The sequence below is a fragment of the Pan paniscus genome, chromosome 15 (assembly GCF_029289425.2).
Source record: "Pan paniscus chromosome 15, NHGRI_mPanPan1-v2.0_pri, whole genome shotgun sequence".
NCBI lineage: Eukaryota > Metazoa > Chordata > Mammalia > Primates > Hominidae > Pan > Pan paniscus.
Window position 1 is genome coordinate 22,367,967 of NC_073264.2, and position 141,746 is coordinate 22,509,712.

At 44.6% G+C, this 141,746-nt stretch overlaps 8 protein-coding genes and 1 pseudogene across 23 annotated transcripts in view; 6 read left to right on the top strand and 3 right to left on the bottom strand.

Moving 5' to 3' along the window:
• Positions 1 to 27,032: 27,032 nt before the first annotated feature.
• Positions 27,033 to 28,746, top strand: LOC100981889 (non-secretory ribonuclease). Its single transcript, XM_003804722.4, has one exon. It carries the CDS (start codon positions 27,205 to 27,207, stop codon positions 27,688 to 27,690), a length of 486 nt encoding a protein of 161 aa, XP_003804770.1. The 5' UTR covers positions 27,033 to 27,204; the 3' UTR covers positions 27,691 to 28,746.
• A 35,802-nt stretch (positions 28,747 to 64,548) lies between these two features.
• On the bottom strand, positions 64,549 to 72,473 carry LOC100994167 (coiled-coil domain-containing protein 107-like; annotated as a pseudogene).
• A 137-nt stretch (positions 72,474 to 72,610) lies between these two features.
• Positions 72,611 to 80,379, top strand: METTL17 (methyltransferase like 17). Of its 2 annotated transcripts, none has more exons than XM_055097234.2 (15): positions 72,611 to 72,753; positions 72,948 to 73,420; positions 73,573 to 73,726; positions 73,807 to 73,941; positions 75,475 to 75,556; positions 75,892 to 75,973; positions 76,469 to 76,542; positions 77,319 to 77,413; positions 77,892 to 77,962; positions 78,143 to 78,250; positions 78,514 to 78,582; positions 79,249 to 79,299; positions 79,557 to 79,640; positions 79,875 to 80,059; positions 80,134 to 80,379. In XM_055097234.2, exons 2-15 carry the CDS (start codon positions 73,346 to 73,348, stop codon positions 80,237 to 80,239), a joined length of 1,371 nt encoding a protein of 456 aa, XP_054953209.1. In that variant the 5' UTR covers positions 72,611 to 72,753; positions 72,948 to 73,345; the 3' UTR covers positions 80,240 to 80,379. The 2 variants fall into 2 exon arrangements, with proteins under 2 accessions (XP_054953209.1, XP_008961254.1); XM_008963006.5 differs by having other exon boundaries at positions 72,617 to 72,753; positions 72,966 to 73,420.
• A 756-nt stretch (positions 80,380 to 81,135) lies between these two features.
• Positions 81,136 to 87,237, top strand: SLC39A2 (solute carrier family 39 member 2). 2 transcript variants are annotated; one of them, XM_003804737.6, is made up of 4 exons: positions 81,136 to 82,901; positions 83,078 to 83,208; positions 83,452 to 83,502; positions 84,283 to 87,237. In XM_003804737.6, the coding sequence occupies exons 1-4, from the start codon at positions 82,787 to 82,789 to the stop codon at positions 84,913 to 84,915; spliced, it is 930 nt and encodes a 309-aa protein (XP_003804785.1). In that variant the 5' UTR covers positions 81,136 to 82,786; the 3' UTR covers positions 84,916 to 87,237. The 2 variants fall into 2 exon arrangements, with proteins under 2 accessions (XP_003804785.1, XP_008961269.1); XM_008963021.4 differs by having other exon boundaries at positions 82,623 to 82,901; positions 83,457 to 83,502; positions 84,283 to 84,410.
• A 13,143-nt stretch (positions 87,238 to 100,380) lies between these two features.
• On the bottom strand, positions 100,381 to 109,443 carry NDRG2 (NDRG family member 2). 14 transcript variants are annotated; one of them, XM_008963078.5, is made up of 18 exons: positions 108,404 to 108,496; positions 107,826 to 107,919; positions 107,640 to 107,706; positions 106,849 to 106,929; positions 106,472 to 106,513; positions 106,000 to 106,105; positions 105,671 to 105,791; positions 105,426 to 105,488; positions 104,393 to 104,453; positions 104,105 to 104,191; positions 103,528 to 103,584; positions 103,248 to 103,351; positions 102,725 to 102,769; positions 102,372 to 102,423; positions 102,066 to 102,113; positions 101,814 to 101,849; positions 101,596 to 101,647; positions 100,381 to 101,372 (listed from the first exon to the last, which is right to left on the bottom strand). In XM_008963078.5, exons 4-18 carry the CDS (start codon positions 106,921 to 106,923, stop codon positions 101,206 to 101,208), a joined length of 1,116 nt encoding a protein of 371 aa, XP_008961326.1. In that variant the 5' UTR covers positions 106,924 to 106,929; positions 107,640 to 107,706; positions 107,826 to 107,919; positions 108,404 to 108,496; the 3' UTR covers positions 100,381 to 101,205. The 14 variants fall into 14 exon arrangements, with proteins under 14 accessions (XP_008961326.1, XP_003804777.1, XP_003804773.1 ...); XM_003804729.6 differs by lacking the exons at positions 107,826 to 107,919; positions 108,404 to 108,496 and adding an exon at positions 109,299 to 109,354; XM_003804725.4 differs by lacking the exons at positions 107,826 to 107,919; positions 108,404 to 108,496 and adding an exon at positions 108,640 to 108,720.
• A 4,257-nt stretch (positions 109,444 to 113,700) lies between these two features.
• Positions 113,701 to 116,415, top strand: TPPP2 (tubulin polymerization promoting protein family member 2). Its single transcript, XM_003804736.4, has 4 exons — positions 113,701 to 113,904; positions 114,113 to 114,354; positions 114,612 to 114,765; positions 115,492 to 116,415. Exons 2-4 carry the CDS (start codon positions 114,182 to 114,184, stop codon positions 115,675 to 115,677), a joined length of 513 nt encoding a protein of 170 aa, XP_003804784.1. The 5' UTR covers positions 113,701 to 113,904; positions 114,113 to 114,181; the 3' UTR covers positions 115,678 to 116,415.
• A 2-nt stretch (positions 116,416 to 116,417) lies between these two features.
• Positions 116,418 to 118,407, bottom strand: RNASE13 (ribonuclease A family member 13 (inactive)). Its single transcript, XM_057299813.1, has 2 exons — positions 118,256 to 118,407; positions 116,418 to 117,896 (listed from the first exon to the last, which is right to left on the bottom strand). Exon 2 carries the CDS (start codon positions 117,886 to 117,888, stop codon positions 117,418 to 117,420), a length of 471 nt encoding a protein of 156 aa, XP_057155796.1. The 5' UTR covers positions 117,889 to 117,896; positions 118,256 to 118,407; the 3' UTR covers positions 116,418 to 117,417.
• Positions 118,408 to 125,966: 7,559 nt separating this feature from the next.
• On the top strand, positions 125,967 to 127,838 carry RNASE7 (ribonuclease A family member 7). Its single transcript, XM_057299687.1, has 2 exons — positions 125,967 to 126,047; positions 126,558 to 127,838. Exon 2 carries the CDS (start codon positions 126,598 to 126,600, stop codon positions 127,066 to 127,068), a length of 471 nt encoding a protein of 156 aa, XP_057155670.1. The 5' UTR covers positions 125,967 to 126,047; positions 126,558 to 126,597; the 3' UTR covers positions 127,069 to 127,838.
• Positions 127,839 to 141,230: 13,392 nt separating this feature from the next.
• RNASE8 (ribonuclease A family member 8) overlaps positions 141,231 to 141,746 on the top strand; it is a 746-nt gene continuing 230 nt past the window's right edge. Inside the window, exon 1 of the mRNA XM_003804738.5 lies at positions 141,231 to 141,746. This exon is cut by the window's right edge and continues 230 nt beyond it. Within this exon, the coding sequence (XP_003804786.3) occupies positions 141,315 to 141,746 (432 nt within the window). The 5' untranslated portion in view covers positions 141,231 to 141,314.

Here is a 141,746-nt window from a genome sequence, read left to right on the forward strand (position 1 = left end):
AGAGCCCACTCACGTCATCATGATAGACAGAAACACTGCAGGGGGAAAAATGATCTTGCCTTTGGGCACCAGGACATTGGGACCTCCCAAGTAGTCTGCATCAGTGGATCATGAGGACCAACCATTTATCAAATCTGGGAAAGACAAAAGGCAGGCATAAGATTAAAAAGTAATGCAGGTCTTCATCAGATGGCTCTGCTGCTTAATAAGTAAAATCACAATCACAGAAGGTGATAACCAAGGATAATTAGGTAAACGACCACACTCCATTTAATCACAGTTCAGAAGATCTTCCCTAATTTCTGCTGAAGTCTCTTCAATAATTTCACCTACCTCTGGAAGAAACTAGAGGACTAATGGGAAGAGTCCATTGGTGTTTATGTGGGAAAAGGAAGGTACAAGCCATTTCAGCTCAAGGAAAGAAAGGAAGGGAGGGAGGGAGGAAGAAAGAGAAAGAGAAATGAGGAAAGGAAGGAACGGAAAAGAGAGAGAAGAAGAAAGGAGGATAGAAGAAAGAAAGGAGGGAGGGAGGAAAGAAGAGAAACTGACTTTCCAAAGACACAGCTGAAGCAGCAGCTAAGAGGTAACATTATGAAAGTATGGGGTATCATTCTTCAGGATGCAGTGTATTTATTAAATCAGAGGCCTGTAAAGGGTACTGTGTTCCCAATAGGAAGAATACACGGATCCAGGAACCAAGAAGTAGAAGCAGGAGTAGCTCCACTTACCATCTCTCTGATTGACCCACTCAGATATGTTGTGCTTTCATTTCTGTAACTCTGGGCTCTGCAGGGTCAAAGGTCCAGGTCCCCAAAGAAGATGCACCCTTGCCAACTTACACAGAAAGGTCTCATTGAACTGCAAGCTACAGCTTTTCCCAGGACACTTTGGATTTCTTGTGTCTAGGGACCAGCAGACGTGAAGAGGAGTTGCCATACTGTCGAGGCTAAGTAACCCTGATTAGCAGGAGGGAGGTAGGGCTGCTTTTACCCAATAGAGGCAGAAAAGAATTTATGTAGAACCCAAGTAATCTACTTGGGTGCTTTCTGGTACTCCCATGCTCCATTTTAACTGTGAATATAAGTGTGTAGCCACCTCAGCCTGAGAAAAATATGATTACCAAGGGCTTAACCTCTCAGAATTGGTGAGAGGGTAAATAAGAATAAGCAACTAAGACCTAAGGGTAAAGGGAGATTAGAATACATAGTAAAGGAAGGAGTGGATGGGTGCTAGTTACAGCCCCAAGATCTGCGGCATTGACAGTGACTACAGTTTGTTTGTCCACAGTAAACTCCTCTTAAGTTTCCTTTCAGGAACAGAGACTGGTAGGAAGCTGGAGGAGTTGTCTCTTGAACCTGTCTGGGGAAGCAGATCTGTGTGACTCAAGAGGTGGACCTGGCCAGGTGCGGTGGCTCACACCTGTAATCCCAGCACTTTGGGAGGCTGAGGAGGGCAGATCACCTGAGGTAAGGAATTCAAGACCAGCCTGGCCAACATGGTGAAACCCTGTCTCTACTAAAAATACAAAAATTAGCTGGGTGTGGTGGCGCATGCTTGTAATCCCAGCTACTCAGGAGGCTGAGGAAGGAGAATTGCTTGAACCCAGGAACCGAAGGTTGCAGTGAGCCGAGATTGTGTCACTGCACTCCAGCCTGGGTGACTGAGCGAGACTCAATCTCAGAAAAAAAAAAAAAAAAAAAAAAAAAGACGGACCCATTCTAAAAAAGTTTCTACATGAGTTTCTAAGTACTTGCTTCTGCATGTCTGAAAAAATCTCTGTCTAATAAGAGAGACACACCTCAAAAGTTTTATCAATAAAAAAGGTACAAAAAAGTCAGAATAAAAATAGGACATAAAATCAATGCTATAAATATTAAACAGATTATGAATAACTTTGTGCTAATATATTTGGGAACTTTAGATGAAATGGATAAATTCCTACATGGGAAAAAAACAATCTACCAAAGCTTTCTCAAGAAGAAATGGAAAAGTTAGCATCTCTTTAACCATTAAGGAAATTGAAACAGAAGTTTAAATAGTTTGAGGCTAAGCCTGGTGGTGTGCACCGGTAGACCCAGCTACTCTGGAGGCTGAGGCAGCAGGATTATTCAAGATCAGGAGTTCAAGCCCAGGAGTTTGAGGCACCTGAGACCAAATGTTCAAGGATCAGTTGAGACCAGTAATTCGAGGTATGTTCTGTTATTGCACCTGTGAATAGCCACTGCACACTAGCCTGGGCAACATAGGAAGACCCATCTCCAAAAAAAAAAAAAAAAAAGGAAAAGAAAAAAGAAAAGGCAGTCTCAAAGAAAATAAGAAAATATCAGGACCAAACAGCCTTACATGTGAGTTCTACCAAGTATTAAAATAACATATAATTCCAGTTACAAAATAAAGAAGGACTACTCCCCAATTCATTTCTGGAGGCTAACATATAACCTAGATACCAAAATTAAACAAGGCAATACAAAAAAATTACAGACCAATCTCATTCGTGAACATAAATGCAAAAAAAATTTAACAAAATATTAGCAAATTAAATTTAGTCATATATAAAAAAGATTATATCACATAACCAAAATGGGTTTACCCCAGGAATACAAGGTTGGTTTAGTATTCTAAAATCCACTAATCTAATTCACCCCATTAACTGATTAAAGAAATATGCTGTATAATCCCATCATTCAATGAAATTCCCAATCCATTCAAGAGACATAACCAGGAGCAGAAGGGAAGAAACTTTTCTAGTCTGAAAATGGGCATCTACAAAAGATCCACAGCAACAACCAGATCTACCAAAATGGCCCCTTAAAGATTTCTTGAAGGCACTTTTATAGCGAGCATTAGGCTAAGTGCTGAATGTCAAGAGCAAAGGCAAAACAGCTATACCTCCTGGCATCGGGGGAAGGAATGAAAGTAATAGTATCCAGTTTTGTCACTGGATTATTCCAAAAGGGTAAAATCCTCACGCAACTCTGTTCCACAGGCACCGGGCTAGTCAGTTAATGGACGGCTGCCCTAGAGTCAAGTGCCCTCCTTTGCTTCAAAACCTTGTCACCATTTTGCTGGAGTCACAGGGTAGAGAATATGAACACCTTTGGATGCTTCCTCTTGTGGATAAAATAACCTCCTTCAGAAGGGGATCGGTGATGTAATGGATTCCATGAAAGAAATAAACTCTTCTCCAGCGCAGCTAAACTGTAAAGCTCATAACACAAGCAGGTCCTCTGTGCATATTCACTTCCTTTCCTTCTTACCTGAGGTGCTGCAGTGTGAATCTGAAGGTGGCAGGTTCAACATTAAAGTGCTGCAGTGTATGAAAGTTATGGTAGACTCAGAAATCTGTTCTTCAACAGTTAGACTGTATTTATGCTGGCTGGATTTTGTTTATTCACCTATTATCGTCTACCCGTGTCAGCAACCAAGAAACTTGCAGCCTATCTCAAAGGAAACCAAGAAAGAAGTTTTGGACTCTTGTGCGGGAAGCTTGTGGCGCGGCGCCCCCTGCCGACCAATACGACGGCCACGGGAACTGGGAGACCACGAAGGCTCTGGGCCGGAGGAGTTGCCCACGCTCCTCCGGCTTCTCCGGAAACGGCTTTTTCCGGTGACACCCCTGGAGCCACAGTGATTTGTTTCCCTAAAGGAAGCGGTTTCCCGCCAGGGTATAGTCCCTAATACCCTCCGAAGGAGCCCATTGAGGAGAAAGGCATAGAATGTCCCGCAGAAGGCAGAAGGACCCTGTGATCCAGGAAACCTAGGGCCAGCCATCAGGAGGTTTTATGAGAGCAGCTGGTGGGAAGATCAGCCCCAGGAGAAGGGGATTGTCTAGCAGCTTGGTTGAAGCAAGTCTTTTCCCGAGTATTATTTCCGTAATTCAGGCTCCCTCCCACCAACCCTCCACTGCCGCCTTATCCTCCACCAAAAGCCCTGACACTGTGGCAGGGATAGGGCACATGGGGTTGGTGGGGAACAGGCTGTAAGAAAGACGCAGGAGCCTGCGTGCAAAGGACGAAGCATTTACAAAGAAGACCTTGACAGTGCTGCAAAGATTTGAAGGCGTAGGGTGCAAGTCATTCAGGTGCCGGTGTCAGGAGGAACCTAGCCATCCAGGTGAACAGATGCCCCCTTCTTGCAGCCCACTCGCATGGGCCTGGTGGACTCCTTCTTATTTTTGGTAGTGGCAGCGAAGAGGTCGGGTCCCTGTGCTGGCAAAGCAGTCAGTGACATTGACATCATGAGTACTGTTGTGGCAGCTGCACATGGAGGGGGCTGTTGGTACAGGGCAGTGGTGGAGTTCTGCAGAAATCTGCTATGGTGGTCAGATTCTATGAATGAATGTGTGGATCGGCTTGCATTTACCCCTATGGATACAGCCAACAGCACCTCATCATCACATCACAGTATCAGTGGTGTCCTCTAGGGACCCAAGACCTGGGGTTGTCTATATGTCGTGTTGAGAAGGGCAGGGCTGGAGTGAAGACAGTTAGGTCCAAAAGGAGGAAAAGGAGGAGGGTCCACATCAGATTCATGTTTCTTGTGAAAGCATTTCAAAGAAGAGCAGAGTCAAAAGAACAAGCCACAGTCCCTTGTCCTGTTCCTAAGAAGTCTTGGCCCTATACTTAATGTTCCCAGTTCTCCCCTCCTGCCTTTTCTACACTTATTCTTTATGTACTCATGGCAACAAGTGTTCTCACATCCTTTTTCCACCTCCTTGTCAAGAACGGAGATGACTACCGCCCTCTCAACCCTTTATGGGATTGTCCTATGTACAAGGTTATTTCCAAACCCCAAAGTGATTCTTGCTCCTTACCTAAGCAGACCAGTTAAACTAAAAACTTTCATCTCTGAGGTGTTTGCATCTATCAGTCCATCTGCTGCTCACCCATAGCCTGTGAGGTGAGGCAGGTATCATTGCCAACCCCTTTTTAGAGTGACCTAACTCAGAAGGGAATTGACAGATCCATATGACCTGCATCTTAGAAAATATTTTCACTTCCTTAAATACAAATGTCTGTTTAAACGCTGTTTTTAAAAATGTGAGCATTTCAATTCTAAGGGAGTAGAGTTTATGTTTCCCCCACATATTTCTCTGCCTCAAAATAAAGATTCCCAACTCTTCCATGTATAGAGCCCATCTTCCAGAAATGTTCTAATTCTTGGTGATCAGGGATTCTGGGTGACTGGGTGTGAGCCTTCTGTCTCTAGGTCTAATATCTGACTCTTTTTTTACATACCTGGGAGTTCCAAGAAAAGGTTTTCTGCAGAGCAGATGACATCCACAGAGATGGATATATCCCTCTCAGAGGTTGATACTCCTAGTAGAAATGGAATCCCCGTTGCCTCTCTTCTTCCTCTCATCTTGTAGAAATTACGTTGTGGATATTTTCTTCCCAGAGGTTAGGGTGCAGGCCATATGGAAAACTCTCAGGCCTGTCAATGATCTTAAACAGATTGCCAGGTATTACTAATTTTACACACCTAAAATGTTCACCAGCATCACACAGAGTGCCTGTGACATCACTGCAAATATGCAGAAACTTGGGGTTTAGTGTCTATCATAAGCTTGCTACTGGAGCTTGGCAAATCACCTTATCCTTCTACTCCTCATCACTAAAGTGAAGATTATAGACAAAAGATCTCTTTCAGCTCTCACATTCTGTATTTTTTTTTATACATTACTGTGTGGGTTCATGTGTGATTTTGTATATGTGCATATTGGTATACACATGTTCAAGTAAGGAGAAATAATTAGTTTGCAAATTGAGTTTCCATTTGAGAATTGTTAATCTAATTAAGTGCAATTTTTCCAATTTTAAAACTCTTTGATGGCTGGGCATGGTGGCTAACGCCTGTAATCCCAGCACTTTGGGAGGCCGAGGCGGGTGGATTGCCTGAGGTCAGGAGTTTGAGACCAGCCTGGCCAACATGGTGAAATCCTGTCTCTACCAAAAATACAAAAATTAACTGGGCGTGATGGTAGGCACCAGTAATCCCATCTACTCAGGAGGCTGAGACAGGAGAATCACTTGAACCCGGGATGCAGAGGTTACAGTGATCCGAGATTGCATCATTGAACTCCAGCCTAGGTGACAAGAGCGAGACTTCATCTCAAAAACAAAAAAAAAATTTATGGGTATGTAGTAGGTGTATATATTTAAGGGGTATGTGAGATATTTTGATACAGGCATCCAATGCCTAATAATCACATCAGGGTAAATGGGGTATCCATCCCTTCAAGCATTTTTTCTTTATGTTACAAACAAGCCAATTTAAGTCTTTTAGTTATTTTAAAATGTACAATAAAATTATTATTGATGATAGTCACCCTATATTTGTGCTATCAAAACTAGATCTTATTCATTCTTTTTTCTTTTTGAGACCGAGTCTTGTTCTGTCGCCCAGACTGGAGTGTAGTGGCGTGATCTTGGCTCAATACAACTTCTGCCTCCTGGGTTCAAGTGAGTCTCCTGCCTCAGCCTCCCAAGTAGCTGGGATTACAGGCATATGCCACCATGCCCAGCTAATTTTTGTATTTTTAGTAGGAACGGTGTTTAGCCATGTTGGCCAGGCTGGTCTTCAACCCCTGACCTCAGGTGATCTGCCCGCCTCAGCCTCCCAAAGTGCTGGGATTACAGGTGTGAGCCACCACGCCCGCCCTAATCATTCTATTTTTTTACTCATTAACCATTCACTTCCCTCTCACCCTCCAATGCTAAGGTCTTTGAACTAAAGAAAATGAAAGGGTGTTAGAATCAACCTCAGAACCACGGACTTTCTTAACTTCTCCTGTTTTGCCCCCAAGTGCAGGATGAAACTCTTCCTCTCTGAAGTTACCTTATCCGAAGCTCCTCCAGAAAGAACCCAGTGGTCTTTGGTCACCTCCCTGAGACTTTCCTAACCAGGGAAGATTAAACTCATGGCAGAAGGTAAGACTGAGGGATGTCACCACACCTAGGCAGACTTTGTCAGAAGCTGTTGTCTATCCTTTGTCATACTCCAAAGAGTTTCCAAAGAGAATAATTCACAAACTATGGTCAATTCTTTGGGCCCATTCAACTCTCCTAAAAACAATTTCCTACTCCTCAAAATTGCCTACATTCCCCCATCTCTCTCTCTCCTGTGAAGAAGGGTATATAGATTCTGAACCTCGCTGGGTTACTGGGTAGTCACTCTCTCGTCATTCCCCCATGAATACAATAAACTTGCCTTTTTCTCCAGTGAATCTACCGTCGGTTAATTTCAGCAAACTCAAACATTAAAGGGAAAGGGAAATTCCCCTTTGCCCCTAACATGCAAATTAATTATTTAGATTAATAATTGCTAGATATAAAATTGGCATATGGTTTATTTATTTTTATATTTCAGCACAGGGGAGGGAAAAATGACTTCCTTCCACCGTTTTAGGCTTTTTGTGGCTGGGCTACAAGTTAAATTACATAAGACGGATTAACACAAGAAAAACTGTATTAAATTATGTGTGTATACATAGGAGTCCCACAAAAATATAAGACTCAAAGAAAGGCCAGATGAATAAAGCTTGTATAGCATCTTAAGCTACAGAAAGAAACAGAGGCTTGGGGCTTCTGGAGGGTGGTGGTGCAAGTTACGGGAGCGTGAGAGGAGGAAACATATAGTAAATACATGGTAAATAAAGGTTGCCTTGTTATGCAGATAAGAGTCTCTCAGGGGATAAAAATTGCCTTGGAGCAGCTCTCTTCCTGATCAAAAACACGTTTACCAGTGAAAATTTGTTGTATACATCTGAATTTCTTTTACAAAAGGGCAGCTTTTCAGAGCTAACTCCTGTGCAGGCAGTTTTTCTAAATAGTTAATAATCAATATGCTAGAGAGGAATATTTTGGAGTGGTGCATTCTGAGCCCTAACCCCAGCAACAGGCAGAAACTGAAATGTTAAAATGATACAATTTGCAATACTATTAAAAATATTAAGTTCATAGGGAGAAAAATTGGGAAAAGATAAAGAACTTTATGGACAAAAGTACAAAACTTTATTGTGAGACATTAAGGTAAATAGAAAGGTATAGCATGTTTATAGATTGTAAGACTCACTAATTTAGATACATCAATTTTTCTGCAAATCGACCTATAGATTGGTAATTGCCTGATGGGTTGTTCCTGCCTGCTGCACAGACAAAATCAGTTCACTGAGACCACGGAGACAGAGTTTTTACTCAAATCACTCTCCCAGCAGTCTTGGAGACTAGGGGTTTTTTGGTATTTTCCTTTTTCGTTTTTTTTTTGTTTTTTTTTTTGAGAGAAAGTCTCACTCTCTCGCCAGGCTGGAGTGTAGTGGCATGATCTCGGCTCCCTGCAACCTCCCCCTCCCGGGTTCAAGTGATTCCCCTGCCTCAGCCTCTGAAGTAGCTGGGACTACAGGCACGCACCAACACACCTGGCTATTTTTAGGTATTTTAGTAGAGACGGGGTTTCATCATGTTGACCAGGCTGATCTAAAACTCCTGACCTTGTGATCCACCTGCCTCAGCCTCCCACAGTGCTGGAATTATAGGTGTGAGCCACCACGCCCGGCCAGGAAGTTAGGGTTTTTCAAGGATAGTTTGGTGAGCAGGTGGCTAGAGAATGGGTGCTGCTGACTGGCTGGGGATGAATTCATAGGGATGTGAAAAACAATCCTCGTGGGCTGAGTCTGCCTCTGGGTGGAACCACAGGACTGGTTGAGTTATGAGCCCTGGTTCCATAGGTTGCCGGAATGCAAAATTCTGAAAAAAAATCTCAAAAGGCCAACCTCAGGTTCCACAGTAGTGATGTTACCTATAGGAGCAATTGGAGAAGTGACAAATCTTGTGACCTCTGGCCATGTGACCCTTGAGCAGTAAGGGATTATAGAAAATACATTTCATCAGAATTCAGGAGCCTCTCATAATCCTAACTTTGCAGACTTTCATTAGTTTTACAAAGCTTTGGGAAGCGCTACTATCATCCTCACTTTAAATTTGAACTATAACTTCCACCCAAAGTAGCTTGGCCTATGCCCAGGAATGACCAAGGACAGCTTGGAGGTTAAAAGCAAGACGGAGTCAACTGTGTCAGATTTCTCTTACTGTCATAATCTTTGCAAGGGCAGTTTCAGATTTAGAACAGTTCCAATCAAATTCTCAACCAAGTCTTTGTTTGCTTATTTTGGGAACTTACTGATTCTAGAGGATATATAGACGTATAAGAATAGCAAAGACACCTCCAAAAAAACAAACTAAAAAACAAGCTGAGAGAGTTTGTTCTACCAGAATATATATAAAATGGAAAACAATATCTTGCTACATAAAAGCCTAGTATTGCTCATTGACAGGCAGCCTTGTTCCATGTGTTATTCAGAGACACAGATTACTTCCATCTTCTGATTCTGTCATCTCCTCATCCATTTCATATAGCTGGCAAACAGAATAGAAGGTGGAGAAGCACACTTTCTTAACTGCCTTGGCCATTTTTCACTGGCATCGCCTTCAGGTAGGGAACTATAGTTCCTACCTGAGCTGTCGCTTCTCAGCATCAACTCTACACCAAGCAAGGGTGAACATAAGCCTGAGGGCAGCTAGTTACTACAGCTAAAGCAATGTAAATGGTGTTGCCAGTTTCATCTTTGTCACAGATGGGACAAGAACAGATGCAATACAGTTGAAATATGAAAGTAGAGAGAAATCTAACACAGAGTTTCCCAAAAATGAGTTAGATGAGACCCAGGAACTTGTACAAACTCTCATCAGTGATTGACACCAGTGTCAACAAACTTGCAAGGAGAAAAAATGGTCAGTCCCAAAACTGGACCTAAAACACTTTATCTTCTTATTAGAAAACAGCAGCAGCATTAATAATACTATACTGCAATATCATATTTAGACTTATGGGCCAGAGAAGTGGGATGTGGAAATTAGCAATGAGTCCTAGAAGGACTATGATAATTGGATATTGGCTGCTCAAGAGATGCTGAGTAACCAAAAGAAGAGCTAACATGTGGGACAGCCTAAAAATATCATGTGAGCACACATTTAAGGAAGCCTACCCTGTGCCAGAACGGGGCTGGGAGATGGACACAAAGATAACCAAGACATAGCCCCTTTCTCTCAGGAACTGTCAGCCCAGTGGTTCTGGTACCAGAGGGGAAGGACCTCCTCTTAGCAGGTGCAAAGGTGGGTAAAGTGATGATGGAGCTGTGGCCCACTAGAGGACAATGCAAGTACAGACATCGGGATGGGGAATACTGGTTGTGTGGAGATGAGCTAGTCTTTTTGAAAATCGTATTCCTGTTTTATTTGAAAAACCAATCCTCCACCTTGCTCCAGTCTGTGGCTTGGATGGACTGGCTCCACCCCAGCTCCAGTAATGAGTTACTCAGTGTGTGTGTCTCATTAGATGAGATGGGCACTTGTCCCAGTCAGAGACATTTGCTGGGAATATTGGGGGATGAAGGCAGGACTTCATCTTGAGAGAATGGAAGATGTGGAGTTGCTGCTGTCATCTTACAGATATACAAGGAACATCTGCCTGATAGTGGGACTATGATAGAGGAGAAAGAAACAGGAAAATACAGAGAAACCATGTACTGTTTTCATCATCTAAGTTCTGATAAGCTGCTCATTAAGCCATAACAGTGTGTTATTGCTTAGGATAGTTTAACTGTACATTCAGGTTCTTAGGCCATCAGAAGAGATAAGTTCTCGGGGGTAAGGGGTTTCAGTTGTGCTAAGTGGCCAAAAGAAGATTACAGTGAATTTTGGATTCGAAATCCATGAGTGTCATTTATTCATTTTCATATAGGTCGCCTTTAATTTTATTTAATTTTTTAAAATTTATTATTATTTTCTTTTCTTTTTTTTTTTTCTTGGTAGAGACAAGGTCTTGCTATATTGCCCAGGCTGGTCTTGAACTCCCGGGCTCAAGTGATCCTCTCACCTTGGTCTCCCAAAGTGCTGGGGTTCCAGACATGAGCCACCACATCTAGCCATGGGTAGCATTTTAAAATAAAGTTGTCAAAATAGATCTCCTTGAGAAAATTATTATTATTATTATCATTATTATTATTGGAGACAGAGTCTAGCTCTGTCGCCAGGCTGGTGTGTAATGGTGCAATCTCGGCTCACTGCAACCTCCGCCTCCCAGGTTCAAGTGATTCTCCTGCCTCAGCCTCCCGTGTAGCTAGGATTACAGGCAAGTGCCGCCATGCCCAGCTAATTTTTGTATTTTTAGTAGAGACGACGTTTCACCATGTTGGCCAGGATGATCTCAATCTCCTGCCCTCGTGATCCGCCCACCTCGGTCTACAAAGTACTAGGATTACAGGTGTTAGCCACCACGCCCGGCTGAGAAAACTATTTTTAAGCAAAGACTTAGACAGAGAGAGGAAGTTAGCGATGCACATTGCGGGCGCGGTGTGACTAGGGTGGCCCTGAGATAGGGATATGCTTCGTGTCTTTAAGGTACAGCTAAGAGGCCAGAGAACTAGAGCAAATTGATTGGGAAGGAGAAGAGTAGGAGACTAGTTTTGAAAAGCAAATGGTTTGGGAATATGGATCATGTAAGAGCACATGAGATTTTATAAGGATTTCACTTTTACTCAAGGTGAAATAAAAAAGCACTAAAAGATTTTGAGTAGAGTTTCATGATCTGACTTATGTTTTAAAAGGACCCTCTAGCTGCTTGGGCTATCAGTGGTGGAAGCAGGAAGGCCAGTGAGAATGCTTTTCCAGTCATTCTAGTGAAAGGTGATGGTGGCTCAGAATGGTGGTAGCAGTGAAGGCCATGAGAAGTGGCCAGATTCTGTGTGTGATTTGAAGGCAGAAACAGACTTACCTGACGGGCTGGATGTGGGATATAAGAGAAAAGAAGATTATTCAAGAATTAGAGACAATGGACTTACCTTCTCCTGAGATGAGGAATACCGAGGGAGGAACAATTTCAGGGGAAGAGTAGGAAAGATGATCAATGTTTCCTGGGGACATACTAGGTTTGATATAGTTATTAGACATTTAAGAATAAATGTCACATAGAAAGTTGCTGTACAAGTATAAGGTTCAGGAGAGAGAGGTGTACTGAAGATTTGGGCATTATTAGAAAATTGATGATGTTAAAAGTGTAGAGGTAGAAGAAGTATGATATCTCTCCTCCCTCCTCATAAGGGTCTGACACTCCTACAGCAAAAGATAGGATAAATAGAGAAAAGCATAACAAATTTACTTAAAGTTTTATGTGACTCAGAAACCTTCAGAAATGAAGACCCAAAGACCCAGGGAATACTGTCCAGATTTATGCTCAGGTTCAGTGAAGGATGGACAGCCATGTAGCAATGTAATTGGACAAAAAGGGTATGATTTGATAGTAATAGGCTGAAGGAGGAGCCCAGCACGGCCTGTCTGTTTAGATTTTTCTTGGCCTCGCTGTATAGCAATTCTCTCTCCCAGCTATACAGTAAGACCCCCTCTGGAATCAGTCTTATGACCTACTATCAGACAAGGTAGGTCAGGTAATTTCTTTATGGCCAGCTCCCACACAGAATGGCAGAGGGAAGACTAGATTTTATGGGTGATTTGGGGGGAGAGGAGCAAGAGACTGGAAGGCAGGAGAAGGTCAGAGAGACCTTGGTTCTGGAGCCTGCTTCTGAGGCCTTCCAATCTCCTTTATTTCAAAGAGTTCAGCATGCAAAAGTGCCATACTTTGGAGTATAGTGTGCTGAGCCCCAACAAAAGCCATGAGATTAGATATGATCATGAAGAGAGTGCATGTGTCCACAGAAAAGAAAGAATAGCTAACCCCTAGGAATCTCCACCATCGAGAGGCTGGAGAGAAAGGGGAAGAACTAATGAAGAAGACTGAGAACATGAGTCCAGGGACGTAGGAAAAATAATCAGGAAAGGGTGGGTTGCTGTAACTCAGCACACATCCTTGACAAGACTGTCTGCCTTGAAGGCACCAGGCCTGAGCTCACCAGACTTTTCATCCTGTTTCTGTCACAAGAAGATCATTCTCAGGTCAGCTTCATCAAGGAGCAGGGAGCAATCAACTCTGTCAAATGCTGCTGAGCATGAAAAGTTAACCCTGTCAGGGGAGAAATGTCTTACTCCAAGTGCAAAGGCTTCCCTCATGACCACTGTTGACAGGGTGGAAGAGTCTGGGCAATTCATTGAAGAGATATCCAAATTTCTGGGTCTAGAGAAAAACAGTCTTGTCCAGGAGGTGAACAGGAAAATGGTCCACATCCGAGTCACGTTTTCATCTCAGTGGAGGGAATAAAGAGAAAGAGAGTAGGGCATCTGTGTCTCATTGCCTGGAGATACTGTTCTCTTTTTTCTCATTTTAATTATTATTATTATATTTTTATTATACTTTAAGTTCTAGGGTACATGTGCACAATGTGCAGGTTTGTTGCATATGTATACATGTGCCGTGTTGGTTTGCTGCACCCATTAACTCATCATTTACATTAGGTATTTCTCCTAATGCTATCCCTCCCCCACACTCCCACCCCACGACAGGCCCCGGTGTGTGGTGTTCCCGCCCTGTGTCCAAGTGTTCTCGTTGTTCAATTCCCACCTATGAGTGAGAACATGCAGTGTTTGGTTTTCTGTCCTTGCAATAGTTAGCTCAGAATTATGGTTTCCAGCTTCATCCATGTCCCTACAAAGGACATGAACTCATCCTTTTATATGGCTGCATAGTATTCCGTGGTGTGTGTGTGCTACATTTTCTTAATCCATCTATCACTGATGGACATTTGGGTTGGTTCCAAGTCTTTGCTATTGTGAATAGTGCTGCAATAAACATACGTGTGCATGTGTGTTTATAGCAGCATAATTTATAATCCTTTGGGTATATACCCAGTAATGGGATCACTGAGTCAAATGGTATTTCTAGTTCTAGATCCTTGAGGAATCGCCACACTGTCTTCCACAATGGTTGAACTAGTTTACACTCCCACCAACAGTGTAAAAGCGTTCCTATTTCTCCACATCCTCTCCAGCACCTGTTGTTTCCTGACTTTTTAATGATTGCCATTCTAACTGGTGTGAGATGGTATCTCACTGTGGTTTTGATTTGCATTTCTCTGATGGCCAGTGATGATGGTGTTCCCCTCTTAATCATATCCCAGACTTCAGTACTTCTCACATTTGTCTCCATCTCTCTTTGCTCCTGTAAGGACCCATCTGAGCAACTCACGTCATCACATCCTCCTTCCCTCTTATACATTCATCTCCATATCACTCTCTCTTTTTTTTCTTTTTCTTCTCAATATATTATTTTATTTTTTTGTCTTAAAAAAAGCATTTGATGATGAAGGAAAGCCCATTGGATGATTTTGACAAAATATAGAAATATAGGAAGATAGATAGAAGAACCATACATTATATGTAATACATGAGACCTTAAGCCCTTGATGACATTTTATCTTCACTTGTGAGAAGAGATTTAATAAAGTAATTTATTAGGTCTCTTCTCACTCATAAAAAAAAAGTCATAAAAGACCTATTCCTTCATATATTCTCCATATATTGAGTATTAATCCTTATATTCCTTTTTTTTTTATTCTTTTTTTTTTGTTTTTTTTGTTTTTTTTTGTTTGTTTGTTTTTTAATTATACTTTAAGTTTTAGGGTACATGTGCACATTGTGCAGGTTAGTTACATATGCATACATGTGCCATGCTGGTGCGCTGCACCCACTAACTCGTCATCTAGCATTAGGTATATCTCCCAATGCTATCCCTCCCCCCTCCCCCCTCCCCACCACAGTCCCCAGAGTGTGATATTCCCCTTCCTGTGTCCATGTGATCTCATTGTTCAATTCCCACCTATGAGTGAGAATATGTGGTGTTTGGTTTTTTGTTCTTGCGATAGTTTACTGAGAATGATGGTTTCCAATTTCATCCATGTCCCTACAAAGGATATGAACTCATCATTTTTATGGCTGCATAGTATTCCATGGTGTATATGTGCCACATTTTCTTAATTCAGTCTATCATTGTTGGACATTTGGGTTGGTTCCAAGTCTTTGCTATTGTGAATAATGCCTCAATAAACATACGTGTGCATGTGTCTTTATAGCAGCATGATTTATAGTCATTTGGGTATATACCCAGTAATGGGATGGCTGGGTCAAATGGTATTTCTAGTTCTAGATCCCTGAGGAATCGCCACACTGACTTCCACAATGGTTGAACTAGTTTACAGTCCCACCAACAGTGTAAAAGTGTTCCTATTTCTCCACATCCTCTCCAGCACCTGTTGTTTCCTGACTTTTTAATGATTGCCATTCTAACTGGTGTGAGATGATATCTCATAGTGGTTTTGATTTTCATTTCTCTGATGGTCAGTGATGATGAGCATTTTTTCATGTGTTTTTTGGCTGCATAAATGTCTTCTTTTGAAGAGACTTAGACTCCCACACATTAATAATGGGAGACTTTAACACCCCACTGTCAACATTAGACAGATCAACGAGACAGAAAGTCAACAAGGATACCCAGGAATTGAACTCAGCTCTGCACCAAGCGGACCTAATAGACATCTACAGAACTCTCCACCCCAAATCAACAGAATATACATTTTTTTCAGCACCACACCACACCTATTCCAAAATTGACCACATTGTTGGAAGTAAAGCTCTCCTCAGCAAATGTAAAAGAACAGAAATTATAACAAACTATCTCTCAGACCACAGTGCAATCAAACTAGAACTCAGGATTAAGAATCACACTCAAAGCCGCTCAACTACATGGAAACTGAACAACCTGCTCCTGAATGACTACTGGGTACATAACGAAATGAAGGCAGGAATAAAGATGTTCTTTGAAACCAACGAGAACAAAGACACAACATACCAGAATCTCTGGGACGCATTCAAAGCAGTGTGTAGAGGGAAATTTATAGCACTAAATGCCCACAAGAGAAAGCAGGAAAGATCCAAAATTGCCACCCTAACATCACAATTAAAAGAACTAGAAAAGCAAGAGCAAACACATTCAAAAGCTAGCAGAAGGCAAGAAATAACTAAAATCCGAGCAGAACTGAAGGAAATAGAGACACAAAAAACCCTTCAAAAAATCAATGAATCCAGGAGCTGGTTTTTTGAAAGGATCAACAAAATTGATAGACCACTAGCAAGACTAATAAAGAAAAAAAGAGAGAAGAATCAAATAGATGCAATAAAAAATGATAAAGGGGATATCACCACCGATCCCACAGAAATACAAACTACCATCAGAGAATACTACAAACACCTCTACGCAAATAAACTAGAAAATCTAGAAGAAATGGATACATTCCTCGACACATACACTCTCCCAAGACTAAACCAGGAAGAAGTTGAATCTCTGAATAGACCAATAACAGGTTCTGAAATTGTGGCAATAATCAATAGCTTACCAACCAAAAGGAGTCCAGGACCAGATGGATTCACAGCCGAATTCTACCAGAGGTACAAGGAGGAACTGGTACCATTCCTTCTGAAACTATTCCAATCAATAGAAAAAGAGGGAATCCTCCCTAACTCATTTTATGAGGCCAGCATCATTCTGATACCAAAGCCTGGCAGAGACACAACCAAAAAAGAGAATTTTAGACCAATATCCTTGATGAACATTGATGCAAAAATCCTCAATAAAATACTGGCAAACCGAATCCAGCAGCACATCAAAAAGCTTATCCACCATGATCAAGTGGGCTTCATCCCTGGGATGCAAGGCTGGTTCAATATACACAAATCAATAAATGTAATCCAGCATATAAACAGAGCCAAAGACAAAAACCACATGATTATCTCAATAGATGCAGAAAAAGCCTTTGACAAAATTCAACAACCCTTCATGCTAAAAACTCTCAATAAATTAGGTATTGATGGGACGTATTTCAAAATAATAAGAGCTATCTATGACAAACCCACAGCCAATATCATACTGAATGGACAAAACTGGAAGCATTCCCTTTGAAAACTGGCACAAGACAGGGATGCCCTCTCTCACCGCTCCTATTCAACATAGTGTTGGAAGTTCTGGCCAGGGCAATCAGGCAGGAGAAGGAAATAAAGGGTATTCAATTAGGAAAAGAGGAAGTCAAATTGTCCCTGTTTGCAGACGACATGATTGTTTATCTAGAAAACCCCATTGTCTCAGCCCAAAATCTCCTTAAGCTGATAAGCAACTTCAGCAAAGTCTCAGGATACAAAATCAATGTACAAAAATCACAAGCATTCTTTTTTTTTTTTTTTTTTTTTTTTTTGAGATGGAGTCTTGCTCTTTCGCCCAGGCTGGAGTGCAGTGGCCCGATCTCAGCTCACTGCAAGCTCCGCCTCCTGGGTACACGCCATTCTCCTGCCTCAGCCTCCCGAGTAGCTGGGACTACAGGCGCCCGCCACCACGCCCAGCTAATTTTTTCTATTTTTAGTAGAGACGGGGTTTCACCGTGTTAGCTAGGATGGTCTCGATCTCCTGACCTCGTGATCCGCCCGCCTCGGCCTCCCAAAGTGCTGGGATTACAGGCGTGAGCCACCACGCCCGGCCACAAGCATTCTTATACACCAATAACAGACAAACAGAGAGCCAAATCATGAGTGAACTCCCATTCACAATTGCTTCAAAGAGAATAAAATACTTAGGAATCCAACTTACAAGGGATGTGAAGCACCTCTTCAAGGAGAACTACAAACCACTGCTCAAGGAAATAAAAGAGGATACAAACAAATGGAAGAACATTCCATGCTCATGGGTAGGAAGAATCAATATCGTGAAAATGGCCATACTGCCCAAGGTAATTTACAGATTCAATGCCATCCCCATCAAGCTACCAATGACTTTCTTCACAGAATTGGAAAAAACTACTTGAAACTTCATATGGAACCAAAAGAGAGCCCGCATCGCCAAGTCAATCCTAAGCCAAAAGAACAAAGCTGGAGGCATCACACTACCTGACTTCAAACTATACTACAAGGCTACAGTAACCAAAACAGCATGGTACTGGTACCAAAACAGAAATATAGATCAATGGAACAGAACAGAGCCCTCAGAAATAACGCCGTTTACCTACAACTATCTGATCTTTGACAAACCTGAGAAAAACAAGCAATGGGGAAAGGATTCCCTATTTAATAAATGGTGCTGGGAAAACTGGCTAGCCATATGTAGAAAGCTGAAACTGGATCCCTTCCTTACACCTTATACAAAAATCAATTCAAGATGGATTAAAGATTTAAACGTTAGACCTAAAACCATAAAAACCCTAGAAGAAAACCTAGGCATTACCATTCAGGACATAGGCGTGGGCAAGGACTTCATGTCCAAAACACCAAAAGCAATGGCAACAAAAGCCAAAATTGACAAATGGGATCTAATTAAGCTAAAGAGCTTCTGCACAGCAAAAGAAACTACCATCAGAGTGAATAGGCAACCTACAACATGGGAGAAAATTTTCGCAACCTACTCATCTGACAAAGGGCTAATATCCAGAATCTACAGTGAACTCAAACAAATTTACAAGAAAAAAACAAACAACCCCATCAAAAAGTGGGCAAAGGACATGAACAGTCACTCTCTCTTTTATTTTCTTTTTCTTTTTTTGAGACAGAGTCTCGCCCTCTCACCCAGGCTAGAGTGCACTGGCGCAATCTTGGCTCACTGCAACCTCCACCTCCCGGGTTCAAGCGATTCTCCTGCCTCAGTCTCCCGAGTAGCTGGGATTACAGGCACCTGCCACCACTCCCAGATAATTTTTGTATTTTTAGTAGAGATGGAGTTTTAGCATGCTGGCCAGGCAAGTCTCAAACTCCTGACCTGAAATGATCTGCCTACCTCGGCCTCCCAAAGTGCTGGGATTACAGGGGTGAGCCACCATGCCTGGCCCCTCTCTCTTTTCTTTCTTCCCATTTCACTACTCTGGCCCAGCAGGTTTTCTTGGAAGTTTATACTGATTACAGATACACTCTTCTCATTTTTTACAGTTTTAATTGAGGTATAATAGATAAATAAAATTTGTATATATTTAAGGTGTACAAGTTGATGTTTTGCTATACAAAAGCATTGTGAGATAATCATAACAATGAAGCTAATTGACATATCTATCATCTCACATAGTTACCATTTTCTTTTCTTTTTGTGTGTGGAGAACACATGTGGTCTACACTTTTAGTAAATTTCAAGTATGCAATACAATATTGCTAACTATAGTCATCTTGCTAAACACTACATCTCCACACCCATCTCAGTTTTGAATTGTACTAATAGAATACACATAATACTAACATAATTCTCAAAAAGATATTTTCTTTTCTTTAATTTTTTTTTTTCTTGAGACGGGGTCTCTCTCTATCGCCCAGGCTGGAGTGCAGTGGCATGATCTCGGCTCACTGCAACGTCCGCCTCCCGGGTTTAAGCAATTCTCATGCCTCAGTCTCCCAAGTAGCTGGGATTACAGGCGCCCACCACCACGCCCAGCTAATTTTTGTATTTTTAGTAGAGACAGGGTTTCACCATTTTGGTCAGGCTGGTCTCGAACTCCTGACCTCAAGTGATCTACCTACCTTGGCCTCCCGAAGTGCTGAGATTACAGGTGTGAGCCACCATCCCTGGCTGCAAAAAGATATTTTCTAATACTCAGTTCTATCATTAATTTTTTTAGTGTGCTTAACAAATCACTCTACCATTACTCTTCCTCAGTTGGAAACTGAGGGGTTTGGTATAAATGTCTTCAGAAGTTCCTTCCAGCTCAGACTATTTAGAAATCCAATACTCTGGAGCGTGTGTGTGTGTGTGTGTGTGTGTGTGTGTGTGTGTGTGTGTGTGTGTGTCTGCAGGAAAAGATGTAAAGAAAATTTGGTTGACATTTGTGCACTGTTTGTCTGTGTAAATCTGATTTTCCTAAATCATTATGAATTTAGGCAGAAAAAAGCATAATTATCTGAAATAAAATTACTACATTCAGATTACATCATTTTTAAACTCTGCAAAAAAAAACTACACACTTGTAACCGATTTCATTGTAGAGAAGAACTGTTATTTAATGGAGCAAGAGAAAACATTAGTGCAAATACTATGGGATGAGCTCAAGCCCCTGAGATCTAGATTAGAGGACTGGTTAATAGCCTGGGAGATATCTCTCAGTCAACAAACAATAATGTAGTAGTTCCTCTTCTTGGTTATCTCCCTTCCCTTCACCTACCTCCAGTCTAATAGGTGATCAGGGGGCCCAAAACTCATTACATCCAAGAGGAAGCTTTGTTTGGCAGGTGCTATCTAGCCAAGAAAATCTCAGCATCATTGAACATTTACATACATTGTAATTTTTCACTAAGCATTGGAAAAAAGAAAGAACCCAACACCACATGGGGGTAGCCATTTCATTCAAGGCATTTTTATTAAGGCTCAAAACAGTACTGTCTTGTAGGTAACCCTTGCTTCTACTATTTTAGAGACACCGTAGACTTTCACCTGTGCTCAGGATGCAGGGTGTCCCACCACCAGGCTTACTAGGTTTGTGTATTTGTGATATAAGAAACAAAGAATGTTAACATTTCCCTGGTAGAAAAGAGAAGATAAGTGCCTTGTTTGAGGTCCCGTGTTGGTGAATAGCAGAGTTTGTGAAGTGAAACTCTAATCTTTTTTTAAGTCCATTACTTTAGATGGACAACCAAGCTTGTTCCTCTTAAGGGAAGGATGTGAGCCAAATAGGAGATTCAAAGAGATGGAGTAAGGGATGATGCTCCATGAAGGAAAATATCTGGTTTCAAAGGAAGAAGAGCATGTCTTGACAGGGTAAGAGGCCAAGAATCCCTTTGAAGAAAAGGTACCATTTACTAAAAAATATCAGTCATAGTGACAATAGTTGAGAAATAAATGAACGCTCACAAATTGAGAAATGTAGGCAAGTAGGCTATTGACTTCGGCAAGCCCGACTCTCTATCTCAGGGTTTCCCAGACATCAGGCATCCCTGGACCATGCCCCCATTCCATTTGTACTATTGACTAATATTATCTGTTTTATTCACTCTTGCATTTATACAACATGGTCCTAAGCAATAATATGCATAACATTATGGACTAATGTGTTAATTATTCACTCCCATTAAAAGAAATGCATAACAGTGAACAATTTTTACTATTTACATGTACTTTCTAACATCAGTCACTTCACTTTCCACCTGTTGTACATATTTCATAATTTTGTGTTCAGTTTCATCTATGGCTGTAAATTAAACAATTCTACCTTGGAAAATATTTTCACAGAAGAATAAAGGATCCAAGGACAGTAGAAAAAATGAAGCTCAAGGTCAATGATTTGGCCAAATTCATCAAATTCTGTATAAAAGAGACTAAATCGTGCAAGTACTGCATTTTTCTCATGAAAAGGTGCTCTAACTATTTGCTAAGGCAGTTCCTCAAATTTACCACCAAATTGATGGAAAACCTAGTTTTCATGATGATCTAGTTCCCTTTGTTCTGACTTCACAACTACATGCAAGATGTTAAAAGGTGATTTCTTCTATCTCAGATTGGGAAGGGTCCCTGAGAAACAGCGGCCCTGTCAAAATGACTTGCTGTCCACCTAAGCAGCACTTGGTCAAAAGGAGACAAAAACCTGAGCTCTAGTTCTAATGCCTTCACTATGGGAAATAAGGAAAGGAAACAAGCATACCGTCTCATCGTAAATACCACAGAGAAGATAGCGCAGTAATGGAAACTACGCTAACACCTTGATGTATAAGACTGATCGTCCTCATCAAGACTTTTTTTTCCTTTTGCAATGTTTTATGCTACATATTTCATTATTTCATACGTACACACACACACAAATTACCACATTAAACTTGCCCTACAAACCAATGTATGTGTTGTTGTATTTTACAGGTTATGAAACAGAGGCATAGCAAGGATGAATAACCGTCCAACTCTTTTTTTTTTTTTTTCTTTTTAAAGAGACAGGATCTTGCTCTGTCTCCCAGACTGGAGGGCAGTGGCGCAGTATCGGCTAACTGCAGCCTCTGACTCCCGGGTTCAAGTGATCCTCCTACCTCAGCCTCCTGAGTAGTTGGGATTACAGGTGCACTCCACCATGCCTGGTTGATTTGTGTGTGTGTGTGTGTGTGTGTGTGTGTGTGTGTGTGTTTTGTTTGTTTGTTTGTTTTGAGATGGAGTCTCACTCTGTCACCCAGGCTGGAGTGCAGGTGATCTCGGCTCACTGCAACCTCCGCCGCCTGAGTTCAAGCGATTCTCCTGCCTCAGCCACCCAAGTAGCTGGGACTATAGGCCCGTGCCACCACGCCTGGCTAATTTTGTGTATTTTTAGTAGAGACAGGGTTTCAACATGTTAGCCAGGATGGTCTCGATCTCCTGACCTCATGATCCGCCCACCTCAGCCTCCCAAAGTGCTGAGATTACAGGCATGAGCCACCGCGCCCGACCTAATTTTTGTGGTTTTGGTAGAGGCAGGATTTCTCCATGTTGGCCAGGCAGGTCTCAAACTCCTCGCCTGAAGTGACCCCTCTACCTTGGCCTCCGAAAGTGCTGGGATTACAGGCATGAGTCACAGCACCTGGCCCTGTACAACTCTCATAGTAAGAGCCTCAAATAGAAAATGTCAGAGCTGGTATCTGGACAAGAGTATACAAAATCTATACCCGACATCGCTGTAACACAAAACTTATATGACAACTTCATTTAAAGAGACACTAACCTATATAATAATTCATTTTGTGTGAGCTCTGAAATCTTAGCAAATGCATCTGTGTGCTCAAAATGCAATGGGGATGAACAGAGGATGTTTAATGGGTACAAATATAAGAAATGATATAAGAAATAAGGCCTAGTGTTTGATAGATCAGGAGGATGACTATAGTTAATGATAATCTACTGTATGCTTCAAAATAGCTAGAAGAGAATAATTTGAATGTTTCTAACATAAAGAAGAGGCAAATATTTAAGGTATTTGATATCCCAATTTCCCCGATGTGATCTTTACACATTATGTGAATATATTAAATTATCACATGTACCCTGAAAGTATGTACCTCTATTATGTATCAATAAAAAGAAATAAGGCCAGGCGCCGTGGCTCACGCCTGTAATCCTAGCACTTTGGGAGGCTGAGGTGTGCGAATCACCTGAGGTCAGGAGTTCAAGACCAGCTTGGCCAACACGGTGAAACCCTATCTCTACAAACATAGAAAAATTAGCTGGAGGTGGTGGTGCACGCCTGTAATCCCAGCTACTTGGGAGGCTGAGAAAGGAGAATCATTTGAACCCGGTAGGCAGAGGTTGCAGTGGGCTGAGATCTTGCCACTGCACTACAGCGTGGGTGACAGAGTGAGACTCCATCTGAAAGAGAAAGAAAGAAAGAAGGAAGGAAAGAAAGAAAGGAAGAAAGAAAGAAAGAAAGAAAAAAAGAAAGAAAGAAAGAAAGAGATTTTAAAAATATGCAATGGGACACGAATGCAATTTTCCAGTTTCTTAGGAAACACACTTTATTTCATCCCTCCTAAGACACACCTCTCCATAATTCCATCTGAGCTCTATTCCCATTTCTTCCCTTTCCAGAGAAGTAAAGGACTTGTTATAGTTGAGGAAAAAGGAGAAGGCTTACTTCTTTCCTCTTTCATGCCAGAAACTTAATCGAAGGGGTCAGATCTACTTATTCAATGGCTTTCAGAGGAGACATGCAGGAGGCCCCACACAAGAGGGAAGGCCTAGGGCCACCTTTCTGAGGTTTAAGAGACCAGGAAGAGCTCAGTACACCAAATATCTTTAGAACTTAGGTAAGTAAAATATTACTCAATTTGGTGCAATTTAACCTGCACCATATTATTATGACAATCTTGTATTACTTTTAATGGCAAAAATTGCAATTACTTTGGCACCAACCTAATAAATAGTGTGCATTGTCTTTCCCATAGATAGCCACTGCTGCATTAGGGAAATCTGTGTGCAGGAAGGTATCGATGGTTTGGTACCTCCCTGTCAGCAGGTTAAGAGCAAATATTGCAAGGGTACTCTGGGGCTGAAGAAATTGCAAGTGTTAAACATTATATTTTTGCACATAAATGCTATGCAAAAAGTCATTGATCAATGCAGTGTACTCAATAGTGGTTTTTACCATAAATGGAGAAGTCTTTGTCCGGGACAATATTTTACAATGTTCATCGGTTTCCAAAAAATGACTTAATACTGGGGCATAATTCTGACTATTCCTCTGAGTGGAAGTGTGCATTGGGTCTGAAAATGTGTCATTAAATTAGGCTGCAAGACAAGTTATGCTAATAAAGAACCCGGGAGAAGTGGCTTGTGTCTGTTCAAGACAAAATCATGCTGAAGTCACAGATAATTTTGTTTACCGTTGGCTTATACTTTATTATTCCTGCTTCATATAAAACAGTCTTCTCCCAAAGCTCGTAAATATCAAAGTAGATCTTTTCTAAAGTTCTACAGGCAAATGAAAGCAGTTGGAAATGTACACAGGAAATCTACACAAGGGAGAATCAGAAAAATCTTATGAGCATGTTCTGAATACAATTTTAGTGATCAGGAGTGGTGGCTCATGCCTATAATCCCAGCACTTTGGGAAGTCCAGGGGGGCGGATCACTTGAGGTCAGGAGTTTGAGACCAGCCTGGCCAACATGGTGAAACCCTGTCTCTACCAAAAATACAAAATTTAGCCGGGCATTGTGAAGGGTGCCTGTAATCCCAGCTACTCGAGATGCTGAGGCAGGAGAATCACTTGAACTCAGGAGGCAGAGGTTGCAATGACCCAAGATCGCGCCACTGCACTCCAGCCTGGGCGACAACAGCAAGACTCCATCTCAAAAAAAAAAAAAAAAAAAAAAAAAAACCACAATTTTAAAGGATGAATATGGTTGCAAATTGGGCAGGTTATGGTCTGAGTTATTTCTTAAGACACTGCAACAAGTCTGATGCGTCATAAGCACAGATGTCTCCAGAAGCCAGGCAGGTGTCATTACTGAACAGACAGGATGAAAGTCAGGAGGCAGAGATGGAGTCAGAGAACAGCCCCGAGCTAGAGCCCCTTCCACAGAGGCAGCTTTACTCAGCTCTAATTGATACAACACAGCAACGGGGACACGGTGCACCAACCAACATCATGTGATTTTTAAAGATAAGACAGTAATGAAAACTTTTAGTGAACTATTCCAATGTCAAACTTTACCTTCCCAACCAAACATTATAAATAGCACTGTATATGCTGAAAAGAGGCACTGTTTAGCCAAGTACACGCCCTGGGGCTGCAGTCTATGTCTTTTACCTCATACTGTCGACACATGAGTGCAAGTCTTTCTACCCAGTGTGCCTGTCAGCATCACAGAGGGGATATTCTACGTATCATTCACCTTTACATTCTCATCACCTGCAAAAATGATCTCCACACAATATACATGAAAAAAGAATTTGCTTCATGATAAAGCTGCTAATGAATGTCGGCCAGAACAGGACTTCAAGGCAGAGCAATATTAGCTGCGCATTGAGTCCTCACCGGGTCACCATTGTGTCCACATTTACCTAAGGACTCCAGTGATAAAATTATTGCATTTCTAAATGACAGGAAAATTGGATGGTAGTAAAAATTATGTAGATTAACTGTTGGAAGGTATATTATATCATTTAAGGGTCTAATATCAATTTTCTAATCTGAAAGCTAGACCAGATTTAACATCTTAGTACTCAGGTCGTACCACTGCAATTCACTTCCCACCTCGGTACAATTTCCCCACATCATCCCCTGTGCCCAGAATGCTCATCTCTTCCCTAAAGTCCCTGAAAACTCCCTGCTTATCTTTTAGGGCCCTGCTGAAATGAAACTTTTTTTTTTTAAGTCTTCCTTGTCCCTCAAGCCAAGTGATTTCCTTCACCCTCGGCGTCCCCATGAAACCATGTTCACACAAGTGTAATACAATTATGTGTCTACAATTACTTTCCTGTATGTCTCTGAGGGCCAAGAATAAATGTATGCTTTGTGTATCAAACTGTACACTTGACCTCTATACTTTCAGGAATACAGTGCTGTGTCCTTAAACGTTCATTTGTAAATACAGAACCATTTTCTTGTTAATATCACAAAATGAAACCTACCAGGAAGATGAATGACAACCCCACAACACACTGTTTTGTAGAAAATACCATAGGCTGAAAAGATCACAGGAATACCGAGTGCTAGGTTGGAATCTTTCATGACACCAAATGTTCATTCATTCTCTGCCGATTTTACAACTGACCTCAGTGTGTTTTTAGGTTGTGTAACTTTACACAAAGTGGAAGCAATAATCAGGGCAAGACTTAAGAGAAAGTGGATCCAATGCAAGAGGAGTAAAGGAAAAAAATCCCTCAAGTATGTGGAGCAGATTGTTTTAATTGTCTACAGAATCTTGTGCCCCAAGAAATTAATAGCTCAAGTTTCCAGCAAGAGTGGTGGATGAGATGGAGAGCATTTGTGTGAGAGAGAACCAAGGATATTACTAAAAATGAAAGGGAAGCTGGGTTTCTCCTGGGCAAACAGCCCTCAGTGGCTCTATTTGTTCTAACTACTATGCCTGCCTTCATGTACTTTGGTCATTTAGTGGCCTGCCAGAGGACAGTTATAAAATCTGTGGTCATTCTGCCGGCAGCATATAGTTTTCATCCAGAGTTTGGATCTAACCAGCAAAACTCTGTCTTACACAGGATGACTTGGAATTAGAGTCCTTATAGCAGAAAGAGCAGCAGGGCTGTCCTTGGGTATCCGTTGCTCAGCCAAGTCATCAAATAAAAAGGATGATTGCACAAGTGGACTATGTACCAATCTGTGGGTTTCTGCATGGCCAAGAGCCACACCCTCCCTCCGGGCTCTGCTGGCCCAACCCACCAAGGGATGCTTTATTTAAACAGTTCCAAGTAGGGGAGACCAGCTGCCCCTGAACCCCAGAACAACCAGCTGGATCAGTTCTCACAGGAGCTACAGCGCGGAGACTGGGTAAGTCAACGATCCCCAGAGCTGGGACAGAAGGGGCAGCAATGGGGCAGCAACTGAGGGAGAAGAGAGCTGACGTTAGTGCTTAGGAGATGTTGCACACTTTGGGGACAGGAAGTAAAGGAAATGGGACCCCAGAGTGGCCGCAGAGGGGCCTGTGGGGTAAGACACTACAGTTTGTGTCATAACCAAGACCCGATCAGGGAGTAGTTACTTCTCTTCTTTTCTTACAGGAAACATGGTTCCAAAACTGTTCACTTCCCAAATTTGTCTGCTTCTTCTGTTGGGGCTTCTGGGTGTGGAGGGCTCACTCCATGTCAAACCTCCACAGTTTACCTGGGCTCAATGGTTTGAAACCCAGCACATCAATATGACATCCCAGCAATGCACCAATGCAATGCAGGTCATTAACAATTATCAACGGCGATGCAAAAACCAAAATACTTTCCTTCTTACAACTTTTGCTAACGTAGTTAATGTTTGTGGTAACCCAAATATGACCTGTCCTAGTAACAAAACTCGCAAAAATTGTCATCAAAGTGGAAGCCAGGTGCCTTTAATCCACTGTAACCTCACAACTCCAAGTCCACAGAATATTTCAAACTGCAGGTATGCGCAGACACCAGCAAACATGTTCTATATAGTTGCATGTGACAACAGAGATCAACGACGGGACCCTCCACAGTATCCGGTGGTTCCAGTTCACCTGGATAGAATCATCTAAGCTCCTGTATCAGCACTCCTCATCATCACTCATCTGCCAAGCTCCTCAATCATAGCCAAGATCCCATCTCTCCATATACTTTGGGTATCAGCATCTGTCCTCATCAGTCTCCATACCCCTTCAGCTTTCCTGAGCTGAAGTGCCTTGTGAACCCTGCAATAAACTGCTTTGCAAATTCATCTGAAAGTGTCTGTGTGTCTTCATTAGCCGCTCTGCTGTCATTTAGTGACAATCTACTCTAGAGATTTTTCTTCCTCTAACCTGAGACTTCCGGGAAACAGAGAGATTTGAAGATAAGAGACGCTTTCTGTCATGAAACAGCACAGTCTTATCCCTCTCCCTGCTTTAGGCTGAGAAGCTGAGGTCTCAACCGATATCTAGCAACTGTCGAAGACTCTTGCTTTGATCAAGCTTTAGTCATCTCCTCTAAACCCTCTTCACAACTAGGTTATCCTGTTGGGCTTCCTAGTCCTTCCTTGTAGAGTCATTTATATTTATTTTTTATTTTATTTTATTTTATTTTATTTATTTTATTTTTTGAGACAGAGTCCCGCTCTGTCGCCCAGACTGGAGTGTGTGGCGAGATCTCAGCTCACTGCAAACTCCACCTCCCAGGTTCAAGCTATTCTTCTTCCTCCGCCTCCCGAGTAGCTGGGATTACAGTTATGCACCATCACACCCAGCCAATTTCTGTAATTTTTAGAGAGGGGGTTTCAAGATGTTGGCCAGGCTGGTCTCCAACTCCTGACCTCAGGCAATCCGCCCTCCTCAGCCTCCCAAAGTGCTGGGATTAGAGGCATGAGCCACCAGTGCCAGACCCAAAGTCAGGTTTAACAGAAGTCCTCCTAACTTGGTTTATCATGAGTCTCTCACCCTCAATATTTGACCAAATTCCTTAATTCCCCCATCATTCTCCATGTGATAACTGATTCCTGACCTACCTTCAAAAAACAAAAATCCAATTACATCAACTTAGCATTGGTCTCCCTAGCCTTGATATCTCCTCTAGGTAATTTTCCATCCACTGACCCCTCCCCCACACCAACCTATAATGAGTATAGATCTCCACTTGTTTTAGTTGTATTTCACAATTGAGCCCAATTTGATACTGAGGTCCTATTTGATGCTGTATGGTTGAAGTCTGGTTTTTATTGACATGATTTCTATCCCAAGAGATATAGGGGCTGCAGTGAAAAAGCTGAAAATGCACATGTTTCATTATGATTTATGAATGATAAATTTTGATAGGATTGAATGTTACAATAGAAAACACAAAAACAGAAAGTAGAAAAAGTGAAGAATGCTATAAACATGGTGAAACCAAGATAAAAATAAGTTTAGCCTCAGAGATATTCCTTTTAAATGAGCACATCAAATCTCCAGCTATTAGCAATTGTACTAGAGGTGCAACCAGGGTTTGAGTCAAATGTGCAATTAGATAAATTGTTCAGACAGCAATATGGACAGATTGTAATGCTGCCTGGAGGAGAGGTGGACATCTTTCCCAAAACTTCCATATCCTGGAGATGGGGAGCCGCTGGTCACCTGGGAAGGGGAAATAGAAGGAGGAGGATGGGGAAGTGGTAGCACTCACGAAGGTGAGTTGGCTCCTGCCCATTCTGCCCTCCATAGATGTTCCCAATGGTGAGTCAAAGGTTCATTCAACACCTGGCAGGAAGGGCACAGCCTCAAAAATTAGGGATTTGTAGACCCAGAGAGAGAAGAAATGGATAATGAGAGCCCTTGCCCTGGACTCCATTACAGGGCTTCACTCAGGAATCCTTGAGAAATAGGAAGGGGAAGTCCTTTCTTGCAAGCTGTGGACAGGTGCAGCATTCAAGTGATTGTTCTAGGAACAGAGTGGGTCTTTTTGAACGGCCCGACTCAGAATACAACAGAGATACGATGCCATCAGATCTGCACCTTGGTCCTTCAGTCAGAGATTTCTGATTTCCATACTCTGCTCCTCTTCCAGACCCTCAGAAATAGCAATTTCCATTCCTCGGATGACTCCATGTCAGTAATGGTGCTTCCATTGGCATCAGACAGCAGATGTATTAAAGTGTCTCCTCTGAAGAAGCTATTGAGATCTTGCTTCTCCAAGGGGGGGCTGTGAACTTAAAAGTTTGCACAGAGACACTGAGTTTGGGAAATCTCAGTGCTCAACAGAATCCACCGACTCCAGGTAAAATAGGGCATATCAGGAAATGAGTGCAGTCTTCCCATAACCTCAAAGTAGCAGAAGGAGAGGGTGGGACACTTAAAGCTGGAGCCACATTTCCTGTGAAGAAAGATGGAGTGGACCTTCTCGCTTCAGGTACCAGATCACAGGTGTCTTCCCAGTCAGGGATGCCTCATCTCTAAAACCATAGGATAGAGGGATCAGTCCCCGCTGGACCCATGCCCTCTCCACCTTGTGTCTTCATCCCCTCTCCTGTCATTCATTCCTTCACTCATTCATTCATACAGTAGACATCTACTGAGTAGACACCTTGCTCCAGGCACAGTTTGAGGGAGTGTTGATGCAACACAGGCCAAGACAGGTCACTGGTCTTTTGGGGCCACATTATACTAGGATAAAAATAAACATACAAAATTGTTCTAAGCATACAAAATTTCCGAACTGTCAGAAGGAAAAATACATAGCATGGTACACAGATAATTACACAGAGCAGTACATATGTGTATGTGTATGTGTATGTGCCACAGAAGTGATAGAGCAGAGTGTCACCTGGAAAGACCCATCTCAGAGAATGAAATCTGAACAGGAGGAAAAGCAACCAGTCATGCAGACACCAGGTGGAGAATCATCCCAGCAAAGAGAAAGAGTTCAAAAGTCCTGACCAATACTAAAGCTGTAAGTAGACTTCAGTTCTGTGTTTACAATAAGTTGATTAAAACATCTGAAAGAAAATGACTACAACTATTTGCATTTTTGTATGTGTTTATTCCTTGATGTATTCAAACATTTTCATTTTTTAAAAATGGTCCTGAATAGATAGAGGTTTGGCGTGTTAGAACCACAGAAGTTGGTTGGTCAGGACAAGATCATCATAGCTATGAGTATTAATGATAGGAGTTAATGAGGTTCAGACCCTTCATGCCTGTGAAGATGGAAGAATAAAATAAGTTCCTCATGGGGCACAAATCGAGCATGTTACATGCAAGAATAATGCTGCCTAAAGATCAGTCCAGCCGCTGTGCAGAACTCAACTTTTTGGGAGACAAGAGTGGAAGCAAGGCCCCAATGAAGGACCACAGGTTGAGGGAGAGGGAAACAAGAGTCTTCCAATCTCAATGAATTGCACCATCATCCTCTCATGCTGCAGCCCCATGCTATTCCCCTCCCTGTTGCCATGGCCTCTCTCCAGCCCCTCCATGCCTTCCACATCATCTTCCTGCCATCCCCACGATGAGGATTGGGCTGAGGTCAGAGGCAGCTCCCCTCTCCCAGGGGGTGAGACGATTCAAACAAGACCAAGGAGGTTTCTGTGATTGACCATCAGGAAACCCTGGCTGGACTCACTGCCCCTTCTGAAGTAGACATCCAAGATTTTCTGATTGCCCTGGACCCAAGGCCAGCACCACAGAGACTACCATTAGAGAAGTTAAGTAGTCACATCAGCATGTTCCAAAGACGTGATCCTTGGAGTCCACTTCTCTTCCTTGAACCTCCCAGGTCTGATTTTATAAAATTCTCTTAATATTAAATCTTCAGGAAGTCTCGCAGGAGTAAATGCAGTTAATTGTTCTATAAGCAGGCAGGGAAAGTCTCCAGGGATTATAAGAATTTAATCAACTTCAGCAATCAGCCTGTTTTACAAGCTTGCAGGTCGGAACCAGCTCCTGGCATAACCCAGCAACTTGCAGACAAACTGGCATGAACTTTCCTCCTCACCATGCTAAAGTCTCCACTCTAGCAGGAGCCTCATTACCATAACATATGAACTATGTGCTGACAGAATCACTCACTGTGTCTGGGCAACTGGGACTCCTCTTCTACAAGTGATGATACACCCTCTGCCCTCCCTATCACCCCATAGATCATTCTTGTCACTTTCCCTCAGAAAGACGCTGCTTTGGAGAATACTCCCAGTGGCCTTCTTAATTGAACCAAGTAACAAAACTTTTATTTATCAAAACGTACATTCTTATAGAGAGTCTTTGTTACTTGCCGGAGAAACAAACCGTAGTTTTTTCAACTACCAGCTCTAACACATTCTGTAAAGTCCAGCACAGAAGGAAGGTTAATTCACAATGCTACTGTTTTCGCTTTGTTTTACTTTTTAATAATTGGGAACATATCAGAGCAGATGTCTTTATGTAGGGTTTAATGGAAGGTCAAGGAGGCAAATTTTCAACCTTGGGGAGATACACTTGCAGAGATTATGACTACACTTTGGACTCATGAATATGAGGTCCCACCAGCAGAGTAGCCTGCAATGTTCAAGGATATCCAAGTAGATCAAGCATTTTAATGAAAAAATAACAGGCTTTGTCTTTCAAGATGTACGTGAATTGATTTTCCAAAAGGAAAGGAAGACCTCATTTTCAGGGCAGAAGAGAGAGGGATCTAGGCTAAACATTGTAATCAATTTTGCCTGATATTGACTTTTTGTTTGTTTCTTAGTTCATTTTTATTTTATTTTATTTTATTTTATTTTTTGGCCCAGGATGGAGGGCAGTGGCGCAATTTTGGCTCACTGCAGCCTCCACCTCCCAGGTTCAAGCGATTCCCCCACCTCAGCCTCCTGAGCTGCACGGGCTACAGGCGCTTACCACCATGCCCAGCTAATTTTTGTATTATTAGTAGAGACGGGATTTCACCATATTGTCTAGGCTGGTCTCAAACTCCTGACCTCAGGTGATCCGCCCCCCTTGGCCTCCCAAAGTGCTGGGATTGCAGACCTAAGCCATCACACCCAGCCTCTTAGTTCATTTTTAGAGAGGAGATCTCCCTATGTGGCCCGGGATGGACTTGAAGTTCTGGGTTTAAGTGATATTCTCATCCTAACCGTCCCAGTAGTTGGGACTACAAATACACACCACCGAGCCCAGCTGATACTCACATTTTATAAGCTGTGTTTCCACTCTAATTACATAAGGAAGTGAGGGAATTAGTAGGGATAGAAGCATAGAAATTCTGTCTACATCCCTATTTTAAATTACCTATGAAAAACAACCTTGTTTCTAAACTAAATCTTGATTTTGGTTAATAAATGTTTTTCTTAAAATGCATGTAGAATTATGACAGAGTTGTCACTTTTGTCTCATGTCTTATCTACAGTGTTTTCAAAAGAAAATCAATTGACTACTTCAAAATTCTCATTATTTCAAAGCTGTTTTGGATGTAAAATTGGGTGATGTTAGAGAATTTAGAATATAGGGTCAGCCAGGTTACCCAAATGAATACCTGGGAAACTGAGCACATTACGTGCTTATCACACATCCCCACTGATTTAGAAAATATGACTGTATTAGTCAGGATTATCAAGAGAAACATAACACATCTAGGTAGACAGAGATAAATAAAAATATAGATAAGATGGATTTATCATGAGAAATTGGCTCAGGCAATTATGGAGTCTGTGAAGTCCCACAATCTGCCCTCTGCAAGCTGGCAGACCTAGGAAAGCCAGTGGTATAATTCAGTTTGAGTCTTAATGCCTGAAAACCATAGAAGCCGATGATGTAAATGTCAACCCAAGTGCGGGAACGATGACACAAGATATCCTAGCTTAAGAAGTGAGGCAAGAAAAAAGTGGTGAATTTCTCCTTTCTCCACTTTTCATGCTATTCTGGCCCTCAACAGATTGGATGAGCCCCATCCACACTGGAAATGCAACCCACTTTACTTAATCAACCAATTCAACTGCTAGTCTTATGGAAATACCCTCAGAGACACAGCCAGAAATAATGTTAATCTGGGTACCCACAGGCCCAGGCAACTTGAAATACAAAATTCACCATCATGATGACCTATGGTTTCCCAGATGCACCAGAAGATGTTACCACAATGGCACCATCAGCCAGAACCCACATACATTCACCAGGTCAGTGCACTTCTCAATTCACCAGAGATTCATTTTCTTCCAGGGCATCACGTTCACCTGGAGTTGAGCCAAGAACCAGGCGACAGCTAATGATGAGAAAGAAAGGATTCTTCATTTGTTTTACGAATGATAGAAAAATTTGCCAAAATCCTTTGGTAATAAGTAGTTACGTCAAAGACAAAGAGACTCAAAATGAAAATGAAAAAAAGTCAGTTACCCTTCGCACTGTCCATGTTTTTCCTCCACATATAAAAATAGGTATTAAGTTCACCCTTTCTGGTATTAACGATTAGAGTCTAACCAATACCTGTGAATCTGAGTGCGCAGATGTTACCAGATTTTTCATTACACAGAAAATGACAGAGACATTCTCCCACTACGGTTGCTATTTTGTGGTGACAACTTTTACTTTCCCAGGATTCCTCGGTTCAGTGACACACACGGGCAACTGGAAGGATTTACTGTTTTCACCCACAGCTCACACACTTCACAGCTATGCAGGAGCTTCAGTACAGCAGATCCTAGGATCATGGATAGGACATGCGTGACTTGTTAACCGCAATGCAATAGCAAATATATGGGGTTCGGTGTTGGTCTTTCATTCGGAATACACAGTTCAGAATTGTTTAAGATAGTACATTTAGAAACAAATAATATATCCTGCCGAACTGGTTAAATTGGATTGTATATCTTTACAATGGAATTTTATGCAGCATTCTTTTAAAATTATACTTTAATTTCTAGGGTGCATGTGCACAACGTGCAGGTTTGTTACATATGCATACATGTGCTATATTGGTGTGCTGCACTCATTAACTCGACATTTACATTATGTATATCTCCTAATGCTATCCCTCCCCTCTCCCGCCAGCCCACGACAGGCCCCCAGTGGTGATGTTCCCCTTCCTGTGTTCAAGTGTTCTTGTTGTTCAATTCCCACCTATGAGTGAGAACACGCGGTGTTTGGTTTTTTGTCCTTGGGATAGTTTGCTGAGAATGATGGTTTCCAGTTTCATCCATGTCCCTACAAAGGACATGAACTCATCTTTTTTTATGGCTGTTATACAGCATTTTTTTAATGCAAAAAAGTATGGTTGATCTCTTGCTACTGGCATGGAATATTACCAAAATATATTGTTAATGAGAAAGAAGAATGGTGTAGGCCACTGTAAGAATCTACTCAGGCTCCTATAACAAAATACCACAAATGAGTAGCTGAAGAAACAGAAATTTCTTTCTTCCAGTCGAGGAAACATCAGCTCTTCTCCTCCATACTCACACTCACACTCCTGGCCACCAAATGTGGGAGGGTGCTTTCTCACAGCAACCGATTCCAGCTGCGTATCCTACAATTCAATTCAATTGTGACACTAACTGGAGTGAATGCAGACCCCACAGGTTTAGGGCTCAGTCCCACAAGACTGTCAGTCTCAAGAAGCAGATCATTATCTGTGCTTTTGACCAATAAGCTATACTTTGGAGGATCCCATGACTTCCTCTTCAGTTTGATCATTTGCTACAATGGCTCACAGACCCCAGGGAAACACTTCAGTTTATACATCAATCTTAAAGGATATATTAAAGGTACAGATAAGGAGATAATGGGGCAAGGCTTGGAAGGGTCCTAAGTGGAAAATCTTCTGTCCCTGTGGAGTTGGGGTGTGCCACCCTCCCAGCACAGGGATGTGTTCTTGTGTACTGTATTAATCTGTTCTTACGCTGCTATAAGGAACTACCTGAGGCTGAGCATGGTGCTCATGCCTGTAATCCCAGCACACTGGGAGGCCGGCGCCGCCATATCATAAGGTCAGGAGTTCAAGCCCATCCTTGCCAACATGGTGAAACCCTGTTACTACTAAAAATACAAAATTAGCTGGGTGTGGTGGCACACACCTCTAATCCCAGTTACTTGGGAGGCTGAGGCAGGAGAATCACTTGAATCCAGGAGGTGGAGGTTGCAGTGAGCCAAGATCGTGTCATTGCACTCCAGCCTGGGCAAAAAGAGCGTAACTCCATCTCAAAAAAAAAAAAAAAAGAAGAAAGAAAGAACTACCTGAGACTGGAAAATTTATGAAGAAAAGAAGTTTAATTGACTTGCAGTTCTGCAGGCTGCACAGGAAGCATGGCTGGGTTGGGGGGCCTCAGGAAACTTACAATCATGGCAGAGGGTGAAGGGAAAGCAAGCACATCTTCATACAGCAGCAGGAAAGAGTGAAGGGGGAAGTGCTATACACTTTTAAACAACCGGATCTCATGAGAACTCACTCACTATCACAAGAACAGCAAGGGAGAAATCCGCCCCCATGATCCAATTACTTCCCACCAGGTCCCTCCCCCAACATTAGTAATTACAATTTGACATAAGATTTGCATGGGGACACAGAGCCAAACCATATCATTCACCAAATCCAGAAACTTACCAAAGTCTCTATCTCTCCTTTTGGGATTTATGGAGGTGTCGTTACATTGGCATAACTGATGAAATTATTGGCCACTGCTGATTAACTCAACTTTAAATCCGCCTCCCAAGGTGTTAGCTGGGATGGGAATGGATGTTCTAAACCTCTGATCACTTCCTTGGTTCTGCTGGCAACCAGCCCCCATCCTGAGTCTACACAGGTGCCACTCATCTCATTAACATAGTTCATTAGACACTTCTTCAGAAATTAGACACTTATTCAGAAATTTTAAGAGTTTTAGGAGCTCTGAGTCAGGAAACAGGGAGGAAGACTAAATATATGCTATATATTTTTTTAGAGATGGGGCTTCACTCGGTCACCCAGGCCGGCGTGCAGTGGCGCCATCATAGCTCACTGCAGTCCCCACCACCTGGGTTCAAGCCATCCTTCTGCCTCAGTCTCCCAAGTAGCTGAGATTATAGGCTGCAGCCACCATGCCCAGCAGTTGCATTTCTCATTATAAATCACAATATCACAATCGCAGCTCTGGACACTGGGAAGTTCAAGATGAAGGTTCTGGCAGGTTCAGTTTGCAGTGAGGTCTCCCTTCCTGGCTTGCTGACAGTTGTCCCCCCCAACACTGTGTCCTCAGATAGCGGAGGAAGAAGTAAGCTCTCTGATGTGTCTCTCTCTCTCTCTTTTTTTTTTTTTTTTTTTTTGAGATGGGATCTTGCTATATTGCTGTATTAGGCTGTTCTTTCATTGCTATGAAATAATTCCTGAGATTGGGTAATTTATAAAGAAAAGAAGTTTAATTGGCTCATGGTTCTGTACGATGCTCAGGAAGTACAGCCCTGGTATCAGCTTCTAGGAAGGCCTCAGGAAGCTTACAATCGTGGCGGAAGATGAAGTGGGAACAGGCACTTCATATGGGGAAAGCAAGAGCAAGAGACAGAGCTGGGGGGCATGGAGGGAAGTGCCACAACTTTTAAATGACCAGTCTCAGAAGAACTCACTCATTATCTCCAGGACAGCACCAAGGATTTGGTGCTAAACCATTCATGAGAAGTTTGCCCCTGTATTAGTTCTTTCTCACATTGCTACCAAGAAACACCTGAAACCGGGTAATTTATAAAGAAAAGAGGTTAACTTGGCTCTCAGTTCTTCAGGCTTTACAGAAAGCATAGCAGTTTCTGTGTCTCGGGGAGGCCTCAGGAAGCTTCCAATCATGGTGGAAGGCACAGGGGGAACAGGGGTCTGACATGACAGGAACAGGAGCAAGAGAGCAAAGGGGGATGTACCACAACGTTTTGTTTGTTTGTTTGTTTTCTTTCGTTTTGTTTGAGATGGAGTTTCGCTCTTCTTGCCCAGGCTGGAGTGCAATCGCACGAACTCGGCTCACCGCACCCTCCACCTCGCAGGTTCAAGCGATTCTCCTGCTTCAGCCTCCCGCGTAGCTGGGATTACAGGCATGCGCCACCACGCCCGGCTAATTTTGTATTTTTAGTAGAGATGGAGTTTCTCCATGGGGTCAGACTGGTCTCAAACTCCCGACCTTAGGTGATGTGCCCGCCTCAGCCTCCCAAAGTGCTGGGATTACAGGCGTGAGCCACCGTGCCGGCCCACAACTTTTAAACAAGCAGATCTCACGAGAACTCACTCACTATCAGGAGAACAGCACCAAGGGAATGGCGATAAACCATTCACAAGAAATCCAGCCCCACGATCCACTCACTTCCCACCAAGCCTGCCTCCAACACTGGGGATTATATTCCAATATCACATATGGATGGGGCAAAAATCCAAACTGTCCCAGTTGCCCACAATGATCTTGAACTCCTGGTCTCAAGCGATTTCCTGCTTCAGCTGCCCAAAGCGCTGGGATAACAAGTGACAGTCACCAACCCAGCTGGTGGTGTCTCTTTTTATAAGGATACTAATCCTCTTGAATCAAGGCTCCACCTTTATGATGTCATTTAACATTAAGTTTATCCTTATAGGCCCTCCCTCCAAATACAGTGACACTGGGGGTTAGGACTTCAATATATGAATTTTTAAGGGACATAATTCAGTCCACAGCAAACACTATATACAGCATATTACTGTCTGAGGGTGGGGGAAAGGAGGAATTACATGCAGAAATCTATGAAAATGAGAAAAAGCCAGTATGCTTATATGTACTACTGCATATATGCTTAGATTCAGTATATATATTATAGAAAGGGTACTAAAAAACTGAATAATTATTCTTCCTGGAATACAAACCTAGCTGCAATAAAGAAAGGCAAATGAAAACATCCTTTTCACTAGATACCCTTTTTTAATGATTGCATTTATATTTTCACCATATGAACGTATATGCATTCTATATATGCACTTACATGCATATATCTATATATGTAGAGATGCGTATGTTTGTTAACCACAGACTTCCTACTACTAGAACATTCAAACAAAGGAGAATTAATCAAGTAAAACTAAAAGAACCATAGTAAGGCAGCACTGGGATGATCTGGAAGGTTGAGGGTCAGTGAGCCTGCCACCCCTCAACCCCCAGCTGGGAATCAGAGAGTGATGGAGCTATCCCTCACTCCACCTCCTGCTCTCTTCCTTCTCCAGTCCAGCCACCTGGTCACAGAGTGAGGCTCTAAACTGGCACTTGTGACATGTGTCTGTCCCTCCCCTTCTCACCTCGGAGGAAGAGTGTGAATATCCCAAGTCAGCACGTAGAGTGAGACAGAGCGTGAGACCTGTTAGCTGAGGAACTGTAAGAACCTTGTGCTTTGAAAGCCGATCTGCTTTGTGATATTGAAATCCTCTGAGTCCATTCCCTCATTGTTACAGGAAAGGTGTGTGAAAGATCCAGGTCATGTCACTACAGGACAAAAGCTCTGGATGTTCAGCCACAATCAAAGCTCTTGAGATCCAGCAATTTCCTTGAACTATTTTTCTACCACACACACTTCTCAAAATATAGTGCATACCCATATTTAGGATTGTGGTAGAGGGCCATTACATGATCTTGACTGTATCAATAAAAGTCTCAGGGCAAATCTCTGGGGGATTCATGCAGATGGCCTACCAGTTGGATGTGGAATCTGAGCAAATCATCCTAACATTCTGCTACCATCACCAAAAATGGGCTTCGATAAAATGGCTATCTCAGACACTTTGCAATCTATGAGTCTGCAATGAAGAATGAATGTGTGTTTGTGTGCGTGTGTGTGTTTTAAAGAGGCATATGTGTGTTTTACTTAGTTTATGTATATCAGTTACTTGATTGCTTCTATGTGAATATTCTGAATAACGGGCAAATTAAATAAATAAAATATAATTACATCATGTACAAAACTTTACATAGTTTCATCTGCTTGATCATTATTCCTGTAAGTCTCCATAGCAATATCTAATTGTATTTTTAGTGAGGAAGCTATTTTGGCCTGACCTTCAAAACTGTCTTTGCATTTGGGTAGGACAAAAGACTAGCAAAAAAAGCCTGAGGGGTTATTTTAAGTATTCTTAGGATTTAGTGTTCCTCAGACTGTCTGGGTTAGCTGACTTGTGAAAAAACTAAAGGGACAGGATACTCAGTAAGTGTGAATGTAACAGTTCACTCCGCAGTATTTCTGGAACAGGAAGGAGTTTTCCTCATGCCCCCAACTGCCTCTAGCCAAATAGAAAAGCAAGAGGACAAAATTCTTTCAATCTTAAAAGGAAGCTATGGGTAAGCAGTGACATATAGAAACTAGCACATAGGTCATCGATTTTGTATCACTGGGATACTCATAATCAATCCCTAATGACTAATAACCAATTTTTGATAATAATAAACTATATAATCAAATATTATACACAAATTCATTGATAGTGTTTTCTGCCAGCATGTAAGTGCCACACCTAAAAAACTTCAAACTTTAGTGTAGTTCCCATTTGGATCACCTGGGGGAATTTTTGCACTATGGATTCGTGGGCTCCATTCCGGATATACTCACACAGAACATCTGCACATGGAGCTCAGGATTCTGCATTTTCAAGCATTTCCTCAAGTGATTCTGAAACAACCTGTCTCCAGCCCAACTTTGAGATCCATTTTTTACCAAACTCTGGCTTCAGAAGTCTTCATGTACATCAGAAGTTATCTCGGTGTGGGGAAATTCCAAAGCACAGGAAGCGATGATACCATTTGCATTATTACCCAGACAATTTTAGCCACATACACCTATTATCCAGCATTTCTGTCTTGATTTGAGGCTTGTATTCAGTTGACCCTATTGATATCCAAGTGTACACAACTGACCTGTCAGGCTATAGCAACACTTCACTTATATGTAGGGAGAATTTGTGCAGGGCTTAGCCGAAGTTCATCATGGGGTATGAATTGACTTGGTCTCACTGCTGTAACCCTTGGGTTCAGAAGACACTGAACAAACACTTAAGAAACTGTTTTAGGTTAATGCATGAGGAGATATTTAACTCCTCAGATAGCCAAAGAATCATGGAGAAGGGGTTGAGCTGGATGGCCCAATAGAAGTGTCCATTGATTGCACCCCCACACATACCAGCAGAAACACCACATTTAACAACTATCTACGCACAAAAAAGCACCTACATAGGAAATGAAAATCAAGTCAACAATCATAGTACCTATTTTAAGTTCATATCACTGAAAGAGGCACTGAAGAGGTTAGGAAAGACAATTTTGAATCACTGAGGCCACCACTCCCCCATCTCCCACCAGCCACCACATGGAGCTGAGACAGAATCTGAGAGCGTGGGGGAGGGACAGTGCAGCAATTGTGGAAATCTGCATTGAACTCAGTGCTGCCCTGTCACAGCCCATCCACAGAAGGAGCATTTAGACCACCTTAGCCGAAGGGGAATCGCCTATCCCAGCGGTCAGACCCTGAGTTTGGGAAAGCCTTGCCACAGTAGGCTAAAGTGCTCTGGGGTCCTAAATATATTTGAAACTCAATCTAGGCCACAAGAACTACAACTACAAGGCAAGTCCCAGTGCTGTGCTGGGCTCAGAGCCAGTGGACCTAGACACCACTAGTGTGACACTTGTCAGGGCAGCTAAGGGAGTGCTTGCACAACTGCTCCCCCAACCCCAGGCAGCACAGCTCACAGCAATGAAAGTGACTCCTTCCTTCTGCTTGAGGAAAGGAGAGGAAAGAGTAACTAGGACTTTGTCTTACATCATAAAGATCAGCTCAGCCACAGTAGGATACAGCACCAGTCAGAGTCATGAAGCTGCCATTCCAGGCACTAGACACACCCTGCACCAGAAGAAAACCCACTGCCTAGAAGGAAAGGACCCAGTCCTGCCAGGATTCATCACCTGCTGACTGAAGAACCCTCAGGCCCTAAATAACCAGCAGCAATACCCAGTAGTACACTCCATGGGCCTTGGGTGAGACTCTGAGATATGCTGACTTCAGATGAGACCCACCATATTCACAGCTGGGGCAGTCATGAAGGGACAATTCTTCCGCTCGAGAAAAGCAGAGGGAAAAGTAAAGGGGACTCTGTCTTGCAGCTTAGGTAGCAGCTCAGCTACAGCAGGGTAGAGCACCAAGCAGGCTCTTGGAGTCCCCAATTCCAGATCTTGGCTCGTGGTTGGCATTTCTGGACCTGCCGTGGGTCAGAGGGGAACCCACTGTCCTGAAGCATGAGTCCCAGGCCAGGCAGCATTCACCACAAGCTGACTGCAGAGCTCTGGGGCCTTAAGGGAACATTGGCGGTAGCCTGGCAATACTCCCCTTGAGCCTGTGGTGGAGGTAGCCACAGGGAGAGGCTCCTCTGCCCGTGGAAAGGTAAGGGAAGAGTGAAAGGACTCCATCTCATGGCTTGAGTGCAAGCTCAGCCACAGTACAACAGAACAGCACGTAAACTTCTCAGGTTTTTTTACTTTGGTCCCTGGCTCTCAGATAGTACCTCTGGACATGCCTAGGCCTAGAGGAACTCATCATCCTGAAGGGAAGGACACAAGCCCGACTGGTATTGTCACCTGCTAATTGTAGACCTCTAGGGCCTTCAGTGACCATAGGCAATAGCCAGGTAGTAGTTACAGAGGGCCTTGGGTGAGCCAGAGCTATGCTGGATTCAGGTCTAACCCAGCACAGTCCCAGTGGTGGTGACCACAGGGGTGTTTGTGTCACCCCACCACCAGCTCCAGGCAGCTCAACACACAGAGAGAAACATCATTTGTTTGAGAGAAACATCATTTGTTTGAGCGAAAGTAAGGAAAGAAAACAAGAGTCTCTGCTTTGTAATGCAGAGAATTCTGAAAAAATTCTGGAGTTTAAAATGCAATCGACACACTGAAGAATTTCATGAGAATATCTTAATAGTAGAATTGATCAAGCAGAAGAAAAACTTCGTGAGCTTGAAGATAGATGAGTTGAAAAATACATTATCAAAGGACACAAAAGAAAAAATAATGAAGCACAGCTACAAGATCTGGAACATAGCCTTCAAAAGGGCAAATTTAAGAATTATTTATCTTAAAGAGGCGGTAGAGAAAGAGATAGGGGTAGAAAGTTTATTCAAAGGGAAAATAACAGTGAACTTCCCAAAGCTACCAATATTTGAGAAAGATACCAATGTTTGAGTGCAAAAAGATTAGAGAGCACCAAGCAGATTTAACCCAAAGAAGACTACATCAATGTGTTTAATAATCAAATTCAAGAAGTCAAGGATAAAGAAAAGATCCTAAAAGCAGCAAGAGAAAAGAAACAAATAATACACAATGGAGCTCCAATATGTCTGGTGGCAGACTTTTCAGCGGAAGCCCTACAGGCCAGGAGAGAGTAGCATGACATATTTAAAGTGCTGAGGAAAAAAAATTACCCTAGAATAAAATATCCAGTGAAAATATCCTTCAAACATGAAGGAAAAGTAAAGGCTTTCCCAGACAAACAAAAGCTGAGAAATTTTATCAACATTAAACCTTTCCTATAAGAAATGATAAAGGGAATACTTCAATCAGAAAGAAAAAGACATTAATGAGCAATAAACAATCACCTGAAAGTATAAAACTCACTGGTAACAGCAAGTACATAGAAAACACAGACTATTATAACACTGTAATTGTGATGTATAAATCACTATTAAGTGGAAAGAAAAACACGAACTGATCAAAAGTAACTACAACAACTTTTCAAGACATAGTACAATAAGACATAAATAGAAAAACAAAATGGTAAAAAGTGAGGGAATGAAGTATAGGGCTTTTTTTTTTTTTTTTTTTCTGAGACGGAGTCTCGCTCTGTCCCCCAGGCTGGAGTGCAGTGGCGCGATCTCGGCTCACTGCAAGCTCCGCCTCCCGGGTTCGCGCCATTCTCCTGGCTCAGCCTCCCGAGTAGCTGGAACTACAGGCGCCCTCTACCGCGCCCGGCTAATTTTTTGTATTTTCAGTAGAGACACGGTTTCACCGTGTTAACCAGGATGGTTTCGATCTCCTGACCTCGTGATCCGCCCGCCTCGGCCTCCCAGAAGTATAGGGTTTTTATTAATTTTCTTTTTGCTTGTTAATTGATCTGTTTTTTTAAGCAATCAGTGCTAAATTGTCATCAGTTTAAAATAATGGGTTATAAGATATTGTTTGGGGGCCTCATAATAACTTCAAATCAAAAAACATAAAACAGATACTAAAAAATTAAAAGCAAGAAATTAAATCATACACCAGAGAAACTCACTTTCACGAAAAGAAAGACAGGAATCAAAGAAAGAAGGAGAAGACCACAAAACAACCATAAAACAAATAACAAAATGGGAGGAGTTAGTCCTTACCTATTAATAGCAACATCGAATGCTAATGGACTATCCTCTCCAATCAAAAGATATAGAATGGCTGAATGGTTTTAAAAAAAGACTCAATGATCTATTGCCTACAAGAAACACACTTCACCTGTAAAGACACACAGAGACTGAAAATAAAGTGATGGAAAAAGATATTCCATGCCAATGGAAACCAAAAAAGAGCAGGAGTAGTTATATCAGACAAAACAGATTTCAAGACAAAACCTATTAGAATAGACAAAGAAGGTCATTATATAATGATAAAGGGGTCATTCAGCAAGACGATATAACAATTGCAAATATATATGCATCCAACCCTGGAACACCCAGATATATAAAGCAAATATTATTAGAGCTAAAAAGGGAGATTGGCCCCAAATACTGGATAGCTGCAACACCCCAATTTCACCATTGGACAGATCTTCCAGACAGAAAATCAACAAAGAAACGTTGGGCTAAATCTTCACTATAGACCAACTGAACCTAGTAGATATTTATAGAACATTTCATTCAATGGCTGCAGAATACACATTCTTCTCAGCCACATGGATCATTGTCAAGGATAGACCATATGTTAGGTCACAAACAAAATCTTAAAACTTTCGAAAGCATTCAAATAATAACAAATATCTTCTCTGACCACAATGGAATAAAACTGGAAATCAATAACAAGAGGAGTTTTAGAAACTATACAACTATACAAACACATGGAAATTAAACAATATGCTCCTGAGGCTGAGGCTGCAGTGAACTATGATCACGCCACTGCACTCCAGCCTGGGTAAGAGTGAGACTCTGTCTCCCCAGAAAATAAACTAATAATAAAATAAATAAACAAATAATGGGCAAAATATCTGAATAGACATTTCTCAAAATAAGACATATAAGTGGCAAACAGCCATATGAAAAGGTGCTCAACATCACTGATCATCAGAGAAACACAAACCAATACTACAATGAGATATCATCTCACCTCAGTTAAAACAGCTTTTATCCAAAAGACATGCAAAAAAGAATGCTGGCCAGGATGTGGAGAAAAGGGAACTCTCGTACACTGTTGGTAGAAATGTAAATTAGTACAACCACTATGGAGAACAGTTTGGAAGTCCCCGAAAAAACTAAAAATAGAGCTACCACAAAATCCAGCAATCCGACTGCTAGGTATATACCCAAAAGAAAGAAAATCAGTAGATCACACTATTCAGCCATAAAAAAAGAATGAGATCCTGTCATTTGCAACAACATGGATAGAACGGGAGGCCATTATGTTAAGTGAAATAAGTCAGGCACAGGAAGACAAACTTTGCATGTTCTTACTTCTTTGTGGGAGCTAAAAACAAAAACAACTGAATTCATGGAGATAGAGTAGAAGAATGGTTACCAGAGGCTGGGAAGGGTAGTGGGGTGATGCGGGGGAAGCGAGGATGGTTAATGGGTACAAAAAAAATAGAAAAAAAGAATAAGACCTAGTATTTGTTAGCGCAACAGAGTGAGTATAGTCAATAATAATTTTATTGTACATTTAAAAATAAGAGTATAATTGGATTGTTTGTAACACAAAGGATAAATGCTTGAGGGGATGAGTACCCCATTTAACCTGATACGATTATTACACATTGCATGCCTGTATCAAAATATCTAATGTACTCCATAAGCACATATTCTTACTAGGTACACACAAAACTTAAATTTTTTTTTAAAGAAGAATCAAAGGAACTGGTTCGAACAGTCAAAAGACAGTTGTTGCCGGCTTCTGTAGTCTAAGCCACTGAGGAGGCAGAGGCAGGATGATCACTTGAGCCCAGGAGATGTGGGCTATAAGTGCGCTTAAGCCGATGGGGGTGTTCATATTAAGTTAAGCATCAATATGGTGACCTCCTAGCAGGAAGGGACAACCAGGTGGCCTAAGAAGAGTTGAACCAGCCCAAATCAGAAACAGAGCAGGTCAAATCTTCTGTGCTAATCAGTAGTGGGATCATGCCTATGAATAGCCACTGCACTCTGGCCTGGACAAGATAGTGAGACTCCATCTCTAAAGATCAAAACAAAACAAAAACCACAGCTACTGCCAAACAATTTATAAAAGATACACTGAAGGATTAACCAATATCCCAAAAGATAATGGTGTTTTACAAGCGGCAGGAAAATGCCATTAGTAGACTGAATCTATCGTATAATTTCTCACTATTCTCTGGGATTGCTCACTCAACTTGCTTTGGCTCCACGTAGTATCAGCTGCACTGGCTACAGCAAGTGTAATCTAGGCTAGAGATTTCAAGAGAACCTCATTCCATGTCTAGTTGATCTGCTGAGATGACCAGAACACTGGGGCCTCCATCTACTCTATCTTCACCATCCAGAGCCTGTGCTTAGACTCTTCTGCATCTATAACAGAATACTTGAAACTTGGTGATTTAAAAAGAAAAGAGGTTTATTTGACTCAGGTTGCTGGAGGCTTGTAAGTTCAAGCAGCATAGCACCAGCATTTGCTTGGCTTCTGGTGAGGACCTCCTGTTGCATCACAACATGGCAAAGAAGTGGAAGGGGTAGCAAACAAGCTGGAAAAGGGATGAAACAAAAGACATAACCTGGCTTTATAACAACTCTTTCTCAGCCCGGGTGCAGAGGCTCATGCGTGTAATCCCAGCACTTTGGAAGCCCAGGAGTTCCAGATCAGCCTGGTAACATGGTGAAACCCCACCTCTGCCCCCAGAAATACAAAAATTAGCCAAGCATGGTGGCACATGCCTATAGTCCCAGCTACTTGAGAGGCTGAGGTGGGAAGATCATTTGAGTCCAAGAGGCGGAGGTTGTAGTGCTGAGGGATCGTGCCACTGCACTCCAGCATGGAGAGAGAGTGAGACCCTGTGTCAAAACAAACAAACAAACAAACAAACAAAAACTTTCTCATAGTAACTAATCCAGTACTAGGAAAACTAACCCAGTCTTCCAAAAATGCATTCATTCATTTATGAGAGTGGGGCTCCCATGACCCAAATATTTCTTAAAAGATCCACTACCTCTCTATACTGTTAAAATTGTAATTAAATTTCAACATGAGTTTTAGCAGGAATAAACCACATCCAAACCATACCAACCTCTCCCTCTATGTGGTCTCTCCAGTAACAGAGCCCAATCTTCCTTTACATGCTGCTCAAGGCTCCAAGGCAGCTTGGAATAGTCCAAGCAGCAGCAAGGACTATATTTAGGGGTGTACATGGTCACCCTTTACTGAAGTCAAAGTAACTCCAAAGTCTTTGGGTCCGAGTAAGTCACAAAGTCAAGCCAGGGTCACTGTAACAAGGGAATTACAGAAAGGGATGGATGATAGGAGGCATTAATGATTGGGGCCATTCTGTAATAATTTGCAACAAACTAAGTCAACTTCATGGATGTGTGAACAGTGAAGTCACACGGGGCTCCAGACTTAGAAGGAGCCCATGCTTGATTTAATGTTTCAATGTCATCATTTGAAATTTCGAAACACTTTTTGAAGAAGAGAACCCACATTTTCATTCTGCACTAGGTCCAACCAATTGTTTAGCATGTCTGACCACGGATATGTTATTATGCATTACCCTAGGTGCACCCCACCCCTACATTATGGGTCCTTCTCAACACAGGCTCTATTCATGGTTCTCTTGTCAATGAAGGATGGATGTAGCATAGGGCAAGAATACTGATTCTGGCTGCGGGAACCTGGAGGCCAGCCTGCTTGAGTTCAACTCTTGTCACTAAAGACTCCCCCCTCACTTTTTTGATCCCAGTCAAGCAGGAGATTCCTATTGACAGATGCTCTGAACCACCTGATGTTACAAGTTATAACAGGGCTGACTCATCATATAGAAAATATATTAAAATCAAAGCCATGATTGAAAAAGGGAGCATAGGCTGGGCACAGTGGCTCACGCCTATAATCTCAGCACTTTGGGAGGCTGGGCGGGGGTGGTGGATCACGAGGTCAGGAGTTCGAGACCAGCCTTACCAACATGGTGAAACCCCATCTTTACTAAAAATACAAAAATTAGCCGGGCGTGGTGGTGGGCATCTGTAATCCCAGCTACTCAGGAGGCTGAGGCAGGAGAATCAGTTGAACCCGGGAGGCAGAGGTTGCAGTGACCTGAGATTGTGCCATTGCATTCCAGCCTGGGCGACAGTGCCAGACTCTGTCTCAAAAAAAAAAAGAAAAGAAAAGAAAAAGAAAAAGAAAGAAAGAAAAGAAAAAGAAAACAGAAAAAAAAGAAAAAGGGGGCATCATAAATGAGATGTCTCTCATAGTTAGAGATGGCAGGGCAATAACAGAAAATACTTCTGTGGATCTCAAATCTGCAGTTTGCTAAAGGCAAACGCATAGGCAAGATTCACTGAGTTGGACACAAGAATGAGGCATCAGTGATCACCACATAGGCTTAGTTTCTTCTAAGGCATCTTAATAGACAACACAGAAAATCCTCACTCAATATGACCTTATGGGACTGCTCAGTACAAGAGCCCCATTCTGAGATTCTGAGGAATCATTCTGGGTCATTGATTGAGGGACCAAATGTAGATGTTTTGACATGACAAATCAGCTCCAACCAACATCCCCTTCCCACTGCCTAGGATATTAGCCTGATACTGGGACAATCCGTCACAAAGTCAAAGCACAGCAGTAGCTGCAGGGTGAGTAAGAACTCTGTTTCAGCAGGGGACAAACCCCATCTCATCCACACACCCTGACCCTCCACCCAGTGTTCTTTAGGATCAGGTGAGTAAGAACTCTGTTTCAGCGGGGGACAAACCCCATCTCATCCACACACCCCCACCCTCCACCCAGTGTTCTTTAGGATCACTTTACCACCTGAAAGTTTCTAAGAACCATAAAAAACCTTTGTTTATGTTGATTATTCATATTTATTTATCTCATTAGAAATTAGAACTAAAATATTTTTTAAATAACTATTAATCATAAACCGGTTAATACAATCATTACGTGTAAATATAAAGATCATACTTTTTGAAAAGTAACTCTGTTTTTTAAAACAAAAAAATTAAAAGGAATGGCATTGTTTTACATTTTCAAAATTTCTTTAATGTCTGAGTCTATATAGACATCTGGACACTCATGTCTGCCTGGCGTTCAGTCTGTTACACTATGTTGTTTTGCTGAATTGTATAAAGAGAATCTAGCCTCACACAAATGGGTGGTTAGGGAGGAAACACCCCATGGATACCCCAAAAAGGGTTTGAAGACCACCAGCATTCTTGGGCCACACTTGACCTAATCAGAGCATTCATCCCATTTCAGAGGTCCTGGTGGGTTATGAGATGGGCCCTCGAAACAATCAGACATTGGCTGGGAATGTTGGGGGAAGAAGGCAGGAGACTTTTTCTCCTCTGCTTATTTCTGAGATAATATAAGGTTTTGGGGCTGTTGCAACCATCTTGCCAATATGTAAAGGACGTATGCCTGAAAAGTGAACTAAGATAGAGCATAGAGGGGTATGGAGAAAGAGTGTATAACTGGTTTCTCTTTTCATCATCTGAGTTCTGATAAGCTGCTCATTAAGCCATAACTGTCCCGTATTGTTTATAACAGTTTAACTATACTTTCAGATTCTTAGATCATGAGAAAGACCAAGTACTTGGAGGGAAGGTGTTTCAGGGTACTAAAAAGCAGCAAAGAAATTATAAAGAATTTAAGATATAAATCCATGCTCTGTTATTTGTTCATTTTAATATGACAATCATTTTATATAGGTATCCTTGAGAAAATTACTTTTGAGCAAAGACAGGGGATGAAGAACTTAGCCCGGCACATGCAGGTGGGGTGGGACTAAAGTAGCCATGAAGCAGGCACATGCCAGGTGTCCTCAAGGAACAGTAAAAGGTCAGGAAACTAGAGAGGAGTGACTGAGAGGCAAAAGAGTAGAAGGTGTGTCCTGAAAAGTGCATAGGAGGACACATTACATTAGGGCACAGGAGATTGTAGGGATCCCAGCTTTTACTTAGTGAAATGTGGAAGCTCTATGGGGTTCTGAGCACAGCAGCAGGACCTGAGTTATGGTGTAAAAGGATCACTGTGCCCGCTGTGGTTGATGAAGGTGGAAGGGCACAGTGACGGGGTTTTGCAGTTCTGCCAGTGGGAGGTGTTGGTGTCTCAGACTTGGCGGTTGTAGGGGAACCAGGAATCAGTAATCAGATCCAGGCATGTTTTGAAGGTAGAAACAACAGTATTTTCCCATAGATTAGTTGGAGTATGTTAGAGAATGAAAGCGTAAAGAATTATTTCAAACCACTTTGGTTTTCACTGAAAACGATGGAGTTATCTTCAACTGAGATAGGAATTCCGAGGAAGGAACTGGTAGATGAGGGGATCTGGGGAGATGATCAGTGTTTCCACTTGGGATGTAAAAAGTCTGCAACATACATGATACATCCATGTGGTGTTATCAAATAACAAATTGGATGCAAGAGTCTACAGTTCAACCAAGAGAGCTGGGCTGAAGACTGGTTTGGGAGTTGATGGCATTTCATCCATTGATCCCACTGATGAAAACCAAGAGATGTCATGTGGATCAAGAAGAAGCCCACCACTGACCCTTAGGGAGCTCCAACAACAAAATTCCAGGGGGAAGAGGAGGGACTCACATAGGAGACTGAGAATGAAAGCCCTTGTAGGGTAGGGGACAGGCCAGGAGACAGCAGTGTCCTACACACTGAGAGGCAGCCTGACTATCTGCCTTGAGGGCACCACGACTGAACTTGATGCTTTTCATCCCTGTTTCTATCACAGGAAGCTCATTCCCAGATCATCCCAGGTGGAAGCAGTGATACTATGTTAAATGCTTCTGATAGATCAGTAAAGTAAGAGTGGAAAATTGACCCAGACAGAGGCTGGGGCTGTGGGGAATTGTCTCATTCCAAATGTCAGGGATCCCCATGACCCAAACTGTTGGAGGACAGGAGTCTGGGCAGTGGATTGAGGAGACTTTTCCAAGTTCTTGACCTAGAGAAGACAGTCTCCTCCAGGAGGTGAGAAGAAAGAGCGTCCACACTGGAGTCATATTTTCCTCCCAGAGGAGGGAATGAAAAGGAGGAGAGTAGAGCATGTATGTCTCCCTTCCCCTGAGACGCTGGTCCTCCTTTTCCATTACCCCGGCCCTCCATACTTCACATGAACTGTTTTTGTCTCCATCTCTCCTCACTCTTCTACAGACTCATCAGATCAACTCACTTGACAATTCCTCCCTCCCTCTGAAGCACCCATCTCCAGTACCTTCCTTCTCTCTAATCCCCCTCTTCTGCCCTGCCCTTTCTTGTGGAGACCTCTACAGATTACCAATTCTATTTCCTTCCTGGGGCTGCTAGAATGAAATACCACAGACTAGGTGGCTTATACAAGAGAAACTTATTTTTTCACAGTTCTAGAAACCAGAAATCCAAGGTGTATTAGACAGGGTTCTCTAGAGGGACAGAATTTTAAGGATATATATATATATATTTATGTATATATCTGACCCACCCCACCTTCCATGTCCATGCTAATGGCAGGGTGACCTACTCAGAGCAGTCTTCAGTAAGTGACTACTTGAAATGCCTTACTGCAGTTCTCCTCAGTGACCTGCAAGAGGGATTAAGGGACTCCCCTGTGGCTGCATCCACAGCCATCAAACCTACCTTCGCTGGGCCTCACCAGTCTCTGCTTGGCCTTTCCAGATGGTCATGGCCCCAGGCTTGTGAATCATGTCTGAGTTCCTCTGTTGTTTTTCCAGGAAGCTGGCATCCTAAGGCTAGTCCCTGTCTGACAAACTAACCCCTCCAGTCACCTCCCTGGATATGCCTTTCCATCCCTGCACTGACATCCCAGGCCCAGACCAGAGCTTCACCCTCAGTCCGTTGCACCCTACCTGATTATAAAGGTTGACTAACTGACTTGTATCATACACTTAGAGTTAGGACTGGCACCCTCAAAATGCTGTCCGCAGTCTAAGCACTGTGCCAAGGAACTTTTGTTTACAGAAATGCAAACGTACAGATGTACGAACTCTCAGGAGAGAGCTCACTGTCCCGTGAGCTCTCAGGTCTCAATGGCCACCTTCAATATAACTGTTACATGCACTGGAAAACAAAAAAATGTGTGTGTTTTTTTTTTTTTTAAGGTAAAATTTATTTATTTTTTTTTCTCTTCCTTTATTTTTTATTTTTTTATTTTTTATTTATTTATTTATTTATTTTTTATTTTTTTTTTTTAATTATACTTTAAGTTTTAGGGTACATGTGCACATTGTGCAGGTTAGTTACATATGTATACATGTGCCATGCTGGTGTGCTGCACCCACTAACTCGTCATCTAGCATTAGGTATATCTCCCAATGCTATCCCTCCCCCCTCCCCCCTCCCCACCACAGTCCCCAGAGTATGATATTCCCCTTCCTGTGTCCATGTGATCTCATTGTTCAATTCCCACCTATGAGTGAGAATATGCGGTGTTTGGTTTTTTGTTCTTGCGATAGTTTACTGAGAATGATGGTTTCCAATTTCATCCATGTCCCTACAAAGGATATGAACTCATCATTCAGGACATAGGCGTGGGCAAGGACTTCATGTCCAAAACACCAAAAGCAATGGCAACAAAAGCCAAAATTGACAAATGGGATCTAATTAAACTAAAGAGCTTCTGCACAGCAAAAGAAACTACCATCAGAGTGAATAGGCAACCTACAACATGGGAGAAAATTTTTGCAACCTACTCATCTGACAAAGGGCTAATATCCAGAATCTACAGTGAACTCAAACAAATTTACAAGAAAAAAACAAACAACCCCATCAAAAAGTGGGCGAAGGACATGAACAGGCACTTCTCAAAAGAAGACATTTATGCAGCCAAAAAACACATGAAAAAATGCTCATCATCACTGGCCATCAGAGAAATGCAAATCAAAACCACTATGAGATATCATCTCACACCAGTTAGAATGGCAATCATTAAAAAGTCAGGAAACAACAGGTGCTGGAGAGGATGTGGAGAAATAGGAACACTTTTACACTGTTGGTGGGACTGTAAACTAGTTCAACCATTGTGGAAGTCAGTGTGGCGATTCCTCAGGGATCTAGAACTAGAAATACCATTTGACCCAGCCATCCCATTACTGGGTATATACCCAAATGACTATAAATCATGCTGCTATAAAGACACATGCACACGTATGTTTATTGCGGCATTATTCACAATAGCAAAGACTTGGAACCAACCCAAATGTCCAACAATGATAGACTGAATTAAGAAAATGTGGCACATATACACCATGGAATACTATGCAGCCATAAAAAATGTGTGTTTTAAAAAATAAAAATTGTGGCTGGGCGCGGTGGCTCACGCCTGTAATCCCAGCACTTTGGCAGGCCGAGGCGGGCAGATCACGAGGTCAGGAGATCGAGCCCATCCTGGCTAACACGGTGAAACCCCGTCTCTACTAAAAATACAAAAAATTAGCTGGGCGTGATGGCGGGCGCCTGTAGTCTCAGCTACTCAGGAGGCTGAGGCAGGAGAATGGCGGGAACCCGGGAGGCGGAGCTTGCAGTGAGCAGAGATCGCGCCACTGCACTCCAGCCTGGGCGACAGAGCGAGACTCCGTCTCAAAATAAATAAATAAATAAAAATAAAAATTGCAGTGGTCTAGTACCAAACCCACAACATCTCTGAGGTATGCCTGTAGTATGCAGACATCAAAATAGAATGAGGTATATTCTTGCTACTAGCGTGAAATATGTCTAAAATACATTGTTAGTGGAAAAGAGGTGTAGAACGTTGTGTATAGAATGTTACTATTTGTGGGGGGGGGGAATAGGAAATAAACACTCATGCATACACATGTCAATGAGCTTATGAATATAACATGTAGATATGCATAGACAGCAAAAGGATATAAACAAACTGCAAATTGTTGCATCTGGAAAAGAAAAGTAGGATGTCTTCATCCTTTTCGCTACATTTGCCCTCCTAATATTTGAATTTACCTCTGCCATTTGCATTTACAACGTATCTGTATATGTAAAAGAAAAATCAAACAGCCTACCTCATTGTAGCCCTTTCTGAGCCTACTGAGGAATGGTCCCTGGTAATAGAAAGTTTAAGAACGAAGCTGTGAATTTCAATTTACAGTTGAATTTCACAACTGTAAACTACTCTAGCGATGCAGCATAGACTTGACCTCCAAACCCCAAGCCTGCAGCCCGCGGCAGACAGGCCGAGAGTGGGGCAGCCGTCTCTCCTTCCTCGCCCTGCCCTCCTTCTGCACATCCAGCCACCTCCGCAATGGAAAGCTCGTGGCATAGAGCAGGCGCTCATTATTTGAAGCCTGTTCATTCTCCTGCTTCCTCGGTGGTTAAGGAGGCTTTTGGAAGTTCAAGTCCGTCTCAGCTAAGAACCAGGAGACAGGGCTTTGGTGCCTCTCGGCCCGCTGCGTCTCGGGGGCGCAGCGTCCCCTGCCGGCCACTGTGGCGGCGGCTGGAATCAGCCTCAGCACTTAAGGGGCCGCGTGGGAGGAGTTGCCCCACCTCGGCGTCCTCCCTCCAGGCATCTCTTTCCAGCGCAGTGAGGGCAAGTCTGGGGATTATCTTCATAAAGGAAGCAAGGTGGCTCGGTGGAGGGGCTTCAGATCCCCTTCCCAGGAGCCTGTGACCCGCCATCGGAAGAGAGTGGACCTCATTCTATTTCAATGTCTGCATAGTACAGACATTTGCTGTGGGCAAATCGGACCCGTGAACCCAGAGAGCATCATCCCGGGAAAGCTTTCCCGAAGCACATGCTTCCCTGCACCACCATACACGCGCACACCCGCACGCGCTCACTCCCCTAGCCCTCCTCCCCTCCCTCACTCCCGCCCTGGAAGAAGCGGGGAGCTGAGGGGAGAGGTGGAACCAGCGGAGAAACCCGCCGGGCAGGAGCCCGCACGAGCCCGGCTTGGGACACCGCAGCCGCTCCTGCCCTCTGCTGGCTGGAAGGCGCACTTACACATTGCGGTCATCGCGGAACGCCCAGGGCCGCTGGTGCCGCTCTGCCGCCAAGGACGCTCAGCCATTGGGGTAGCTGTGAGAGAGGCCGCGGGCTGAGTAGAGAGGGGTGAGGATTCCGGAAAGGAAGCATCGTCAGGAAGGGCTGAAGTTCCCACTGATAAAGAGGGGTTGGGCCACCAGCAACTTGTCACATGAGGAGTGGGGGTGTCTGCACACCTTAGTGAACCTATCAGCCTAGGACTCGTGGATGGAGACTCGGCCACACCAGCAGCTGGTAAAGGCTGTCCTGGGGCCCAAATCCGTCAGTGACTCTGACATCTCAGGGACAGTGTGTGGTGGCTATAGTGCTTTGCGAAGTTGCTGCCGGGAGTTAGGCAGAAACCTCTTAGGCTGTTCAGATCCCTCTTAACTAAGGGGTTTTAGTGCTGTGAGTATTCCCACAAATGGGTCCCTGTAGTACAATTATCTTGCAGCATTCATACGGCCTACTGGGGCTCTTGATTTGAGGAGCCTTATTCAGCAAACATTTCTTGAGTACCTATGTGCCAGGCACGGTTAGAGGTATGTGGGAGTCATCAGAGAACGCAGGACATACGTACAAAAAAAATCTCTGCTTTCACGGAGGTCACATTCTAGTGACCTAGACACATAATGTATACTCACAGACAATAAACATGTATGTAAATTACACAGACTGTTAAGGTGATAAGCTCTATGGAAAAAATAAAGCAGGAAGGAGAATGGGGGAAGCAATGGGTAGCTTTTTTTTTTTTCTCTTTGAGACAGTCTGGCTCTGTCACCCAGGCTGGAGTGCAGTGCAATCTCGGCTCACTGCAACCTCCACCTCCCGGGTTCAAGCGATTGTTGTGCCTCAGCCTCCCAAGTAGCTGGTGTTACAGGCGTGTGCCACCACACCCAGCTAATGTGGGACATGTTAAGTCTGAAGGGTCTATTAGACCTCCAAGTGAAGATGTCAAATAGACAGTCCGATGTACTAGTCCAAAGCAAAAGAGCTGGGCTGGAAGTATGTATTTGGGAGTTGTTAGAGAATCAACAGCATTTAAAACCTTGAGACTGGATAAGATCACCAAAGGATAGCGTGCAGATAGAGAAGAAGACCTATGACTGACTCCTGGGGACCTCTAACATCAAGTTACCAGAGGCAAGAGGAAAAACGTGTGAGGAGCCTAAGAATGAAAGGCCTGGATGGTAAGGAAAGAGCCAGGAGACAGGCGCATCCCAGAGACCATCACGCAGCCTCGACATGACTGCCTGCGTTGAGGAACCAGGACTGATCTCACAACGCTTTTTGTCCCTATTCCTGTCACAAGAAGCCCCATTCTCAGGTCATCCTCATCAAAAAGAAGGGAATTATCCACTGTGCCTAATACTGCTGAGTGGAAAATTAATCTGTTTGGGTGGGAGGTGTTACTTCCAATGCAAGGAGTGCCCCCATAACCCTCATAACTCCTACTGATGGAGCTGAGGAGGCTGAGGAGTCCATTGAGAAGATTTTTTTTTTCCAAGATGGAGTCTCGCTTTGTCGCCCAGGCTGGAGTGCAATGGCGCAATCTCAGCTCACTGCAGCCTCCGCCTCCCAGGTTCAAGTGATTCTCCTGCCTCAGCCTCCCCAGTATCTGGGATTACAGGTGTGCGCCACCATGCCTGGCTAATTTTTGTACTTTTAGTAGAGATGGGGTTTCACCGTGTTGGCCAGGCTGATCTCCAACTCCTGACCTCAAGTGATCCACCCGCCTCGGCCTCCCAAAGTGCTGGGATTATAGGCATGAACCAACATGCCCAGCCTGAGAAGGTTTTCTAAGTGCTGGGCCTTAGAAGAAGAGAATCTTGTGCAGGAGATGATTAGAAAGAGGGTCCACCTATGAGCTGTGTTATTTGTTCTAGAGGAGGGAGTGAAGCGATGGAGAGGAGAGCATCTACATCCTTCAGATGAAAGGAAGCTCCCTTCCCCTGATCCCAGACCCCAGATCCTCAGGATTTCACATTCTCCCCATCTCTCCTCACTCCTCCAAGTACTCACCTGAGGAACTCACTCTGTCACATCCTTCTTCCTCTGACGCACCCAACACCATTGCCTCCCCGCTCTACCCTGAGTCTGCACATTCTCCTGAAGAGCTCCACAACTTACACACAGACCCACCTCATTTTTTTAACTGCCACATAGTACTAAGGGAATCCCAATAGTAAGGAATTATATGTTTAATTCCCAGTTCTAGCACTAATTTTCTATGAGGACTACCATTCTGGTCCTCAGCTATGAAATGTAGCTTGGAATAAAGGACCTCACAAATTCCTTCCAGCTTGGACTCTTGTAGTTCTTTGAAGCCCTCATAAGGAGTGTGTGTGTGTGTGTGTGTGTGTGTGTAGAGGAATGTCTACGGAAAATGCAATCTACATTTCTGAAATTTTTTACTATGTAGATCTGTTTTTCTTAAAATACTATACCTAAATCCAGAAAAAAATCACCTGATTAACTAAAATAAAATTATTGTCCTATATATACATGTATGTATGTATGTTATTATTGCTGTTGTTGCTACCTTAAGACTATCAAGAAAAACATTTACCTATTACATTGCAGTCAACACAGAAATCCCTATTTCTTTTCCCTTCTTCAATAGAGCAAGAGAAAATGTTAGCACAGAACACAGTAAGATGATCTTACACCTCTGAGATTATTTAGGTTTGAGGTTAGTACACTGAGGGATATCAATCAGCAAACAGTAATGTGGTCATTCCCATCCTTAGCTGTCTCTATCAGCTTCACCTACCTTATCTAATAGGAAAACAGGAGACCTAAAAGTCATTAAACCTAAGAGGAAACTTTGATGAGTGCTTTACTGCCTAAAATATCTCAGCATCATTCAAAATGTTTATCCCTCATGGTTTTGCAAGGAGTGCTGGAAATAAGGAAGCCACTCCCTCTTTGGCACACCTATTTCACATAAGGTAATTGGGATTAAGCCTCACAACATGGTCCAGTAGGTAACACTCTACATACTTTTCTAGAGCTGTTACAGGCTTTCGTCTGTGTCCACGATCTAAGGTCACCCACCATCAGGCTTATGTTTGCGTATCATGCAGGGTTTTAATGTTTCCCTTGTAGAAAAGAGAAAACGCCAGGCGTGGTGGCTCACGCCTGTAATCCCAGTACTTTGGGAGAACGAGGCGGGTGGATCACCTGAGGTCAGGAGTTTGAGACCAGCCTGGCCAACCTGGTGAAACCCCGTCTCTACTAAAAATACAAAAATTAGCTGGGTGTGTGGTGGTGGGTGCCTGTAATCCCAGCTACTCGGGAGGCTGAGGCAGGAGAATCATTTGAACCCAGGAGGCAGAGGTTGCAGTGAGCAGAGATCGCCCCATTGCACTCCAGCCTGGGTGACAGAGCGAGACTCCATCTCAAAAAAAAAAAGAAAGAAAAGAAAAAAAAAAGAAAAGAGAAAACAAGGGCTGAGTCTGAGATCACAAGGTTGGTGAATAGCAGAGCTGTGAGTCAGACTCTGATTTTTTTTTTTTTTTTTTTTTTTTGAAACGAGGTCGTGCTCTGTCACCCAGGCTGGAGTGCAGTAGTGGGATCATAGCTCACTGCAGCCTCAACCTCCCGGGCTCAAACAATTCTTCATTTAACCACAGATTTGATGTATTGATTATTCATTTACATTAAAATAAATATATAACAATGAACACTTTAAATGTGTATCTGCATACCCTAACATCGGTTATCTCACTTACCATCAGCTGTACACGCTTCATTTTTTCACATACAGCTTTATCTTGAACTTTAACTTAAAAAATTCCACCTGGAAAATGCTTTCACAGTAAAAGACCCAAGGACAGTATAAAAAAATGAATCCCAAGGCCAAAGATTTGGTCATATTTATCCAATTCTGTTCAAAAGAGAGGCCGAACAGGCAGGCTCTATATACTCATCATTGTGAAAATGACAAAATTGTTTACTAGGACAGTTCCTCATATTTTTCATGGAGTTAACAAAAAAAGTAATTCTTGTTTTTTCTCTTTGCTCTGATTCCTTGAATAAAGTAGTATGTTAAAATGTGATTTTCGGCAGGGCATGGTGGCTCGTGCCTGTAATCCTAGCACCCTGGGAGGCTGAGGCAGGAGGATCACCTGAGGTCAGGAGTTTGAGACCACCCTGGCCAACATAGTAAAACCCCGTCTTTACTAAAAATACAAAAACTAGCCGGGTATGGTGGCGGGCGCCTGTAGTCCCAGCTACCTGGGAGCCTGAGGCATGAAGATCACTTGAACCTGGTAGGCGGAGGTTGCAGTGAGCCAAGATCATGCCACTGCACTCCAGCCTGGGTGACAGAGTGAGACTCTTTCTCAAAAAAAAAAAAAAACAAAACAGGAGGTGATTCTCTGAGAGTCTCTCTGAGCCCACTCTGGTTCAGGAGGCTGCCCAGTTCAAAAACAAACCAAAAAAAGGTGGTTTTCTGTGTCTCAGATTTAGTAAGTGTTCCCAATAAACAGGGCCCAATGGCCGGGCGCGGTGGCTCACACCTGTAATCCCACCACTTTGGGAGGCCGAGACAGGTGGATCACGGGTTCAAGAGATCAAGACCATCTTGGCCAACAGGGTGAAACCCCGTCTCTACTAAAAATACAAAAATTAACTGGGCATGGTGGTGTGCGCCTTTAATCCCAGCTACTCAGGAGGCTGAGGCAGGAGAACCACTTGATCCTGGGAGGTGGAGGTTGCAGTAAGCCGAGATGGCACCACTGCACTCCAGCCTGGCAACAGAATAAGACTCCATCTCTAAATAAATAAATAAATAAATAAATAAATAAATAAATAAATGCCAATGACTAACCTATCTCAAGTCAACCAAAGCAGGACTTGGTAAAAAGGAAGGAGATGAAATCTGTTTTGTGACCTTTGCTTGCTAGCCACCCCCAGTCTATAAAAGAGCTTACAAAGGCCTAGACAGAGGTATGATTTTCCTCTGTCATACCTGATTACATGATAGTTACATTCCCAGCAAACTCTTTGCATTTTAAAACCATGCAAAATAAAAGGAGTTAGGGTAGAAGCTCAGATAATTCTAAGCTGTTTTCTTACCTACATCAGCAGCCAAGAAAACAGTGATAAATTGTGTAGGCCATGCACTAATTCTTTATTTTACTTTGCTATACTCTGAGCACACTTGTTCCCTATCCATTAAATACTAGCACTGATCTCCTCTCCACTTATTATAGTTATCAAAAATATCTCTAGAAATTTCAAAACCACAAAATCACTTAAAAAAAACTGGTCTAGAAGTAAGATGAAAATCTGTGTAAAATTACATTTCCATTACTGTGTCGTTATGTGATGAAATAGGAATAGTTCAAATTGTATGTTAGCCATATCCTCACATCCGAACAGTATATATTTGATATCCTAAGTCTTCCTCTTTTTTTTTTTTTTAAGAGATCGGGTTTGGCTATGTTGCCCAAGCTGGTCTCAAACTCCTGGCCCCAAGCCACCCCTAACCCTGCCCCACCTTGGCCTCCCAAAGTGCCGTGATTACTTGAGCCACTGTACCTGGCCAATCTTCGTTTACTTTTAAGGGATTCTAACAATGTTCAACTATTTATTTATACAACATACATATTCCAAGTTTAACAATATGCCTGGCTTTCCTCTAGGCACTGGGGATACAAATCTGAATAGGGACAATTTGTGCCCTCGAGCCCTCTCTAATTAGAGGACTGGAAGCTTACAGGCAAATATGATACACAGAGATAAGTGAGCATTCATAGAGTTTTTTAAAACCTAAATGGCATAACACACACAAAATGTTCCTGTAACACAGCGAAGTGAGTTCCTTCCCATTACCTTTTGAATTACATAAAACTGGCAAAGAGATCCCCAGGACATCTCTAACAAGGCCTCCTATGCAACAGCCTTCCTCAATGAGGCCCAGCCACCGACCCATCCCACCTGCCCTGTGCTCAGGGCAGGGGTGACCTGCTCAGTAAGTGATAACCTCAAATACCTTGCTGTAGTCTTGCCTCAGAAGCATCTAAGATGAGGAGGAAAGGACCGCTTTGTGGCCCAGATAGAATCAGACTATCTGTGTTCTTTGGTAGAAGGTGGTGTTGAAGACATTAATGCCTTATTTCCAGAAGAGAGTCCATGTCAGCATTGTTTGAGAGTTGAATTGACACTAGATTGAGGTAGAGCCTCATTTGGCAGGAGTGGAGTCAGGTCATTTGCCTGTTAGTGGGCAACAGAAACACAACTAACACTGATTGGAAGGAAAAAGCAGGGAGAACCAGGACTCTCCTTTCCCCTCTGCCCATTATCCTGATCCTGCTGTCCCAAAGGAATGTCTGATAAGTCATCTTCACAGCAGCCAGACTCAGGGCAGTGAGAGTCCATGAGGGATTCTAAGCTCCTTGTCTTTGAAGGGAGTGTGGGTAATCAAAGGAGAGTAAAAGTCCCTCCTGGAACATATTCTTTCTTGTCAATAACCAAACAGAGGACGCTTCCCCTTTATCACCCCGGCCCAGCTGCTGCTACTCTGAAAAGACCTAGGTGCATCCAGAAAGAAGTCTTTCAATAAACACGGTTTAAATAAATCTCTGATGTTGTAATAAGCAGCCTGATGCAGATATCCCCAGTTCTGACTTGTGGTGCTTACTACAATATTATGAAGAGTCTGTAGCTTTGAAAAGGTGATGTGATCCCATTAAGATGTCATGAACTACGGAATTCTTTCCCCTATCTCTTCAGACATCCAGTTCTACAATTTTGCCTTGTTTTTTTGTCTGATGTCCCTCACATCCAACCTGGCCCCCCACAAGGTACTTCTTTCCACTCGGATCACACCAATTAGCCACTGAACTCTACATCTAACTATTCACACTGAGATATAATCAAAGGTTAACTTTTACATGCTTGATTTTACAAGGTCAAGAGGAATTCTTAACCTAGTGATGGCTAGAGTAGCTGAAGTATTTTTGAAAAAGTAGGAGGGAACTTACAAACTCTTCCATTGTCTGCCATATCCATTCACTCACTTAAATTGCTTACAAGACAATAAAACATATAAAAGCAACATTTTCACCAGGCCAATCACCTCTCTCCAGCCTCATAATGATTAGCCTACATCCCTGTATCCAGATTTCCCTAAAATTAATAATGTTGCATTTTTACATTCACCTCTTGATTTTACTCAGCTCCATCCTGGAACATTAAATCTGCCTTGGCTTAGCTATGCTAGTTTGCACTTGGCCCTTCCTGATGGCCATGGTCCAGGCTTGTAAATTATGTCCAAGTTCCTCAGTTGCTGTTCCCGGGCCTGGGTGGCATGGAAGGTCCTGATAGCTGCATCAGCCTTAGCTCATGCTGCTCCACATTGCCTGACTCTTTATCTTCAGACCCATCCCTTACTGTCAACTTTCCTATTTACTTCCTGAAACATCATCAAACAGGCCAAGATATGCTTTCATTTGGTACCTTCAGGGAAGATATGCAAAAGGCCCCATACAATAAGGAAGGTCTAGGATCACCTTGCTGAACCCAAGAGACTAGGGAGAGGTCAGTACACCAGGTGTCTTTTTTTTTTTTTTTTTAAAGACATGGGGTCTCATTATGTTGCCCAGCTTGGACTCAAACTCCTGAGCTCAATTGATTTTCCCGTGTCAGCCTCTTGCGTAGCTGGGACTAAAGGTGTGTACCACCATGCCTAGCTCCCAAATGTCTTTTGAGCTAAGGTTAGTTAGCTCCCTCCATTCATTGCAATTACATTAACCTGTACCATGTTTTATGGAAAGCCTTCATATGGTACCCGCAAGTAGTATGTATTTGTCATTCCCATAGAGAGCCACTGCATTAGGGAAAGCTGTGTGAAAGAAGGTATTGACCGTTGGTACCTGCAGGTTAAGGGCAGATACTGCAAGGGTACTTCACAACTGAAGAAATTTCAAGTGGCAGACATCAAGGTGGCTTTGAGCAACCCTGTGGCCAATGTCCTCAACAGTTGTTTTTACCATAATGCAGAAGATCTTTTCCTGGGACTATATCTTACCATGTCCCTTGATTATAAATAATGGCGTAATGATATTATCTAATAATTTAGAGGCTGCTGTGACACTGATTTGGTGCTAAAGCTAATGAAATAATAGAACAAGCCCATATTTAGCAGCCTTTTGATATTAAAGACAAACTCATGCTGAAAACCCAGGGTACTCTCCTGGGTTTTGAGCATGAGTTTATATTGATTCCTGTGTTTATATTGATTCCTGATTTAAACAAACAGGTCCTTAGCCCAAGATCTTTCCTATCATTTGGATTTAATTTTGAGGCAGTGGAGGGCAGTTAAATATATGCAGAGGGACCTATAAAAGAAACAATCAGCCAGGCAAAGTGGCTCACACCTGTAATCCCAACACTTTGGGAGGCCACGGTGGGAGGATCACTTAAGCCCAGAAGTTCAAGATGAGCCTGGGCAACATAGCAAGATCCTGTCTCTACAAAAATAAAAACTGTAAATTAGCCATGCATGGTGGCATGCACCTATAGTCCCAGCTACTCAGGAGGCTGAGAGGAGAGGATTGCTTGAGCCCAGGAGGTTGAGTCTACAGTGAACCATAATCATGCCACTGCACTCCAGCCTGGGTGACACAGCAAGACCCTGTCTCAAAAAAAAAAAAAAGGAACAATCAAAAAATCTGTTTGGAGGTGTGCTTTGAACACCATTCAAAGAAGAATGGTCAAGGATCAGGGAGAGTATTATCTGAGTCATTTCTCAGGATGCTATGATAAAAATCTGATGCATCTGGCCGGGTGCGGTGGCTCACGCCTGTAATCCCAGCACTTTGTGAGGCCGAGGTCAGGAGATAGAGACCATCCTGGCTAACATGGTGATACCCCGTCTCTACTAAAAAAACAAAAAAATTAGCTAGGCATGGTGGCGGGCACCTGTAGTCCCAGCTACTCAGGAGGCTGAGGCAGGAGACTGGCGTGAACCTGGGAGGCAGAGCTTGCAGTGAGCCAAGATCGCGCCACTGCACTCCAGCCTGGGTGACAGAGCAAGACTCCGTCTCAAACAAACAAACAAACAAAAAATCTGATGCGTCATAAACAGAAATGTCTCCAGGAGCCAGGTAGGTGTTGTCACTGACTGAATGGACAGGAGAGAGGAGTGGAGTCAGTGGAGACCCCTGAGCTTTTGTCTTAAAAGCAGCAGTGGCTACTACTTAAGAAGACATGACTGGCCAGGTGTCGTTGCTCACACCTGTAATCCCAGCACTTTGGGAGGCCAAGGCGGGCAGATTGCTTGAGTCCAGGGGTTTGAGACCAGCCTGTGCAACATGGCAAAACCCCATATCTACAAAAAAATTACTAGTTGGGTGCCACCACACTACATGCCTGTAGTCCCAGCTACTAGGGAGGCTGAGCTGGGAAGATCACTTGAGCCTGGGAGGTGGAGGTTGCAGTAAGCTGAGATTGCACCACTACACTCTAGCCTGGGCAGCAGAGTGGTACTCTGTCTCAAAAGAAAAAAAAGAAGAAGAAGAAGAAGACACGACTTAAGAAGAAGTAACTGCTATTCAGCTTTAGTTGATCATCACATTGAGTTAATGGTGGCCCAGTATGGCCACATTTTTAGCTATTTTAAGGCAAGTCAGGAATCCAAATTTTTTGGTTTTTTGGTTTTTTGGTTTTTTTCTTTGAGATAGAGTCTCACTCTGTCCCCCAGGCTGGAGTGCAGTGGCACGATCTCGGCTCACTGCAAGCTCCGCCTCCCAGGTTCACGCCATTCTCCTGCCTCAGCGTCCCGAGTAGTTGGGACTACGTGCGCCCACCACCACGCCCGGCTAATTTTTTGTATTTTTAGTAGAGATGGGGTTTCACCTGTTAGCCAGGATGTTCTCAGTCTCCTGACCTTGTGATCTGCCCGCCTCGGCCTCCCAAAGTGCTGGGATTACAGGCGTGAGCCACCACACCCGGCCAGGAATCCAAATTTTTTATGTGAAAATCTCCATTTGGAAAGGTTGCCACCACATCCAAAAATTATTTAAAAAATAAATAAATAAAAGCAAACAAACAAAAAACACTGCATAGGCCAATCAGAATAGGTCTTGAGCCAGATATACCTGCTGTGACTGTAATATGTGAGTTTAGCCTCATGTTATAAACACTTGAGTACAGCTCGTTCTGCCCATTGAGACTATATGCATCACAGAGGGACTACACTACACCTCAGTCCTGTTTACATCCTCATCACCTATAAAACTGCATCCCACACAACATATATTTTCAAACTTGCAGCCAGGCATGGTGGCTCATGCCTGTAATCCCAGCACTTTGAGAGACTAAAAGCAGGAGGATCACTCAAGGCCAGGAGTTTGAGACACACCTGGCAACAAAGCAAGACCCCATTTTTCCAAAAAAATTAAAAAATTATCCTGGCATGGAGGCATGTTCCTATAGTCCCAGCTACTTGGGAGGCTGAGGCAGGAGGATCACTTGTGCCCAGGAGGTTGAGGCTGCAGTGAACTATGCTTGTGCCACTGTACTCCAGCCCAGGCAACAGGCTGATACCCTGTCTCTAATAAATAAATGAACGAATGAATAAACTAATTAATTAAAACTTGCTTAATAATTTAAGGAATTAAGGAATTCCACAGAATGAGATGGCTAAGTCCTATTAGCTCTACCTTCAGTCCTGTTCAGGTCAATATTTGTGTCCATATTCATATAAGGGCATTAACAACAACATTGCATTTTCAGATGACAAGAATGTAAAAATATAGTGAAAAATATGTGAATTAATTTTGCTGGAAGATTACATACAGTTCAAGGGTCTAATTCCAATGTTTCTCACCTAGAACTTGACCCAGTGATTTAACACCTCTAACCACTCACGCCTTCCCTACCTTCGATACACTTCCCCATCTCTGTACATTTTCCCATGCCAATCTTTTTGCATGCACTGTCCATCCCTTCCCGAATGCCCCAGCAAACCCTTGCTCACCCTCATGACCCTGCTCAGGTGGAGCCTCCTTGTAGAAACCTTCCTAGACCCAATGGGCAAAGTAACTTCCTCCATCTCTGTGCTCCCAAAAAGCAATGTTCATATAAGTGTTATTGCTTCTAACACATATTTAGTTTCTCTGCTTCTCCATAAGCTACTTAAGGACCAAGACTACGTTTCATGTATCTTAATATATCCTGTGACTAACACAGTTTCAGGAATAGAGTGCGCAGTACATAAATGCCTCATTTATAAAGATTAAATTCCCATTTTACATAGTGAAATACAAGCCTAGGAATGTAAATGACAGCTGTGTAGAAAGAAGCACAAATGTGAATGAATGCAAGATTTTGGAAATCTAAGTTGGAGTTGTTTATACATTAGATATTCATTCTTTTTTTTTAATCAAGAACAAACTTGGTTGAACTTTGTACCCTATTAACAGAAGTTAAAAAAAAAAAAAAAAAAAAAAGAACAGACTCTGTTTTACTAAACCCTCAGCTGTTGTCCCTCCTTCCCAGCTGGGGCTGTGACTGGAGCCCTTTTCCACAGCCTTGCTGCATCTTCTCCTTAGCACCTGTTCCACCTGCCAGGAAGTAGCTAGTTTCCATGTCTCTGTGCTCCAGTTTATGGGCTCCTCCCAGGTCTGACCATCAGCAGCCTCCTCCTCATCTTCCTTTATACATAAGTCCTCAGGAAAAGGTATGCTGGCCTCTGGTTCTGAAGCCACCAACCCTTATCTGGCTTGCTATCTTGTAGCAGCTTCACGGTTCGTAGTTGCACGTTCAGAAGCTCTTACGGGGCTCCAGCCAGAGTAGTCACACACTCAAAAAGGGGGTCCAGTTGGGCCACCAGATTGTCCAGGTGCTGCTCTGTCTGGATCAGCTGTTGCTCCAACTGCAATGGGTGCTTCTTGCCTGACTCCTCTTGGAGAACCGCAGCTTCATCTTTCCCCTGTTGTGGAAGAAAAAAAGGGCAATACTGCAGCAAAATTGTTCTGCTCCATCACCTCAGTCTCCAAAGCCAGTAAAGAGAGGGGTGTCATTTAAGGTAGAGAACGCTATTGGGATTTTACCTCAGAGAATCACAATTACTTCTAGTCTAGTTCCTCACCCAGCACATGAAGCAACATGTCATCGTGTCCCACACATGGTCATTCGGTCTGCTGAAACACCTCCAGGAATGAGCAGCTCTCTCGCGTTTGATTGAGCTCTGGTTGTTAGACAGTTCATATACAAAGCCAGAATTTGTCCTTCATGTGTCTTCTTTCCATAGCGCTGATTAGAGCCTTCCAAAATAATGGCTCTTCAACGTGATAGTTCCTCAGGAATTTGAAGACAATGGGCATACCCTTGCTCCCTTTCCTGAGTTTTTTCTGGTTTAATATCTTCGATCTTTTCAGTCAGGACTCATTTTGCATGGTTTTCTCTGGTTGCTTTACTGAACATATAGTGCTCTTAAGGCAGTTCTGGGAGACGAAAATTCTCCAGGAATGTTCTGATCAGTAGATAAAGCACAACACCTTGTTCCTACCATTGATTTGGGAAGTAGGTTGTCACATCACACCACAAACTTATTAGTCAACGGGTAGGCCTAAGTCTCTCTCATAAGTGCTGCTGCTAAGAAATATCTTCTTCCAGACTGTACTCATGCCGAAGGATAGAATTTACTAAACTATCCTTGTTAAATTTCATTATTAAATCCAGTCACTCATCCTAGCCTGTCATGTCTACCTGGGATCATTATTAGCTATCTCTTCTAGTTTCATATATCAAAATTGGTTCAATCGGTTCTATTTTCTAATGCAAATAAATAATAGGGTCAGGGCTGAAGATACTGTCCTGGAAAGTTTACTTTCCAAAATGTACCGTCAACTCATATTTAAGGGCCTCTCTCCCTAGGAGAACATGAGACCACTTGATGTCTTGAACTCTAGAAACACTATGGTTGCAGCAATCAACCCCTTGTGCCACAGTTGGCCCCACTTTAGTAGTATGAACACTAGCTGGGTGTCCAGCTCCACCAGTTGCTGCTCTGGGTGACCTCAAGCAAGTGGCTACTCTTTATCAGATTGTAGGAAAATTAAATGTGATGGTCATTATTCATTTACAGTTTACCACGTGCCTTCCACATTCAGCCTTACCTCGCTGAATCCTTAAAATTACTCTATAATGTTGGAGGCCAATCAACTATTATCTTCATTTTACAGACAGCGGAAACTGTATCTTGCTCTCAGTACTATGGTGCCCCCATGAGAGATGCAGACTCAGGGCACCCCCACCCCCAGCCATCTCTGCATCTGCAACACTTATACAACACAAAAGCCACAATGGCTGAAGTGTACAGCATTCCCAAAAGCAGCACCCTGGCCCTGGCCCCCTCATGCTGGTCCTTGAACAGCAGTTGCCAGCATTCTGTGGCCCCAGGGCCCACGTGGGCCGGGTTCCCTGTGGAAGGAGGGCAAAGTAGATATTCATTCTTTTACAGATTTTACATAAAGATCTGTGTGTTTTTTTTAGGTTTATGTTAGTTGACATGGAATGGAGGTATTAATCAGGTCAAGACTAAAATCTAGAGAAGATAAATCCAATGCATATGGAGCAGTGGAATCACTTCAGGAGGAACTGAACAGACTGCTTTAATTCACTGCAGAATTTTGAACAGCAAGAAATCCAAAGACTCAAGTTTCCAGCATAGAGGTGTGATGAGATGGAGAATGTTTGTATGAAGAGAGAAACAGGGGTGTTGCTAAAAACAAAAAAGAAGCTGGGTTCCTCCTTGGAATGGCCCTCCCTTGCTCTACTTGTTTTGGGTTTTAGGCCCCCCTTTATACAACATGGCTCTTTGGCGTGCTGGAGTAGGATTAAAAAGAAGAAAGAGGCCAGGCATGGTGGCTCACACCTGTAATCCTAGCACTTTAAGAGGCCGAGGCAGGTGGATCGCCTGAGGTCAGGAGTTCGAGACCAGCCTGGCCAACATAGAAAAACCCCATCTCTACTAAAAATAAAAATAAAAAAATTAGCTGGGTATAGTGGCGCACGCCTGTAAACCCAGCTACTCAGGAGGCTGAGGCAGGAGAATCGCTTGAACCCAGAAGGCAGAGGTTGCAGTGAGCCGAGATCATCCATTGCACTACAGCCTGGGCAACAAGAGTGAAACTCTGTCTTAAAAAAAAAGAAGAAGAAGAGGAAGAAGAAGAAGAAAGAGGAGGAGGAGGAGGGAGAGGAAGCTGAACTGGCTTGTAGAAGATTTCATAGATGTCTGATGCCCACAGAACTATCAGAGCTTGAACAAAAACAACTCCACCAAATTCAAAGTAGAAATTTGGAACAAGATTTGAACAAGAAAAAAAATACCACTTCCCATAACACAGTCTCCTCCTCTCCTAGCTTTAGCCCTTAACACAGAGTGTGGCACATCTAACATGGTCAGTAAAGAATTCCACCAACTCAAGAATGAAAAATAAACTCCCTATCATGGATAAATGTCTTTTCCCATTATATAACTTTCTTTTCTCTTTATCTTCTCTTTCTTCATCCCTTTCTTCTCACATTTTTTCTTCATTTTCTGTATAATAGCAAGTCTCCTAGGCCAGGTGGCTGTGCTGGCCATTCCCAGTGGTTCTCAAAAACACAAACAGATCCTTCTGGAAAGTTCTGTCTCGAATTGGTCCCTGTTGCAGGACAGTACATTAGAAATGGTATTTCTAGAAGGCTTGGAGAAGTAGATGATAAGCCAGAGTTTCCTTCTTGGGATTCCTCTCCCGAGTCTGAACTGGAAACCACTGACCTAGTTGTTAGACAATGGAGGCCCCCAACCGAGAACATTTTAATGGGATAATTTTTCGATTTTCTTGAGAAACATGAACTGAGAATAGAAAGATTTCTACATTCTCTCACTGCCCTGGCCATTCTGGTCCCTATTTCAGGGTCTCAGTCCCTCAGGAGAGATATACGAGACCCCCAATGGGTGTCCAATCCTTGGATTTTCCTCTAAGACTTTATCCATGTGTTAAGAGTCCACAACGCACCTCCAAAGAAGCTCCTGTGTGACCGCAATTCATCTTCTGAGGATATCAGCGATCCTTTCATGCCATCCCATGCCAAGACTAACACTGCTCTGTGGTGATCCCCCATCCTATATCTGTAGGAAGCCATGCTGGGTCTGCCCGAGCCAGAGTTTTCAAAATCTATAATCCCTCCAGAACCTCCTTGCTTTCCTCAACATAGATTTTTGCCAAAGGAGATCAGATCCAATTGGAAGACCCCTCCCCCGCAGCAGAATACTTTGTAATTGGATTAGTCTCAACAGCAACAGTAGTTCTGGCCTTGAATATGAGTTAATCAGCCAAGTCACAACAGAAGGAAGCTGACTGCACCAGAAAACCCTGTACAATCCGTGAGTTTCTTCATGGTTGAGACTCAGATGAATCATCATGTTGATCTGACTCATGCCTCTCCCTGCCTTAGGCCAAGAGACTGAGGCTTCACCTGGGATCTGCCTCTTTCACACTCAAGAGTCAAATGAGCCCCCAAGGAGTAAGAAAAAAATGTGACTGATTCTGATTTGCACCCCAGTCTTTTTTAATTAATCATAAAGAATCAAATATTTACATTAGAATATATCTTGTGCTGTGAAAAAAAGGAAGGAATAAAAGAAGGGAGGAAGAAAAGAAGTGGGAGGGTGGGAGAGAAAGGAAACAATAGAATAAGGCAGGCGCGGTGGCTTACGCCTGTAATCCCAACACTTTGGGAGGCCAAGGCCAGAGGATCGCTTGAGCTCAGGAGGTCAAGACCAGCCTGGGCAACATGGAAAGACCCCATCTCTCGAAAAAAATAAAAAATTAGCCAGGCACAGTAGCATACACCTGTCGTCCCCGCTATTCAGGAGGCTGACGTAGGAGAATCGCTTGAACCTAGGATGTGTGGCTGCAGTGAGCCATGTTCTCACCACTGCACTCCAGCCTGGGTGACAGAATGTCACCTGTCTTAAAAAGAAAACAATAGGCTAGAAAAAAAAGAAAAGAAAGCAGTAAGTGACATAAGACCAAGAGGAAAAAGGGAAACTTGAGCATCATCTGTCCTCCCAGTGGCCTACAGAGGGAAAAGAGTAGACACTTAGCTTCACAGCCCACAGCAAATCAGGCAGGGTCACTTCTGCAAACACTGATAACCTACTAAAACCCAAGCACAGAATAAGACAGACACTGAGATTCAGAGATAAAGTCAAGATGGCTCCTACTGTTGCAGGGGAACTAGAATGACTCAGAACCCCAGACAGGTCATGTTTGAAGAGGCCATTCATTCACTCCCAGTGAGGTGAAAGTTGCATCCCTTTCTCCCTTCTCTCCTTCTCTTATCCTGGAGCGCAAACATTGTGTGGAGTGCAAACATTGTGTGGAGCACAAACATTGTGTGAAGCCCCTACGTAGGCGCAGTGGCTTATGCGTTGGAGTTGAACTACTATGAAGGTACGTGAGATCTAGTGATTCCCTTGGATAAATTTCCTACAAGGAATCATTTCACAAAGCTTTATGGGCAGCAAATGCCCATAATTTGGATGGTGGCTTTTGGAGCCGTGACATGATCTCAGCTATATGAATAGAATTATAAGGACAAGATGCTGAGGGATTTACTCAAGAGCTCTGACTAGCTGACAGTAGAATCTTGGCAGATCTTCCAACACACACATCTAGTATGGCCCAATCTTCAGAATTATCTTTGCATTTGGGCAAGAATAGGCCCCATCGCCAGCACCCTGGCATTTGGGCAAGACTTGCACAAAAAATGAGGGATGACTTCAGGAGTAAGAACCTTTGAGACGGCCTGGGTTGTGGACTTAATAGTCTGGAGAGATATCAACAGGTATTAATTAATGGTTCCACTCCTCAGATATCTCTAGGGCAGAGTCCTCAGCCCAGGACACACACAGAATCACGACTCTGAATGTGAGCATTCTCACTGGAGGGGTAGAGGTCACTGTGGTGACCCTTTTGAGCACCCAGGAAAGATTCCCAGGTAAAAGGAGGACTGAGGAAAAGCTGGAAAAGAGGCAAGTGTCAGCCTAGGATGTGTCAGTGGGCCATGCATTCATCTACAGGAAGGGCGGTTCCGCATGGAAGAGGCAGAGCGGCCCTTCTCCCCTTGTCCACCCATGTCTCCTCACCCCACCTCACCCCGAGATGAGGAGCCCTGAGAGAGCTGGCAGGCTGCAGTCAGTGAGGTCTGCAGATTTGGGGAAGAAGTCGAATAAGGTAGAGAACCACAGAAGGGAAGTCCAATTAGGGCGCTGGGGCCTGAGATCATCAGGCCCTAGCCTGATGACCCAGGAGTCTAGCCCTCCAGATGAACTGGCTGGTTCCACACACAGGTCAAGTGGATGTGCTGGGAGAACATCCTAAACCTGTAACGGAAATTAGGGGGCCAGGAGCCCACAGAAATCACACACTGGGTGAGCTCAAGTGTTCGGAGACTGAGGTAGCAGTTGTCCACTGTCAGATCCCGAAAGTAGATATCGCCTTGCATATGCCATTTATCCTTCTGATGCTCTAGTGAATGAAGGTGTTGATGAGCTTGCAGACTCTGGAGACCATTCCCCTATGCTATATTATCACGTCACAATAGTGGCTGGACCCACCTGAGATTCTGCACCTCAGGTAATCAGACGGCTACTGTCTAAGTCCTGGGCCTGGGGGAAACACTCTGACGTAGCAGCAGACACAGGAGGGTCCCCATCAGAACCATGTTTTCTGTGAAGTGGGGATCAGTCCTTTTCCCTGAAGTACCTAGCACATAGGTGTTCTCAGTAAGTGTTATGTTAGCTTACTAAGAAGACTGGTCTCATTTGAAGAGAAATTAACAAATGTAAAAAAATAAATAAACCTATTAACTAGGTTTAATATTTATCAAACTATTAACTATTCAATAATCATTTAACTATTAATTTCTGTTATCTTCAGTCGCTTAAATCTGATTTTTCTCTTCTTTCCGTTACTGCAGTCTCCCTTTTTCACACAGGGAAACAACCCAAGACTCAGAGTTCTCCGCGGAGGAATGCAAAGAACACAGGAAGTCAGTACTCCCAGAAACAGTCTTTGCTGGCGCGCTCACACCCAACTCCATCCCGCCCCCGTCCCGTCCCGCCCCGCCCCGCCCCACCCCACCCTCTTGATTTCTGGGGCCGGTGACCAGGCCCAACGCAGCCTTCAAGTCGGCCCAAACACGGTTTCTGCCTCAAGGATTATTTATATAACCATTGCTTATTGGCTGCTGGCAAACACTCGCTCTTCTCGTTGGCTGAAACTGTCGGGAGAAGTTCTGCGAAGGCTGCTCCTTGCGGCGTTGGGACTGAGGGTCACAGGCACCTATATTTCCGTTTCCGGTTCGCCTCCGGAGCCATGGCGGCGGCACTGAAGTGTCTACTGACATTAGGAAGATGGTGCCCCGGCCTTGGAGTAGCTCCCCAGGCCCGGGTGAGTGCCTACATTCCCTGCTGTCGGAGAGACTCTGGATCTGCAGAGACATCTCCGCGCAGAGGAGGAGCGCTCCTGGCAGCCCCCGCCCTAGCGATTGCCAGCAACTTTCCTTTCTGCCAGGAAATCAACCTACCTTTCTCTGCCTGCAGGCGCTCGCCGCCTTAGTACCCGGAGTGACCCAGGTAGATAACAAGTCCGGTTTCCTGCAGAAGAGGCCTCATCGCCAGCACCCTGGCATCCTAAAGCTGCCGCACGTGCGGCTGCCACAGGCACTGGCTAACGGTGCCCAGTTATTGCTACTTGGTGAGTAACGGCGGGAAAGCGAGAAGAAACGGGACTGGACCTACATGCAAGTGATTCCGCTTTTCATCTTTGGCCCATAGGGAGCGCTGGGCCCACTATGGAGAATCAGGTGCAAACACTGACCAGTTATCTCTGGAGCAGACATTTGCCTGTAGAGCCAGAGGAGTTGCAAAGACGGGCTAGGCATCTTGAGAAAAAATTCCTGGAAAACCCAGGTAGGACTTAAGAATAATTAAAAAGCGGGCGAGATTGAAATATCGGTTAGAAATGAAGAGTAAGAAATAATTCTACAATCTCTCAAACAGATACTGAAGTCTCTTATTTGACTTTCTAACCAGAGCAGCAGTTGTTACAATGATGCCTTACTAAAAGAAGGCAGATTATTTTAGAGATTGCTTAGGTAAAGGTCAGAATGTCCCAGTATACTGTTTTTTGTTTGTTTGTTTGTTTGTTTTGTTGTTTTGTTTTTGCTTTGAGATAGAGTCTTGCTCTGTCACCCAGGCTGAAGTGTAATGCTCGATCTCGGCTCACTGCAACCTCCACCTCCCGGGTTTAAGTGATTTTCCTGCCTCAGCCTCTTCAGTAGCTGGGATTACAGGCGTGCACCACCACACCCGGCTACTTGTATTTTTAGTAGAGACGGGGTTTCATCATGGTGGCCAGGCTAGTCTCGAACTTCTGACCTCAGGTGATCCGCCCACCTTGACCTCCCAAAGTGCTAGGATTACAGGCATGAACCACCGCGCCTGGCTACCAATATACTGTTAAAATCTAGATATTTATTTTTTTCTGCAAGTCCACTGGATTAGGACCTTCTAAGTTTTTATTCAGGTAAAATAAAGTCCCTGGATGATCCCTGCCCAGTACTGAAACCCTCTTCTGGGATAAGAGGGTAAATATAATTCATCAAGTTAGTTTCATGATTGTGAGCTCCTTGACACTACCATTTATTCATCTTGCATTCCCTGCACACCTCACAGTACCTGGCTCACAGTAGGTCAGTAGATACTTGCTAAATAGTACTGAACTGAACAGTCATGAGACGTAGATTTTCAGATTTCTTTCCTCTCCATAGGAATAGTGGAGATCATCAAAACCTTAAATTTTGGAGAAGTGAAGAAATCCAAAAAATAATGTCCTTGGCCTACCCTTTAAAAAAATTTTTTTTTTTTTGAGACAGAGTCTTGCTCTGTTGCCCAAGCTATAGTGCAGTGGTGCGATCTCAGCTCACCACAACCTCTGCCTCCCGGTTTCAAGTGATTCTCCTGCCTCAGCTTCCCAAGTAGCTGGGAATACAGGTGCACGCCACCACGCCTGCCTAATTTTTGTATTTTTCGTAGAGAAAGGTTTTCACCATGTTGGTCAGGCTGTTCTCAAACTCCTGACCTCGTGATCCGCCTGCCTCAGCCTCCCAAAGTGCTGAGCTTACAGGTGTGAGCCACCGCACCCAGCTTACCCTTTAAATTTTTATCACACTTTCCTTTAATGTAAAACAAACCTGTGGGACAGGATTGGTTAAGCTGAATAAACCATTCTTATAAGCAAAATGCTATCTGATACAATCTGTTAGTGGTAGTTGTTACTGTTAATTCTTGCCTGAAACTTTTCTCTAGGTTTGTTGTCTCTCTTGAGCTTTAAGGCTTTTCTTAGGTGGAGTCGGGGAGGACTGGGTGGGCAGTATATTCAGATATTGGATCTGAGCCCTGTTCTCCCTAGGTCCTGACTTCCAGTCCTTGTTCTCACCACAGACTTATCTCAAACAGAGGAGAAACTTCGTGGAGCAGTGCTACATGCACTACGTAAAACTACCTACCATTGGCAAGAACTGAGGTAAGGGGGCCCAGAAGAGGTGCACAAGAAAGAAAGGGTAGACTTTAGAAAGAGAGTTGGGGGAGTAAAATTACACAATCAATTTAGTATTTTCTTTTATATCACCTGACCTTAAAAGGATCAATTTAGTATTTGAAAAAGCTAAAGTACAAAGTTTTGAACACTGAAGTTTGAAAATTTAGTGTTTGTAAGTCTCCCCAGGACCCTTTTGTATTGGGGAGTGAAAGGCCTGAGCTGGAAGAGCCCTTTCCAAGATGTCATTTTCTAAATCTAGAAGGTAATTATGGGATTAAGGTTATTTACTAGTATGTACAACTCTGTGATTTTAATGGCAGCTACACTGAGGGACTGAGCCTGGTGTATATGGCAGCAAGACTGGATGGTGGCTTTGCAGCAGTCTCCAGAGCATTCCATGAGGTGAAAGTCCCTTAACTTCCAACCTGAACTTTTTGACCATCAGTTCCCTATTCATAAAGTAGTTTTCTAGGATGGGGATTCTTGGGACATTGCATATGCATTTTTTTTTTAAAGAGGATCTCCGCTGGACATAGTGGGCTCCTGCCTGCAGTCCCAACTGTTTGGGAGGCTGAGGCAGGAGGATTGCTTGAGCCAGTTTGAGGCTGCAGTGAGCTGTGATCTCCACTGTACTCCAGCCTGGTGACAGAGTGAGACCTCATCTCTTAAAAAAAACACAAAATAAAGACATTCTCTTTATCCTGTGAAAGCTTTCTGTGACCCAAGAAAGGTTTAGAATCACTATTTTAGGAGATTCTTATCCCATAAGGTATTTGTATTGAATCTCAAAAGGCATTCACATCTCACATCCTCTGTGATAGCCTCCTGATTCACATTTATCAAGGTCCTAAATAAGTATCTAATTACCCTACTGTGGGATGTTGTATATTTCTTCAGATCCGGGCTCGAAATCCAGCATTTCAGCCACAAACTTTGATGGACTTTGGCTCAGGTACTGGTTCTGTCACCTGGTGAGTAACTTTCTTCAGCCCTATCTTGGTCAATTTTAGCTCTAGAAAGCCATACTTACACCACTCCAAAATTAACAGACTGGAAAACCAGAGGGAGAATAGGCAAGTTGGGAATCTATAATGTTTCTTCCATCAGATTAGGCAAGGCAGAAGAAGGTATATGGATTGGGGCCAGAACTTAAAGAAATGTCAAGTAAAAAAAGGTGCATGTGTAGAAAAATTAAAAAGAAAAGGAATTATCAATCAAAGTTGTTTTTGCCTACAAATAGTATTTTGAGTCTACCTTTTTTTTTTCTTTTTTGAAACGGTGTCTCACTCTGTCGCCCAGGCTGGAGTGCAGTGGCACAATCTCGGCTCACTGCAGCCTCCACTCCTGGGTTCAAGTGATTCTCCTGCCTCACCCTCCCGAGTAGCTGGGACTACAGGTGCACGCCACCACACCCAGCTAATTTTTGTATTTTTAGTAGAGACGGGGTTTCACCATATTGGCCAGGTTCGTCTCTAACTCCTGACCTTGTGATCCGCCCACCTTGGCCTCCCAAAGTGCTGGGATTACAAGCATGAGCCACTGTGCCCAGCTGAGTCTACCTTTTTTTTTTTAGGAGTTGTAAATAAAACAAGAAAATAACACTATTAGTTATTTTATTACTAACTATACAACTACTTTAACGTAACACTCTCTTTTCCCAGGGGTGGGGTTGGGTGTAAATGGGCCTCTTGTAGAGATGACTCTTGGTCATGGGAATTGGTGATTTATAATAATTTTGCCATCTTAGGGCTGCTCACAGTATTTGGGGCCAGAGCCTACGTGAATATATGTGTGTGGACAGATCAGCTGCCATGTTGGTTTTGGCAGAAAAACTACTGAAAGGTGAGTGCAAGAGCACTTCCAAAGTTGAGGGAGTTAAGAAAGCAAAGGGGTACTAGTAAAAGTGTTTTACTGGGAAGTAGAGAAGAGGGTAAAAATTAAGATGAATCTGGTTTACTTTTAAAGTTATAGTCAAGCAAAGGGTGGTATTAGAGGTTTCTGCTGGACTGAGGATGGGTTGGGTAAGAATCAAAGGACAGGAGGCCTAATATTCTCCCTGCCTTTTTTTTTTTTTTTTAATTAGAGGTAGGGTCTCCATATGTTACCCAGGCTGGTCTCAAACTCCTGGCCTCAAGCCATCCTCCCACTTCAGCCTCTAGGGTAGCTGGGATTACAGGCACGCACCGCCATACCTGGCTCATCCCTGCCCTTTTTGATATACACTTTACCTATTCTTGGGGCCATGTTTCTTATCTGGATATCTCTTCAGTTTATACCTAACTTCCTACACACTCACAGTTGCCTCTTCTTTTCTCCACAGGTGGTTCAGAATCTGGGGAGCCTTATATTCCAGGTGTCTTTTTCAGACAGTTTCTACCTGTATCACCCAAGGCAAGTGGCAGTGTTTAGAATATTCTAAATGTGGAATGTGGCAGATGGAAAACTATGGCTTGAGCTTTGCAGCCCAGCACTGAGTGTTAGAAGATAAAAGAAATTTAGCGGCTAGGACTTTGTTGTATTCTTGGGATGTAGAGATGTTGAGTCTGTCATGTTCCTTGTCTTGGTCCTCAGGTGCAGTTTGATGTAGTAGTGTCCGCTTTTTCCTTAAGTGAACTGCCCAGCAAGGCTGACCGCACTGAGGTAGTTCAAACCTTATGGCGTAAGACAGGTCATTTCCTGGTGAGTTAAAATTCCTTGTTCTCCTTAAGTCTTGAAGCAGCTTCATGGATTTCATGCCTTTGCTCCTCTCATTGTCTTTATTCTTCACCATTTTTCTCCTTCATGGGTTTCTTTATCCCTCTTTGAGGGTCTCCATCCTGATTATGTAATGCCTATTTCTTTTTAGGACTCCTTCTCCCTCTATGATTGCTCTTACACAGCTACTGACATTTATACTTTCGTGTAATTCAAGTCTTCTGCATATTTTCCCGTTTTGTGAACAGGTACTGGTGGAGAATGGAACAAAAGCTGGGCACAGCCTTCTCATGGATGCCAGGGATCTGGTCCTTAAGGTAAGGCTTCTTCTTCCCTCACTCCCCCACCCATATGTCACCAATTACTGTTACTCTCTTGAAAACGAAAGAGACTGTCATATATTGACAAGGGTGACTCTCAGGAAACTGGGCATATAAAGTCATTATGATACAGAGCAGTGGTTGGCAAATGAGAGCCTGTGGATCAAATCCGACCTGCCACCTTTTTTATATAAGCCATGCTTAATTGTGCCTCTGTTGTCTGTGACTGCTTTCACACTACAAACAGCAGAGTTGAGTAGTTGGGACAGAGATAGATTTTGCCTACTCTCTGGCCCTTTAAAAGAAACTTTGCGGACTCCTAATCTAGGGCATTGCTGAGCTAAGAATCTTGTCACTGGGGGAGAGTATGAGCCAGTGTATAATCATAAATTTAATTGTCCTGGAGTGGGATTTTTTTGAGAGTGGAGGTTGCTGACAAGGGAGAGCACCGTACTATGTGCCAAGTTCTTGCCTTTCTCCTGCAGCAAAGAGAAAGTTCTTTGTTTGGAGTATTAAAGATGTAGCCAGCTTAACTCAAAGGACATAGTCAATCGTTATTAGAATTGAGTGTTAAAGGAGTCCTCAGTTTACTGAGTGCAGAGATTGAATTATGAAAATAGACCCTTGGCCCAGCTTTATTTCTTTTATTTCCTTTGATTTCAGGGAAAAGAGAAGTCACCTTTGGACCCTCGACCTGGTTTTGTCTTTGCCCCGGTGAGTATTACTTCTGCCTGTCCCACCACACAGATCTGAACTTAGTCGTGGCCAGGAAAAGTAAGATGGTAAAGCTAAGCCACTCTCCACTACTTTGTGTTCCTATCCAGTTCCTACCTAATAATTCCCCTGGCTCTTCCTACCCACTGCTCCTGTCCTCCCTTCTCCCTGGCCCCTTTTGACTCTATTATTCTCAGTTTTTAAGTTTTGTGATTGATGGCTCTTTTGTCTTACCTCATTTTTTTATGTATTCACAGTGTCCCCATGAACTCCCTTGTCCCCAGTTGACCAACCTGGCCTGTAGCTTCTCACAGGCGTACCATCCCATCCCCTTCAGCTGGGTAGGTACCTGGGGATATTGCAGCAGGAAGCAAACATCCTGGAAAAACAGGAAGAAAAAGAATCAGAGTTAGGAGGAGTTGGATAATTCGTAGAATAACCTAGAGACTTTAGGGCCTACATGTATATGATTTATACATTGTAAAAAAGGACTGCAGGAATGGGGAAGAAGGGACTGTACAAACTTTTTTCCCATATCTTTTTCTTCTAAACAGTCTCTATGTTCCTTATCTTAGAACAAGAAACCAAAGGAAGAAAAGTTCTCTATGGTGATCCTTGCTCGGGGGTCTCCAGAGGAGGCTAATCGCTGGCCCCGTATCACTCAGCCTGTCCTTAAACGGCCTCGCCATGTGCATTGTCACTTGTGCTGTTCAGATGGGCACATGCAGCATGCTGTGATCACAGCCCGCCGGCACGGCAGGTATGGGGGGTGTGACCAAAATTAGTGGGATGTGGCAGGAAGCTGCAGCCCACGCTAGCATCTCGTTTCCACAGGGATTTGTATCGTTGTGCCCGTGTCAGCTCCTGGGGAGATCTTTTACCTGTGCTTACTCCGTCTGCGTTTCCTCCATCTACTGCTCAGGATCCCTCTGAGAGTTGACGAGGATGTGTAACAAGTATTTTCTTCTATCATGCCTGCCAGGGCTGAAGCTGCCTGGTATCCAGGAGGGGAATGCTGGTATCCCCATATGTCTGTGTTTGTTTGAGATTTTTAATAATAAATAATAAATTTTTAAAGAATGGAAGTGGATTTTGTGATTCTTAAAAAGTGTAGAAGCTGGGCACGGTGGCATGTGTCTGCATTTCCAGCCACTCAGGAAGCTGAGGCAAGAGGATCACTTGAGCCCAGGTGTTAAGGCTGCAGTGAACTTTGATTGTACCACTGCACTTCAGCATAGGTAACAGAGCAAGACGCCCTCTCTTAAAAAAAAAAAAAAACATGTAAAAGGTATAGTTAATTATCCTGGCCTATCCTGTAATGAAGAGCTTCCTCAGATTTTTGGTGCCAGGCTTCCCACACAAATCTCAAGCTCGCCCTCTCCTATTGTGGCAGTTCAGAGCTCCATAAGCTCTTCGCTGTAATGATGAATGTGTAAGCTGATCATTAAAGCAGAAGTAGAAAAACCAGATTTCCATAAGCCCTTTGCTGTAATGACGAATGTACAAGTTAAACATTAAAGCAGAAGCAAGAAAAATGGATAAGGAATTGGGGGAAGCTGGTGCCTGAGTACGAAAGCCGGAATACAAAAAAAGCAAGCCCTTTAAAGCCCCACCTATACTTGCTCTACCTCAGGTCTAGCTGAGTGATAAAAGCATTCCTGCACATACAACCCATACCAGGACCAACTTAAGATTAAGAAACTTCTATCTGCAAGTACTCACTCACTATGGTGGGATCAGCTGCAAAGCGAACTGTCCCATGCTCATGTTGATGGTTTTCTGGATACTGCCAACATGTTAGCTCTTTCTGGTGCCGATGAATTTCAAACGCGAACAGACACCCTTGATGTGGGTTTGCTAAGAAAATAGAAGAACAGGAAGAAAAGTTGCCAGGTTCAGACATCCCAGGGAAAAAGAAGCGTAAACAGCATTAGCAATCAGTGACTGATGATAATGCTGCAATAATGGGAATGGTTTTATTTCTAAATCAAATCATTTATTGCTTTGTTTCTAAAAAACAAAAAAAAACTTCTATCTGCAGACCCCTAGTTTAGATTAATTAGGAAACATTCCCGCAGGTAGTCATAGAGCTTGAATTGTATATAAAAGCTAAAGAAAAGCTTGTAACTTTGAGTTGGTCTGGTGTGCTACTCCGACCTCCCTGTAATCAGTTGCAGAAATAAACTCCCGTCTTTCCCAGTCTGTCTGTCTGCATCTCATTACTGGACCACAAGAACAAGCAGCAGGACCAGTAACACTGTAAGAATCATCCAGTAACACTGTAAGAATACTGCTTCTACCAGAGGCCAGGACTTCCCTAGGAAGATAATCTGGAGTAGCAAGGAAAGCTGCCTCCAGAGCTCTGAGAACTGGCTCAACAGGTCTCAGGGTTGTTATGTGGGCCACCTGAATAGGGGAATCAGCAGCTGCCTGGCCTCTTGTACTAACGCCTTCCCTTCTGTCTTTCCCAGGGTCCCTCAGCTACCCTAGAGTATGTATGGGAAATGCCCCATACATTTCCATCAAGAGTGATTCCCATCAGAACTGAATCTTCTACCCCCACCTCTCTATATCCAGGTAGAATCCTCCCATTTACTCAGTTCATTTCTGTTTTCCCCTAAGCCTTGCTGTTTCAGGGCTAGAGCAGCTTCCTTTGTCTTAAACCTTAAATGTCTTTTTTTCCACAGTTCTTACCACGAAACAGGCACAGTCAGAAATTGTAACAGTATAAATGTTGTAATACCAGAAATCTCAACTCATTCCTCTCAAAACTGATCCCAATCAAAAGAGAAAGAAAAAAACCAAATCAACTTACCACTAGACATTTCCATGCCTGGAGCTATTTTTCTGGGGTTACAGGAAAGGGTAGTTCCCTCATGTACTAGTTCCCACGGAGTAGCACCAGCACCACCTCTCAGCCCCACCTCTTTACCTCCAGGTGGCCCCAAATCTCCTCTGAAAGCGGGTGGTTCAAGTATCAGCATTGCAACCTATAAGACTTGGGATGAGGTGGAGAGCGTATGGAAGGCTTAGATCAAATGTCCTGAGTGAGACGGGACCAGATTGTCCCCAGTACAAAATAGCTGGGAAGCAGCTACCATAGACTTTCCTATTTTGGATTAGACCAACCCCAAGCACATGAACTAAGACTATCCGTAGCTCTTGGATTAGTCATGCCGTTGAAGAGGAGGAGAAGACGCCACTGGGCTGTGCCTGGCAGGGAGTCTGGAGTTTCTGGTTTCCAAGCTCAGGAAGGCGTGAACCAGGGGAGGGGCCTCCATGCAGGGGGAGGGCTAGAAGCTGGGGCAGGATCTGTCAGCTCTGCAATGCTGCAGAAGCAGAAGCAACACAGAAAGAAGATACCAACAGCCTCCTGAAACTCACGAGAGTGGACACTCCAGTGTTGACCACCTAAGATACCACTCCTGCTCCAAAGATTACAGCTCCCTTGTCATTCTGACTCCTGGGCTTACCCTACACCCCAGAGATGGAGCAACTACTAGGAATAAAACTTGGCTGCCTGTTTGCCCTGTTGGCTCTCACTCTGGGCTGTGGCCTTACTCCCATCTGCTTCAAATGGTTCCAGATTGATGCAGCCAGAGGTATAGCCCTACCCCATCTTTGTTCCATAGCCTGAGTCTCACCTCAACCCTGTACTGATACCTTGCTCTGATTCTCTCACCATCCCCAACCTTGGGATATTGAGTGCTGCCTGCTGCTCTTTACTCACCTTTGTCTCCTCAGTGTCAAGTGGGTTGTAACTTCTGCTTTTTATTAGGTCATCACCGGCGAGTCCTCAGACTCCTGGGCTGTATTTCTGCTGGTGTTTTCCTGGGAGCAGGATTCATGCATATGACTGCTGAAGCCCTGGAGGAAATTGAATCACAGATTCAGAAGTTCATGGTGCAGGTGAGAGCAGAGATTTCAAGCCGCAGGTCTATGAGGCCAAAACGATAAACAGGACAAAGGGAAGAGAGCGGGAAAGTGATGGAGCCAAGGACATGGGTGGAACGACAAGGAAAATGACAGCTCTTGTGTGGGATGGTGAAAGCAAGTCAGATTAGGCTTTAGGGAAAACAGAATTGCTGAAGGGACAGCACAGGAAGCTGTGCTGCTCCATCCCACATCTAATTTCTGCTGCTTTCTTCTTAGAACAGATCAGCAAGTGAGAGAAATTCTTCTGGTGATGCTGATTCAGCTCATGTAAGTACCTCCCACCATCCCCTATCTGGAGAGTGAGGAGAACCAGAGAGGCCTTTCATATCCAGACCCTTTTGAGAGGAATACATGAGGAGTACCAAGAATCCCTTCTGCTCCCTAGCTCAGACATCGTAGAGGAAAAGAGGAGCAAATCCAATCCTTTTGAGTTTATAGAACCCCAGGGAAAGCTCTTGTTTTACTCTTTCATTCTTTCCCTGGATCCTCTGATATACCTCACATCATTTGCCCGTGTTTTTAACTCTACTGAGATTCTGTCCCTTAGCCCCTCTGGCAGTCTTTTGTCGTTGTTGTTTTTCGTTTGTTTGTTGAGATGAAATCTCTCTGTCGCCCAGACTGGAGTACAGTGGCACAGTCTCGGCTCACTGCAACCTCTGCCTTCCGAGTTCTAGTGATTTTCCTGCCTCAGCCTCCTCAGTAGCTGGGATTACAGGCACGTGCCACCACGCCTGGCTAGTTTTTGTATTTTTAGTAGAGACGGGGTTTCATCATGTTGGCCAGGCTGGTCTCAATCTCCTGACCTCAAGTGATCTGCCCACTTCAGTCTCCCAAAGTGCTAAGATTACAGGCATGAGCCACTGTGTCCGGCCCACTCTGGCATTCTTGTTGTTGCACGGCCATGTCTACTCTTGGCTTCATTTCCCCTACCCTTTTTTGTGTTCTGTTACCACATTTTCTCATTCTCTTCAATCTCCCAATTCCATGTCCATCCAATGTATTGCCTACCCTTCCTTTTCATCTCACAGCCCTTCTTTTTGTTTCTAGATGGAGTATCCCTATGGAGAGCTCATCATCTCCCTGGGCTTCTTTTTTGTCTTCTTTTTGGAGTCGCTGGCATTGCAGTGCTGTCCTGGGGCTGCTGGAGGATCGACAGTGCAGGACGAAGAATGGGGTGGGGCTCATATCTTCGAACTCCACAGCCATGGACATTTACCCTCACCCTCAAAGAGTCCCCTCCGAGCCCTTGTCCTCTTGCTGTCACTCTCCTTTCACTCAGTGTTTGAAGGGCTAGCTGTGGGGCTGCAGCCGACAGTAGCAGCTACCGTGCAGCTCTGCCTTGCTGTCCTGGCTCATAAGGGGCTTGTGGTGTTTGGTGTAGGAATGCGGCTAGTGCATTTAGGTACCAGCTCACGATGGGCAGTGTTCTCCATACTATTATTAGCTCTCATGTCCCCCCTGGGCCTAGCCGTAGGGCTGGCTGTGACTGGAGGGGACTCTGAAGGAGGGCGGGGCTTAGCCCAGGCTGTGTTAGAGGGTGTGGCAGCTGGTACCTTCCTGTATGTCACCTTCCTAGAAATTCTTCCACGGGAGCTAGCTAGTCCTGAGGCCCCTCTAGCTAAGTGGAGCTGTGTAGCCGCTGGTTTTGCCTTCATGGCATTTATTGCCTTGTGGGCCTGAGAGATTCCTGGCTTTTCTGATGGACCTATTTAGGACAGCCTCTCTATCCCCAGGGAGACCTCCCAAATGGCTTTGACCCTCAGACATTTCTTCACTCAGACTAAATAGCATTCAATAGGACTGGACTGGACCCCAGGTTTCCTTTACATGAGATCCCATTTCTCACCCTGGACTAAGAAAAAGATATTTAGGTTGAGCAGCTATTAATTGGAGAATTGGTACAGAGACGCTCCAGATTTTATTCTTGTCCCATTTATGCTACTGTGTGTAATAAAATGCCCATTTTACCCTCCTTCAGCCATTCTGGATTTCATTTCTCCTGGTTGCCTAGATGCTACCTGGCACAGGAAGTGGTGGAATGGGGAATGGGAAGGATGAGTGTTGAATGCAGTATTTTATTCTGCAATTTAGGGCTCCTAGCCATCCTGTCAGTTGCAGCCACACCCCTAGACATGGCACCTTGCTAAAATTCCCCTCCCACCTTACCCACTGTAGTTGAGAAAATGAGCCAGTTCCCAGTATTTAAAAGGAAAGAAAGTTAAAAACCGAAATGACGTGGATCGATTATGTTCCTACACTTACCATAACCACCCCATTCCCAGTACCCATTATCAGCCACCCATAACATGTCCAGGCTAAATGAAGATCAGGCAGAATGGAACCTATCTCCATTAGGTTCCTGTTTTTTCACACTGAGCCCTGTGTGGCCTCAGGGACACTATTGCTCTTCTTTGAGCTTCTATCTCCTTCCAGCTGCCTTGTGTTGAGGGATTAAAAAGCAGTATGCCTGGAGAGGGAGAAAGGTGCTAGATATTAAAATAAATGCCTGGGATGATTACTTGGCTCTTGCAGGACTCACTGGCTTTCCTCCTGCCTGTCTTACCAATTGTCTTTCCATCTAAGTAACCCCTACAATGTGTTGTTTCTCTTAAAAACTGCTGAGGACAAATATGAAAGCAGGTTAGCTGGAATTGGTAGGAACAGGATGGCTATTGCATAGCCCCTAACTCATGAGGTGGAGGAATATCTCAAACTTAGTGGAGAAATGGGGAAAGAGAAAGCGTGCCCTGTGAGTTCAGTTACCCTCACAAGTTGGCCCTTTCTAGTATTTTCAGCATGGAAGCCCAAGTACCTTAACATGGACATTAATTCTTCTCAGTCTCTGTCTCCTTTCGATCCTGTTCCCCTTCCTACAAAGTAAGAAATACAAGCCTCTTCATAAGCCCAGTTTACACACCCAGAGATCAGTGAGAAGGCAAGCTTCAGGCAAAAATGATAGAGAGAGAGAGAGGGAGAGATGATAGATATGTCTAACGCAGGAAGTCATTTCCCTAAAGCACCATAGTATTGTGTTTTCTTTCCATTTAGTGTTAAATGCAGTAACATGTAATACACTCAGAACAGTTGTCCAGTGTGTAGTAGTTTCTACTGTAATAGTTTCTACACTGAACAACGGCTGTGTGCCAGGTACTATTGTGGCAGGCCAGGTTTCAGTAACGCAGGACTCCATCACATTTTTGTCTCACAGCCCTTCTTTTTGTTTCTAGATGGAGTATCCCTGTCACCTGCTTATTTTGTTTCCAGTCAAGCAAAACAAGGGGCTTATCTCCCTCACAGATCAGCATATGAGATATGCTTCAGATACGTTTGCCTGTCAGACCCATAAACACAACAAGATATGCCAGCTGCAATGGAAGAGAAGCCCTGTTTCAGTTCGTGGATTACAGACGGCAACTGGTTAGGTTAAATATTAAAAGCTAAGAAAAAGCCAGTGCCTATACAAGGGCCGTAATGTAACAAAAGCCCATCAAGGGTTTTGATTAGACCTTTCCTGGCAAAACTTAAAGCATGACAAAATAACGAAGGAATTCTTAACAGGACCCATTTAGGATTAAACAAGTTTTATTGAGGGTCTGAAGAAACTCCCCAGGCCTCCACAAACAAGTTTACTGGGCATCTGAAGGAACTCCCCAAACCTCTGTGATTTAGCAGGAGACAAGATAAGGGCAACCACCCCAGCATCTAGACCCGTTTAGATTAAGCTTACTGAGGCTCCAGGAGTAGCTCTGCCGGACTCAGACCTTAGTTATAGATGAAAAGAAGTTAATCGCTTATGTCTTTAGACGAATGCACCGCACTCACACGTAGACATATAGCTTAGAAGGTATATAAGCTCTGAAAAACTTTGTAATTTTGAGTTGGTCTGGTGATAATTTCCAGGCCTTCTCCCTGTAACCGATTACAGAAATAAAAACTCTCTTTCTGCCCAGTTCATCGGCATCTCATTATTGGGCCATGAGAAATAGCAGCGTGACCCTCTGTTTGGTCTGGGAACAAAATTTGGAGAGCCAGCCAGGAGATAAGGATAGTGCTGCCTTCAATGGCCGGCAGCTTGCGACGAGACAGTCTTCAGGAGGATCCCAGCAGCTGTGGGGTGAGGTTTCCCCCGGGGACCCTCCAGAGGGCTGTTCCATGTGCAAATCTGCACATCCCTTTCACTACTGGGGAAGAACAGAGGTCAGGAGCGGAGAGGCTCAAAGGGTGAGTTAACTGGATCATATGCCAGGAGCCTATTGTTTTCCTATCTGGGCTTGTGAAGCCATTTGTCCGGTACCACCAAGGGAAGCAATAGGGCTCGTTCATACACCTGCTTTGCATTTTGGTCGAGATCAGGTTTTGAGTTAGTTTTGAGTCTCTTTTGCCTGACTGCACTCCCCCTTGAAATCTGTCTCCACTTGTTTGTGTGTCTGTCTTGTTCCTTTAGATACCATGTAAACTTGAAAACGGGAAGTATTGGGTCCATTCCTGCTGGGAGGCCTCTGGGAAGGAGAAAGGTTTTTTTAGAAGCTCAATAGTTGAGAGTCAGCTTAATTAAAAGCTACCATCCAAAATGTGTATGCGTATATGTGTGTGTGTGCATGTTTGTATTTAAAAGGCCTTCATGTTTTTGTTTATTGCTCACCTAGGACCTTGTTTTTTTGAGCAAAAGTTTTTTCTTCACAGTTGACTGAATCCTGTTTTCTTCATTAATGGCTATTACAACAGAACCTACTCTGGGGTTTTTAAGAAAACGTGTAATTTAGATGCTTAGAAATGTCTTTTTTGGAAAAAAAAATTAAGTGTACTGTAAAAGCATCAAATGGTCTAGCCTCATAATAATTCTCCCCTTTTGAAAACCCAGGATTCAGTGTGGGGCCTGCCCAGAGCTCAAAGGTCCAGTTAAAAAATAGGAAAAGGGGCCGGGCGCGGTGGCTCACGCCTGTAATCCCAGCACTTTGGGAGGCCGAGGCGGGCGGATCACGAGGTCAGGAGATCGAGACCATCCTGGCTAACACGGTGAAACCCCGTCTCTACTAAAAATACAAAAAATTAGCCGGGCGTGGTAGCGGGCGCCTGTAGTCCCAGCTACTCGGGAGGCTGAGGCAGGAGAAGGGCGTGAACCCGGGAGGCGGAGCTTGCAGTGAGCCGAGATCGCGCCACTGCACTCCAGCCTGGGCGACAGAGCGAGACTCCGTCTCAAAAAAAAAAAAAAAATAGGAAAAGGAAGGCTTATGAATTTATAAAATATACTTCTATTGGCATGCCTAATACGTCTAGCTATTTATGTCTTGTGTACACCATGTTTCACTACTGAAAAATATAAAAGAGTTCTATTTACTGACTCAAAGAAAAAATAAAAGCACTTACAAACTTTAATAGAAAAAAGGAAAGACTAGTCAAGTGCTTTTTCAAGTTTATGTGACTTAAGTAAAATCCTTAATAAATAAGCTAGCTTTAAAAATTATTGGTAAAGTAGTATTAGAAATGTCTTAAGAGTTGCCAGCATACATTTTTGTTTGCATTTATTGATCAAGCAATTTCATACTTATCTCTGCCAAATACTATAAAGTGTCAAAATTTGGCATGGAGGCTACAAAACTATAACCCAGCCCAAAACAGAATGATCTTTGCTTGTGTAGTTTTTAAGAATAAAACATTAATATTGGTTTAATGAAGATAGCTACATCTTGAATTATTTAGTAAAATACTCTAACTTCTGATCTTGTGGCCTTAGGTAGTCTAGTCCACAGACATGAAGAAAGTTTGTTCTGGGAAAGGACTGTTATCATCTTTGTTTCAAAGCTAAACTATAAACTAAGTTAATGAACAAGAATAGCTTGTAGATTAGATGCAAAATGGAGTCAGGTCAGATCATTTTCACTGTCTCAGTTATAATTTTGCAATGGCGGCTTCAAAACTTTAAATGATGACTATTGTAGTTTTCATAAATAATCCAGGTAAATGATTAAAATAATTAGATAAATGCAATTGGATAAATACTTGTAAATAACTTGTCAAAATTTAGAATCTAAAATTATATTAAACAACAGATATCTCATTATTCGGGTATTTTCCAATAACAATATATTGTAGGAAAACATTCTTTCTAAAGATTGTGTCTTTTTTAAAGGGTAACTAATTTTTGTCTAATTCAAAGCTTATTTAAAGATTATATACAAAACAAGGTAAAAGAAACCAGGGAATAAAAGAGATATAAAGAAAGCTATAAAAATAAATAGAGTTTTAAAGATTATTGGTAAAATAAAAATATCTTCAAAAATGTAAGCCTTTGGTCTAAATTATGCAGGTCAAATATTAGGTTTGCGAAATGCTTTAGTCCATAAACTGCTTCTTTGACTTAAAAATTGTTCAATTTATTTTAGCGGGTTAAATTCTAGATAAGGCCTGGGGACATGTAAAATTAGCCATGCCCCCTAGCTGTGCAAAAAGGTATTAAAGAAAAGAGAATTTATATAAGAAAAGATCTTGTTCGCGCCACTGCACTCCAGCCTGGACGACAGAGCAAGACTCCGTCTCAAAAAAAAAGGATCTTGTATGGTACATTCTTGTCCTAAAGTAAAATAACTGCTTGTTTAAAGAGAGGGATGTTTAGGACAAGTCAGAAAGTCAAGACATGTCAGAGATTGTCTGTGTAAGTCATGAAAGTTTTTTTTTTTTTTTTTTGAGATGGAGTCTTGCTCTGTCACTCAGGCTGGAGTGCAATGGCACTATCTCGGCTCACTGCAACATCTGCCTCCCGGGTTCAAGTGATTCCCCTGCCCCAGCCTCCCGAGTAGCTGGGATTACAGGCACCCGCCATCATGCCCAGATAATGTTTGTATTTTTGTAGAGATGAGGTTTTACCATGTTGGCCAAGCTGGTCTTGAACTCCTGACCTCAGGTGATCTGGCCACCTCAGCCTCCCAAAGTGCTGGGATTATAGGCATGAGCCGCTGCACCTGGCCTGTGAAAGAATTTATGAAAGGGAATTTATGCAAGAAATGTCGTACAATTTAAAGGTGATTCGGCCTCCTAAATGCTTTATAAAATGCTACTATGACTCTTAGCTGTACAACTTGCCTGCTTTACAGCTAGGTAAGGCCTGGGACACATGGAGTTAGATGCTGGAATAAGTCAGACCTTATCTGCACTTCTGTCTAGGTCCTAGGCTCCACACCTAGGACACAGTTAAAATCCCAGACTTACCAAGGTTTTCACCAAAAGTAAAGGTTGCTAAGAGTTAACGGTGTAACATGTATTTTAAGACTACTGAAGAAAGAGTTTACATGCCAGGTGTGTAAGGAAAGTAAAATATACTTTTGGTAAAAGATTATAAGGATTCATGAGATTGTGGATTTTTGCCTAGATTAAAAGGTTAAAGGATTGTTTTAAATTGGATACAATAAAGATAAAAGTTTAAGCAAGTTGTGGAAGGTTAATTGTAGAGGAAATTCTGTGTGTAAAATATTGGCTAAAGTTAAAAGGGAATCATCCAGTTTTTTCTGTAAATCGAGCATTGAAATAAAAGCACAATGGGTTTCTCTTAGAGCACTAACTTGCTCTTTAACAAAAATTGTAAAGGGTTGTAAAAAGTCTATAAAAATCTTACCCTGTGGTGAAACATTAAAATTGGGTAAACATGTCTATAAGGATTTATTAAGAATTGGGTTTAACATCCATAGTACACTAATGTAAAGGTGAAGTTTGGCTTATTTGGTATGAAAATTATACAGGAAGCATTGTCAAATATGAAATGGTGTTTGGCTTTCTTTGGGTTATATTTGTGTAAATATGTTATTGGTATGTGTTCCAAAGTTATGGGAGACTCCTATAATTCTGATATATCTTAGTGTATGTTATCAGTAATAATTATAATTGTTATGTTAAATTATTGTGTGCCACAGAGGTAACAGATTTTCTTGTCAGTTGTGTCTCTTTATTTTTTTTTTTTTTTTTGAGGCAGAGTCTCACTCTGTCACCCAGGCTGTAGTACAGTGGTGAGATCTCGGCTCACTGAAACTTCTGCCGCCAGGTTGAAGCAATTCTCCTGCTTCAGCCTCCTGAGTAGCTGGGACTACAGGCACGTGCCACCACGCCCAGCTAATTTTTGTATTTCTAGTAGAGACAGGGTTTCACCAGTTGGCCAGGCTGGTCTTGAACTCCTGACCTCATGATCCACCCACCTCAGCCTCCCAAAGTGCTGGGATTACAGGCGTGAGCCACCGCGGCTGGCCGTCAATTGTGTCTTTAACTATGGCTATACCCTAAAAATTTTTGTTATCTGTAAGCAATTGTTGTCTTGTTTTCATCCTCTTTTGAAGGTGGTTTTATAATCAGCTATAAAGCTCTAACAAGGCTAGGCACGGTAGCTCATGCCTGTAATCCCAGCACTTTGGGAGGCCAAGGAGGGTGGATCACCTGAGGTCAGAGTTCAAGACCAGCCTGGCCAACATGTTGAAACTCCGTCTCTACTAAAAATAACAAAAATTAGCCAGGCATGGTGGTACATGCCTGTAGTCCCAGCTACTCAGGAGGCTGAGGCAGGAGAATAGCTCAAACTCAGGAGGCAGAGGTTGCAGTGAGCTGAGATCACACCACTGCACTCCAGCCTGGGTGACAGAGTAAGACTCCATCTCAAAAAAAAAAAAAAAAAAAAAAAAAAAAAAGCTGTACTAGGTGCTCTTGATTGCAGATTTCTGATAACTTTTGAGATTGTGACATCAGAATAGAGGAAAAACGTTCAGGACTCTTGAAGAGCTAAAATTTTCATTAATATCAAGCAGGATAGGAATTAACTGCATGAACTGAACTAACAGGAGACTGGAGTGATCTTGTTGACATTTTGCTTAGAATATTGCTAATCTTTTGTTTTGCTTTTCAAAGTCGAAGAAACTTTTCTTCTGAGCTATTGACAGCTTTTAACAATTTAGTATACTCCCATGAACAAAATTTAGAGCATACTTTTTTCTCTCTACCTGATTTTCTCCAGAATTTGGAAACTGTCTGTGATCATTCTTAAGTTATGGCAATAGAGTTATTCGCATAAGTGCAGTAAGAATCTGTTTTCTTTTGTAACGGGCCACAGTTGGAAAAACGTTATTTTTACCAAGGCTTTGACTGGAATGATGCGCTTTCCTTTAAGGAATCAAACCTGACTTATGAACCCAATAAAGCCCTTGGGAAACTGGCCTCATATTCTGTGTACACAGTCCCTGTACAGGGTTTCTGACCTGTAGTAAGTAAAATATGTCACTTTCTGACAGGGCAGGAACCCTAAGGTATCTTGGAACCTCAAGAGGAGAGGAATTCACCCAACTCATAGGTATTTGATGGTACAAATCCATGGCTGGGCTTGGCTTTAAAAAGGTCTTATGTCAGATTCCTTCTATGGAACAAAGTTCCATGAAAGCCAGTTCAAAAGGCCTATGTGAAAAATAATTATTCTTGCTGCACTTTATGCAAATAATCTGGCCAAGTATAATAAAGCTAACCAGTCCTATCATGATTTGTCTTTTAATAAAAATGGGAAACTGGAGAAAGAAAAATTGTTTCAAAACTATAGTACACCTGTTGTTAAATTCTAGTGTTGCCTGATGTTTTTCAGTTTTTATTATTTTCTACAGTTTGGATTAAATTCTAATTTTTCTGACTACAAGTCTGCAAATAATGTTTTCAATTTTTTCCTTTTGCTTTTCCTTTTTCCCCATTTTTCCTAACTGAAAATCATTGAAACCTAAGCTGTGCTTTCTTAAAGCCCTGTGAACGGAAGACTAGACAACTTACATTTCAGAAGAAAACAGCAGCAACCTATTTATATGTATTGCTGTTGCATACTATTATGTTTCATCGGGCACTGCCTCTAATCCCCCCAAACAGAGAGTGCTACAGGGAACAAATCAACCTCTTCCACCCCAGTGCTGCGTTCAGTGCCCCATAACGATGACCCTCTCTCAGCAGGAAGTAGCCAGAAAGATTGCAATGCCCCATCTCCCTATGATTCTCATGATAAATAAATATACAAGCATGATAGAAATCATGCACAAATTGACAGTGGGGATTGTAGCAGGCCCCGCTTCACTAATGCAGGCCTCCATCACAACTGTTTCAGCACTGACTGGGTAGTTAAGTTAAATATTAAAAGCCAGTGCCCTTATACAAAGGCTGTAATATAACAAAAGCCCATCAAGAGTTTTGCTTAGGCCTTTCTTGGGCCTTAAAGCATGACAAAATAACGAAGGAATTCTTAACAGGACCCATTTAGGATTAAACAGGTTTTATTGGATGTCTGAAGAAATTTCCCAGGCCTCCACAAACAAGTTTATTGGAGGTCTGAAGGAACTCCCCAAACCTCTGTGATTTAGCAGGAGACAAGATAAGGGTAATCATCCCAGCATCTAGACCCATTTAGATTAAGTAAACTTACTGAAGCTCCAGAGGTAGGTTTTCCGGACTCAGACCTTAGTTATAGATTAAAAGAAGTTAATCACTTATGTCTTTAGACGAATGCATGCTTACACGTAGACATATAGCTTAGAAGGTATATAAGCTCTGAAAAACTTTGTAATTTTGAGTTGGTCTGGCGATAATTTCCAGGCCGTCTCCCTGTAACCGATTACAGAGATAAAACTCTCTTTCTCCCCAGTTCATTTGCATCTCGTTATTGGGCCACAAGAAATAGCAGGCCGACCCTCAGTTTGGTCCAGGAACACTATAGTATTGCTTTCACATAGATTTTCATTGAGAATGACACCAAACCAGGTGCTTATTTAAAGAAAGGAGGAGGCTGGGCATGGTGGCTCACGCCTGTAATCCCAGCACTTTGGGAGGCTGAGTCGGGTGGATCACTTGAGGTCAGGAGTTCAGCCCCAGCCTGGCCAACGTGGTGAAACCCTGTCTCCACTAAAAATACAAAAAGTAGCCAGGCATGGTGGTGTGTGCCTGTAGTCCCAGCTACTCAGGAGGCTGAGGCAGGAGAATCGCTTGAACCCGGGAGGTGGAGGTCACAGTGAGCTGAGATCACACCACTGCACTCCATACTGGGCAACAGACAGAGTGAGACTCTGTCTCAAAAAAAATAGAATAAAAATAAAATAACGAAAGGAGGGGATGACCCCCTCTGTATAGAATGCTAAATACCACACAGCTACACACTCCCATTTATTGCTTCTAGTTCTAGTCAAAGACTACTTGAAACTCCTAGAAAGCAATAATTTCCTTAGACAATCCACAATCCCTGGGGGCTTGGAATGTAAATGGATGAACAAATGCCTGAAGGTACCTGATTAACTCAATATTTCATAACCTCAACAGGTAGACATTATCTCCACAGTAAGTCCATGGAAACTGGCATTCAGAAAAGTTAAATAATTTGATCACAGAGCTAGCTGGGTTTCAAGCCCATGTTTCCGTGATTCTAAGAAAACTTCAATGTATAGATTCTCTTCTCCCTCATTACCTTTTCCTTACCACATCCGCCCATCTCCCCAGCCTATATGTTAGGATCCCAGAAGAAAGCAGATAGTACATTAGATGATTGAGGTGATATTAATAAAGGGAGTATTTAGGAAGGTGTGGGTTTGAACAAAGCAACAAATCATGGGGCAACACCCTGGGACTGAATAAAAACAATGCTATTACCTAGGCTGAAGAGAAGGGAGCAGTTGTCAGAAACTAGACAGGGCCGTCCAACACGAGCTGTGGCCTTTGGTGGAGGGATGCAGCCAACTTGCAGGGACCCAACAAGGAGGAACCAGGGGAAAAAATTTACTCTCCTACTCTTTGATCTCCTGCCAAACCCAAACAGAAGCCAGAGGACAAAAATCTCTGTTGGTGCATTGCAGCCAGGTAAGCCTCATGGGGCACAGAGCATAATACCCAGATGTAAACGGGCAAGCAGAAGGTGTTCCACATACCATCCATTCTCTGCTACTTTCAACTTGAGTGATCTTGCTAGGACTTTGGGAGGGATGAATTGAAAGGTACAAATTTATGCGAAAGCTAGAGAGCTATTTCTAGTACAGAGGATTTGTATGGCTGCAGAAAGGAGACTGAAGGAGAAGTACATTAGACTGTTGGAGCTCCTCACCATGTTCTGGGTCACTACCGGCATTTGAGGTAAATGAGGTAGAGCTTGGGATATGTCAGGCATAGGTGGATGAGTCCTGAACTTTCTGCCTCCTTCTATCCCAGGAGCCCTTGGATTCCTGCTTTAGTCTCCTCTGTCCTCAGCCATCAATGCTTTCTTTCCTTTCCATGGCTATTTCCTTTCCTTTTCCCAAAATTCTTACCAACCAGGAACAGAACCGTCTTTAGTTTGAACCATATTGTTTCAAGAGCTAGAATAAAACTAGAGAATGGCTCATGTAGAGAATATCAGGGAGAACATCAGGACTAGGAAACTGAAATAACCTTTTGATTGTTTTCAGAAGATATGAATTCCCAGCAAGGAGCCAGAGAGGGTTATACAGAAGAAGAAGATGAATGTGATTTCTGAATGAGATTAAAACAAGAAAGGCTGGAATAAGAACAGGCATAAGAACCCTAGGACAGGAAGGAGAGCCGAGATGCCCGGGGCATGGTGACTACAAACCTGATTCAGGAGTAAGCCTTGATTCACTCAGCCCTAAGAGATAGCTTATAACAAATGGTAACTAGAATGGTGAGAGCTGAAAAAATTAAAAAAGAAGGAAAAGGCGAGGCACAGTGGCACACGCCTGTAATCCCAGCACTTTGGGAGGCCAAGGCAGGCGTGTCGCTTGAGTTAAGGAGTTCAACACCAGCCCAGGCAATATGGCAAAACCCCATCTCTACCAAAAAAAAAAAAAATATATATATATATATATATATATATACACACACAAAAAAAATACAAAAAACTAGCTGGGCATGGTGGTGCCCACCTGTAGTCCCAGCTACTTGGGAGGCTGAGGTGAGAGGATTGTTTGAGCCTGGGAGACGGAGGTTGCAATGAGCTGAGATTGCACCACTGCACTCCAGTCTGGGCAGCAGAGTGAGGCTCTGTCTCCAAAAAAAAAAAAAAAAAATCAGAGGAAGGACATGCAGGATGGGAAAAGGGATGAGGGAAAACTAGTTGGAATAGTCAGGAGAGGATTTATGTAGAGCATTCTCAAGTCTCCCCAATCCCTGTCGTCTGTCCCTACCCCTCATTCTCCACTCCACACATGTACTTTGTATATACTTAAAGAGGAAGAATATAGAACAACGATACCTCCAACTGCCCTCCTAGAGCCAGCATTCCATTTCTGCCACCAGTACATTTTTCTCTAAAGTAACCCTTTGGAACTCATCTTTCCTTTGCTTTCAAGCTGAGGGTTTGATTTGAATATTGCAGTTGTAGGATGACAATGTGTAAAGAAAGAGAGATGGGGAATAGCATCAGAGAGAAACCAGAGTTTTGGGAGTAGTGTGGGAGGTCAGTCAGAGATCAACACACAAGCACAAGACACATCCAGGAACAAAAACCAAAGAGCTCCAGACAAACTCTTACGAGAGTTTGTGCCACTTCACCTCACCCTGAAGGACAATTTTAGAATGTCTTGCCACCCTCACCGCAAGAAACAGTCCCTTGCTCCTGCCTCTGGTCTGATAAGGTACAAGGAACAGCTGCCAGAGTGTGAGTGGGTTTGTATGTGTGAGTGTGACAACCAGCCAGACACCCTCTCGTTCCCCCCGACTGACCTGAGCGGGGAGCCCATTGCCACTAGCAAGGGGGAAGCAAAAGAGGTGCAGAGAGGGATGACACCTGAAACCCCAGGCACCAGTGTGGGAATGCTTATAAAATGCTGGTTGTTGATTTTTAAAAATTTTAAATTGTGTTCTTTGTTACTGTCTTCAGAGTTGTTGAATGTCAAATACACAGGACATTCTACTTTTACTATGTATTTATCCAATTAGTGGGAAATTCTGATATTAGTGAGGAGAGAGGGTACAAACAAATGACATTGCTCTGGGCACTATTTGCCCTCACCATACCCTGGCCTCTAGTCAGAACTGACTCTCACTTTCTAGTTAGTCCTAAAATTGCTCTAGAAAGGTGGTGTCTCCCAGCCAGGCACAGTGGCTCATGCCTGTAACCCCAGCACTTTGAGAGGCTGGGGCGGGTGGATCACTTGAACTCAGGAGTTTGAGACTAGCTTGGACAACATGGGGAAAACCTGTCTCTACCAAAAAAATAAATACACACACACACACATATATACACATATATATTTACACTATATATACATATATACACATATATACATAAATACACATCTATATATACACACACAAAAATATATATATTTATATATACACAAAAAGCTAGCTGGGCATGGTGGCGCGCACCTGTGGTCCCAGCTACTCAGGAGGCTGAGATTGGAGAATTGCTTGAGCCCAGGAGGCAGAGGTTGCACTGAGCAGACATTGCACCACTGCACTCCAGCCTGGGTGACAGAGTGAGACCCTGTCTGAAAAAAAGAAAGAGAAGAAAGAAGAAAAAGAAAAGAAAGAGAGAAAGAAAGGAAGGAAGGAAGAAAGAAAGAGAGAAAGAAAGAGAGAGAAGGAAAGAAAGAAGAAAAAGAAGGAAAGAAGAAAGAAAGAAGGAAAAGAAAGAGAAAGAAGGAAGGAAAGAAGAAAGAGAAAGAAAGAAAGAAAGAAAAGAAAGAAAGAAGAAAGAGAAGGAAAAAGAGGAAGGAAGGTGGTGTCTCGCACTCCAGTATTTTCCCTTACCATTCATATACTCTCTTATGGCTAACATCCATCCCTCCTACTGCAGGTTCTGTGTACCATCAGAGACTCACCCTTTAAAATCTCTTCGTGAAATCCAGAATTTTCAAGCTGAAACCGTAAGGCTCTTTTCACTCTGTTCTTGTTTTACTCTCTTTCCCATTGAATCTTCTCTTAGCTATCTTGGGATTTTGTCCCTAAAGTCTGGGAAATACTCACGTTCCTTGACAATAAGGGGAAGAGAGAAACAGGGGTCCTAAACCTGAAGCAGAGACAAAAAGTAGGGAGTCTGTGGTTCTGCTTCTGTAAAATCACCTCTCCTCTCCTCTAAGAGGAGACCAGCTCTGATCTTGAAAATCTTGAAAATGGTCAAGATCAATGGCCAATCATGATATTAGGGCCTCCTTCCTATAGAGCTACTACACAGAACCACAAAGCACAATGGAGCTGTAAGACCGAGGAAACACCAAGGGACCTGGGAACTGGGGAAAGTTATTAAGAACCACGTCAACCACAAGGGGGCACTGTGACCCCATGGGCTAAACTGGAATGTTTAGCTGATTGACATGGAAATGGGACATGGAATACGCTCTTGATTCTTGAGCTTTTCGTCGCTCTCCAACAGAGTAGAGAGGTCAGTCAAGGACAAAACCCCCACCCCACGACTAGCTCCCAGCAGAGGGCATCTTTCTCTCTACCAAACTCAGATTTCTTATGCAGAGACATCTATGGGAAAGACACAGTCATCACCCATTTGACACACCCACCTACATGATAGATGTGTATGCACACACTCACCTATCTACACATACATGTAATGTGCTCCCATTTCTAGAGATTGCCCTGCTGACAGTGTTATCTATGTAGGCAGAGATGCAGAAAAGACTTGCCTTCCCATCCATAATACACAACAGCAGCTATTGCCAGTAAAGATTGATGCTGGTTATAGTTTTTTGCCTTTTCCTTGTGTTTTTCTGAGAAGCTAGTTGGTCCCCAATGATTCCAATTATGCCGCTTCTTTTCTTCAGTGTGGTGCTTCGCACTCTGCTGCCTGCCCTGCGTGTGGTCACCCAACACCCTCACCATCCAATAGCAATAACCCTGTTTGTTACCCAATACCTCCGCTTCCCCTTCTGACCCTGGCCTACCACATTTAAAATAGACCCAGTTCTATGAAGGAGAGTGCTGAAATGCTCAAGAATCAAGGGCATATTCCATATCCTATTTCCATGTCAATCAGTGTGTCAGCACCAGACATCAAGTGCATTAGTCCTCAGCTCAGTTTCATTGAGGAAAGGGTATAATTGCCTGTGGAGTTTCTGTAAAGCAATCTAGCAAAAGACCTTGTAATAGTCCATCACAGTAGTGTTGTCAATAATGCTACAAGGTGCCTCCTCGTTTTTACTTCTTGTGCCTCAAGACCCTAAGAATCAGCCTGCAACAGCTGCAAAATAAGAATTCCTCTTGATTGTTCATAGTTGTTAAAAAGCTTCTTAATAAACCACAAACATAGACTTAATTAGCTCCCAGATCCCTTGGATTCCATGAGGGAAGAGGAATTCTCAAGAGAAATCCTCCTTTTTGCTGCACCCCTCCTGAAAGTCTTCAGATGAGAATGAACTATGAGCAGCCCACCCCTTACAGTTAAGTTCATGCACCCTGGTCTACTGATTGCACTAAAACATCCAAAATGGAATCTAGGTGACCCCCTAGGGAGGATCCTACAGGAAGGTGGGTCTCAAGATATCCTTGGGCACTTCTGTCATCAGCCTTCTTCAATTTTTTTTTTTTTTTTTTTTTTTTTTTGAGATGGAGTCTCACTCTGTCGCCCGGGCTGGAGTGCAGTGGTGTGACCGTGGCTCACTGCAACCTCCACTTCCTGAGCTCAAGTGATCCTCCCACCTCAGCCTCCCGAGTAGCTGGGACTACAGGTGTGCACCATCAAGCCCAGCTAATTTTTGTATTTTTTGCAGAGACGGGGTTTCACCATGTTCCCCAGGCTGGTCACAAACTTCTGAGCTCAAGTGGTCTGCCCACCTCAGCCTCTCAAGTGTGTTGGGATCACAGATGTGAGCCACCTTGCCCAGGCTCTTCAATTCTTTCTTAAAGGTGGTGATGTTGGTGGTATCTCTGAAATCCTGTGGCCTTTCTCAGTTACCCATAGTTGATAAGGAAGTCTCCTAAGATCTAAATTGTTCCTCTCTCCCAGGCTTAAAAATACTATCAATATCAAGGCAACACCACTGTATTGGAAAAGAGCCAGTTTCTATGTGGTCATATTTTGTGAAGTGCCTATGCCACAAAGGCCCTCTCCCAGGGTTTATATCACTTTGAGAAGAGAATATGAGACGTGGACAGGGAGAAGATAGGAAGAGGAGCATGATGCAGGCACACCTAGACAAAGAATAATAACGGTACTCAGATTCCTCTACAGTTTATTGTTATAGCAGAAGTTGTGGGAGACAGGAGGGCACCCTCCACACATACTACAGTGTGGTCAGAGCCCCAGGGCAGCCCTTTCCACCCCTATGCCAAGCCCCAAGCAGCCCAGCCCAAGCTTAGCTCCCTCCCCAGTCCCACTCTAGATGCACACTGAGCTACCAAAGTTAGTGCAGCCAAACGGCCCCAGGCCCCTTCCTGTTGCCCCAGCACCAATCCTTCCCCACACTCGTTCACTGCCCGCCAACTCCCATTCCAACTTCCTTTATACACTGGATGTTTCTATCACATCCTGAGGACCACTAACCCACCAGCAAGTCTCCCCCTGACACACATTCACGTAGGTCCATACCCTTCAGAGTCCTAAAGGGTTAATGAGAAGCCATATCAGCTTTGGTGAATGGAGCCCCAGCCCCAAATCCCCTCCCCTTGCAAATATGGGATAAGTAGGGAGAGTCTGATGGAGGCACCAGGACAACTACAACAACCTCTTACCCCTCAGCTATAGACACCTAGATCAGGACAGAGGATGCATATGCCCTCTCCACCTTAACACCAAAATGGGGGAGGAGAAGAATTTAGGGGTCTGGGTCCCTAAGAGATATTAGGACATCTCTTCCAGGAGCTCGGGGGAATCATGGGTTAAAGGTCAAGGTTAGGGTAGCAATCAAAGATCAAGGTCATCTCCCCACATGATCTGCCCTTTTTCCCTTGCTTACTGTGGCCCAATGCCCCTTCAGCACCTCCCAGGTTAGTTCTGGGGGAGGTGAGGGCTGGGTCCCACACTAGGGCAACAAGGGTCATTCAACAGGAGACCTCCATGGTGTGCCCCGGGGGCCCCGAAGAAAGAGTTCCAGACTCGCTGCTCTGGGACAGGGTGCGAGAGCGGGACCGGTTGCCATCAACGGATGCTGCACTGGTCAGAGAGGCTGTACGAGACCGGGACAGGCGAGTCATGCAGGATGAGGCCACTGTGGAGACAGCACGATGCACAAGCAGTCAGAGAGAAAGTGGGGAAGGGGGGCTGGCGACTCAGGGTGTGGTCCTTGGATTACGACTAGTTATAACTAAGCCAGGGGATCAATGAGCTCGATTGGGCAGATAGTGGTGAGTCCAGGCATTCACCTAAAATGGTTCCACCCCGTCAGTGCCTATCTCTCCTCTAGTGCAGCAAGCTCTTGTCCCCATACTCACTGTAGCCCATGCCTTGCAGGAAGTACTTGAAGGCCTCGGTCAGCTTGCCTGGCTGCGGAAGTAAGAAGAGGCGAGGGAGACGGTGAGATGAGGTTAGAGGAAGAGCTGGAGCCTGAGGCTGCGGCATTGTGGGGACGGGGTGTGTGGCAAAGGGCAGAGCCCAGTGCCACCGGTATCCTATGTCCCTTCCCCATCCCATGGACGGCAGGGGCACTCACCTGAGTCAGCTGGGGCTGACCTCCGGAGTCAGCCATCTGTTCAGGAGAGCGCCACCCAGAAAAAGTGAAACACACATAAATGAGCCATGCAGAGAGGTGGAAAGGGTCTCTCTTCCCTAGCTTCTTCGCTCTAGCCCCTTTGTTTTGTTCTTCGTTCACCCCATTTGCTCCCATGCAGGGCCCTGGAGGCTTAGCAGCTGCATGTAGAGAGGATATATGACTGTGGACAGGGGCCCAGAACAGGTTACTGACCTTGAGGAACGAGGTCTGGGTGGGGTCCAGTTTTGAGTTACATTCCACCTGGAGTAAGCGGGAGGCTGAATGAATGAGGTCACGCCCACTGTGGCGCCTCCCCCGTAAGGGACCCAGGAACCCAGACCCCAGTCCCTTTTCTATCAGCTCCCTACCCAGTTCCTCCTTACCAGGAATCAAATTCTTAGTGCCCCAAAGTTGATCTCCCTGTGCCAAACAGGACATCCCCTTGGCAAGATACTCTTCTGACCACCACTTTAGGACCCCAACCCTCCTCCCTCACTCACCCCAAAATTCCCTACTAACCACTGCATCTTCATGAGGTGCTTGGTCTCCTACCACCAGCATCACAGGACACCTAAAGACACAGTGTTGGGGAGAAGGCAGTGAGCCCCTGGCACTCCCTCACTGGCCTCTGCCTAGGAGTGCAGCTAGAAAAATGTCTGGCTCCAAAGAGGAAAGACGCTTCTGTGTCTCCCTGCTGATGCCACCAAGAGGATTCAAAGGGGGAAGACCTAGAGGGAAGTGATTTACCAAATAGGATGGGGTGGGACATGACAAGGAAGTTCCCTGGCAAAAGATTCTCCTTCTTCTAAGGGACACGAGCTCCTAGGGAAGATCCAGGGAGACAGGCAATGCATTATCTCTTAAAGTCTTACTTGAGGGTGATATCACCTCCACGCTCAAAGTTCAGGTCTCGGCGGCTAGAAAGGGGTTAAAAGAGTAGGAATTTTAGGTGGGCAATGCTATCTAACCAGATATAAGCTATCTCTCCCATGATGGAACTATCTTTGTCTAAAAATTACGGTCTAATCTTGGTTATTAAAGGTGGAAACCAAAGGAGAAAGGGGCAGGCAGGCCCCAAGCACAGCCCCTATAGTCACTTGTGCCCTAGATCCCTGGTCAGAGGGCAACAAAAGGGGAGGAAGGACACAGGACACAAGATCATCTTACTTCTGGGAGTCCAATAATCCAAAGGAGGTAAACAAGAGAAGGGGGACAGCCCCTTGCAATCCTTCCCACTGACTCTGTCCTGAAGCTGCCCCCATTGCACACTAAATGCTGCATTCCTTGCACATTGCACACTACCCGGACTTCCCTCTCCTCCTCTGTGCCTCCCCCATGACGCCCAATTACTGCTTCTGCATTTCTCTCACATGCACACACACACAGCCCACCCACTTGTTGTAGCTGTTCCAGTACAATTCAATGTTATCCAGGTTGGGTGCATGTGTAATGATATTTCTGTACTTTTGTATCAACTCAGAATTTCCAGAGAGCTCTTCCTGAAGGAGAGAACAAGGAGAAAATTAGGGATGGAAAGAGAAAACAACAATTACTGGAGGAAAAGAGGTAAGCCTTCTTCCTTCCCCAAATCCTGTCCCAGCTAAGGAAGTTAGCCCAAGCATTCAAGTTCCCTGCTGCTCCCCTCGACTCTTCTACATCTCCTACACCCACTTACCTGGCTGAAAAGATGTCCAAGGATCATCTCCGGAATGGAAGAGGTGAGGCCTGTTAGCTATGAGGAGAAGGCAGGTGAGAAAGTTCAGGATATTGGCCAGGCACAGTGGCTCATGTCTGTAATCCCAGCACTTTGGGAGGCCGAGGCGGGTGGATCACGAGGTCAGGAGTTCAAGACCACCCTGGCCAAGATGGTGAAACCCCCATCTCTACTAATAATACAAATATTAGCCAGGCGTGGTGGCGGGTGCCTGTAATCCCAGCTACTTGGGAGGCTGAGGCAGGAGAATCACTTGAACCCGGGAGGCAGAGGTTGCAGTGAGCCAAGATCAAGCCACTGCACTCCAGCCTTGGCAACAGAGTGAGACACCATCTCAAAAAAAAAAAAAAGAAAAAAGAAAAAAAGAAAGTTCAGGATATTATAAGAGACTCAGGCAAAGTGACAGCTTCACTTTCCTGCCCCTTTATTCCCACCTTGAAGTTCAGAGTCCATCCAGTTAGGCTATCTACCAGAGCCTAACTGGATCCATACGAGGGGATCCCCAACCCTAGGTCTCAGCACACAGGCCCCTCCAAACCTTGTGGGCTGCCCAATCCATCCAACCCTTGGCATTGGGATCAATGTTGATGAGGACAAGACCTTCAACAGTGTCCGGGTGGTTAAGCTGAGGGACAGCAGAAGGAAGGAAATGAGAAACAGGGCATGGCCTTATCCCCTCCCCGCTAAGGTCTACCCACTCCTGGACTCCCACAGGGCCTGACTCCCCACCTAGTGCCCACTTCCTCCCCCAAACAGCACTAATAAAGAGTATTCTCCTAATCAGTCTGGACCCTCCTTTCCCTCCTCTGGGCTTTTTATTTCTTACAGCATATCTCGCCAGGATGTAGGCTCCAGCTCCAACACCAACTCCAATTATTGTAGAGAAACTGTGAAAGGGAAAGAAATATATGCCTCACGGGATCTGCTGTCCAAAACCTGCCACAGCCCATCTCTTCAAACTCTTCACCCTCCCTCCTGAGTCCACGGGCACAAAGAAAGGCAGACACGGACCTTTCTTTGGAGAACGCGAAAAAGAAGGGCCCAAGAAGCCAAAGGTTGGCACGGGTAGTCAGGGTAGATACCTGAAGTCTATCCCCAGCTTTCTGCTGGAGAGCTAGTGTCTTAAAAACAAACACCCATCCACCAGCCAACCAACACACTGTTTTCCTATATAGATAGCTCTTTGTCCATTCTCAATTTTCAAGAGCCAGTTCAACTTGTTCTGCTTTAGTTCCTGGTTCCTCTAGAGGAACGGGAAGAATGGAACTTAAAGCAAATGTGAAAACAGACACAACTTTAGTGAACAATGGAGAGAATGAGGAAAAGAGTGGCAAAGTGGTGAACCAGAGCTGCTGAGCCCTGGTGCCTAGGAGAAGCTTAGCTAAGAACAGCACCCAGGGGCCAGCACCTCCCTCTGAATACCAAAGACACTTGGTCTGGCGTTCTCTTCCTTCCCCAACTCTCTCTCACCTGCAGAGCTCCCCATCCACCAGGTGTGGGCATGAAGGAGAGGGGAGTGGGAGAGAAAGAGACAGGTCTATCTGGTTCCTCAGGGATTATGTCACCCCCTTTCGTTCCTCCCGGACTTTCTGATCAGAGAAGGCCCTCCTTAGCCTGAGGCAGGGCCAAGCATAGACCCTTTTCCTTCCCTCCACCCATTAGGACTATTCTGTTGACTCTGGCCAATTTTCCAAACCCACCACCTTTTCTCAATAATCAAGGCGGGAGCATGAAGGAAGAAGATATATTGAGCTCAGAAGCTGAAACTGGCTCAGGAACCATGGTGAACCTGGAAGTTCTAAGGGTCTCCTTGTGTTGGAAAGAGAACTCTGGTTTGGAGGGGTTCCCAGGCCTCTCACTTTAGGTACTGCAGGACGCAAGGGATCATGTCTGCAAGCTGGTCCAGAGATGGGTACTGATATCTGGAAAAGAGAGGCATGTTAAGGAAGATACCAACCTGCCCTCACACCCCCCACCTCAGGATGTCCTACTCATTCTCTCCCAGAATCACCACTGCCCTCCCTTTCCTCCTCCCCAGTCGAACCCTTCCCGCACCTGTCCTGTTCCTCACAGTCTAGTGAAGCAGTAACGACCTAACTCTTACCCCAAAGGGAACACAGGGGCTCCCTCTTCCATTCCAGGGGCATCCACATGAACCCGCACAAAGTTCTGAATGATTTCCTGCATGTCCTCGAACTGAAACAGTGGCTGGAAGCAAGATTTATCTAAAGAGAACCCACATCACCTCAACAATAGAATCAGACAGGGACACGTGTCCCCCAGTCAGAAATCACCCTTCCTTTCATGTCACAGTCAGACCAGGAGAGAACTTCTCCTTCCCACACTGACCCCTCCCCTCCCTCTGGGTTTCTTTCTACCCTTCCCCCACAGCCTCTTCCCAGACAGGAGTGGGAGATGAATGAAGGTCCTTACAGTTGAGTCCCACATCGTGGTAGGTAAGGATCGCTGGGCGTTTGGGTTTGGGGGTGCCATAGACAGTGAAAGTGACAGAGCCGTATGGTGTCTCCACAGAGTGAGTCTGCAGGAAAACAGGGCACCAAGAGCTAGGCTCAGAGGAGACGAGGCCAGAAAAGGAGCAACACCAAGGTCAGGGAGCTGGGAGTGGGTGGGCAAGGGGGAAAAGGGAACAAAGAATCAAAAACAGGATCAGCAAGAATTGAGGAAAACATGATACTGGAAGATGAGTTTGAGGATAAGAAAGAATAATGAAGATTAGAGAGAGAAGAGGAGGGGAAGGAAGGAGAGGGGAGAGATAGGGAAGGGAAAGGACTAGAATAGAAGGAAAGAAAGCAAAGAGAGAAGAGAGGGCCAAGCAGAGGCCATCCTTCTACTGGGGAAGAGGACAGGCCCTCCTCCCACCTTGGGACTGCCCCCATACTGTTACCTGTCCCTGGTCCAGGAGGATTCGGGCAGCTAACTCAGCCTCCTGGAGAGACACACACGGATTCACACAGAAACACATGACCATGTGGCGTCCCAGATGGAGAGACAAACAGACAAAGAGAGGCAAGTAAAGACAGACCAACAAATGACCAAAGACAGAAAGAGATTGACAAAGAGAGACACGGAAAGGATGAAGGTTAGTGTAGTGACGAGACAAGGTCCTGACTCCCAATTATAGTGTATGGGGAGAGAGACTAGGGTAGTGGTGAAGCAGTGGTGTGAGTTAGAATAAGATCAGTAGGCTTGGGAAGTTAGAAGGCAAGGGGGATGCTTAGAGGTCTGGAATTTGGGCATGGGAGTCAAACGGTCTCTAATAACCTTGGCCGCCTCAGGCGTCTGTCCTGGCAACAGTGGCTTCTCCTCTGTGATCTGCACCTCCTGCAGCTCCGCCATGGTGGCCTGGCAGGATGAGGAAATGAGACTGGGAAGTTGTCTCTACATCCCCACATCTCCTCAAACACCAGGCTTCCTCTCTCAGCACAGGAAGACGCAGGGAACAGAGGGACCCAGGGGTTGAAGACTACTCTAGAACACACAGAGGGCCTTTCCTGCCCCCAGCTCCGTTTCCAGGCTGATCGGTGGAAGCTTTGGAAGAGGAATCAGGACAGCCCTTCTCTTGATACTCACCATCCCCACTGCCACCCTCAACACCCACACCTCCAGACCCCCTCCCTCCTCTGCCCTGGACCAAAATACCAGGGTGGGGCAGAAGTGTAGCTCAGATTTCTCAGGCTATATTTAGGGGCCACCCCACACTCTCAGGTAGGGAGTGAAACTTGTAGCTCAGTGACTGAGTATTCTAAAGGACAGGGTACCAAAAGACGGGACTGTGAGAGTTCACAATTGACCATGACCTTCAATTAAAGCCCCAAAGTCGGCAGCTCAAAGGGGGCTAAAAATGACCAAAGCAACATGACCAATGGGGGAGGTGGGGAAAACAACATAAAAGGGACATCTGTCCAACCAACCCAATGCCTCCCTTCCTCCCAAGACTCTTCCTCCCAACTCTGAATAAACTCCGCAAGTTCAACATTAGTGGGTGAGGAGCAGAGCACCTGGACAGACCTGCACAGGAAGGAGCCTGCAGCCTGCGGGGTGGGGTCACTTACTGGGCTCCTATTGGCTGGATGCAGTGGGATTAGGGGTCAGGGTTCTCACTCCTTCTGACTCTGGGGTCTGAGAAAACACAGCAACGAGGTGAATGACATGGGAGACAGACCTGGGGTCTTTTAGGGACGGAAAGCCTCAGCCAAGACCCAGACTCCCTGGGTCATCAACCTCCTCGGGTCACTAACCTTCCCCAGTGTCTGTCTACCCCTAAGTCCAGAGAACACGTCCTCTCTAGGCTCCAGCCGGAATCAATATAGGCTACAAGGGCATCAGTTCAGGCTGCGCGGAGGAGAGAAGGAAGTGCTGATGTGGAGGTAAGAGGGTGGCCCTGTCAGAACCTCCGGATTCGAATCCCGGCTCTGCCACTCCCAGTGTGACCTTGCCCCAGTTAGTTACTACATTTGGCCTCAATTTTCTATCTGCAGGGGGGACTAAACGCGGGGGAATAGGGGATCCCCAAAATTTTTGACAGCTCTCCAGTAAGAGGAGGGTAGCAGAGCATGGCTGTTTCCCTCCACAATTTAAAAACAAACACAAAGATTGGTGCCGTCGCTTCTCTCCTCTACTCAGTCTCCGTGTAGGTCCCACGAGTGGAGAAAGGGAGAGGAGAGCGGTCCCACAATCTTCTCCCGTTCTCCCCCGACGGCCCGCGAAGGCAAGCGCCATCGGGAAGGGATGGGTAGGACAGAGGAGACCGGCCGGGCCCAGCACCCGGAACCCGTCCCTACGAGTCCCTACGCAGCCCGTCCGCGTGGAGACTGACACTCTTGCGTGGCCGGTGCCAAGCGCCCCGGACCTTGCACACAACCTCGCGCGCACCCCAAACACGCCCTGCCGCTCTTGGAGCCTCAGCCTTTGTGCGCAGCAACCGAGCGCCCCCTCCGTGCTGGCCCTTTCCCCCGAGCCTCCAGCTCCAGGGGACGCGGATCAATCACACCGCCCACCGGCCCGGCTGGCGCCTTCCAGGCCCTACGGCCCCTCGCCTGCCCCTCCCCCTACCTGCTGCCGCCGCGGCCGCTTCCACCTTCACTTGCCTTTGACTCGGGCCCGCCCCGGCTCGGGCTTCCCGCAGACCCGCCCCCGGCCCGCCCCAGCCCGCCCACGGGCGCTAGGCTCCCCGCAGACCCGCCCCAGACCCCCGGTAAACACGCCCCCCCTTTCACCCCGCCCAGACTGCCGCTCAGGAAAGGGTTGTGCTGGGGCCGGGGGGCGAGGGGCGGGCGGCTGGAGGCTTCCAGGCTCTGCTCGGTTCACCAAAACATTCCACCACCCCCTCCCCGCATTGGGGCGGTGTGGGGAGTGCGGGGAGTGCGGGGATCCCTCAGCCCTGCGAGGGATCCCTCGGCTGCCCTCAGCACCGCCCCCATCCACGACCTGGATCTGCAATTCGCACTCTGGCTCCTTCCTTCGCCCCCAGACTCAGTGGTGGGAACCGGTAGTGGGGAGACGAACCCGGGATACTGACACCCCACGAGTTCGACTCCCCCCGCCCGAACACAGAGAACTAGATTAAGAAAGGAGGAGGTGGGCGGGACCGCCGCTGAGGAGGCGGGGGTCTCGCCGGCTGGCAAGGGCAGGTGTGCTGGCGCCGAAAGGGGGCACGGGGGAACGTCGAGGGCGCAGGAGTTCCGACTCCCTCGTGCCCACAGTCCTGGTACCTCTCCTCTCTTTGCTGCGTCCCGACGCCTGCTCTCCGGCTGCTCCGGGAGAAGTTGGACAACAAGGCGGGGAGGTGGGGGCGGGGAATGCGGGGGGCCGCTATAAATAGAGGGCGATCGCGGGCGGGCGGGGGATGGGGAGAGGATGGCCAACAGGGACTCTGGGGTCAATGCCTCAAGGGGCGCGGGGGAGGGGCCAGGGACCCCCAGAGGCTCTGACTCCTGGGTAAACAGGCGCAGGGGCGGAGTTAACCCTGCGGGGGTGGAGTAGGGGCTTGGGGAGGACGCAGTGTCCCGGGCTGGGACCCAAGAGACCCTGTGGCTTCGCCGCTAACCCCTCCCAGTCCGGCCCAGAAAAGGAGACCAGCTCAGGCCCGCTGAATCGCAATGCCCAGGGGATGGTCTCAGGGTCTGCCGCGTCCCTCTCGGTGCCCGAGTGGGTTTGCCACTGTAGACTTTACACACACGCACACGCACACACACACACCCTGGAATGAGCTTTCCTTGTGCCCCTCAGAGGAAGGCTCCCTGGAATGAGTTAGTTGATTAGATAATGTGGCTTAAGGGAATTCGAAGTTGTTTAGGCAAAAGGAAGCCTGACTGAATTTCTCCCCACCTACCCCCCTTGTAGCTCCCCCAATCCCAGGATCATATCAACCCCAACCCCCTTCAGACTGGTTCCTGAGTTGCCATTTCGGGGGCTGGGCGCCAGGCCAGTCAGGAACAATGGCCAATGGAACTTGAGCTGCCAACTGCAACACCAGCACCGACTGCCCCCCCAAGACCCCCAAGTTTCCCTGCCCCCTCCTGCCTGGGAACCACCCTCCCACCACCACCCTCACCACCCGCAATACCCCTCCCATCCAAGGAACATCAATGCCCCTTTCATCCCCACTTGGCAGGGTCTACTGGAAAGAAGGAGAGGCCAAGAGGGAGGAGGTGACCCACAGTAGGAAAACTGGTCGGGCTAAAACCCAGCCTTCAACAACCCCAAATCTAAGGAGCTCCCCCTACATCCCCCAATTTGGAGCACCCAACTTTTCTTCTGTTCCTTTCTCCCACTCCCTTTATAACTTTTTCCCCAGAAACTGGCACAGAAGCTGGGCACCCTGGCTCCTCTCCTAGTCCCCTCTTCCCTCTGGATGCCAGTTTAACACTCTCCTGGACAAGGAAAAGCCTGCTGGAATAAGGGTCACAGCCAAAGGTGCGCAAGACAGGAGAGATCTCATCAGCACCAGAGGAACCTGGGGAGAGGGAGAGCCTCGAGTGAGAACTTTTGCCTGCAGGCTTTTCTTTGACAAAAGTCGTCTTACTTGGAGTGGGGGAGGGAAGGACCTGAAGGTTCCAGCATCTAAATTCGTCTCTGGGTCAGGATGACTCAGGGGGAACCTGATAAGGGGCCTACGCAGGGGCGCAGGGCAGGCAGGAGATGGGAAATTTCCACTGACATCCATTGGCTTCCTAGACCTTGGGGTCCCACCCAGCCTGCTGCAGGCAGAAGTAAGGCTGGTTCTACCCTAAGATACGGTTCTTCCATGTCAGGGCAGCTCCCAGCCCAACCAGGGTGTAAGTGTTGCAAGGACAATCTCTCTCTAAACTCTTTCCCTTTGGCCAGAGCAGCTTCACACTATACCTTCAAGTAAGCAAAAGTTTTAAGTATCTGTTATGTGCAAGCCACTGTGTAGATGAAATTCAAAGTGTGCATCTGGTCACACCCTCTCTAGACATTTGTGATGAGAAATGACATTTTGACATTTGTCAAGAGAAGGTACAAACACAGGACAAGTTATATATAAGATCAATCATTTGGACAGTAAGTCCTGTAGCAGTAGTTTCCCACCCTTCTCAAGTGGGAGATTAGAGATTTCCAACCCCACATAATAGTTTTAGTATCCCCTGATGGAGAAAATACAAACTATGAATTCATCAATACTTTGAAGTAAGTTTCTGTCACAACATCTGTAAATGCAGTAATACCTACACATGCAAGGCATATTATTTACTCAGTTCACACTCACTCTTTATACATACAGATTCTAGGGCCCTTTGCAAGATTTCAGAAATCCTCACGCCAGGAGGCTGTGGCCCACAGTCTAGAAATCATTATCTTACTATAATTCAGAGAAGGAAAAGGGCTTTGTTCCTAGGATGAACCACCAAAATGAGAAGTGCAACCATGGAATACTTGAGTGGGAGTGAGGGACATTCTATCCAGGCAGAGAGCATGAAGGACAGTTTGGAGGCAGAAACATTCAGGTTACTTTGGAGAACTGAATAGTAGCTTCCCATATATTATCCCCTAATACCGTAAGGTTAGTGTTATCGTCCTCACTGTACAGATGAGAAAATTGAAACTCAGAAATGTTAGTGAGTTGCCCAAGTCCACTCAGCTAGTAAACGACATATCTAGGATTCATTTCCCCACCCAGGTCCATTCCACTCCAGGGACTATGCTCCTTCCACACCAAGTAGCCTGTCAAGTGTATAGCAATTAGGCCATATGACCCCAGCTAAAGAATAATCTGGTTCTTAGGTTTTTTGTTTCTTGGGGATTTTTTGTTTTGTTTTGTTTTGTTTTTGAGATGGGGTCTCACTCTATCAGCCAGGTGGGAGTGCGCTGACACAATCCTAGTTCACTGCAGCCCCAAACTCCCGGGCTCAAGCAATCCTCCCACTTCAGCCTCCTGAGTAGCTGGGACTACAGGTGCATGCCACCACTCCCAACTAATTTTTTTATTATTATTTATTTATCTAGAGACAAGGTCTCACTTTGTTGGCCTCCCAAAGTGCTGGAATTATAGGCATGAGCCACTGTGCCCTGCCCAAGAATAATGTTGATGAGAGGTGGGTGATGTTTGGTAGGGTAGATTGGGGCCTAGTTAGTTGTATAGGTCCTTGAATGCTAAGCAAAAAGATTTAGCAATGAGAAGCTATAGTATATCTTGAGCCATAGAATATTCTTGAGCAGGAGTAATAAAAAATACTGTTTTGTGAAAATTAATCTGATGGGGAGGAGGTGATAGAGATGGATTATGGGTGGGTGGGGGTGAAGAATTAGATTTAGGAAAGAGATCATTTAGAAACCAGAGTAGTCATCCAACTATGAGACGATAAGAACTTGAATAAGGGTGGAAGCAATAGGAATGGAAAGAAAGGCATAGATTTGTAAGACAAAGAAAAAAAACAGAAAGTGGTGGCATTATTAGATGGGAAAAGGAGGAAAGTCACCAGTCTCGTTGCTCTGTTTTAGGATCCGTGAGGTTCATCTATCTGTAGTGCTTCTGGCCAGAGAACAGGCCGAAGAGAGAAAACCCTGAGGAACATCTTTGACCTGCATAGAAACTTATCTGAAGATTTTCAGAATCTGAGCCTCACCCTCAGTCTATCCCAGTTTTATCCTGACCTGTCCACATCTGTTATACTCCAAGGCTTGCTGGGCCCAACACTGGAAGCTATTTAATGTTTCTATTGCGACTGGCCTTTTAAAGCCAGTGGGATTCTCCATGCTACACTTGAGCCTGGAGACTAGAAAACATGACAGCCTGTTTTCATTAATCCGTTTTCATTAACTGCTGTGGTCTGAATGTTTATGTTGTCCACAGATTCATATATTAAAATCCTAACTCCCGGCTGGACGCAGTGGGTCACACCTGTAATCCCAGCACTTTGGGAGGCTGAGGCAGGTGGATCACTTGAGGTCAGGTGTTTGAAACCAGCCTGGCCAACATGGCAAAACCCTGTCTCTACTAAAAATGCAAAAATTAGCCGGGCATAGTGGCTGGGCTAATCCCAGCTACTGGGGAGGCTGAGGCATGAGAGTCGCTTGAATCCTGGGACTGGAGGTTGCAGTGCCCCAGGATCATGCCACTGCATTCCAGCCAGACAGCAAGACTCCGTCTCAAAATAAATACACAAATAAATGAAATAAAATCCTAACTCCCAAAGTCATGGTATTAGGAGATGGGGCATTTTGGGGGGTGATTAAGTTTTATGAGGGCAGAGCCTTTCTGAATGGGATTCATACCCTTATAAATAGGCCCAAGGGAACTCATTCACCCCTTCTACCATGTGAGGACACAGCAAGAAGGTGCCATCTATAGACCAGAAAGCAGCCCTCACCAAACACTGAATCTGCCAGCACCTTGATCTTAGACTTCTCAGCCTTCAGAACTCTGAGAAATAAATGTCTGTTGTTTATAAGCCACCCAGTTTGATATTTTGTTCTAGCAGCCCAAACAGACTAAAACACCTTCCCTGGCCTCGCCTCAGCTTCTGTTGTGGGGCAGAGCATAAGGCAATTTGACTAGGACCCAGAGGATGGGTAAGCTTGGCTGAAATGATGGAAATGTGATCATCTGAAAAGGTCAGAAAGTTGGCAGTTTGCTCAATTCGGCATGCAAGGTAGGGAGACCAAAAGCCCCCTCCTTTGAAGGCAAGGGCTGTAGCTGGGGCCAGAAGTGATGTCACATAACCACTGCTGAGGTCATAGAATCTCCCCTCTCCTCCCTCTGTCTCCTCATTGCCACAGCCAACCGGCTCCCACATATCTGCACACACTTAAATACAAAGGCCGGGAAGGGTCAGACCACCATCCGGGTACTCTAAGGTACATAAAAGAGGTGGGGGAAAGAGAGGATCATTCAGTAGGTAGGATCCACACTGGTATCTCCAATGCTGGGAATGGGAGACTCATGCTGTAGTTGCGTAGGTGCAATGGGAGCTGGGAGGGAGAAAGGAGAGAGCAACAGGGAAGAGGGGAGCTGTTCCTGTTGCTGACTGATTTTACCATAACACTCATCCTCATTACTCCACAGTCCTCCCTCCCCCTCCTCCTTCACCCCCAAGTGTCTCCCACAACTGCCCTCCCCCACCTCTAGCTGACCATGGCATCAGAGGCAGAGAAAACATTCCATCGGTTTGCTGCGTTTGGAGAATCATCAAGCAGTGGCACTGAAATGAACAACAAGAACTTCTCCAAGCTGTGCAAAGACTGTGGCATCATGGATGGCAAGACAGTCACCTCCACGGACGTGGACATCGTGTTCAGCAAAGTCAAGTGAGGAGCCAAAAATATGGAGGTGGGGGTGAGAAGAACCTGCGAGGTAGTTGGCCACGGAGGGGTTCACGTGGTGGAACATTTGCAGTGGGCCTACCAAGCACCACAGGGTACCTGGCGCTGTGCTATTCTTTGTCTTCAAGACACTCACTGATTGATAGGACAAAAGAGGCCAAATCTGAGTGAGGCAAGAGTTGGACCTTGGAAGGTAATGCATTCATGCTCCAAAGTTTCTGGATTTCTGTCTAACTGACCAGGGCCAAGAACGCCCGAACCATCACGTTTCAACAGTTCAAAGAGGCAGTGAAGGAACTGGGCCAGAAGCGCTTCAAAGGGAAGAGTCCAGATGAAGTCCTGGAGAACATTTATGGACTCATGGAGGGCAAAGACCCAGCCACCACTGGCGCTACTGTGAGTGACAGCCTTCATCCCCTTGACCCTACTTCCCTAAATCCCCATTGTTCCAGTCTACCCTCCCTAACCCTGCCACCTGTGTGACTGTAGAGACAGGGCAGAAACAGACTTTAGAGATCATCTAGACATTCCTGAAGTCAGGAAAATGTGGCCCAGAGAAGGGAAGTGACTTGCCCAAGGTCCATGGCTATTTTAATAGTAGATTTAGACTAATTTCCAAGTGTCTAATATCTGAGCCAGGCAATTAGGGCTTGGTAGCTTTTGGAGGACATTAGTGTAGAGAATTTGGTACCTGATGCCCACTCCTCTTCCAATTCTTATTTAGGGTTTAATCTCAGGCCTCCTGCCTCTCACTTACTCCCTTTTTTAATTGTCCTGTCTGAACTAAAAGCTCTTTCTACAGTGGATATTGAGTCGGGGAGTGGGAGTGAAGTCCTCTGGCAGCAGCCTGGTCAGAATAACTCCTCTGGAAACAAAAAACCTACCCTCCCTCTGCACACGCCACACTCATTCCCACACCACACTCCTCCTCCCCCATGAGTGAATGGCTCTTACCAGAGTACCTGCCCACAGCTGTATCTGGGCCGTAAGAAAGCAGCACCCCATGCCAGTGGCAGAGCAAGAGCTCCGAGCACTTGTTCTAAGTATCTCGGGCCATCTTTGGGGAAGGGATATGACAGTGTAAGGAAAGGAAGAGAGCTCAAATCCATCCCTGGCTTGCAGAAAGCAACAACAGTGGGTGCAGTGGACCGTTTGACAGACACCAGCAAGTACACCGGCACCCACAAGGAGCGCTTTGATGAGAGTGGCAAGGGCAAGGGCATTGCGGGACGGGAAGAGATGACTGACAACACAGGCTATGTGAGTGGTTACAAGGGTTCTGGCACCTATGATAAGAAGACCAAGTAGAGAGGAGCTTCATCTTAGCCTGCTAGCCCCCTGACCCTGCATGTTTAACACCAGGGAGCTTGGAAAACAATAAACATCTGTGTGTGCAGCAGCCAAAATCTCTGTCTGTGAGGGACAGATGAGCCTACTAGTGTAGAGAGAGGGAGAAGAGGCAGCACGGGAGGGTGGGTTCTCAACCACACACCCTTCACTCTGCTTAGCCTTATGCCTACCAGCCATCAGTTAGCATTCCTCCTCAACAGCTGCTTCCAAGAACAGGATGGAAGAATATATTTGGAGTAAAGAGATGAACCAGATGTGGAGGTAAAAGTATCTACTACTTGTGTTCACACATTACTGATATCCACCTCTCCACCCCCACCCCTCAAAAGGGTGTAGCAATTCCTCATGTGATGGACTATGACTATATCACATATTAGATCCTTCCCTGTCCCTCCACCTTCCTCATCTGTTGCAATTCAGGTTTTTTGGGTGGAGGAGTAGAAGCCAGCTAAGGTTGCCTGACTTCTATTACAAATTTGTTCCAGAGCTGGGGTAAGGGGAGAGTCTATTTTCAACACCCAGCCCAGAACTAAGTTTTACCCCACATCACCTCCATCATGGGGCACATGGGACAGAAGAGCTTACTGACTGCTAAGGGTAGCTCAGGAAGATGGCCAGATGAGGCAGGCTGCCAGGATTCCAAGAGCAAGAGTTCTGGTGCACTGAAGAAAAAGCAATTAAATCACAACAGAGTCAGATGTGTGTTATTAACTTTTTATTTTGAATTGATCATGGGTTGACAGGAAGTTACAAAAAATAGTACAGAGGGGTCTCGTGTGCCCTTCACCCAGTTTCCCCCAGTGGTTACATCTTACATACTCAGATGTGGTTTTAGAAATTTATGTTCGATTAGAGCCGGGCCTGCCTCATTCTCTGCCTGGTCAGGGGCAGACTCTGGAGTCTGGGGGATTTGGGAGGAGCTTCTGGAAGAGAAGGGAAGCAGGAACCTCTGGGGAATGGGTGAGAGAAGATACCTTGAAATGCCAGTGAGCCAAGGTAAGAAGACTGGAAGAAAAAGAGGTTGGAAAAAGGAAGGCAGGGTGACTACGGTTGTTGGGAGTGTGGGGGAGACAGTCCTAGGCTCCATGGTAAGAGGAAGCAGGAGAGGACAGTTATATGAAGGGAGAAACCATGATTTCACAGAGAGAAGCAGGCTGGAAACTGGGGGTTGTGGGGAAGTGAGGCTAACATGAGTCTGAGGGCCTCAGGGAGGTTCCTATAGCTAGCCATATCCCCTGAGTAGGTGGGTGAGTGGAGGGAATTATAAGGGAACTGGGGGAGGCTGAGATGAGAAGGGTGGTGGGGATGGGGAGGTGAGACTCGGAGCTGGTGCCTGTTGCCATGGTGTGAGCTGAGGCCCTGGGCCTCCATCCAGGACTTAGGATCTGGCCCAGTGGGTGGACAGTCACTGCCAACTGGACACAGTCAACTTCTTGGGTGGGTTTTACTGTCTCTGGGAGAGGGAGGATGATGAGGAGGTGGGGGTGAAGAGGGGGTAAACAAGCTGGAAAGAACCTAGAAGATAGCACCACTTTGCATGGTGATCAAAGCCCTGGACATTTTCGCACCCACCTGGTCTCTTGGGAGGGGACCCTGCCTGCCTCATAAGTCAGGAAGGAAGTCTTGTTACAGGGATCAGAGTGTTGGAAATGGAGACAGCTGGCCTGTGGTGGTAGAGGTTGGGGAGTGGCTCAGGAATTAAATTCCCGAATAGAGACCAGCGATACCTATTGGATCAGCTTCATACTTGCGGGAGCAGAGTAGGTAGAGCTTCTGGTTGGTTAGGGTGGTATTATAGTAGCAGCTAGTGGGTGGCTGTTGGTGGCTCAGGGAGCAGACCGTGATGGGGAGGGAATCCTGGGTGAGTGTGCAGTATTCATTGTAATTCTCACAGAAGCTGTCACTATACTTGCAGAACTTCTGGATGGCCTTCCAAGGGGCATGTATCACATAATGGATCTTTGGGCAATCTGAATTTTGCATCTTGCCCCGCATATAGGACATCAGACCATTACAATAGCCCCGGAAACCCTTTGGGTAGTTAACCCTGGGATAGTCAATGCTTAAGGTATAGAAGTTCCTGCTGCCAATCTGCATCTTGATGTCCATGACCAGAGTTGGCCCTAGAACAAGCTGGAGGAAAAGGAGCCGGGTCACAGCTGGTGCCATTCTTCCTGCTGGTAGAGTTAAGGTGGTTGGGGGCAGCAGTGGGCCTGAAGTGGCTGTCTGCCACATCCCAGAGCCTCCAGCATTCCCAACCCAACAGTACTTTAGAGATCATCTCACCCATAACCAAGTTCTCATGACCCAGAAAGAGAAGATGCTTGCCCAAGGCCACCCAGACAACCAGCCACCTTCAGCCACCCCTCCTCCCCTGGTCCACCACAGAATCTCAGCCTCTGCAGAGTCTGTGAGCTACATTTGCAGAATAAGAGCTCTAACTGGTCCTTGGGTGAGAGACTCTTCCCAATTGTCCTTGGGCCCCTGGCACTCCTGCTAGTAAAAAATGCAGAGAAGAAAGAAGGAGCAGGCTGACCTGACAATTCTCTGGCAGCTGGGAGGAAGGACAGGAGCTGAAGATAGCTGGGTAGGGACGTGTATTCTTCTTGCCAAGGCCAAGACAGTCAAGAGATGAGGAGAGGCTAGAAAGGTTTCTAGGTAAAAATCAGTCTGGGAGGAGGGAATGTCCCCGAGTTTGATGAGCCCCTGTGCTAAGAGGGTTGGATGGGTGGGAGGAAAGAGGCATTACTATCTGGTTTCCTCCTCTACAGTGTCATTGGAACACTTACTTCCAATCTCCTTGCCAAAAGTTCCTTAGTGCCTGGGCTTTCTTTGATGTTTTCTCTGTTCCATAGCCTGTGCTCTCGTGGCAAGGTGAGTAGGAAAGCACTGTTATGTTTCTGAGGAACAAAGTGCTTCTTATTCCTGACCCTCAGAGAACAGAGCGTTCGCCACTTTGTCATCCCACTCACGGGAGCCCAGGAGGGCATGTACTCAGGGGCCTCCCACCAAAGTGCTGGGCTGAGAATCAAAGACCTCCATGTGGACTCCCCACAGTCCCTATCAGCCTTACTCCTGTCACACCCACAGCCCTCACCTGTGACCTCAGGCCCTGTCAGAGTTTGAGCACTACTGGAAATCTCTGCATGCTGACTCTGAAGCCTCAAACTTGGCAGTTTGGATTTGAAAGCATAACCTGAACATGAAAAGCTGTGGATGCCAGAGCCTGGCATGATCCGTTTCGTACTGTTGGTTGATCTCTGAGTGGTTTGCCATGCTGGGGAAAGGGCCACACTCTTATCTTTTTCATCAACATCTTCCCTTTCATCAGAATCAAAGAACTAGCTCCCTGGAAACTGCTAGCCCTCGCCCTTGACTTCCACAGGTCACTCAGCCTTGTTAGTCTGCAAGGTGTCTTCCAGATTTGGGGCCTCCTCTTAGGAGAGCCTTTTTACCTTTGCTGGACAGCAGAAAAGGGGAGTCAGAACACAGAAAGCTGAGTGCTCCAACGCCCTCAGTATAGCTCAGGAGGAGGGAGTAAGGCCGCAGAGAGACAGATTGGTGTTCCTCATGTAGAGCCCCCTAAACTGGCACTTTCTGACAGCACAAACTACAGTCCAAAATGGAATCCATCCTCCCCACAACTTGTTTCTCTTCCTGTGTTGTCTACCTCAGTTTCCCCGGTTACCTATGCAAGAAACCTGAAAGTGATCCTAGACCCCTCCACCTCCCCAATCCCAGCTACGGGGAGGCGGTCCTGCATGGTGGTTAAGATCAAGGCTTTTGAGTGAAACAGACCAGGAATTGAATCCTGCCTCTGCAGCTTACAAACTGCACACCATCTATCTGTTTACGAAACCACTGAAAGCTTCCTTGTTTCATCTGTTCATGAGGATAGTATTTTTAACCTCATGGCAGTATGAGGATCCATTAAGATGTATATCAAGAGTTTTTAGACCAGTGCCCGGCACATGGTGAGTCCTCAATATGAGCCTGAGTCCATCAGTCACACAGCCCTGACAATCTTAAACTTTTCCCAAGCCCATCTCTTCCATTCTTATTTCTTCCTCAGTGGACGCTCTCGTCTCGCCTGGACAGCACACACACTCCAACTCCAGTAAGACTCAACTCAAATATATCTCTTATACAACTTCAAGAGAAAAAGTGTGGTCCCTTCTTTCGTCTAAAACTCTGCAATAGCTTGTTTCTCATAGGGTAGGGGTGCCCAGTCTTTTGGCTTCCCTGGGCCACATTGGAAGAAGAATTGTCTTGGGCCACACATAAAATACACTATCACTAACGATAGCTGATGAGCTTAAAACATGCAAAAAAATTCATAATGTTTTAAGAAAGTTTACGAATTTGTGTTGGGCTGCATTCAAAGCCATCCTGGGCCACATGTGACCCGCGGGCCATGGGTTGGACAAGCTTGTCGTAGGGTATAGTCCAAACTACATCTCATAGGACATAAGACTTCCCATGATCTTGCACCTGCCCATGTGTACAACTGCATCTGCCTCCCTGCCTGCTTCCCACCTTGTCCCCCACCTCCTCTATGCCCTATCTGCTGCTGTCTCCTCTACCTGGAACCCTGCTGCTGCACCGTTCCTCGCCCCCATCTATTCCATGGTGCTAGCTCATGGAAAGACTCAACCCAGAGGTCCCACTTAGAAAGCCTCTGCTGGGAAGACCTCGCCAAGGAAGTGGGCACCGTCAAGCAAGTGAGGATAGAGCCCACATGGGCAGGTGGCTCATCTGTATTCTTCAGGCTGCTCAACAAGACAACACTGAGTGGGTGCCAATGCAGGGTGTTGCCTGAGCCTGGCTGACTCAAGCCTTTGCTTTGAGGAAGCCAACCACATTGTGGTCCCTGCCTTGAATCATGCCACCTCTTCCCTGGTCCCTCAAGGCTGCAGCTTCCCTGAGAATAGAAAGGGACTTTTTATACCTTTTGTTCTTCCTCTTCCTTCATTCCCCACCCACCCATCACCGCTCTTCGCTCCCCCCACCCAACACCACTCACTTCTGCCGCACAATTACAGAAACTGAACAGCACATTATAGAGGAAAGCATTCAGGACTTAAATGATTCAATGATGATGAGCCTTCGGCTTCCCAACTGCAATCCTGGTGATCTGTTCCCTAAAATCCTGTCCTAGAGGTGCTGATGCATAAGATTACTTCATCCATTCTGACAACCTCATCATGGTGTCATGTGCTCCGTAAGCCTGAGATTAGTGGGATTGTTACCCCATTACACCGGGTTTTACATACACAAGTATTACCCTAGAGATGAAAAACTAAGTTCTAGAGTGACAGTGGCTTGCTCAAGGTCATATGTCTAATTCAGTAGTTCCAGGGACAATTGGATAATGTCTGGAGACATTTTTGGTTGTCACAACCATGAGTTGCTACTGGCCTGTGGCCAGGGATATTGCTGAACATCCCACATTTCACAGGACAGCTCCCATAACAAAGAATTATCCAGACCAAGATGTAAATAACACTGAGGTTGTGAAGCCCTGGTTTAAATAATTAGCTAATCAAATTTCTTAACCAAAGCAGACTCACTAGTATCTTATGTATTAAAAAAACGATAAACATCTGGGACTTCAAAATATTTTTGTTAAACAAATGTTGATTGATTATAATGGTGCTGATTCTACCAGAAAAATGTGTATTGATAGTTCACCATTGAAACAATAACTGAGTTGTTTTTCCTGTAAAGATGACCCTCTGCATGTAATCATTTACACATTCTCTCCCTTCCCTCCCCAATGGTAAGCATTTATAGAACAACTGGCTAGGGTGGCAGGTGCAAGGGTGACTCCCTATAACTGAGGAGAACCCCAAAATTTTGCTCTGAGTGGGCTCACCATGATCTCATTGGCATTATCTTTTGCCCTGTCCAATTCAAGTTGCTCAAACAATATACTGTGTCACGGACAGTTCCTGGGCTGTCCTTGAACCTGAAGGATTGCCTCAGCCATCTCAACCTTCTTCTCATAGCATCACCTCAAACCCAGGGCTGAAGTCTAGAAGCCGTATTGTCACTTCCTCATCTGCTACCCATCTCTGTGGGCTGGAGGCAATCCCACCTCAGACTGGGATCATTCAGGAGCAGACGGAATGCCTTCTAAAAGTTGAATCAGTTAGGGTCACTTATATGCAAGGCATTATGCTATATACTGTGAAATGTGCAAAAGAAATGTAACAGGTGGTCCTCATCTTGTGGGAATTGACAGTCTAAGAGAAAAATAATACATACACATGAAGAAATAACCAGTGATTCAAGGCAGAAAATTATACATTCTGAAGACAGTAAATGCTGTAGGAATTTAGAGGTGAGAAAGATGTCTCTGAATTGGGAGGGTCAGAGAAAGTTTTCCTGAAGGGTCACCCTGGCTTGGAAATGGATCTCATGGTGAAGTTAGAAGTTCAGTGGAGATAAAGAGGATTAGGAAAGACATGCTTGAAAAATGGGGGGAAACCAGTCTGGCTGGGGTTGAGGCACTCAGTGGGAGAAAAGTCAGAGACAAAGTTAGAAAGACAGGTTTGCCCGATTGTGGCAGACCCTGATTACCAGGCTAAGGAAATGATACTTTGCTCTGTAGATAAATGGGGAGCTGGCAGGGCTTGTGAGACAAGGCCCCAGTGAACCCCCAAATCAGTTTCCTCTTTCCTCCCTCCTGGCTTGTCTAAACGCATTGGTCTGGGAGCCAAGGATTCCAAACTTCTGTCACTGCTGCCTCCTCCTGACCCACAGCTGTTCCAGGAAAGGTCATGGGAATTCAAGGACCTGAAGAAAGTCCCATATCTGACCTCAACTTGCTGTATGTTTCACTTTCTCAGTCTACAAAAATGAGCCCATTACCTTTATTTATCAAAGGACCAACAAAATTAGGATAACAGAACTTGGATCTGCTTTTGCTTGGAAGGAAACTCTCACGGGCTTTCCATTGGTATCCAGAGGCTGTGTGGAACTCCGGAAGGCAGAGAGGCTTGGCTCTGAAGGGTAGGCACCAATCCAGGCCCGGCCCTCCTCTCTCCCTTCCCCCTTCACTCCCTCCCAGCACAGGCGAGAGGAAGCAGCAGCTGTTGTCCTGTGGGGAAGACAGGCAGAGGTCCACCTGGCACTGTTGGGATTTTCACAACACCCGCCCCAACTTAAACACACACACAGCAACAGCCTAAGGAGAAGCTGGGCCAACAGCAGTGACTTCGACGATAGAATGAGAAGGAAGCAGGGGTAGAGATTGCTGGTGTAAGGGACTTTTTCTTCCCTTCTGTCTTCTCTCCCACTGTTTTGTCTTCTGCTCTTGCTCTCTCTCTCAAAGTCTTTCTTCTCCTCCTGTGAAACTCCTGAACCAGTCCCTGGCCTGATGCCTGAATCTTTTTGTTCTTCCTAAACTTGTCCCCCTTCCTCCATCTTTTTCTGTTGCCCCATGAATGCAGTGAAGCCAAAATAGCAAAATCAGCCTACCAAGTACAAGGTGAAGCAGATCTTGGAAGCTGGATAATTTGGGCACACAAACAAAATCACCTCGCTTATCCAAATAATTGAGGCAAAACAAAGATTTCAGTTGAATTGTACATATGGTAGGTTCGACTCAATTTCGATTTTCATGTGCAAACTTAAAACTTTACTCTCTTTTCCCTTTGGACTGAGGCAGTAGGGCCATGTTTATTTCACTTTCACACAGTCCTAAGGCAGCCTTCTACGCAGCCCAGCATACTCGAGTTGAAGAGCAAACTAGGATAATTATAATGTCAGGAAAACACAAGTGCAGAGGGAAATTTAAATCATGGCTTGAAAACATCCCACTCTAGGATAATGAGAAGTAGAAAGGAGACCAAGCTAGGCATTCAAATGAGCTTGCAGCCTTCCACCCAGCCTCCACTCCAAGGGCTAGACTGGCCTGTGCTGATACACATTTGATACACAGCCTGGTTTAAACCGTGGATTTTATCTCCTAACATTCATGTTTCTACGGCAGCAGGGGCATAATTCTCTATCCAGAACTTCTATCCAGAAGTTCAGCCTGCAAAGTTTGGGATACCTTAACAAAGAAGTGAACAGCTGCTCCCCCAACCAAGGCCTCGCTGAGGACAAACCAGAAGAGCCAGAGGCCTGTGTGAACTTGTTCTTGATTCTCTTTTGCCATCTAGTGGCATTTCTCATCTCCAGCACCACTTTTGCTTCTAAAGATCCTTCATCCTGACCCCCAACCCACAGCTGTGCTGTCCAGCTACTAAAATAATGCCCTCCTGGCCTCAAAACAAACTCCCCATCCTCCTGACTTAGAATCATAAATTCTGGACCAGAACACAAACTTTATGATCAGGATGGGTTGTGCGACTTCTCCACAGTTATAATCCACACAACAGCCAGGTAATCCTTTAAGCAGACACGTTCTTTATTCATCTACTTAGAACCCTTCCAGGGTTCCCTACTGTGCTTGGAGTAAAAGTCACAGCCTTCAAATGCTCTGTAAGTCTTCCCAATGACCTGGTCTCTGGTCCCTCTCTGAACTCTCAGTTACCTGCTCCAGCCACACTGGACACACTGCTGTTCCTCCAACACCTCAGGCATCTGTCTGCTCTGGGGCTTTTGCAGTGCTAGTCTCTTCACTTGGAACATTCTTCCTCCAGATAATCACAAGTTCACTCTTATCTTCAAGTCTCTGCCCCAGAGTCAGCGATTTCAACGATGTTACTTAAAATTACTGACCACCAACCCCTATACTGTTCTACTTTTTTCCCTAGCAATTATCACTTTGAGCAAAGTATACGTATTTTTTTTTACTGTCTTTCTCCAATGGAATGTAAGCTCCACAAAGGCAGGGACTTTTGTCTTTGTTTTTTGTTGTTGTTTGTTTGTTTGTTTGTTTGTTGAGACAGGGTCTCACTCTGTGACCCAGGCTGGAGTGCAGTGGTGCAATCATGATTTTCACTGCAGATTTTATCTCTCAAGCTCAAGCAATCCTCCCTCCTCAGCCTCTGGAGTAGCTGGGACCACAGGCATGCACCACCATGCCTGGCTAATTTTTCAAATTTTTTGTAGAGACAGGGTTTCGCCACATTGCCCAGGCTGGTCTTGAATTCGTGGCCTTAGGCAATCCTCCTGCCGTGGCCTCCCAAAGTGCTAGGATTACAGGTGTGGGCCACCATACCTGGCCATTTTTGCCTTTTTTGTTCAGTGATATATCCCAAGTACCTTGACACTTAGTAGATGCTCGATAAATGTTGACCACATGAATGAAGCATGCCCAAGATTCTGAGATTACCTACTACTTACAGGTAAATTCTGAAAACAAAAATATTCCTCATCTCAGTTTTACAGGCCTTCTCACCCACAGAGGGTGATGCTTCTCTGTCTTGGCGTCTCGGTTCTCCTGAGTGTCATATTCCAAGCTCACAAGAGCTTGGAGTAGCACTGACCCAGATGCTCCACACAGCTGTAACCACCACAAGGAACAGGACATACAAGGTGAAGGAAGCACTAAGGCAGGATGTCGAGAGCAGCAACACCAACAGCATTTTAAACACAAACATTTGGGCAGTATTAAAGTTCTGCAATTTTCAATAAAAAAGGGAGGGAACAAGTGAAACTGAGAGGTGTTGGCTGCCTTCTCCAGCTAAAGCCATGTGGCCTTGGTTGGTACCTGGAACTGGAGAGGCCCGTGAATCATTGTGGAATGGCTTCGCTATTGGGGATGGTGCCAGGCCTCGTGACAGTGATGATTCATTCGCCCACTTCCCTCGTGTCTCTTCCATCTCCTCCGAAAGATAACCAGTATCTCCAGATGACAAGGAACCAGACAAAGCATCTTTCTAGGCTGTCCTATCTGTGCCTCAGGTCAGAGAAGAAGCAACCCTTAACACCACAGTGATTGACTCTTCCCAGGATCATGGGCCAGAAGTGTATATGAGAGGATATGAATGACAACTCTTCCTGAAATTGATTTCAGTTGACACCTGGGTCAGGTGCTCTATTAAAGAGTCATTAAAACCATGTGGCCAGGGAACAAATACAGTCTTCGAATGTGACGATTCAAGCTTCCTCATTGCTGAACATGTTTAGGCAGGTACAGGCATCCTTAGGTGTCCACGTATTTGGGACATGTAAGTGGAGAGGCATGAACCTGATTCATTTCCTGATCCAGTGATGCTCCCAGCCCACCCCCAAACAGACACAGCGTAGCCCGGGCCAGCTCTTAAGGAGTTCAGGAGTGAGAAGAGGCCCTCAGAGATCTGACAGCCTAGGAGTGCGTGGACACCACCTCAGCCCACTGAGCAGGAGTCACAGCACGAAGACCAAGCACAAAGGTGAGGCTGTGGCAGGATCTGGGGAGGAGTGAGGACAGAGAAGGAGGGATGGGTTCTGATCCTGAGAGTACACTCAGGTGAGCGATAAAATGGATAAAGGAGGGACTGGATTTAGGGGAGATGAGGACACGCATTGGGGAAAGGGGAGAGTGATGTTGGGCATGGAGGCGAAAAATGAAAAAGAATGGGAACACAGACGAGATGGGAATCGGGAGAGGATGAGGCACAGACACAGGAACGTGGAGACACAAAAGGGATGAGACTTAAGGGAAAGGGGAGAGGACAAAGAGTGACAGGCAACAGGGACAGAATGAAGGGAACAGAAATACAAGATGAGAGATGGGGCCACAGGGTTGTTGTTGGGGCTGCCGTGGATGTGGACACACAGAAGAAGAGGCAGAGGTGAGACACAAAGTGAGGAAAGGAGACAACCGAGTAGGGAGATGGGTGACTAGCTCATATGAGCAGGTATAAGAGGACTAATTTCTCAACTGAACACCTCTGTCCCAGCGACCCCTGCCCTCCATTCTGACTGCTCCTCCTAAGAGAGATGGCACCGGCCAGAGCAGGATTCTGCCCCCTTCTGCTGCTTCTGTTGCTGGGGCTGTGGGTGGCAGAGATCCCAGTCAGTGCCAAGCCCAAGGGCATGACCTCATCACAGTGGTTTAAAATTCAGCACGTGCAGCCCAGCCCTCAAGCATGCAACTCAGCCATGAAAAACATTAACAAGCACACAAAACGGTGCAAAGACCTCAACACCTTCCTGCACGAGCCTTTCTCCAGTGTGGCTGCCACCTGCCAGACCCCCAAAATAGCCTGCAAGAATGGCGATAAAAACTGCCACCAGAGCCACGGGCCCGTGTCCCTGACCATGTGTAAGCTCACCTCAGGGAAGTATCCGAACTGCAGGTACAAAGAGAAGCGACAGAACAAGTCTTACGTAGTGGCCTGTAAGCCTCCCCAGAAAAAGGACTCTCAGCAATTCCACCTGGTTCCTGTACACTTGGACAGAGTCCTTTAGGTTTCCAGACTGGCTTGCTCTTTGGCTGAGCTTCAATTCCCTCTTCAGGCCTCCGCACCTCTCCCCTACACCCAGAGCATTCTCTTCCCCTCATCTCTTGGGGCTGTTCCTGGTTCAGCCTCTGCTGGGAGGCTGAAGCTGACACTCTGGTGAGCTGCGCTCTAGAGGGATGGCTTTTCATCTTTTTGTTGCTGTTTTCCCAGATGCTTATCCCCAAGAAACAGCAAGCTCAGGTCTGTGGGTTCCCTGGTCTATGCCATTGCACATGTCTCCCCTGCCCCCTGGCATTAGGGCAGCATGACAAGGAGAGGAAATAAATGGAAAGGGGGCATATGGGATTTGTGGACACAGCTGTTTCTGTTCCTGAACTAGAAGTCTTCCCCCGCTCTGACGTGGCAGTGAGGTGACCTGAAGGAAAGAAAAATATAAATAAATACCACTTCATATTTGTATAGAATCCTCTAATCCCTTGTGACATACACTTGACAGGGATTGTATGCCTTCTTTATGGATGAGGAAATTAAGGTTTTAGAAAGCTTAATGAATTAAAGAGCTTGTCTAATTAGTTAGTAGCAGAACCTGGACTTGAACCTAGGTCTCCTTACTCTAAATACAGTGTACCTTCTACTCTACCAGTTGTGCAAGAAAGAAGTCACTGTTACAGAGGCAAGCGGTGAACTAGGTAAGAGTTCACCCATGAAGAAACGAGTGCTCTGAAGAGCCAGTTACCCTGTGTTGGCTGCAATAAAGGTCATTACCTCTCTAGCCAAGAGATTGTTTATGAGGTGCTCTGGCATTTTATTCCTTCTCTCTCTTCCTCTCTAACTGCCCCTCCCGTTTCTCTAGACCACTGCTCTTCCAACCTAGGCCCTGGACCTGGCTCTGGCCAGATCCCCTTGGCCTGAAGACATAAGGTAAAGGGAGTGTCTGAGCTTCATCCCCCAGATCCAGGATCACATTTCCTTTGACCTTAAGGGACTTCCGTGGCCCTGAGCCTGCTTGTCACAAACAGGCTGGTGGGAGCTGCCAGAGCTTCCTTCCTCCTGATAATGATCTCCCCTGCCTCATTGCTACCCTGGCTCTCCACTCTGGCAGTCTGCCCAGGCCTGAGGGGTTGAGATGCGAAAATGCCATTTCCCTGTCCCCCTGGGCTACAGATACCATTTCTCTCGTTCTGGGGAGTGGAGCTGGAGAAGGTATGGCTTGGTATTGGCCAGTCCTGATGGTCTCTCCAGCATTGCCTGACCAGCACCATCCCCTTCTGTCTTCCTTTATCTCAGTCCCAAACAAGCTGCATTGTGTCCCATGCCTGTTCTATTTCAAACCCAAATTCATTATAAGACATTCCCAACCCTGCTGAGGATTCCACTCTACCTATCCCTCCCCATCAACTCCTGTGCTTTTTTACTACTGACCAGAGTCAGAGTAAGCTTTGGAGCCAGACAGAATCAGGTGTAAATCCTGACTCCCGTCTACATGACCTCGAACAATTGGCTTGTCTGTTTCTCTACAGCAAAATGTGAGGAATCCTACCTGCCAAATAGGATTCCAGGTAAAGATGTGGAAATGCTATCTATGAAACGCTTGTCAGCCCCAAGTACTGACAGGTGTTAGATCATAACTAGTAGTAGCAATATCCATCTTTGGAAAACACGCAGACCAAGGCAAATACCCCCACTAAGGTCTCCCGAGAGACTTCCTTCTGCCAGAGTGATGATCATGAGTGGGTTAGAGGACAAGCCCGCAGGCAGAGTCCTGGGAGGGCAGCCAGGTTGTCTGAGATGATGAGGAGAGAAAGTAAGGAAAGGATGATTAAAGGAAAGGAGAGCAGATCATTAAACAGTTCTAACAGAATGAGGGCCAATAAGTGGATGAGTTGGTCACCACAGCCAAACGACTGAGTGTAAAAACGACTGTTACCTGAAAACAGAACATTGCCATCATCGAATGGACTTCTGGGATTCTTGAATAAATCTGAAGTTTATCCAAAATCTGAATTTGTTTTGAACTCTTGTGGTCAGTATACTACATTTACCATCCTAAAGAGATGATTTTCACTTGTGGTGCACAGAAAAGCAAGATACTTGGGGCAGCCGATTTTTCTCTTCATTTTATTCTTTTTTCACAACTCTATCTTCTTTATTGATGATCTTTCTTATGGATAATATGGTTTTAGAGACATTCTCCTCACAAAATTTAAAGTGGCTAAAATTATGCCTTCAATGCATCCTCCCAAAATAAGAAGAATTTCCAACTAAAACTTTTTCTTGAAACTTGACCTAATATAGCATTAAAAGTTGACCTAAATAGCATTAAATAACTAGAAAGTTCTGAAGTAACCTGTGGTGATAGAGGTCAGAATAGTTGTAGCCTTGGGGAAGTACTAACTGTGAAGGGGCATGGGGGAGCCTTCTGAGGACCTGGAAATATTCTAGTCTTGGTCTGGATATGTTTCCTATGTGAAAGCTCATTGAACTGTACACTTAAGATTTGTTTCAAAAGGCAGCAGGTGGTCATAAAAATAAATAAGAAAAAAAGATTTGTGTATTTTATGTAAGTTATATCTCATTTTCAAAAAAGTCTTTCAAATATGTATACTTCTTAAGGGACTATTTTATTTACATAATAAATCATAATACACCAATCAATTCTAAAAAGAGTAATTAAATCATAGATAGAATTATGATATAATCTAATTTCTATTGTTCTGTTCTGTACTATTTGTTAAATTAAATACTACTTGTGGTGTTTATTAAATTGTTGTAAATACATTGGGCTCAGCCGGGCACAGTGGCTCTCACCTGTAATCCCAGCACTTTGGGAGGCCTAACCAGAGCAGCTTACTTGAGCCCAGGAGTTTGAGACCAGTCTGGGCAACATAGTGAAACCCCATATCTACAAAAAATACAATTAGCTAGGTATGATGACACATGCCTGTAGTCCCTGCTACTCCAGAGGCTGAGGTGGTGGATCTCTTGAGCCCAGAAGGTTGAGGCTGCAGTGAGCCATGATCTGCACTCCAGCCTGGGTAACACTCCAGCCTGGGCACCACTGCACTCCAGCCTGGGTAACAGAATGAGAGCCTGTCTCAAAACAAATACATACATACATACATACATACATACATACATACATACATACATACCTTGGTCTCAGAAGGTACAGTTGGCTTTTGAACAACATGGAGGGTAAGGGTGCCTACTGTACAGTACTCCCCCAAAACTTAACTACTAATAGCCTATTGATCACCTGAAGCCTTACCAATAACATAAACATTCAGTTAACATATATTTTGTATGCTATATGTATTATGTACCATAATCCTACAATAAAGTAAGCTAGAGAAAAAAAAGGTGTCATTAAGAAAATCATAAGGAAGAAAAAAATATTTACTATTCGTTTAGTGGAAGTGGCTCATCATAAAAGTCTTCATCCTCATTGTCTTCACGTTAAGGAGGCTGAGGAGGAGAAGGAAGAGGAGGGGTTGGTCTTGCTGTCTCAGGGATGGCAGAAGCAGATGAAAATTTGAATGTAAGTGGACTTGCACAGTTCAAATCATTGTTGATCAAGGGACATAAGGTTCTTCCTAAAGTTATCTAGCTAACACACTCTCTCCTATTATTTATATTATCTGTCAACTAATTTCCTATTTTTTAACCATGTGGAAATTTTAAATAATTGTTTCATATATAAGCTTTCACAACAATTAATAATAGCATCTTTCTTTAAAATAATAAATAATAATAAATACCCATTTATACTTCCACTGGCTGGTAGAATTTCAATATAAGAATTTTTTTTAAGTTCACAAGGAAAATTTCACTCCAGGTTACATCTAGAATACTCACCAATATTTGGAAGTAACTATTCAGATATTAACAATAAATCCAAATGGCCTGGCCTATTCTCATTAGTGGCGCCCTACCTGAATAGATTTGACAGTCACTCAATCCTTCGTGTGACCTTGATCACAGCCAAGTTAAAGGATGCCAGGAATAGTGATGAAATAGGAATTTGACTATTCAGCCTTCCAAAAGCCAAAGCTGAGATACAAGAAGATAATAATTTGGGCCAAATACCAAGGCTGGCTGAACTGTGATGCATTCCCACTTGAAAGCTGAAGAATGGGAAAAGGAGAATGCTTAATTATGAGATATTTATGTTTCTAGGGCTGGGAGCTTGGAGAGAGGAGGATGGTGTCCAGGGGAGCTTTTCCCAGTCTTGTGCAGATGGACTTAAATTGTTTCAACATGGAGTAAAGGAGCGGAAATGGAGTTCAGTAAAGAAAGTAACCCAAGAACTGGAGCTAGATGAGCTGGCTCTCCTAGAAGGGAGACTATCTGAGGTAGACTGGGGAGGAGACTTTTCTACATGACTCTGGTTCCCAGAAGTCTCCACACACTGAAGTAAATGAGCCCTAGACACCATGAAGAGGGCCAACAGAATCACTGTGAAGAGAAGGATCCTCAGCTCCAGGGATTTCCTCTGCCTACACCCTGCCCTTAAGATCAGGACCCTTTGGCCCTCTTCATAGTGTCTGGGGCTCTGGGGGATAACCCTTGAGCTATGGCACCAAAAAACATACCAGTAGCAACAACATCCAGGGGGCCTTCTCTTCTCCTTGGGAGAGCTTCAACTCATTTCATCACATTTCTTCCATGCACCTGCACAACTGGGCTTCCAAAAGTGCTTCGAAGACTTCAGAGCTTCATTCTAATGTCCTCCCCCTACCCCCACCCCACCATGAATGGGCAAAAAGAAGAGCAGTTATCACTCTTATCAGGATGCTTACCTGTGCAAGACTCCAAAACCAGTAAGCTTGGGAACATCCATGGAGCCACAGGGACATGAGAAAGCCCACATTGCTAATGAGATCTTGTAAGAAGTCCACAGTTCATAAGAGGAAAGGTAAATAAAAATGTGTGCTCGTGATGAAAATACACACTGTGATAGAACGCCTCTTCGCTTAGGGAGGTGGGAGTTTCCCCATCTATATAAGCTGATCTCAAACTCCTGAGCTCAGGTGATCTATTCTCCTCAGCCTCCCAAAATGCTGAGATTACAGGTGTGAGCCAATGCGCCTGGCAATAATGTTACCAACAGATGGTTTTTGGGCTTGAATACCTTCAGGGACATGGATCTTCACAACCACTTCACAAGAGTATAATGTGGATTAAAAGTAACAATATATATAAAGCGCTTAGTACAGTGACTAGCATGTAGGGAAAGTTTGAATGGTGTTAGCATTTCTATTTATCATTGTGGTGTCAAATGTTGAGTGGCCAAACCTGTGATGAATGGAGCAGGCCTGACTTCCGTGACAGAAGAACAAAGGATTTAAACAAGGGAGGCCAAACTCCTTCTCATCTGCCTCTTGCCAAAAAGCTCCTAGCCAAGAGTAGATAAGGTAAGGTTCAAGGTCAGACAAAAAGGACAATATGTATTAGTTTCTGTAGATAAGGTTATTTGGGAGGAATGGATGGGTACTTTGAGTTGAAGGAGAAGTAAAAGGGGGCTTTGGAGAAGCACAGGGCTCTAGTGACATTTCCAACTTCCCCTCCTGAGATATTTAAATTAGTCCTTAGGAAGGCTTACTATCCCCTCACTTCCATCATGGAAACCTCTTATATTTTTCCCACCCTCTGATTCAGCTCCATTTTCTGGTTCATTTTTCATCACTCAAAACCTCCACCAATGCCTGTGACTCATGTCCAGTGGATTGGTTATAGCAGAAAAACATTGTGGTCATTGCTTTCTATGGTTTTTTCATAGAAACTTAGTTGAACTTACACATTTAAAACATAAACTAACTGTGGTGTGAATTAGTACAAATTCCTGCTTGGGTCGTGGCATTTAGCACAAGATGAAATTTCCTATCTCCATGGCTTTAGGGCTCTCCCAGTAGATAACCATAACATTATAATGCTGCAAGACATCTTGTCCAGTGTTCTCGGAGATCATCTAGTCATGCCTTCCTCATGTTGCAAATGAGCAAAATAACCCTGAGGACTTAAACACCTTGCCCAAGATTACATGAATAATTTAGGCAAGAACTCGGGCTTTTTTGAACAAGCCTTGTGATATTTACAAAGTGGCATTCAATATCAAATGGATCTCAGACATCTTTCTTCTTCTTTTTTTTTTTTTTTTTTTTTGAGATAGAGTCTTGCTCTGTCACCCAGGCTAGAGTGCAGTGGCACGACCTCGACTCAATGCAACCTTGTTGAGCTTTTTGGCCTCCCAGGTTCAAGCGATTCACCTACCTCAGCCTCCTGAGTAGCTGAGATTACAGGTATGCACCACCATGCCCGGCTAATTTTTGTATTTTTAGTAAAGACTGGGTTTCACCATGTTGGTCAGGCTGCTCTTGAACTCCTGACCTCATGATCTGCCTGCCTTGGCCTCCCAAAGTGTTGGGATTACAGGTGAGCCACCGCGCCCAGCCCAGATATCTTTCAAGATCAAATCATACATGGACTGGCAAATCAATCTGCAAATGGGCAGACCCCCGGATTTGAGACAAAAGCATGTTCGTCCAAAGGAGTATTAAGTGCCCGTAATCCTGACACGTTGCATTTCTGACCTTCACCTGAATGCTCATATTGTATCATTGAGATGGGAAAAAAACAGTACATGAGGAATTGATGGCAAACTAGTCAAGCATGTCCCTGGCCGTGCCATTGGCTGCTGGAAACATAAATAAGGATATGCAACAAGAAAAAGGGCCTGGACCTCCCATCTGCTACTCGGGACCAGGGTGAAAACATTACAGAGATCCTGTTTGGTGGAGCTCCGGGTGGGCCTGAGATATCCCAAGCATTTATCTTTGGTAAGGGTTACCACTTTTTACCCTTGAAGTTGGCATATCCAGAACAGGATCTTCATGGTCAACTAGAACCTGCAGAGCAATGCTTCCCAGAATTTCCCCTGAAGTGCTAGTAACCACAGAGGAAGATGAACTAAAACACCTAAAGTAGTGCCCAATGAGCTTGGGCTTTCTCTGAAGCTTCTTTCACTTAACTAATATTTATAAAATAGCCGTGCATATGAGTGTTTTATATGCTATCTTTAAATTTCATTTGTGGTAATAATAGTAATGGATCAATGTCAATTTCCCCTTTTTGGTGGCTGTACTGTGGTTATGCACACGAGAGTACTTGTAATTAGGAAATAGTCACTGAAGTATTAAGGGGTAATGAGCATCATGTCTGTAACTTGTTCTCAAATAGCTCAGAAATGTTAATAATTGGGGAACTGGGTGAAGCATATAGGGGAGCTCTGTGTACGCTTTCTGAAACTTTTATATACGTTTTAAATTATTTCAAAGTGAAAATGCTAAAAAAATTTAATGTAACTCATTTGAATTTTTCTATCATACAAAGTTATTTTCTGTAAAAATAATGCCTTAAATTACTCCCCATCCCCTAAAAAGATGGTTTTGGTAAAATTGTAAAGAAGACATTTATCTTGTGACTTTGTGTACCCTCTGCACACATCTGTGTTCCACCTGGGGTAGCAGTACACTGGCTCTAATGTTTTCCTTAACTTGCTCTTTGTGGATTTCTGTCTCTGACCAGTGTTTCTTTTCAAGAACTGGTTGAGGAAGATAGGGTAGTCATGGGGCTAGGGCATTGGAAAGGTCCTTTTCATGCTGAAAAATGAGAAAATAGACATAGAGCACTTGGAACAGTGACTGGAACATAGAAAAGCCTCAGTAAATGTTAACTATGATTGTTTTTATCGTTATGACCCTTATCATTCCTAGCAGGGCTGAAGGCTGCACGCAGCCTTGTTGTGGTAAGTCAGAGGTCTTAGGACGGCAGCCGGCCTATGAGGGGAACTGGCGTATCCAGGGAGCCATATGCCTCAGCTCTGGTTGGGTTGAAGACTACATCCTCTCCCTCATGAAGATGAATCCAGGAGTGAGGAACAAAGGGAGACAGTCCTCCCACAGAGACAAGCTCATAGTGCAAATGGGCACCCTAGGAAGGCCTCAAAGAACTACATAGAAAAGAAAAATGGACCTGGCAGGAGACAGGGTTAGCCACTGGAAACAGAGGAGGGCTTCCCAAAAGGAGCGTGGCCACTGGATTCCATGTGATGGAGCTCTGCTTCTCAGAGCCATAAACCAGGGCCCAGACCACAGGTCTCCCACCACCAGGAAGCTGTTTGAAGGTTGGAGCTTGAAAAACCCTATGGGGGTGGCACTTGTAGTTCAAAGACGACCCTCGTGGTACTGCTGTCCTTCAGGCCAGCAAACCAGGCAAACTTCTCTGGCACCCTCGCTCAACCCTCCTGGGGTATCCTGAAAGAATGGGTCTTTGGGAGATAGTTGCTTATTTTCTGCTCCCCTTCTTTCAAGGCACCTTCAGAGTCTACTATTAGGCCTCTCCTTACATACTAGTAAGGTGCTGGCTACTTACTAGCACTTTGATGTTTTTTCTTGTGTCACACAAGTGTCAGAACCAGGGGGCATTTTAGAAATTATTCAACTGAAACTCCTTGTGTTATAAATAGTAAGGAGACTGAGAGGATCAGAGTGATGACTGAGTTCAACACACAGTTACTGAGTGCTCCTGTGAGCTAGCCATGTGCCTGGCACTATGAAGACAGAGAAGCACGGAAGGACATGATTCCTGCCCCACGAGTTTACCGTCTAGTTGGGAAGACTGGATGCTCTTACTGGATGAAAGAGTTAAATAGCAAAACAAGGTAGTACATGATTTAGAACCCAAATGAGTGATACTATGAAACAGTTAATGCTAAAGGAGGTTAGGAGTTGTACGGCAAGGTTCGTAAATGTGATCCTGAGCAAACTCATATGGTCAAGATGAGTTCTAAAGGATGGATAATATTTGAGGGAGGACTCACAGGGAAGAGGGAAACAGAAGCAAAGTTGAAGAGAGCAAAACATGTGCTGGAGACAAAAGGAAAATCAGGCTATTAGGATAGAATTTGGTTAGAATAGTTTGTGTTCGGAGGGAAGATAGGGAGGCCACTCATACGGAATGGGTAGACTGGACGCAAGGTGAGTAGGAGAAGGCTTTGATTCCAGGCTGGGAAGGCTGGATGTTACCTTGCACGCAAGAGAACCACTGGAGATAAACAGATGATCTTTAGAGAAATGATGCAGGAAAAGGAATATTTTAACAAGATCCATCCAACATTATTATACATGCTCAATTAAACTCAGGAGAAAGGGTAGGCAAGGAGGCAGTCAGAAGGTGGTGAGAGCCATCCAGACAGGCAGTGGAAAGGGAGAGAAATATGTACAAGAGAACCAATAAGACTAAGTGACTCAAGTGCCCCCCCATGCTTTGATCATGCTAAGTATTCAGTCTGTTAGCCTACTAATCGATATGGGGATGAAAGATTAGAAAAAGTCAAAGGAGACCAGTATTTTCAACTGGAAGCACCAAAAACAGAAACAGGGGCCTTACAAGGGGATAATCAGGTTTTGAGAAAAGTTGAATTCTCAGACAACAGAACTGGGTGCCTGATATAACTGGTAGGTAGTGAAGATTCATGTCACTGAAGGTATTCAAGCCCAAAAACCATCTGTTGGTAACGTTATTGCCAGGTGCATTGGCTCACACCTGTAATATCAGCACTTTGGGAGGCTGAGGCGAGTGGATCACTTGAGTCCAGGAGTTTGAGACCAGTGCTGGCAACGTGGCAAAACCCATCTCTACAAAAAATAGAAAAATTAGCCGCACTTTGGCTGGGCGCAGTGGCTCACACCTGTCATCCCAGCACTTGGGGAGGCCGAGGCAGGTGGCTCATGAGGTCAGGAGTTCGAGACCAGCCTGGCCAAGATGGTGAAACCCCATCTCTACTAAAAAATACAAAAATTAGCCAGGCGCGGCAGTGGGCGTCTGTAATCCCAGCTACTCAAGAGGCTGAGGCAGGAGAATCGCTTGAACCCAGGAGGCGGAGTTTGCAGTGAGCCGAGATCTTGCCACTGCAGTCTAGCCTGGGCGGCAGAGCAAGACTCCGTCTCAGAAAAAAAAAGAAAAGAAAAGAAAAAGAAAAATTAGCCACACGTGGTGGTGCAGGCCTGTAGTCCCAGCTACTCAGGAGGCTGACGTAGGAGGATCACCTGATCCCAGGATGTAGAAACTACAGGGAGCCATGATCGTGCCACTGCACTCCAGCCTGGGTGACAGAGCAAGACCCTGCCTTAAAAAAGAAAAAAAAAATACACTTCTGATCAGAGCAAGAGCTAAGATTCAGTGAACTCGGAAGTGTCTTCCTGCTTTGATATTCTATGAAACTGGGTCCATGTAAGCTAGTGAAGAGCCTTGCCCAAGGTCATGCAGCTAATTAGTGAAAGAGGTGGGACCAGAATTCAGGGCTATTCATGTCTGGTTCAGTATTCTTACCACTAGACTATTTTAACTTTGATTGTACTCTGAGTTGTACTCTCAGGGGTGACCAGAAACCCCATATAAAAACAAGATCAGTAAAAATTGGCTCTGAAATGAAACAAAGCTGCAGCACGGCCTGACACAGTGTACAGAGTGTAAATTTGAGGATCAGATCGAAGTGGCTCTGTCACTCACTCCTGTATGGCTGTGGGCAAGTTACTCAACTCCCACACACACAGACATTGTTTCCTTACCTACAAAATAAGCATAAATATTTCTATCTCATGGGGATGCTGCAAGATAAGTAAGGTGATGTTTTTAGATAGATTGATCACAAAAGAGATAATACACACACACACACACACACACACACACACACACTGCTGAGTTCAGTGTCAAGAACATAGTAGACATTAGAGATGGCATTCAGTCTTCTTCTCTTGTGATCTGGTGGGAACAGGCATTGACCAATCAGAGCCAAGACTGGCTCATCTCCATACCAGTGCACACAAGGTGACTCTTAGCCCACAAGAGGAGGAAATGTTTAGGCCAGCCCTGGGCTCCTGCTGCCATCCCCACTCTGTCACTTCAAAGGCTGGCAGCTTGGGTCTGTAACTGTTAATGAATTATCAATAAACAGGAAAGCAGTGTGGCAAGGAAAGATAACATGAACTTTGGAGCCAAACAGAACCGAATTTCAAATCCTGGCCCTGCCACTTACTAAATCTGTGGATCTTAACCTGCCAGAACCTTAGTTTCCTTTTCTGTAAAATTGGGATAATATTGTGGAACACACAATACAGTTTATATAAAAAGTTGTACACAAAGCACAATGCCTTGGCTCGTGAAGCACCTTTTAAAATGAGGTTCTTTACTTTCCACCAAGAACCTAGAACTGTACCGAGCACATTTTAGATGCTAATTAAATGATGGTTGGTAGCATCTCTTTCCTCCTGCTGCTGCTGTACAGCCCTGTGCTGACCTGAACCATAAGCAACGTGGTGTATGTTATCCTGGCTGCCTTTAGTAGGTAGTAAATAGTATACTCTATCCTACCATACTCCTAAGCATTTTACCACTCGCCACACTACATTGAATATGTAAGATATATATTCTTCATTCAATATTGTTTCTGCAGAAATGTATCTGAAAAGATTTTTAAAGTTTTACTTTTGAAATTATTTGACTGCAAGTAAGTTGTGATTGGCACTGTTCCTTCTGCATTCAAGGTTTCCAGGTACTTGGGAATTCCTACAAAATGAGAAAACTAACCAAAGATTGTTTTCCAATGTAGTGAGCTTTTTATGTGTCCCAAATTTCAAAATAAGTGAAATCAACTTCATGCTACTTTAGTAGCAGGTAAGTAAATATTTTTTATTTGATTCTATATTTGACTTTTCCTGTATTGGAGCCAATATATTTTTCCCAGTCTCAAACGTTGTAGGCCCTTAGAAACCTCCCAGATTCTGAGCACTGAGCCTCTAGTGCTTAATGGACAAAACAGCCCTGAGGCTGTGGCAGTGGGGAAAACTCATGATGAATGACTAGGATCAAAATACACAATCAAAGGAACCCCATTCCCAGGCCTCCCTGAGTGAGGCTGGCCAGCTGCATGGGCCAGCACCTACTTCAGGGAAAGCATGTTTGCAACTTATTTGGAATCAGAGCTTGCAAAGTCTCTGGTCAGTCATCTTGGTTGGCAGTAAACGTTTAGGCCAGCCCTGGGCTCCTGCTACCATCCCCACCCTCTCACTTCAAAGCTTGGCAGCTTGGGTCTGTAACCGTTAATGAATAATCACTCGGTAACCCTTCCATCCCAATGGGAGAGGCTCAGCTGAGGGCCTGCAAGAGAGAAATGACTTCCTGGGACAGGGTGGTGGGAGGGAGTAGTGCAGAGGGAGGGAAAGATTTGTTCCCTGCTGCCCAAGTCAACTGCTTTCTGGGTAATGTTTTCCTGGGTTCAAAAATCAATGTTTTGTTTGCTTTGTGGGGAGGAGTGCACGAAGGGATCCCTGCTGTGGAAAAGGTGGGTTCTACTGGCAAACAAGGCTCCTCCACCATGTTTGCCTGAGATGACAAACATCTCAGAATTTTGACATTCAGAAATGCAGATACTAGGAGCCTCGGCGAATTTTGCCACTTTGGAGAGCACTTTATCCCAAAGGCAGAGAAGTTACACAAATCCCAGAGGTTGAGAGACTGAGTGGAGTCCAACACACTATCGCCGACATGAGAAACTGCAGTGCAGAGCCAGTTCCCCAACTGCAGTCATTTGCTTTAACCCTTGACAATTTTCACAATATCTGCTTACCACCCCTATTATTTTAATAATACGCTAAATATATATTTACTCATTTATTTTAAATAATTCTTTTAAAATGAAACTGAGAAATGCCATCTTTCAAAGAATACTAGTGTTACTTTGTAAACAGAAGTAAAAATAAATATAATGAATATCATCTAACTTTTAAAAATTCTATCCAGATATTGTTTTCAGCTGAAAACTCAGCCTGAGGCCTGTTGTCGTTATTGAAAAGGAGGAGAAACAAACACGGGAAAGTGTAAAAGAATTCACCTTCTTGCTCTAAGAGGAGACTTTCTCTTAAATGTTTTTAGAAGGGTCTGAAGAAATTAAGGCAATGAGCACACACCACCTAAAACCACAAACAGAGACACACTCACTCTGCTCTGCTCCTATGGGAAACTCTTTCCTCTTTCCTTTTTAGCTTGGCGCCAGCCCAAAGGGATGGGTTGAACATCAGGAAGCTCTTAGCCCCAGCTCTGCCACTCACTCGGCGGCCTTGGAAAGAGTACTTGCCCTTTCAGGAACTCAAGCTCCCTCATCTTTAAAATGAGGGAGTCAACTGAGATGAACTCTAGGGTCCCTTCCAGCCCTGACCCTCTATCCTTCCAAGACATTCTCCAGCAGGGCAAAATGTCAGGCATGGAAAGAACCCAACTCGCCATGCTGCTTTGCCAGCTGGAGCTGTGATCCCTTCACTAGGAGTGACCATTTTTTCTAACTTCAGTGAGAAACTGGGCCACAGAATGGGGAGGAATGCATTTGACTCCACGACCTTAATAACAACTCTTTCAGGGACACCTAAGCTAGCCCAGCAGAGTGGGGTATTGACCTTTCACATGTTTTTCTTCAAGATTTAGTTTCTCTTAACTGGGCGCGGTGGCTCACGCCTATAATCCCAGCACTTTGGGAGGCTGAGGCGGGTGGATCACCTGAGGTCAGGAGTTCGAGACCAGCCTGACCAACATGGAGAAACCCAGTCTCTACTAAAAATAGAAAAAATTAGCTAGGCGTGGTGGTGCATGCCTGTAATCCCAGCTACTTGGGAGGCTGAGGCAGGAGAATTGCTTGAACCTGGGAGGCAGAGGTTGCAGTGAGCTGAGATCGCGCCATTGCACTCCAGCATGGGCAACAAGAGCGAAACTCCATCTCAAAAAAAAAAAAAAGATTTAGTTTCTCTTTGTGATTTCTCACAGTCTCAGAAAAGATACCTGGGAGTGTGGGAAGAATAGGAGTTAGGGAACCTGAGAGGTCCTGGTTAAAATCTTGTATTTGACACGCTCTAGCTGTGGGATAATAGGAATTTTCTTAACTTTTCTGAGCCTCATTTTATTCATATATATATAATATATATATATACACACACACATATATATGTGTATATATACGTGTATATACACACATATATATATATATGAGAAGGTAATCATACCCATAAAACTGTTGTGAGAGGTAAAGAAGGTAAGTGTTTATTAGAGGCACAAAAAGGCACATTAACTGCTGGTACTAAACAATAGAATGCCAGGGGTGTTCAATATCTTAGGCTGCACATTGCCCTGCAATAACTGGCTTAGGGTATGAAATTCTTAGAAGGACTAACAAGACTCCCCCATGATGACCTATTCATCCACCTACCTCCCCACTCTGTTCCACTGTCTCCCTTAAGAGAGATGGCACTGGCCAGAGCAGGATGCTGCCCCCTGCTGCTGCTGCTGCTGCTTCTGGGGCTGTGGGTGGCAGAGGTCCTAGTCAGTGCCAAGCCCAAGGACATGACATCATCTCAGTGGTTTAAAACTCAGCATGTGCAGCCCAGCCCTCAAGCATGCAACTCAGCCATAAGCAACATCAATAAGTACACAGAACGGTGCAAAGACCTCAACACCTTCCTGCACGAGCCCTTCTCCAGTGTGGCCATCACCTGCCAGACCCCCAACATAGCCTGCAAGAATAGCTGTAAAAACTGCCATCAGAGCCACGGGCCCATGTCCCTGACCATGGGTGAGCTCACC

Excerpts from the sequence above, each read along its gene's own strand:
- LOC100981889 (XM_003804722.4), top strand. The coding sequence starts at position 27,205 with ATGGTTCCAAAACTGTTCACTTCCCAAATTTGTCTGCTTCTTCTGTTG.
- METTL17 (XM_055097234.2), top strand. The coding sequence starts at position 73,346 with ATGGCGGCGGCACTGAAGTGTCTACTGACATTAGGAAGATGGTGCCCC. Across the intron at positions 78,583-79,248 it reads CCAGGGATCTGGTCCTTAAG|GGAAAAGAGAAGTCACCTTT; the intron begins GTAAGGCTTCTT and ends CTTTGATTTCAG. Across the intron at positions 79,641-79,874 it reads ATCCCATCCCCTTCAGCTGG|AACAAGAAACCAAAGGAAGA; the intron begins GTAGGTACCTGG and ends TCCTTATCTTAG.
- SLC39A2 (XM_003804737.6), top strand. The coding sequence starts at position 82,787 with ATGGAGCAACTACTAGGAATAAAACTTGGCTGCCTGTTTGCCCTGTTG. Across the intron at positions 82,902-83,077 it reads CCAGATTGATGCAGCCAGAG|GTCATCACCGGCGAGTCCTC; the intron begins GTATAGCCCTAC and ends GCTTTTTATTAG. Across the intron at positions 83,209-83,451 it reads TTCAGAAGTTCATGGTGCAG|AACAGATCAGCAAGTGAGAG; the intron begins GTGAGAGCAGAG and ends CTTTCTTCTTAG.
- NDRG2 (XM_003804727.4), bottom strand. The coding sequence starts at position 106,923 with ATGGCGGAGCTGCAGGAGGTGCAGATCACAGAGGAGAAGCCACTGTTG. Across the intron at positions 105,792-105,999 it reads CCACGATGTGGGACTCAACT|ATAAATCTTGCTTCCAGCCA; the intron begins GTAAGGACCTTC and ends GGTTCTCTTTAG. Across the intron at positions 105,489-105,670 it reads GCCCCTGTGTTCCCTTTGGG|ATATCAGTACCCATCTCTGG; the intron begins GTAAGAGTTAGG and ends TCTCTTTTCCAG.
- TPPP2 (XM_003804736.4), top strand. The coding sequence starts at position 114,182 with ATGGCATCAGAGGCAGAGAAAACATTCCATCGGTTTGCTGCGTTTGGA. Across the intron at positions 114,355-114,611 it reads ATCGTGTTCAGCAAAGTCAA|GGCCAAGAACGCCCGAACCA; the intron begins GTGAGGAGCCAA and ends CTAACTGACCAG. Across the intron at positions 114,766-115,491 it reads CAGCCACCACTGGCGCTACT|AAAGCAACAACAGTGGGTGC; the intron begins GTGAGTGACAGC and ends CCTGGCTTGCAG.
- RNASE13 (XM_057299813.1), bottom strand. The coding sequence starts at position 117,888 with ATGGCACCAGCTGTGACCCGGCTCCTTTTCCTCCAGCTTGTTCTAGGG.
- RNASE7 (XM_057299687.1), top strand. The coding sequence starts at position 126,598 with ATGGCACCGGCCAGAGCAGGATTCTGCCCCCTTCTGCTGCTTCTGTTG.